The sequence below is a fragment of the Bufo gargarizans genome, chromosome 1 (assembly GCF_014858855.1).
Source record: "Bufo gargarizans isolate SCDJY-AF-19 chromosome 1, ASM1485885v1, whole genome shotgun sequence".
NCBI lineage: Eukaryota > Metazoa > Chordata > Amphibia > Anura > Bufonidae > Bufo > Bufo gargarizans.
This window is the reverse complement of record NC_058080.1, coordinates 623,691,445-623,835,623: the sequence shown is the minus strand read 5'-3', so window position 1 is coordinate 623,835,623 and position 144,179 is coordinate 623,691,445. Positions and strand designations below refer to the sequence as shown.

The 144,179-nt window shown below is 44.3% G+C and overlaps 1 protein-coding gene across 4 annotated transcripts; it reads right to left on the bottom strand.

Annotated features, from left to right (window-relative positions):
* Positions 1-25,892: 25,892 nt before the first annotated feature.
* PJA2 (praja ring finger ubiquitin ligase 2) lies at positions 25,893-103,653 on the bottom strand. 4 transcript variants are annotated; one of them, XM_044275949.1, is made up of 10 exons: positions 103,512-103,606; positions 72,652-72,750; positions 63,000-63,200; positions 56,312-57,344; positions 52,408-52,584; positions 39,785-39,970; positions 38,174-38,285; positions 35,534-35,648; positions 33,650-33,771; positions 25,893-26,553 (listed from the first exon to the last, which is right to left on the bottom strand). In XM_044275949.1, exons 3-10 carry the CDS (start codon positions 63,196-63,198, stop codon positions 26,428-26,430), a joined length of 2,070 nt encoding a protein of 689 aa, XP_044131884.1. In that variant the 5' UTR covers positions 63,199-63,200; positions 72,652-72,750; positions 103,512-103,606; the 3' UTR covers positions 25,893-26,427. The 4 variants fall into 4 exon arrangements, with proteins under 4 accessions (XP_044131884.1, XP_044131883.1, XP_044131886.1 ...); XM_044275948.1 differs by lacking the exon at positions 72,652-72,750 and having other exon boundaries at positions 103,512-103,653; XM_044275951.1 differs by lacking the exons at positions 72,652-72,750; positions 103,512-103,606 and adding an exon at positions 61,825-61,885 and having other exon boundaries at positions 63,000-63,132.
* Positions 103,654-144,179: the final 40,526 nt, after the last annotated feature.

The window sequence follows — 144,179 nt, the reverse complement described above, 5'->3', positions numbered from 1 at the left end:
GCCACTCGTCTCATCAGGGCTTTCCATAGGTCCCATCCTGAGAAGGTGGGCTCTGAGTGTCCGGAGTCCACTCGTAGAGGGAGGGGTACTGTCACCGCCAGCTCTCTGAGAAGGAATGGCAGACGTTCTTCTGTACCTCTTGCATGATGTTCTTTGTTTTGGTTTCACTTTGTCATCTCCTTTCCTTCTCACAGCTGTCACCTATTTACACTAATTGCCTCCCTTTATATTCCCTCCCATACTGCCTCACTTTGCGGTTTATACTACTTCCTGGATTGAAGTGATCACTGCTGGAGACTTCTGTTACTGCTTGTTCAGATAAGTCCTTTCATGTATTGTGTTTCCTTGCTGGCTTGATTCTAGGTGACCCTGACTCCCTCTGTATTAAGTGCAGGGAGCCAGTGGTCATGTCCCCTCACTATTATAGGGTTTTCAGGTGTCAGACAGTTAAGGTACGAGGGCATGCAATCGTCTACCTCTGAGACCCTTGTATGTGCTTAGCAGTCAGGGTGAGCTCTTAGGGCTTTACAGGGGTCACCTTTATGCTCCTTAGTTTGGGATCAAGCCAGTCGGATGTTTATCCATAACTTCCAGCTATCTGCAACATCATCCGTGACAGCAGTACAGAGTATTGTGTTTTTTGGTTGTAACTTCTTAACTTTTATATTACTGTGATTTTGTAAGAGGTTATTTCGGTTTGTAAAGGCAGCAATTTGTTTTAGTGTTTGTACATTAGAGACAGCATTTAGAGATGTTTTTGTTATATTGTTAGCCTGTAAATCACCCGCAGAGTGGAGGTTTGCTCTGGTTTCGGGTGTGGGACAAAGGGAATATAGAAACTGTTTTGTTTAATTTGGTTTTTCTATTGCTGGATTTTGTAGACACTATTTTGTCTTCCTTTGTGTGTCAAGCCATGTGGCTTTGTCTGCCATCTTTGATTTCCTTTGTGTGAAGACCATGTGGCTTTGGCAGACATCTTGGTTAGTTTAGTGCTGCAGGGTTATCTGAAAACCTGATGCATGCACAGGGTGCTGTAAGGGAATTGTCTGCTCACTGCAGGAGAACAGAAGTTGAACATTCTCATTGCTTAGTGCAGCCAGAGTCATTGAAACAACTGTTAGAGAGTAATGTGCCTGGAGTTAGAGGCAATGTATGGGCTGTAAGTATGGAGAAGTCTGAGAACTGTGGGTCACATAGTGGATCCGACTCAGGGATGGAGATGGACAATTTGTCCGACCCTTGAGTTGGAAGTGTTAACACAATGCCAGAAGATTTCTCAAATGAGTCTGTGGTAAGTGGACTCAATACAGATAGTAGTGTGGGATCTAGTCATGCTGGGATGGTTAATGTTGTGCAGCAAGTCAGATCACCATGTGCCCAGAGAAGGTATGGTGCAGGGAGACAAGCTATTAGTTGTTTTGCATGCAGCGAATTCGGGTACATTGCACGATATTGCGACGTTGCTAATGGCAACAGACACAGGTATATTAAGTACCCCAGAACCACACACTTTAGAAGCAAAGTGGTTTATTCAGCAAGGTGGGGTAATGGTCCCAGACATGGTTCTTCGCAAAGGCATAAAAGCCAGGGACAGTCAAGGTCATTGATCCATGAAACAGATTTTAAATCCCAATATGAACGGTTAAAATGTGAAAATGTGAGGCTCAGAGAGGAAAGAGATCGGTTCCTGGAACTCAGTAGAGTTTCTAATTTTGTGTGCCAGAGAAGGGTCAATTAAGGTCTTTGTAAAACATTTTACTCTTTGTATTTAAAGAAAATGGAGGAACTCAAAGACCTAATTTAAATTTACTTTTCCCTTCCCCTGGAAACCGGTTTTGGGACCTTGTAATGTTAAATCCTGCTTCTTTGGTAAAATTAATCTGAAGTTGGTTTGGGGCTGGGCAAATTAGCATTTCAATGACTGGGTGGGTAGAAATTCTCCTGACAGGTTTTACGGTTTTAGGTGAACCCTCCAAGACATTGATGTGTTAATTCAGTCCTATACAATTGTATGTGTTCCTAAGGTTTTTGTTTTTTTGTATTTGGTTTTAAGTTAACATTTACTTTTTACTGAATCTCAATGTACAAACCGGATTCCCAAAAAGTTGGGACACTATACAAATTGTGAATAAAAACTGAATGCAATGATGTGGAGGTGCCAACTTCTAATATTTTATTCAGAATAGAACATAAATCATGGAACAAAAGTTTAAACTGAGAAAATGTACCATTTTAAGGGAAAAATATGTTGAATCAGAATTTCATGGTGTCAACAAATCCCCAAAAAGTTGGGACAAGGCCATTTTCACCACTGTGTGGCATCTCCCCTTCTTTTTACAACACTCAACAGACGTCTGGGGACCAAGGAGACCAGTTTCTCAAGTTTAGAAATAGGAATGCTCTCCCATTCTTGTCTAATACAGGCCTCTAACTGTTCAATCGTCTTGGGCCTTCTTTGTTGCACCTTCCTCTTTATGATGCGCCAAATGTTCTCTATAGGTGAAAGATCTGGACTGCAGACTGGCCATTTCAGTACCCGGATCCTTCTCCTACGCAGCCATGATGTTGTGATTGATGCAGAATGTGGTCTGGCATTATCTTGTTGAAAAATGCAGGGTCTTCCCTGAAAGAGATGACATCTGGATGGGAGCATATGTTGTTCTAGAACCTGAATATATTTTCTGCATTGATGGTGCCTTTCCAGACATGCAAGCTGCCCATGCCACACGCACTCATGCAACCCCATACCATCAGAGATGCAGGCTTCTGAACTGAGCGTTGATAACAACTTGGGTTGTCATTGTCCTCTTTGGTCCGGATGACATGGCGTCCCAGATTTCCAAAAAGAACTTCGAATCGTGACTCGTCTGACCACAGAACAGTCTTATATTTTGCCACACTCCATTTTAAATGATCCCTGGCCAAGTGAAAACGCCTGAGCTTGTGGATCTTGCTTAAAAATGGCTTCTTCTTTGCACTGTAGAGTTCCAGCTGGCGACGGCGGATGGCATGGTGGATTGTGTTCACTGACAATGGTTTCTGGAAGTATTCCTGAGCCCAATCTGTGATTTCCTTTACAGTAGCATTCCTGTTTGTGGTGCAGTGTCGTTTAAGGGCCCAGAGATCACGGGCATCCAGTATGGTTTTACGGCCTTGACCCTTACGCACAGAGATTGTTCCAGATTCTCTGAATCTTCGGATGATGTTATGCACAGTTGATGATGATAGATGCAAAGTCTTTGCAATGTTTCGCTGGGTAACACCTTTCTGATATTGCTCCACTATCTTTCATCTCCAACATTGTAGGAATTGGTGCTCTTCTACCCATCTTGGCTTCTGAGAGACACTGTTACTCTGAGAAGCTCTTTTTATACCCAATCATGTTGCCAATTGAGCTAATTAGTGTTAATTGGTCTTCCAGCTCTTCGTTATGCTCAAATTTACTTTTTCCAGCCTCTTATTGCTACTTGTCCCAACTTTTTTGGGTTTTGTTGACACCGTGAAAATTTGAATCAACGTATTTTTCCTTTAAAATGATACATTTACTCGGATTAAACGTTTGATCTGTCGTCTACGTTCTATTACAAATAAAATATTGACATTTGCCATCTCCACATCATTGCATTCAGTTTTTATTCACAATTTGTTTAGTGTCCCAACTTTTTTGGAATCCGGTTTGTATATAGCAAGACTTCCTGTAACTAAAGTTTTCAACGTTGTTTTTTTCTCTCCTTTTTACTTTTACTAACCCATTTTAATTTTTTGTTTTTTGTTGTTGTAATCACATTTTTTTCAGTTTTTTCCTTTTTCAGATTTTGGCATCTTTTTCGGTTTTATTTTCAGTCAATTATGTCTATTTTTGTTTGGGTATTTCTTTGATTCATTTCTATTTCCTTTTTTCTGCAGTTCTGTATTCGATCTTAACATACTTTTTTTCTTTCTATTTCTATTTTCCAAGTGACAGTTCTCCACCCCAGGACTTTTCTCTCTTTAACAACCAGAGGTTAACCCCGTATTTCTTTTTACTTTATCAGCAGGAGATTGACTGGAGGAGCCACATAGAGCTGGGGAAAATCGGGTCTCATTTATTGGGTAGCCTTCGCCGGCCAAACACAGGCATAGCTCAGCTGTGTGTATAGCCCTTTAGGAGGCATACTGGGAATCCAGGAAAAGGAGCTCTGGCTTAAAGGCCCGTGGGAGTGGAAACAGCATTCAGAGTAGCAATAGTCCGCTCTCAGTGCATGAGATTTCTAGCTGTCCGACATAGGCTGTGTAAAAGACAGACGTACTGTAAGAAGGAGTTGGGCGGTACCCTTCGTGTACGGTCAAAAGCATATTCCTGGACGCAGGCAACACTGGTAAGGCTTGGTTAACCAACGATGGGTTGTGGCAGATCCATGTTTGGGGGAAAAAATAGTCCCCTCGTGGGGTCAGACGGCTGCTCAGTACATGAGATCTAGTTATGGGGTGAAGGCCACAAAGCCCCTTTAAATAACAGAGTAGGTGGTCCAAGGGAACTAATTGGAGTATCCCTCTGGAAGGTAGGTAGCCCAATGGTGGCTGCAAAAGTCAATCGTGGTAATTATGCAGGGCGTACAGAACCCTGAAGAACCGAGTGATGTACAGCTGGCCTGAGGGGTAAACTGAGGTTAGGGATTCGATGCAGGAAGCAGAGGCGGCTCTATCTGGGCTGACTTTGTTGAAACAGACTTGATCCACTAAACCTGGGCCTACTGAAACACAACCAGTTCCCGAGGTAAGTGAGTCCCCAACTGTCATTTCCACCTCCACTACTGACAGGGTCGCTTCTCTCTCTTTCTCTCTCATCCCTCCCTCATCTCTCTATCTAACCTTGAGACGATGCACCATGTTGAATCCAGCTTCTCTTCATCCTGGTTTTATAGACGATGAGAAGGGGGAAAGTGGTGCAGAAAACAACAATCTTCAAACTTTTTACTAACCATTCTAACCTCTCAACTGTCAATCAATTTTCTAACCTAGTAGGGAATTACGTTGAGAACCATCACGACTGCCTCTTTTTTGACGGTACATGGGTCAGATTTTTGCAAAGAAAGTAAAAATCACGACCGTTCCATGGCCTGAATGTTCCGCTGTAACCCTTTATTCCATCAGGGATGCTCCCAGGCAACCCCACGGGTTATCAACCGATGTCCGCCACAGGGTTCGGTAGTCTCTCCCAGACCCAGACTCAATAACCAGTGTTCCTTCTAGTCAACCAGGTGATTGGGTCGTGCTAAAGAAACATCTGAGGACAGGACTAGAGCTGAGATATCTTGGGCCATTCCAAGTGCTGATGATGACGCCAACCTCTCTGAAGTTCAAGGGATGAGAGAACTGGATCAACACCAGTCACTGCAAGAAGCTACTCAACTAAGTCAAAGAATGAAGAGTATCACTTTTATTTATTTGTTTAGTTTAATTTTTAGGGAGGGAAATGCATATCAAACTAGCCAGGGCCACAAGGAGACTTTTGTTGATAGCACATAACGATACATTCCTAGAGAGTAATATCAGCTATAGTTTAATAGTAGCTCTGGCTCCTGCTCCTCGCTTGTTAATCCTGTATGGGTGTCCGGGCAGCTAGGCGTCCCGTAGATGTGGTAAAGAGCATAAGTTTGTGGGATCCTTCAGTTGTGAGGAAGGTATAACGGTCAACCTTACTAATGAAACCCCAATCTCTTTGATAACACCCATAGACCAGATTATATCTGCTGGAAAGAAGGGTGTGACGTTCAGACTCACAGAGCGATCCCTCAGTCTATTCAGTTATTACTGGAGGCGCGTGACTGTCAGAAGTTCTTGTGTGGAGTTGAGGGGTCCGTACTATTTCCTATGCGGGTTAGCCGCTTAGAAGGTAATTCCCCCTAACGCCAGCGGTTCATGTGTCCTGTGAAGCTTGTCCCTGCATCTTACGTCGCAGCCGATTGGGAGAAACTGATGGTGTGGAAGGAGGTAAGAAAGGCAGGGAAAGCTGGAAAGGAGTTGTTTTCTGGCTGGACGGGATGGGGAGTTGGACTTATGAAGTGATTGAACAATTTCTCATCCATAGTGGGTCAGATGTTCAATGAAACCGTTGAGGCAGTGAGAGAGATCACCGAGAAACGACGACTGTAGAACGTCCAAAGGAGGGTTTATGTGAATTAGATGACGGTTATGCCTGGCTAACAGACACCATTGACAAGGGTCAGGCCTATACTGACAGGAGCAGAGCAGAGGCAGAGCTATGACTAGTGAGGGTTGGAATCCTTTTAAAAGAGGACCTTTCACTAGTTTAAAAACTAACTATATCTGTGGGCAGAGCGGCGCCCAGGGGTCCCCCTGCACTTACTAGTATGTCTGGGAGCCGCTCCGTTCGCCCGTTATTGGCTCCGGTGTCTGCAGCTCCCTCTGTTGTACTGGGCAGAGTTTTTGTATTAGGGTTGTCCCTTGCTGCAGCGCTGGCCAATCGTAGCGCACAGCTCATAGCCTGGTATAGTTAGTTTTTAGTTTTTAAACTAGTGAAAGGTCCTCTTTAAAGCTTTGGGAGGTCTTGGGGGTCACTAGTTTTCCATTGGATCCGGGCGAAAGGAAAAAAAATTTTTGTTTCCATTCCTTCTATATGCCGGAGTCAGATGTTCCTGAAGCCCGAACAGACAAGGCGCCCTTAAGACCAAACCATGGACCAGATGCAAAGGATTTCAAACCAGCCGGCGACCAGCGCGAAACGCCACCGCCTGAGTCACCTCCCGAAGAAAATAATCTCTGAGTCAAGATTTGTTTTTAAGCTACGTGTTAAGATTGACTTTCTGTTTTCCATCATCTGTTTTGTTTTATGGATTCAGGACTTTTCGTAGACAAGTGAAGACACCTGAGACGCCATACAAGTGAAATCACACCCACGTGGGACGCCGAAGAACCCGAACAGCCATCACAGAATACAGAGCGCAGTAAGGACGCTCCAGCAGCCGGGACACACGTACCTTACAAAGAAGGTAAACCACAGTCAGGGTGCAGCCCTTCTCACCGTGTGGGACACCACACCAGGTGCAGCACCCAACTAGTACATTACCCCCCTCTTTTTTCTTTTTCATTTTTTATTACTACCACTAACATTGTCTGACCAGCAATCCCTGACAGGCAAGCACTGCATATATATTTTGCCTTACCTAGATTTTATAGATGTTATATATAAACATTTTTTTACTGCGTCTCCACTTATCTACGAACTGTTCACAAGGGACATCTACCTACCAGAGTGCCAAGGAACTATTGAAGGTGGTAATTACAGCTATACGACCACCGCATTGCTCCATTTGCACTCCTACTCTTGCAATGTATATTTTTAATTATTATTACTCTTTTAATATTTCCTTTTTCATTATTTCCTATTTTTTCCTTTACATTTTTACGAAAGTGGTTATTATTACCAATCATTGCTGAATATTACCCTCTAAACCCAACCCTTTCCTATATTATCGATATAATCGATAAATGCATATTGTTAGCGACCAATCTGTCTACATTGCTCTTTAAGCATTACCACCAGGTGTAGAGTGCCAGTTTTCATTATACATCTCTAAGAAATAAAAGTGAACAGACTGGGCAGAAAGAAGGGAGTGCTTAGCAGAACTCAACATGAAAACACCTTTGTCTGACTCCGGTTGAGAGATTTACCTTTCCTTACACAAAGTCTGATGCAAGCGAATTTCTACTACAAATATTTCTATTACATTACGTGAGCTCCCTCTTATAGTGTGCAAGCACGAGCACCATTGATGGATTACAGGGTAGTTGTAACCAAGGAAACGAGCAGTGTATAATGTGATAGAAAAATGAACCAAGCCAGCAAAGGTAACAATATGGATAATCACAATACATTAATAAGTGCCTTGTATTACCTTTCTCTACATGATAAATGGATAGAGACAGCACACATATAACATTCGTGTGCTGTCCACATTTTTTTTGCGGCTCCATAGAAATGAATGGGTCTACATTTGATCCGTAAAAAATGCAGACCGACAATACGTTTGTGTGAATGAGGCCTAAAGTGTGTATACATATTTACATAGCTCAGTCACTGATAGTTGACTGGGGGGTGGTCTTAAAGGACTGTCTCACTTCAGCAAGTCTTTTTCGCTCGTTGCGGTTACCATCAAACTGACACTGTCATAGTATATCATGCCTAATGAAAATGTTACTTCTAGGGACTAGCTTATCCTGTCCCGTGATTATGATTGTACAGTTTTCTCTGGGAAATTAATTTTACAATATCGATAATTTTATTCTTATTTTAAGTGTCCATGTCATTTAGCATCCATTTTATTCAGTATCAAAATATAATTTTATTTCTTATCCAATGCCTATTTATTGTTATTTATTTTTTCACATGTGCTATGCTATGGGTGGCGCCTCACCCTGCTCTGTCAGCCTCCTCTTTCACCCCCTATCATCGTCTAGGGGCGCTTTTATTCTTCCCTTTTCCATTTTATGCTCTCCTCCCACTCCCCCTTTCACCCACGAGTGGGTTCGGTGCAGTTAACACCACTCGTCCCCTTCGATGCGCTCCTCCTCCCACCCAGCCATACATTCTAACTGGGCGGGAGGAGTAGCGCCTGGTTGCTGGGTGACGGAGTGGTCACATGACCGCACCCAGCAGAGCGATGTGTTCCGGCTTTATCTCTCAGCCGGACATCGCTCCAACGATCTAAATTTAAAATTAAATTTGTTTCTTTGGTTTCTTTGAATATATCATGCTGACCACCAATGTTTTACCCACCAGTGACCCTCATTTAAATATTATATCAATTTGCAAGCCACATCGCAGGCTCAGTACTGGACATGTGGAAGGGTCAGGACCTCCCCTTCCACTCCCCCTTCTATGCCATTTTGGCAGTTTTTTATGTATTTAAGTGTGTCTTGAAGTTGTGTTTATTGTAATGAGCAGTCTGTACCTGATGAAGGGGTGTTTTCTGCACCAAAACGCGTTGAACCAACTGCTAAGTCATTAAATCAAGTTTGTATCATCATGCGCCGTGGGAGTTTCTTCTTTCACTTCAGCAAGTGGCATTTTCCATATTACTTCCTTTGCTGGCTGGATTTATCTTTCTATCACATTATGCCAACTCTAATGGAATTTGCAACTTTGATTTTAAATCACCTGAGTATGTATGCCATGAAGAAGGATGTTTTGTTACATCTGAAACGCATAGCATTACGTTGTTTTTTTTTTGGGGTATTGTTTGATGGTTTTAAAATGCTATGAATAAAGACAAGAAGTTTTAAGACAAGTGCCAAAGGATTATTCTGGGAATCAATTTTTGCTGATGGAAAGGAGCTCAGACAGGAGTGTACGGTTTCCTTGTAAACACCATGTGAACAGAAGAGGTGCGGTATGGCTTGATGTGTGAGCAATACATCGTTTTATTTTTCTTTGGCATAGAGAAAGTTAAAACAAGCCACTTATTAATGTATTGCGATTCTCCATGTTGCTTCCTTTGCTGGCTGGATTCATTTTCCCATAACATTATTCGCTGCTCATTTCCATGGTTACCTTGCAATCCATCAGTGGTGGTCCTGCTTTCACACTACAGAAAAAAGCGTTGGCCTCTCTGGTGGCCAGGACCATGGGAGCGCACATAGGCTACTACTTTTTCGTATAGTGTACAAGCACGACCACCACTGATGAATTGCAGGGTGGTCATAACCATTGAAATAAGCAGTGTCTAATATGAAGTGAGACAACCCCTTTAACTGTTTGTTGCCCTAACATAGGGGCACATAGTGCACAAGGAAATAAGTACTTTAACAGTCAAAACTTAAAAAATAATAATACTTTTACTTTGCATTTATTTAAAATTCTTCTAGGGGGCTTTAACATGTGATCACCTGATCATTTCTCCCATAGACTGCAATGATTTTTCATGGGAGAATCTGTGAGTTCCTATCAAGTTCTTCCACAGATAGGGCTTGATAGGAACTTTGCTATGGAAAAGTATACGGGATACAGGTCTGAAAGGCTGGGGGCCTAGCCGCTCATAAGAAAGGGGGCCCCTGCTTCCTTGTTTCAATAGAGTGGCGGTCATGCATGCTCGCTGCTGCTCCATTCAGCTCTTATTGGTAACAGTCCCATAGGCATTTTTACCACAATAAAGGAAAAGCTTTGTGTACAATGGTGAAGTGGGACTGCATGTGAGGGGATGTGTTTTGGCTCTCCGTGCTGTGGTTGGGGGATTATAGACCTGATTTGATGGTGAATGTGGTGTTTCTAGTGGTTTAGTGTTTAATGTGTGTCACTGTATATGATTGCGGAAGCGGGAATTGTGATTAATAGTGTTGGGCGAATCAAAGTTAACGAAGCAGAATTCGATCAGAATTTTAGGAAAAATTTGATTCAGTGATAACGTCACTGCGCCGGCCAGAGGGAAGACATGGTGACATCACCACGTCAGCGTGCTCAAGATTTGACATGTTTTCTTCAATGAAGATGGCCATCAGCCTCTCTAAGATCGAATGGATAAGGTATATATATTTTTTAACCCCTGAAAGGCCTCAATGTGACTCTTCGATGCTGCAATCAGCATTGAATGTGGCATATGAGGGGTTCAATGACAGCGGCATTAAGCCCGCAACATACAATGGAATATGATTTATGACAAAGTACTTCTTAACGAATCCGCATTTTTAGTTGAAGTTTGGCGAAGCAGCCAAATCGAATTTTTTAAAACTTCCCTCATCACTAGTGATCATGATCATTTTACCTTTCACAGTAAATTACTGTTAGTGTTCATATTCTATCTGGGTTATAGATATATTTTATGATTAGTACAAACCGGATTCCCAAAAAGTTGGGACACTATACAAATTGTGAATAAAAACTGAATGCAATGATGTGGAGATGGCAAATGTCTATTTTATTTGTAATAGAACGTAGAAAACAGATCAAATGTTTAATCCGAGTAAATGTATCATTTTAAAGGAAAAATACGTTGATTCAAAATTTCACGGTGTCAACACGGGACAAGTAGCAATAAGAGGCTGGAAAAAGTAAATTTGAGCATAACGAAGAGCTGGAAGACCAATTAACACTAATTAGGTCAATTGGCAACATGATTGGGTATAAAAAGAGCTTCTCAGAGTGGCAGTGTCTCTCAGAAGCCAAGATGGGTAGAGGATCACCAATTCCCTCAATGTTGCGCAGAAAGATAGTGGAGCAATATCAGAAAGGTATTACCCAGCGAAAAATTGCAAAGACTTTGCATCTATCATCCTCATCAAAGAAGAAGCCATTTCTAAGCAAGATCCACAAGCTCAGGCGTTTTCACTGGGCCAGGGATCATTTAAAATGGAGTGCGGCAAAATGGAAGACTGTTCTGTGGTCAGACGAGTCACGATTCGAAGTTCTTTTTGGAAATCTGGGACGCCATGTCATCCGGACCAAAGAGGACACGGACAACCCAAGTTATCAACGCTCAGTTTAGAAGCCTGCATCTCTGATGGTATGGGGTTGCATGAGTGCGTGTGGCATGGGCAGCTTGCATGTCTGGAAAGGCACCATCAATGCAGAAAAATATATTCAGGTTCTAGAACATCATATGCTCCCATCCAGACGTCATCTCTTTCAGGGAAGACCCTGCATTTTTCAACAAGATAATGCCAGACCACATTCTGCATCAATCACAACATCATGGCTGCGTAGGAGAAGGATCCGGGTACTGAAATGGCCAGTCTGCAATCCAGATCTTTCATCTATACATTTGGCGCATCATAAAGAGGAAGGTGCAACAAAGAAGGCCCAAGACGATTGAACAGTCAGAGGCCTGTATTAGACAAGAATGGGAGAGCATTCCTATTTCTAAACTTGAGAAACTGGTCTCCTCGGTCCCCAGACGTCTGTTGAGTGTTGTAAGAAGAAGGGGAGATGCCACACAGTGGTGAAAATGGCCTTGTCCCAACTTTTTGGGGATTTGTTGACACCATGAAATTCTGATTCAACATATTTTTCCCTTAAAATGGTACATTTTCTCAGTTTAAACTTTTGTTCCGTGATTTATGTTCTATTCTGAATAAAATATCAGAAGTTGGCACCTCCACATCATTGCATTCAGTATTTATTCACGATTTGTATAGTGTCCCAACTTTTTTGGAATCTGGTTTGTATGATTTAGTTTCCCAATTTGTAACCATGTTGGCTCTCCTTTGATATTTTTTTTTTTCCCATGCTGGAATTTGTTATTTATTAAAAAAACGAAACAAAAAAAAAAAACACGTTAGAGTGAGTCTTCGGAATATGACATGAAAGAGCTTAAGGCTAGGGATGAGCGAACTCGAACTGTATAGTTCGGGTTCGTACCGAATTTTGGGGTGTCCGTGACACGGACCCGAACCCGGACATTTTCGTAAAAGTCCGGGTTCGGGTTCGGTGTTCGTCGCTTTCTTGGCGCTTTTGTGACGCTTTCTTGGCGCTTTTTGAAAGGCTGCAAAGCAGCCAATCAACAAGCGTCATACTACTTGCCCCAAGAGGCCATCACAGCCATGCCTACTATTGGCATGGCTGTGATTGGCCAGAGCACCATGTGACCCAGCCTCTATTTAAGCTGGAGTCACATAGCGCCGCCCGTCACTCTGCTCTGATTAGCGTAGGGAGAGGTTGCGGCTGCGACAGTAGGGCGAGATTAGGCAGATTAACTCCTCCAAAGGACTTGATTAACTGATCGATCTGCAGCTGTGGATCATTGAGCTGCTGATCCTCAATTGCTCACTGTTTTTAGGCTGCACAGACCGTTTGTCAGTCTCATTTTTCTGGGGTGATCGGTGGCCATTTTGTGTCTTGTGGTGCGCCAGCACAAGCTGCGACCAAGTGCATTTAACCCTCAATGGTGTGGTTGTTTTTTGGCTAAAGCCTACATCAGGGTGAAGCTGTCACACCAAGTGCATTTAACCAGCAATAGTCTGTTCATTTTTTGGCCATATACAAAATCAGGGGCAAGCTGCGCCTGTCACCAAGTGCATTTAACCCTCAATGGTGTGGTTGTTTTTTGGCTAAAGCCTACATCAGGGTGAAGCTGTGACACCAAGTGCATTTAACCAGCAATAGTCTGTTCATTTTTTGGCCATATACAAAATCAGGGGCAAGCTGCGCCTGTCACCAAGTGCATTTAACCCTCAATGGTGTGGTTGTTTTTTGGCTAAAGCCTACATCAGGGTGAAGCTGTCACACCAAGTGCATTTAACCAGCAATAGTCTGTTCATTTTTTGGCCATATACAAAATCAGGGGCAAGCTGCGCCTGTCACCAAGTGCATTTAACCCTCAATGGTGTGGTTGTTTTTTGGCTAAAGCCTACATCAGGGTGAAGCTGTCACACCAAGTGCATTTAACCAGCAATAGTCTGTTTATTTTTTGGCCATATCCCAGTCTAATTCTGTCACTAAATCCATACCGGTCACCCAGCGCCTAAATACTAGGCCTCAAATTTATATCCAGCTAAATCTGTCCCTAGTGCTGTAGCTGGGCGAGTTATTTAGTGTCCGTTCAAGCACATTTCTTGTTCTGGGTTGAAATACAATTCCCAATTTAGCAATTTCATAATTTAGTGGTTCCTGCTATATCAGAGCTATTTGAAATCTATCCCAAAAAGGGTATATAATATTGAAGGTGCACATTGGGTCATTCAGAATAACTTCACACACACCCGCTACTGTGTATTTCCAAGTCTAATTCTGTCACTAAACCCATACCTGTCACCCAGCGCCTAAATACTAGGCCTCAAATTTAAATCCCTCTAAATCTCTCGTTACCGCTGTACTGTTGTTGCTGGGCAAGATATTTAGTGTCCGTCAAAGCACATTTTTTGTTCTGGGTTGAAGTACAATTCCCAATTTAGCAATTTCATAATTTAGTGGTTCCTGCTATATCAGAGCTATTTGGAATCTATCCCTAAAAGGGTATATAATATTGAAGGTGCACATTGGGTCATTCAGAATAACTTCACACACACCCGCTACTGTGTATTTCCAAGTCTAATTCTGTCACTAAACCCATACCTGTCACCCAGCGCCTAAATACTAGGCCTCAAATTTAAATCCCTCTAAATCTCTCGTTACCGCTGTACTGTTGTTGCTGGGCAAGATATTTAGTGTCCGTCAAAGCACATTTTTTGTTCTGGGTTGAAGTACAATTCCCAATTTAGCAATTTCATAATTTAGTGGTTCCTGCTATATCAGAGCTATTTGGAATCTATCCCTAAAAGGGTATATAATATTGAAGGTGCACATTGGGTCATTCAGAATAACTTCACACACACCCGCTACTGTGTATTTCCAAGTCTAATTCTGTCACTAAACCCATACCTGTCACCCAGCGCCTAAATACTAGGCCTCAAATTTAAATCCCTCTAAATCTCTCGTTACCGCTGTACTGTTGTTGCTGGGCAAGATATTTAGTGTCCGTCAAAGCACATTTTTTGTTCTGGGTTGAAGTACAATTCCCAATTTAGCAATTTCATAATTTAGTGGTTCCTGCTATATCAGAGCTATTTGGAATCTATCCCTAAAAGGGTATATAATATTGAAGGTGCACATTGGGTCATTCAGAATAACTTCACACACACCCGCTACTGTGTATTTCCAAGTCTAATTCTGTCACTAAACCCATACCTGTCACCCAGCGCCTAAATACTAGGCCTCAAATTTAAATCCCTCTAAATCTCTCGTTACCGCTGTACTGTTGTTGCTGGGCAAGATATTTAGTGTCCGTCAAAGCACATTTTTTGTTCTGGGTTGAAGTACAATTCCCAATTTAGCAATTTCATAATTTAGTGGTTTCTGCTATATCAGAGCTATTTGAAATCTATCCCTAAAAGGGTATATAATATTGAAGGTGCACATTGGGTCATTCAGAATAACTTCACACACACGCTTCTGTGCATTTCCAAGTCTAATTCTGTCACTAAATCCATACCGGTGACCCAGCGCCTAAATACTAGGCCTCAAATTTAAATCCCTCTAAATCTCTCGTTACCCACCGCTGTACTGTTGTTGCTGGGCAAGATATTTAGTGTCCGTCAAAGCACATTTTTTGTTCTGGGTTGAAGTACAATTCCCAATTTAGCAATTTCATAATTTAGTGGTTTCTGCTATATCAGAGCTATTTGAAATCTATCCCTAAAAGGGTATATAATATTGAAGGTGCACATAGGGTCATTCAGAATAACTTCACACACACCCGCTACTGTGTATTTCCAAGTCTAATTCTGTCACTAAACCCATACCTGTCACCCAGCGCCTAAATACTAGGCCTCAAATTTAAATCCCTCTAAATCTCTCGTTACCGCTGTACTGTTGTTGCTGGGCAAGATATTTAGTGTCCGTCAAAGCACATTTTTTGTTCTGGGTTGAAGTACAATTCCCAATTTAGCAATTTCATAATTTAGTGGTTTCTGCTATATCAGAGCTATTTGAAATCTATCCCTAAAAGGGTATATAATATTGAAGGTGCACATTGGGTCATTCAGAATAACTTCACACACACGCTTCTGTGCATTTCCAAGTCTAATTCTGTCACTAAATCCATACCGGTGACCCAGCGCCTAAATACTAGGCCTCAAATTTATATCCCGCTAAATCTCTCGTTACCGCTGTACTGTTGTTGCTGGGCAAGATATTTAGTGTCCGTCAAAGCACATTTTTTGTTCTGGGTTGAAGTACAATTCCCAATTTAGCAATTTCATAATTTAGTGGTTCCTGCTATATCAGAGCTATTTGAAATCTATCCCAAAAAGGGTATATAATATTGAAGGTGCACATTGGGTCATTCAGAATAACTTCACACACACCCGCTACTGTGTATTTCCAAGTCTAATTCTGTCACTAAACCCATACCTGTCACCCAGCGCCTAAATACTAGGCCTCAAATTTAAATCCCTCTAAATCTCTCGTTACCGCTGTCCTGTTGTAGCTGGGAAAGTTATTTAGTGCCCGTCAAAGCACATTTTTTGTTCTGGGTTGAAGTACAATTCCCAATTTAGCAATTTCATAATTTAGTGGTTCCTGCTATATCAGAGCTATTTGAAATCTATCCCAAAAAGGGTATATAATATTCAAGGTGCACATTGGGTCATTCAGAATAACTTCACACACACGCTTCTGTGCATTTCCAAGTCTAATTCTGTCACTAAATCCATACCGGTCACCCAGCGCCTAAATACTAGGCCTCAAATTTATATCCCGCTGAATTTGAATACAATACATTGGGCCAAATAATATATTTGTTGTTGTGGTGAACCATAACAATGAGAAAAACATCTAGTAAGGGACGCGGACGTGGACATGGTCGTGGTGGTGTTAGTGGACCCTCTGGTGCTGGGAGAGGACGTGGCCGTTCTGCCACATCCACACGTCCTAGTGTACCAACTACCTCAGGTCCCAGTAGCCGCCAGAATTTACAGCGATATATGGTGGGGCCCAATGCCGTTCTAAGGATGGTAAGGCCTGAGCAGGTACAGGCATTAGTCAATTGGGTGGCCGACAGTGGATCCAGCACGTTCACATTATCTCCCACCCAGTCTTCTGCAGAAAGCGCACAGATGGCGCCTGAAAACCAACCCCATCAGTCTGTCACATCACCCCCATGCATACCAGGGAAACTGTCTCAGCCTCAAGTTATGCAGCAGTCTCTTATGCTGTTTGAAGACTCCGCTGGCAGGGTTTCCCAAGGGCATCCACCTAGCCCTTCCCCAGCGGTGAAAGACATAGAATGCACTGACGCACAACCACTTATGTTTCCTGATGATGAGGACATGGGAATACCACCTCAGCATGTCTCTGATGATGACGAAACACAGGTGCCAACTGCTGCGTCTTTCTGCAGTGTGCAGACTGAACAGGAGGTCAGGGATCAAGACTGGGTGGAAGACGATGCAGGGGACGATGAGGTCCTAGACCCCACATGGAATGAAGGTCGTGCCACTGACTTTCACAGTTCGGAGGAAGAGGCAGTGGTGAGACCGAGCCAACAGCGTAGCAAAAGAGGGAGCAGTGGGCAAAAGCAGAACACCCGCCGCCAAGAGACTCCGCCTGCTACTGACCGCCGCCATCTGGGACCGAGCACCCCAAAGGCAGCTTCAAGGAGTTCCCTGGCATGGCACTTCTTCAAACAATGTGCTGACGACAAGACCCGAGTGGTTTGCACGCTGTGCCATCAGAGCCTGAAGCGAGGCATTAACGTTCTGAACCTGAGCACAACCTGCATGACCAGGCACCTGCATGCAAAGCATGAACTGCAGTGGAGTAAACACCTTAAAACCAAGGAAGTCACTCAGGCTCCCCCTGCTACCTCTTCTGCTGCTGCCGCCTCGGCCTATTCTGCTGCTGCCGCCTCGGCCTCTTCCTCCGCCTCTGGAGGAACGTTGGCACCTGCCGCCCAGCAAACAGGGGATGTACCACCAACACCACCACCACCACCTCCGTCACCAAGCGTCTCAACCATGTCACACGCCAGCGTTCAGCTCTCCATCTCACAAACATTTGATAGAAAGCGTAAATTCCCACCTAGCCACCCTCGATCCCTGGCCCTGAATGCCAGCATTTCTAAACTACTGGCCTATGAAATGCTGTCATTTAGGCTGGTGGACACAGACAGCTTCAAACAGCTCATGTCGCTTGCTGTCCCACAGTATGTTGTTCCCAGCCGGCACTACTTCTCCAAGAGAGCCGTGCCTTCCCTGCACAACCAAGTATCCGATAAAATCAAGTGTGCACTGCGCAACGCCATCTGTAGCAAGGTCCACCTAACCACAGATACGTGGACCAGTAAGCACGGCCAGGGACGCTATATCTCCCTAACTGCACACTGGGTAAATGTAGTGGCAGCTGGGCCCCAGGCGGAGAGCTGTTTGGCGCACGTCCTGCCGCCGCCAAGGATCGCAGGGCAACATTCTTTGCCTCCTGTTGCCACCTCCTCCTTCTCGGCTTCCTCCTCCTCTTCTTCCACCTGCTCATCCAGTCAGCCACACACCTTCACCACCAACTTCAGCACAGCCCGGGGTAAACGTCAGCAGGCCATTCTGAAACTCATATGTTTGGGGGACAGGCCCCACACCGCACAGGAGTTGTGGCGGGGTATTGAACAACAGACCGACGAGTGGTTGCTGCCGGTGAGCCTCAAGCCCGGCCTGGTGGTGTGTGATAATGGGCGAAATCTCGTTGCAGCTCTGGGACTAGCCAATTTGACGCACATCCCTTGCTTGGCGCATGTGCTGAATTTGGTGGTGCAGAAGTTCATTCACAACTACCCCGACATGTCAGAGCTGCTGCATAAAGTGCGGGCCGTCTGTTCGCGCTTCCGGCGTTCACATCCTGCCGCTGCTCGCCTGTCTGCGCTACAGCGTAACTTCGGCCTTCCCGCTCACCGCCTCATATGCGACGTGCCCACCAGGTGGAACTCCACCTTGCACATGCTGGACAGACTGTGCGAGCAGCAGCAGGCCATAGTGGAGTTTCAGCTGCAGCACGCACGGGTCAGTCGCACTACAGAACAGCACCACTTCACCACCAATGACTGGGCCTCCATGCGAGACCTGTGTGCCCTGTTGCGCTGTTTCGAGTACTCCACCAACATGGCCAGTGGCGATGACACCGTTATCAGCGTTACAATACCACTTCTATGTCTCCTTGAGAAAACACTTAGGGCGATGATGGAACAGGAGGTGGCCCAGGAGGAGGAGGAGGAGGATGAGGAAGAGGGGTCATTTTTAGCACTTTCAGGCCAGTCTCTTCGAAGTGACTCAGAGGGAGGTTTTTTGCAACAGCAGAGGCCAGGTACAAATGTGGCCAGCCAGGGCCCACTACTGGAGGACGAGGAGGACGAGGATGAGGAGGAGGTGGAGGAGGATGAGGATGAAGCATGGTCACAGCGGGGTGGCACCCAACGCAGCTCGGGTCCATCACTGGTGCGTGGCTGGGGGGAAAGGCAGGACGATGACGATACGCCTCCCACAGAGGACAGCTTGTCCTTACCCCTGGGCAGCCTGGCACACATGAGCGACTACATGCTGCAGTGCCTGCGCAACGACAGCAGAGTTGCCCACATTTTAACCTGTGCGGACTACTGGGTTGCCACCCTGCTGGATCCACGCTACAAAGACAATGTGCCCACCTTACTTCCTGCACTGGAGCGTGATAGGAAGATGCGCGAGTACAAGCGCACGTTGGTAGACGCGCTACTGAGAGCATTCCCAAATGTCACAGGGGAACAAGTGGAAGCCCAAGGCCAAGGCAGAGGAGGAGCAAGAGGTCGCCAAGGCAGCTGTGTCACGGCCAGCTCCTCTGAGGGCAGGGTTAGCATGGCAGAGATGTGGAAAACTTTTGTCAACACGCCACAGCTAACTGCACCACCACCTGATACGCAACGTGTTAGCAGGAGGCAACATTTCACTAACATGGTGGAACAGTACGTGTGCACACCCCTCCACGTACTGACTGATGGTTCGGCCCCATTCAACTTCTGGGTCTCTAAATTGTCCACGTGGCCAGAGCTAGCCTTTTATGCCTTGGAGGTGCTGGCCTGCCCGGCAGCCAGCGTTTTGTCTGAACGTGTATTCAGCACGGCAGGGGGCGTCATTACAGACAAACGCAGCCGCCTGTCTACAGCCAATGTGGACAAGCTGACGTTCATAAAAATGAACCAGGCATGGATCCCACAGGACCTGTCCGTCCCTTGTCCAGATTAGACATTAACTACCTCCCCATAACCATATATTATTGGACTCCAGGGCACTTCCTCATTCAATCCTATTTTTATTTTCATTTTACCATTATATTGCGATGCTACCCAAAGTTGAATGAACCTCTCCTCTGCCTGTGTGCTAGGCCTAAATATATGCCAATGGACTGTTGCAGTGGTGGCTGACATGAAGCCTGATTCTCTGCTATGACATGCAGACTAATTCTCTGCTGACATGAAGCCAGATTGTCTGTTACGGGACCTCTCTCCTCTGCCTGGGTGCTGGGCCTAAATTTATGACAATGGACTGTTGCAGTGGTGGCTGACGTGAAGCCTGATTCTCTGCTATGACATGCAGACTGATTCTCTGCTGACATGAAGCCAGATCCTCTGTTACGGGACCTCTCTCCTCTGCCTGGGTGCTGGGCCTAAATTTATGACAATGGACTGTTGCAGTGGTGGCTGACGTGAAGCCTGATTCTCTGCTATGACATGCAGACTGATTCTCTGCTGACATGAAGCCAGATCCTCTGTTACGGGACCTCTCTCCTCTGCCTGGGTGCTGGGCCTGAATATATGCCAATGGACTGTTGCAGTGGTGGGTGACGTGAAGCCTCATTCTCTGCTATGACATGCAGACTAATTCTCTGCTGACATGAAGCCAGATTGTCTGTTACGGGACCTCTCTCCTCTGCCTGTGTGTGTGCTGGGCCTAAATATATGCCAATGGACTGTTGCAGTGGTGGCTGACGTGAAGCCTCATTCTCTGCTATGACATGCAGACTGATTCTCTGCTGACATGAAGCCAGATCCTCTGTTACGGGACCTCTCTCCTCTGCCTGGGTGCTGGGCCTAAATTTATGACAATGGACTGTTGCAGTGGTGGCTGACGTGAAGCCTGATTCTCTGCTATGACATGCAGACTGATTCTCTGCTGTCATGAAGCCAGATTGTCTGTTACGGGACCTTTCTCCTCTACCTGGGTTCTGGGCCTAAATTTATGAAAATTGACTCTTACAGTGGTGGGTGACGTGAAGCCTGATTCTCTGCTATGATATGAAGACTGATTCTCTGCTGACATGAAGCCAGATTGTCTGTTACGGGACCTTTCTCCTCTGCCTGGGTTCTGGGCCTAAATTTATGAAAATTGACTCTTACAGTGGTGGGTGACGTGAAGCCTGATTCTCTGCTATGATATGAAGACTGATTCTCTGCTGACATGAAGCCAGATTGTCTGTTACGGGACCTTTCTCCTCTGCCTGGGTTCTGGGCCTAAATTTATGAAAATTGACTCTTACAGTGGTGGGTGACGTGAAGCCTGATTCTCTGCTATGATATGAAGACTGATTCTCTGCTGACATGAAGCCAGATTGTCTGTTACGGGACCTTTCTCCTCTGCCTGGGTTCTGGGCCTAAATTTATGAAAATTGACTCTTACAGTGGTGGCTGACGTGAAGCCTGATTCTCTGCTATGACATGCAGACTGATTCTCTGCTGACATGAAGCCAGATTCTCTGTTACGGGACCTCTCTCCTCTGCCTGTGTGTGTGCTGGGCCTAAATATATGCCAATGGACTGTTGCAGTGGTGGCTGACGTGAAGCCTCATTCTCTGCTATGACATGCAGACTAATTCTCTGCTGACATGAAGACAGATTCTCTGTTACGGGACCTCTCTCCTCTGCCTGGGTGCCGGGGCCTAAATATCTGAGAATGGACTGTTCCAGTGGTGGGTGACGGGAAGCCAGATTCTCTGCTATGGAACCTCTCTCCAATTGATTTTGGTTAATTTTTATTTATTTAATTTTTATTTTAATTCATTTCCCTATCCACATTTGTTTGCAGGGGATTTACCTACATGTTGCTGCCTTTTGCAGCCCTCTAGCTCTTTCCTGGGCTGTTTTACAGCCTTTTTAGTGCCGAAAAGTTCGGGTCCCCATTGACTTCAATGGGGTTCGGGTTCGGGACGAAGTTCGGATCGGGTTCGGATCCCGAACCCGAACATTTCCGGGATGTTCGGCCGAACTTCTCGAACCCGAACATCCAGGTGTTCGCTCAACTCTACTTAAGGCCACTTTCACACAAGTGTAATATAGGGGCAAATTCCAGCCTGACAGTGGTGATCAACTATTTTTACTATGGGAGGTTTCAGCTGGTGTAATAACTGGATAGTAAAGAAACCATAGGTAGCATGCAGAACAGGATAAAACCATGGGTATTAATATGGAATGAGTCCCCCCCTTTGAAGCTAAAACTGCTCCCACTTTTCTTGGAAGGCTTCCTACAAGATTTTGTAGTGTGTAGGGCTCTGTGAAGACCAGTCAAGTTCTGCCACAAAAAATTCACCCATCTATGGATGTTGTATATCTGGACTTCTTCAAAGCATTTGACACTCTACCACATAAAAGGTTAGTATATAAAATGAGAATGCTCAGACTGGGAGAAAACGTCTGTATGTGGGTAAGCAACTGGCAGAGGGATAGAAAACAGAGGGTGGTTATTAGTGGTACACACTCAGATTGGGTCACTGTCACTAGTGGAGTACCTCAAGGGTCAGTATTGGGCCCTATACTCCAATATTTATTAATGATCTTGTAGAAGACTTGCATAGTAAAATATCAATTTTCACAGATGACACTAAACTGTGTAAAGTAATTAACACTGAAGAGGACAGTATACTACTACAGAGGGATTTAAAGTTATGCACATGGGAAGGAATAATGCAAGTCACCCGTACATACTAAATGGTAAAACACTCGGTAACACTGACATGGAAAAGGATCTAGGAATTTTAATAAAAAAGCAAACTAAACTGCAAAAACCAGTGTCAGGCAGCTGCTGCCAAGGCCAATAAGATAATGGGTTGCATCAAAAGGGGCATAGATGCCCGTGATGAGAACATAGTCCTACCACTTTACAAATCATTAGTCAGACCACACATGGAGTACTGTGCACAGTTCTGGGCGCCTGTGAAAAAGGAAGACATAGCAGAGCTGGAGAGGGTCCAAAGGAGGGCAACTAAAGTAATAACTGGAATGGGGCAACTACAGTACCCTGAAAGATTATCAAAATTAGGGTTATTCACATTAGAAAAAAGAAGACTGAGGGGAGATCTAATTACTACGAATAAATATATCAGGGGTCAGTACAGAGATCTATCCCATCATCTATTTATCCCCAGGACTGACTGACGAGGGGACATCCTCTGCGTCTGGAGGAAAGAAGGTTTGTACACAAACATAGAAGAGGATTCTTTACGGTAAGAGCAGTGAGACTATGGAACTCTCTGCCTGAGGAGGTGGTGATGGTGAGCACAATAAAGGAATTCAAGAGGGGCCTGGATGTATTTCTGGAGTGTAATATTACAGGCTATAGCTACTAGAGAGGGGTCGTTGATCCAGGGAGTTATTCTGATTGCCTGATTAGGGGAATAAAAAAAATCCTTCCTGACTCCAAAGTGAGGAAAATTGGCTTCTACCTCACAGGGTTTGTTTTTTTTTGCCTTCCTCTGGATCAACTTGCAGGATGACAGGTCGAACTGGATGGTCAAATGTATTTTCGGCCTTATGTACTATGTTACCTGGACACTGTCATGCTGGAACAGAAAAAGGTCCACAATAAATATATATATATATATATATATATATATATATATATATATATATATATATATATATCACGTTTTATAGAATTTCTTAATGAATCATGTTGCCTGTTCAATTAATATAACTTTAACAAGAAAGGTGCAGTTATATGGATAGGGATAAGTGACTACAAAGCTGCCATATTTTGCATGCAGTATCTCACAGAGAGCTGGACTGTAGTGCTGCCCAACTGTTCTGAAGTTCTTCTGTCTGAATACTTGAAAGCACCAGGTTGTTATTATAGTCAACGTGTTGCTTTAACAATGCTGTTTGTCAGAACGTATTCAAAGTAATTCACTGTGCAGCTAGGTTATACAAGAAGGAATAATTTACCTAAGCAGCATATTATTCCCGGTATCTTGTTACCAATGGTTTGCTTATTACCATGTTTTTAATGTGATACTTTGGACAATATCCCTTATATCCACAGATTCTATTGAACAGAATGATAATTATTACTGTAAGAAAGAACAGTCGATTAAAAAAAAGTTAGGTCTGATAAATGTACTTGCTCTGAATGAAAACCACCAGAAAGAGAATCGGTTGTGGATTTTTTTTTTCAAAAGAGAATTTCGTTTAATGAAGATTGCCATTATCTTACAGCAAAATGGCTCTACAAAAACAGGATTGCTTTTGTTCATATAAAAGCAAAGGCTACATCAGCAAAGAGAAAAAGGACAGTGTGAGGCCTATGAAAAATAAGAGCTCATGACCTAAGGACCCAACAGAGTGGGGTAACCTCCCTTTATGTGTCTGAACAGAGTTCTGTAAGGGTGACTAATGCTCTGATCAACCCAGCATGTCAAAGCATTACAAGGACTACCGGTCATTTAATCGTATGCGTACATGCGGTGATAACAGCTGTGATAGTTTCTATTTTTTTTTTGTCATTGAAGTTTGGATACAACTTAGTCAGAGAGGAAAGCAGTATAGCCAACTGGGGTTCAAGGGATTGGTGGTGGGTGGGGTAAAAGGATGCAATATAAGCCAATACAATATAACAATAAATAAAAAAACTTAAAGGCCATTATTGACACCATCAGAGGCATTTTTTAAATTCCATTTTACTCATTTTGGGTTAAAAGTCCTGAGATGCAAGAGAGTTAAAAAGAATCTGTCTGCAAGTTGTCACTTTGTGCAGTCTTTGAATCCTGTCAGCTCATGTGTAGTTCTTATTTCTGACCTAATGACCTCAAACACTTATTTTAGCCACATTCTTATCAGTTTGATGAGAATTCAGCTGTAATCAAAAATAAGAACTATACTTGAACGCCAGGTGATGGGATTCATTGAAAACACAAAGTGACAGCTTGCAAACAGGATTGCATCGGCAGCATATTAGGCAGTAGAGAATGATGTCAACATGTTAGAAGACCAATGTAAAACATGGGACTGACAAGCCCGTAGACAAGTAAACCATTTGAATTCATGCCAAAAGTACTTACAGATGTGAAAGAGTCCAAAGATCACATGAGATGGCGTTTTTGGACATTTTACTACTGATGAACTACCTTCTGGATAGGTCTTCAGTCTCTAATCGGTGGGGTCCAACACCCAGGACCCCTGCCAATCGGCTGTATACTGGCGCTCCTGTGAGTGCCGCAGCCTTCTCACCGTTTTCCCTATGCCTAGTGACAACACGTTCATCTGTTACATGGGCTAGGTGCAGCTCAGCCCCATTCAAGTGAATCGGGTTGAGCTGCAATACACAGGCGCTTTTCTATGCATGGCACTGTGCTTGGCAAGCAGGGAAAAGGCCGTGGCGCCGACAGGAGCGCCAGTGGGTTCTCAAACAACTGATTTGCAGGGGCTGCAGGTGTTAGACCCCCCACTAATCAGATACTGAGGGGATAGGTCATCAGTAGTAAAATGTCAGAAAACTTAAGTTAGTTGGAGAGTCCTAACAGTCACATACTCAGATCACAAGGACCATTGGGCCACAAATTAATCCATTGAATGTACAGGTTCATCTCAATAAATTAGAATATCATCTAAGAGTGAACTTATTTCAGTAATTCAATTCAAAAAGTGAAGCTCATGTTTCCTATAGATTTATTACATGGCTTACAGCTAATGAAAAACCAAAAGTCAGGATCTCAGAAAATTAGAATATTGTATAAGATCAATAAAAAAAAAAAAATTGAATACAGAAATGTTGGCCTACAGAAAAGTATGTACAGTATATGCACTCAATATTTGGTCTGAGCTCCTTTTGCACAAATTACTGCATCAATTTGAAGCCGCACTGCTGGGCAATCAAGCACAGCGAAAACATTGTTACAGCAGTAGGACCCCACCGATCTGATAGTTCCCCTATCCTATTTTTCTGGCAGCCCTACAGCGACTGAATGGAGCTGCAAGGCGCATACTTGACCAGCTGTTACATTCATTTTGGGGTATGGGGCTACCCCCAACAATCTAATTATCCCCTATCCATTTACCACATCTGAATGCATTTAGTTATTGAAATGTTGTTTGTAAATTCTGTTTAGAATACTCCTCCCCCTGCCAAAAAAGGTGACAATTCCAAAATGTTTCAATATGCCTTTAATTTCAGTGAAACCAATTGTTTAAACTATAGTTATTATGACAGAACATCTTCACATTTGATGCAAACATGAGAGATCAGTTACAAAAGTGGCACAGTTGCAACCTTTTCACTATTGGAGGGTCCAGTGGACAAAATGCTTTGCAAAGCGTCTGTGGTCCCTTGTGTAAAGGATGTAAACATAAAAGTTAAGATTTAGTAGCTTCATTCAGCTCAAACTGCACTGCAGTTGTGAAAACACAAAAATGTGTCGTGTCACAAAAACAAAAAACTAAACGCCCGAAACACAAACAGAAATAGCAATTAATATCTTTACTTGCAGTCTTCCCAATACAACTCAACAACCTTGCATAACTAAAGCTATATACATAAATGCTGCTTACAAAGTTTTCTAGTAGCTCTTAACTAATAAATATTAGGCTTTATTTTCCAACTTTCAGTGGGTCAGTGTGTGTCATGTTCTTACAATCTCATTTACAGGAAGGACCAACTAGAACATTTAGGTAGTATGACTTTTTATCGGGTTCCGGCTGCATTATGAATTGATGGGGGACTATCATGGTCCGATAGGAAGGAAGTGGTGGCAGCAGCTTCAGGAAGCAGAGATGCCAGGACATGGCGGCACACGGGGCACGTTCCAGACTGGAAAAAAAAAAAAGACATATGTAGTTAGTAAGTAATCTTTCTGGCCTTTAAGCATTTTAAATCACTGGTATTTAAAAGGGAATTTGTCAGCATGAACATGAAGTATAACCCGCCATCAGCATGCACAGATGTAGCCAGTGTTATGTTGACACCAGCTGTGCCAAGATGGTCACTTTAACGTCATTTGTTGTTGTACTATAATGTCTTTTTGATGCGTTACTGCTCTACTTGAAGCTTACATTGCTCTACCTGAAGCTTGCTGTACTAAGGGGCTGCTGAATAAGTGGAGTTAAAGAACCTGAGTTTAGGACAAGGAGCAAGATACTAAGTTTTGATAGATTTTCCTTGTGTGTTGTTGGCTTGATTCTAGCTAGTCCAACTACAGCAGACAGGGTCAAAATCTTAACTCATATTTACTGTTTTCCTTCTTTACTGTTCATCCCCATTTCAACATGTGCTCCATGGACAATGCTACTAAGTGTGTGTCCTGTGCAATGTATGTGTGCCCTGAAGAGCCTTTCGAGGTTGAATACATTTGCACGAGATGCAATCATGTTGCATATTTGGAAGCCCAGATCTTAGATTTAAATAAGCAACACTTGAAACACTTAGGGGCATTGCAAACCTGGAGAGAGACTTAGACTTAACTGTGCAGGCACTGGCTGGGGTCAGCGAAATGAAGGTGGGAGGAGAATGGCAAGATCAGGACCATCAGATCAGCAGTTTGGTTAATGTAGGAAGAAGGGGTAGAGGGAAAAGTGCCAGGGAGAAGTTTGGCTTATATTAGGGATGAAAGCCCAGGGCCAGCAACACTGCAGCAGGGCGTCTCTCATAGCAACCAGGAGGATGCCCCTTGCAGGAAGGATGGGAAAAGGAGTGCAGCAAAGGTCAGGCAGATGCTGGTGGTAGGGGACTCTATTATTAGGCGGACAGATAGGGTAATCTGTCGCCGAGACAGTGAATGCCTAACAGCGTGTTGTCTGCTGGGTGCTCAGGTTTGGCATATTGCGGATCAAATTGACAGATTGCTGGGTGAGGCTGGGAAAGACCCGGCGGTCATGATACACATTGGCACCAATTAGAAATTCAGGGGGAGATGGAAAGTCCTTAAAAATGATTTTGGGGAACTAGGAGAGAAGCTCAAGTCCAGGACCTCCAAGGTAGTGTTTTCAGAAATACTACCAGTGCCACGAGCGTCACTAGAAAGACAACGGGATCTTAGTAGTTAAATAAGTGGTTCAGAAGCTGATGCAGGAAGCAAGGGTTTGGGTTCATGGAGAACTGGGCCGACTTCTCGGTCGGTTACAGGCTCTACAGTAGGGACAGGCTGCATCTTAATGGGGAGGGTGCAACTGCCCTGGGGAAAAAAATGGTTAGACGGCTGGAGGAGCTTTTAAACTAGGATCTGGGGGGTGGGTCATACTAATAAGGGAGTAGATAGTGTAGATAGAGTGTGGGATATAGGAGGGGACTGTGGGGATTTAGTGGGGGCTGGGGTTAGTGAGGAAAGTAGGGAGAAGACTGGGCAGAACTATACACCGATGAAAAATTAGATCTGGTGGTAACTAGAACCTGTTACAAACATCAACCAAGGTACTGTAACCCAAAAATTCACTTCACAGGTAATAGTAATTTAAAATGTATTTTCAAAAATGCCAGAAGTCTAGCTAGCAAAATAGGGGAGCTGGAGGCTATGGTACTAGAATAACACAGATGTAGTTCGTGTGGCTGAGACATGGTTGGACACTTAGCATAACCGGGCAGTAAATATTAATGGTTTTACACTATTTAGGAAAGACAGGGTCAATAGAAAAGGAGGAGGTGTGCGCCTGTATGAGGAGTGATCTGAAGACAAGTGTAAAAGAGGCAATTGTGGGCCAGGATGGGGAGGATGTGGAAACGTTATGGGTGGAAGTTCAAAAGGGATAAAAACACTGAAAAAAATACTTGGTGTAATCTATAGACCCCCTAACATCACAGAAGAAATAGAAACGCAACTGCATAATAGAGTGGGCTGCACAGGCTGGTACAGTGGTCATAATGGGAAATTTTACTTTCCCAGACATTGACTGGGGTAATGATTCCTCCTCCACCACAAAGAGGAGAAAATTCCTCAACTTGCTGGGCCAGTTTGTATAAACTACCACTAGGGGCGATGCTCTGTTGGATCTGGTATTTTCTAATGATGCAGAGCTTGTTAGAAAGGTTCGAGAAACACTAGGTAATAGTGACCACAATATAATTATACTCCCCCCTAAACTATAAGAAGCAAACTGTCAGGCAGAGCAAAGACACTACATTTCAAAAAGGCTAAATTTCCCTGGGTTGAGGGCAGCATTTCAGGGCATATATTGTCACATAATAATACTTAGGATAAATGGGAGCGCTTTAAAGCCACATTGAGTAATTGCACTAAAAAATGTATTCCTTTAGGTAAAAAGTATAAACGGATAAAATTAAACCCCCCATGGCTTACAGCAATACTAGGCGGAGACTGGAGCTGTGTTCTTCTCCCTGGCTGTGAGCGCATCCAATAAGAGCGCAACGCTCATAGCCAGGGATTATGAGCTCCTCCCTGGCTATGAGCGTTGCGCTCTGATTGGATGCGCTCACAGCCAGGGAGAAGAGAACCACACCAGTCTCCTCCTAGTATAACCAAGTCGGCTAATTAGAATATAAGGCGCTGAAATCAACAGGGGACAACAGTGGTCTTTGAAAAACAAATTATAATAAATGTGCGATGACATCAGTGGGGGCCACCCTATAAGGTTAGACCCTTATTAACACTGAAGAGGACAGTATACTACTACAGAGGGATCTGGATAGATTAGAGGCTTGGGCAGATAAGGTTTAACACTGACAAATGGAAAGTTATGCACATGGGAAGAAATAATGCAAGTTCATTTATTTAAATTTCTGCTCATTCCGAGCTGTGACATCAAGGGGGTGGTCCTATCAGTGACTGGCAGCTATCTGTATACACTTTAGAGCAGGGAAGGCCGCCAGTCACTCAGAGGACACCCTCCTTTATTTCAAAAGCCAGAAAGAACAGACGTTTAAACGAATGAAATCACTTCCCTAAACTATACAGTGGATATAAAAAGTCTACACACCCCTGTTAAAATGTCAGATTTCTGTGATGTAAAAATTAATAATTTCAGAACTTTTTCCACCTTTAATGTGACCTATATACTGTACAACTCCATTGAAAAACAAACTGAAATATTTTAGGTAGAGGGAAGAAAAAAAACATAAAAATAAAATATGGCTGCATAAGTGTGCACACCCTTAAACTAACACTTTGTTGAAGCACCTTTTGATTTTACTACAGCACTCAGTCTTTTTGTGTATGAGTCTATCAGCATGGCACATTTTGACTTGGCAAGATTTGCCCACTCTTCTTTGTAAAAGAACTCAAAATCTGTCAGATTGCGAGGGCATCTCCTGTGCACAGCCCTCTTCAGATCACCCCACAGATTTGGCTCTGGCTGGGCCATTCTAAAACTTTAATCTTTATCTGGTGAAGCCATTCCTTTGTTGATTTGAATGTATGCTTGGGGTCGTTGTCATGCTGAAAGATGGAATAACTCTTCATGTTCAGCTTTCTAGCAGAAGCCTGAAGGTTTTGTGCCAATATTAACTGGTATTTGGAACTGTTCATAATTCCCTCTAGCTTAACTAAGGCCCCATTTCAAGCTGAAGAAAAACAGCCCCAAAGCATGATGCTGCCACCACCACCATGCTTCACTGTGGGTATGGTGTTCTTTTGGCGATGTGCAGTGTTGTTTTTGGGCCAAACATCAACCTTGGTTTCATCATACCATAACACCTTTTCCCACATGCTTTTGGGATACTTCAGGTGTGTTTTTCAAAATGTAGCCTGGCTTGGATGTTTTTCTTTGAAAGAAAAGGCTTTCATCTTGCCACTCTACCCCATAGCCGAAACAAATTAAGAATACGGCAGATTGTTGTCACATGTACCACACAGCGAGTACTTGCCAGATATTCCTGCAGCTCCTTTAATGTTGTTGTAGGCCTCTTGGTAGACTTCCAGAACATTTTCTTTTCGTCTTTTAATCAATTTTGGAGGGACGTCCAGTTCTTGGTAATGTCACTGTTGTGCCATATTTTCTCCACTTGATGATGACTGTCTTCACTGTGTTCCATGGTTATCTAATGCCATAGAAATTCTTTTGTACCCTTCTCCTGACCGATACCTTTTACCAATCAGATCCCTATGATGCTTTGGAAGCTCTCTGTGGACCATGGCTTTTGCTGTGGGATGCGACTAAGAAAATTTCAGGAAAGACCAACTAGAGCAGCTGAACTTTATTTGGGGTTAATCAGAGGCACTTTAAATGATGGCAGGTGTATGCTGACTCCTATTTAACATGATTTTGAATGTGATTGCTTAATTCTGAACACAGCTACATCCCCAGTTATAAGTGCACACTTATGCAACCACATTATTTTAGTTCTTTTTGTTGTCTTCCCTTCACCTAAAAGATTTCAGTTCCTTCTTCAATTGAGTTGTACAGTTTATAGGTCACATTAAAAGGTGGAAAAAGTTCTGAAATGATTAAGACTACTTTCACACTTGCATTCAGAGCGGATCCGCCACGACGGATCCGCTCATATAATGCAGTCGATGGGATCCGTTCAGAACGGATCCGTCTGCATTATATTGTAGAAAAAATTCTAAGTGTGAAAGTAGCTTCAGACGGATACGTCCAGAATTTACATTGAAAGTCAATGGGGGACGGATCAGTTTGAAAATTGAGCCATATAGTGTCAAATTCAAACGGATCCGTCCCCATTGACTTACATTGTAAGTCTGGACGGATCCGTTTGCCACCGCACGGCCAGGCGGACACCCGAACGCTGCAAGCAGTGTTCAGGTGTCTGCCTGCTGAGCGGAGCGGAGGCCAAACACTGCCAGACTGATGCATTCTGAGCGGATCCGCGTCCACTCAGAATGCATTAGGGCTGGACGGATGCGTTCGGGGCCGCTTGTGAGAGCCTTTAAACGGAACTCACAAGCGGAGCCCCGAACGCAAGTGTGAAAGTAGCCTTAGCTTTGTCTCATTTTTTTACATCACAGAAACCTGACATTTTAACAGGGGTGTGTAGACTTTTTATATCCACTGTATATCCGTCTGCTCTATCCCCTGCAGTTCTCCAACATGCTCCCTACATCTCAGATGCCATGTTCAATGTGACAGGTTCATTAAAGTTAGTTCGGTAGCAGTACAGATGATCTTCCACGGTTAACACAAATTAATTTACAAATGTTCAGGGAAATAGGAATGATTTTACTCACAACAGTTTAAAATGACATTTCTACAATGTAGAAATATACTGAAGCAGCGAGCAGAAAAAACAAACTTATAGAATGTGCACAGCACATGTAGAAAAACGTCTTTGTGAAGCTAAGACCTAGGAGTAATATTAGAATGAATCTCCAACTTTTAAATCTTGGTTTATGCATTGCCCTGATTTACAAAATTCCCACAGAAGCCCTTTTTCTAACAAGTTAAGAGAAGCTGGCAATGCACTGAGCAGATCATTAGGCTGGCTTTACTCTGAAAAAGCTGCTCAGCTAAACATGTGAAACTAGATAACAAATTATTAGTACATGGGATTAATTATTTGTTAAATCAAATCATTATCAATCCTACAGGAAATACCTAAAAGGGGCTGATCAAGATAAGTTCTAAAATAGCTTAAAATAATAATAATGAATAAATAAAATGCTACTTTCAGCCCTCTGTCCATTATTCTCTGCGGTGCTGGCTCGGTCCCTTGCCACAGTTTGTCCACAAACCAGTGATGTGCCAGGATGCTGCGCTAGACTAGTGCTGCAGAGAATTGCACTGGAGAAAGGTGCGAGTACGAAGTATTTTTATTTTAAGTCGTTTTAAGGCCGGTCTGAGATTTCTAATTATCTTAGACAACCCCTCACGTTATTCTCTTGCTTCTCAGAAAGGTACACAATGGAAATTGTAGTGAAGGTAATCTTTTAAGTTTTAACCAGTGCATTACTTACTTTGTTCTGGTCCTTAGCCGTGTCATGTGATCGACACTGACCCTCCAACTGACACAGCATCTTATGTGTGAACAGGAAGTCAGTTTCTCTATTCATTCCTATGAAACCGACATTCAGGCTCCCACAAGAATGAATAGAGAAGCTGGCTTCTTGACTGAATTCCTGACATTTGCCTCAGTCAGTCAGTTTCATAAACCACAGTAAGCAATGCAAACATCTTCAAACATCTGCACCAATTCACATTATAACAGTGTTCTTTTTTGAGATAACATTAAGCAGAAATATTCATTATTTAGGTCTCTCTGAACTTCTTGAGACACTGTGGCCCGCCCAGAAGCGGGCTGTCACAAGCAGGCTAGAGTGCCAAACTCACCCCATTGAGAAAGAGATGAGAAGAACTTTAGGACAAGTTTATACTATCTACAAGAACACTGGAGAAAATTCAGTGGCTACACAGGACTGCTCTTCATGGGAGCTGTCACCTGCTGCAGTCCCTGACTGTTGCTATGGATTATATTGAGCAGTTGCTGAATCATTCCTTTAGGCAACTAGAGTTGATCAGACACTGGTCCAAACAGCCGTTCCAGCATAAATATTTCCTTTTGCTAGAATTGAACAATTAATCAATAATTAAAGTAGTATTGCTCCATTCATGAGCAAGATGGGAATACTAGTAGTATGAGGCTGTCAAAGGTGGCGGGGCTACAGAAACAGCTGTACATGCTGTGATACGCTGTGCCCCGTAGCTCCTATGTCTATAGAAGTTACAGAAACAGCATTGTTCATCCCGCTCGGCCGTTTCCATAACCAGTCTGCCGCTTACAGTGGGTATTCAGATCTGAATTACAGATGGGAATACCCCTTCTTTCCAATATACTTATGTTATATCTCAATTTATATGAAGTATACCACCTTGGTGATTGGAATAAAATGAGTCACCAAAAGGTTAAAAATGCTAAAGTACATTATACAATAAGGATGAGGAAGTCACCCAAAATGTTAGTTATTTTTGACTTACTACTAGTTATTCATTTGTAGGATACTTACTTTTTGTAACCACAATGTCACACAAGGTTTATGGAAGAGGTGGTGACAAGGGAGCTCTGTTAATATTTCATCTTTGATATACTCGCTACAGCATATGGCACAGCACTGCTCTTGACCTACCACTGAAACAAAATAAAAAACTTAATGCATTTCATCCAAAATGGGGGCTGTTTTATGCCACATCTGGCTATGTTTACCAGCTCTCTATTTGCTTTCAACAAGATGAAAGATTTCTGGAGAAGGGTCATTGATCCAGGGAGTTATTGTTGTGGATTTTGATGCAGGTTTTCCCAGATATCAACCTTTGCATTACAAAAGGAGGAAATCCGCACTAAAAATCTGCAGAAACAATTGACATACTGCAGATTTCAAAATTTGCACAGCAGATCAATTTCTGTATGACGAACATACACAAAGTGTATACAAGTATTGTCAAATCTCATTCACTTTGCTGGCACTGTATTATGCCATTTTTGTGAAAGAAAATCTGCGCAGAAAAAATGCATGTAATCCGTAATGTGTGCAGGAATCCCAACACAGCTGGCACCCAATGTATGGAGATGGGCTCAGGTCCTGAGCTAGCAGCACACATACATGTACTTCATTGGTCATTGAGGGTTTTATGATGTATGCAGATTGGTAACTGCTCCATTCAATATAATTCTTCAGGCCTCTGTTTTCCTCACAAAAACTTGTTCATGCCAAATGCAGCACTAGACTTGCATTTTGATTTTGCAGTTTGCTCATCAGTGTTAATACCCAGATGTGTGCATAAGAATGTAAAGCACTGAACTCCTAAGCAGTAGGGCTCATGCACATGACAGTCGTCTCAGATCCCCATTTTTTGCGAGTCGGATGCAGACCCATTCACTTTAACAGGGGCGCAAAAGATGCGGACAGCACACCTTCTACTGTCTGCATCCATATGTCCGTTCCGCTCCACCTGAAAAAAAAATATAAATAAAATAGAACGTCCTATTCTTGTCTGCACTACGGATAAGGAAAGGACAGTTCTATTATGGGACGAATGTTACGTTCTGAAAAACAGAACGCACACCTCCTGTATCCGTGTTTTGCAGATCTGCAATTTGCAGCACGTAAAACAGGCTACAGTCGTGTGCATGAGCCCTTAAAAGGGATTGTCCCATTTCGCCAACTCCAAGTAGGCTGAGCTTACAGAAAAAGCAGAACGGGAACACGCTCTGCTGTTTACCAACTCAAAATTGCAGTTAATGGGAGCTAGGCAAACAGCATAGCAGAACAAGGTATGATGTTTCTGTAACTCCTGGAGTTATAGAAGCATTATAGCGTGTTCCGCTACGCCATCTGCGTAGCTCCCATTTACTGCAATTGGAGGTACAGAAATAGTGGAGTGTTTGAACGCTTAACCATTTCTGGGTCGGCAAGTAGCCACATCTCATCATGGAAACTGAGATGGGATAATAACGCCATTAAAAATGAGTTATGAAATTTTACCGATTTATTGCCCCCGACCATTTAGTAGATATCTGTTTACATTAGAAAAATCACGGTCACTCGAATATGGACGCCATATTAGGACAGAAAACAAGCATCTCACTCAACCCTATGCTGCATGCATTTGCAGAATACAGGCTGCAGTGAAGTATGCCACTGATCTTCTGACAGCATTAGAAGATTTAATCACCATCACAAATGACCATTTCCTGAATTGGGCAAAATTATGTAAGAAGCCATTCAGATTATGGCTATGTATTAGGTTGCTTATAATGAAAATCCCTGATATATTAAAGCGACTCCACAGATGTAGCTTCACTTTTTAGGTAATGCAATATGCAGCTCTCCTTTAACTGCAATTCAGTGTCCCCACCCAAAAACTCCTGAATTATTTGATTTCAATCTTACTGTTGTGGTCATCCGTGACAATGATCTGTGGGAGACATTCAATGCTTTCCTTAGTAGCTGGCGGATGGGCTTGTTCAACATCTACTGTTAGAGACTCCAAGTGTGCCAAAGCAGTCTATGGAAACGAAGACAGTCAAAATAAACATGAACAAATTCAAGACCAGGCAATTGCAATGTGCGTCACAGAAATGTCATGACCAGGCGTGATCAGAGGCACACCGTGTGGATTGTAATAAGATGATGGTTTACATCCAGTAGAAACATGATTAACAATTAAAATCTACAGGTTATTACTAGAATCTGAAAGAGATTTTGACGTTTTTTTTTTTACGGATGACCTATTCTCTGGATACCCGGAACCACCGCCTATCAGCTGTTTGAGAAGGCAGTGGCGCTCACCGTAGTGCCTTGGACTTCTCAGGTTTTTCCTAGGCACGTTCAGTCACATGGCCTAGGTGCAGGTCAGTCCAATTGAAGTGAATAGGGCTGAGCATTGATACCTAGCACAGCTGCTGTACCTGGTAAGCTGAGAGAAGGCCGCAGCGCTGCATTGTCAAACAGCTTATCAGCGGGGGTTTTGACCCGTACCGATCAGATAGGTCATTAGTTAAAAACTGATGGAAAACTCCTTTAGCGGCAATCGTCAGAATGTTCAGATTAAAGTAATAGAGGTATTTTACTATGGCTAGTGTGAATTTAAAGAGGACCTTTCACTACTCTACAAACGAAAAACTAACTATACCTGTGGGCAGAGCGGCGCCCAGGGGTCCCCCTGCACTTACTAGTAAGTCTGGGCGCCGCTCCGTTCTGCCGTGTAATTAGGGAGCTCCGGTGTCTGCGCTCCCTCTGACTGATTTCTTGTAGGAGGCGTGTCCCTTGCTGCACTGCTGGCCAATCGCAGCGCACAGCTCATAGCCAGGCTATGAGCTGTGCGCTGCGATTGGCCAGCAGTGCAGCAAGGGACACGCCTCCTACAAGAAAACAGTCAGAGGGAGCGCAGACACCGGAGCCTATACCGGGCGAACGGAGCGGCGCCCAAACTTACTAGTAAGTGCAGGGGGACCCCTGGGCGCCGCTCTGCCCACAGGTATAGTTAGTTTTTCGTTTGTAGAGTAGTGAAAGGTCCTCTTTAACACTCAGTTGCTCCCCCAATCCCATATATCAAATTGTATACATTTTATATATTTATTTACTTTATAGGATCATGTGGACAGCTGCTTATATACCAGCTGTTCACCTATTCCCATGCCTGAATGCCCACAGAAAAATCTAACATTTTGGAAGATCACATTTTATATTTTATACTTTGGCAAAATGCTTTGGTGCTTTATGTAGTGGAAAATGAGAAAACTGTGGAAAAATACTTTTTCCTTTTAAAATTTAACATAATTAGATTAACCAGATTTTATTTCCCTTATTTTTTATTTACGGTCACAATTTTTTGTAATTTTATTTCCCCCCCCCCCCTTTTTTATTGCCTGTAGGATGCACCTTAACATGATCCGTGTTACTCCAGATAATTGTGATCTAATGGTTATTGGCCATTAGATAACTATTAGTGTCTATAAGCCCGTGACTTCACTGAGCAGTCATGTGTTTCTGTGGTAACGGCCCGAATGCAGGAAGAAAGTTTCATTGCAAAACCCAACACTTGCTCTGTGCGTATTCTGTGAAGGGGAGGCTCATCATTTCAGCAACCTGTCACTTCAGGAGAATTAGCCCGAAATGGTGTCAGCACAGTCTTCTTAATGGCAGAGCGCTGCGCAGCACAATCTGCCATTAAACAGGATCACATATAGCACATTTACATTGCTGTCACACAAGGTCTATACAGTAGCAGTGTAAAATGCTAAAATGGCGAACATTAAAGGGTTAATATAAAGTCAATTACTGTATTTTTCGCTTTAGAAGAGGCACTTTCCCCCCAAAAGTGTGTGTGTGTGTGTGTGTGTCTTATAAAGCGGATACTAGTGAGCGCTTCCATTTTAGAAGCGCTCACTAGTATGCCTTAGGTGCCGGGAGTGGGGGGCGAACCGCCAAAAGCGCTTGTGGTACTCACCCTCCCCGGTCTTCCTTCCTGGGGCCAGCGCTTCACTGTCCTAACCGCATACAACGTCAGGAAGTAGTGTGCACACTATGACCTGACACTGCATGCAGTCAGGTGATAAAGCTGCACCGGCTGGGAAGACAGGGGAGTGCGACTTCTGCCGAAGGTGGAGAGGAGCTGCAGCGCAAGACAGGTAAGAGGAGGTTTTAATTTATTCTGATCTGAGGTCTGAAGGGGTCTAACATTGAGGTCTGATTGAATGTCTGACAATGTGAGCTGATCCTAGGTCTGATGGGGGGCTGACCGTGTGGGCTGATATGATGTCCTGATAAGGGGGTCAGAATGTGATGTCATAATATTTATGGGGGCCTGATCTAAAGATCTGATGAAAAAAAAAATGTTTTCCTCCTCTTAAACCTGGGGTGTGTCTTATAAAGCAAAAATACAGTAGTGCTAGAGGCATTTCATCTATTAGCAAATAGTTGTACCCACAATATACAATACCACATACAGGCGGATTGAAAAACTAATTTCTGTATTAATTTCATACAACATTCACAAGATAAAAATTACAGTAATACAATACAAAGTACCTCCATAGCCTGTGCAAGTCGTTCTTCAAGAGCCATATAAGTAAGAAATTGAGAATCCATGTAAGACATCGCTTGAGCTACACCAATACCATCTCCGAAGTCATCCAGCAACCTAAGGAGTAAAGTACCAAAAAGAGCCGTCAGTCATTCTTAAACCCTTTTTCTCATACTGCTCTGTACAGCTAGACATAAAGAAGTCTATGCAGTTATCCTATTCAATGCACCAACAGGGCAGTATAAAACTGGTGACAGCTACCCTTTGGTGGATAAAGGAACACCTATGTAAACTAAGATGACAAAACCTCTGTATTTGACTGAAGCCCTTAAAGGGGTTGTACAGCTTTTGGACATTTTTGCCCATCTCCGCAGCAATGTACCTGTTGAAAAGAAAATCATACTCAGTTGCTCCCACACTCCATTCTGGTTCCCCGGGCATGACTGACTTCAGAGGTGACATGTCCCAGCAGTCATGTGCCAACTGGGGACAAGCCACTACTCAGGCCAATCATTGGCTGCAATCGCTCACATAACGCAGCCCGTCCACAAGTTTACAGTCTGACACCAGAAGTTAACCTTAGCCCTACTCCATAAATAAGCCCTAGATACAGTAAGGTCCTCCAGCGCTAGATTATGTTGCATAACATTGGTGACATCACGAACAAGGAGAATAGGGTTACGGTACTGTACCTAGCCTTATATACGACGGTAGCAGGAACCATCTACTCACCCAATCACTACTATAGATGAGTTTACTGCCTCCTGAGATACCATAGCATAGAGAGGGCACAGTGCCACTGTCAGAGTGGCTCCAGAGTCACGCCTCCTCAGTGCAGAAAGGAGATAGGGCAGGGTTCCATTGCTATTATTATTGTAACCCGAAGGGTTAAACAGAACCATAGGGCAGGAACACAGCATTGGGGGGCAGGAGAGGATGTTTTTTTTTTTTTCCAACAGGTATTTCCAACAGGTAAAACAAGTTGTAGGGATTCAGCAAAAACATGAGCTGAGCAATACTTTAAGGCCTAGTTCACACGAACGTATGGCTTTTATAGTTTTTTGCGGTCCGTTTTTCATGGATCCGTTGTTCCATTTTTGAGTTTCGTTTTTCCGTATGCCATGTACAGTATACAGTAATTACATAGAAAAAATTGGGCTGGGCATAACACTTTCAATAGATGGTTCAGAAAAAACAATGGATACGGAAGACATACGGATGCATTTCCGTATGTGTTCTGTTTTTTTTGCGGACCCATTGACTTGAATGGAGCCACGGAACGTGATTTGCGGCCAAATATAGGACATGTTCTATCTTTCAACGGAACGGAAATGGAATGCATACGGAGTACATTCCGGTTTTTTTGTGGAACCATTGAAACGAATGGTTCCGTATATGGACCACAAAAAAACGGCCCATACACTCGCAAAAAAAAAGTTTGTGTGAACTAGGCCTAAGAGTATGGTGGGTTAGAATAAAAGAATTCAAACGTTCTGCAGTGAGAAACGTTCTGCAGTTCTGTAAGAAATATTTTATAACGATTTTCTATGGAGCTCCACATAACATACATGACACTTTTAACTTGCTATGGATACACGTATGCACATTTGGCCTACCTCCATTCAACGTCCAAGTCTTCACTCATACTTGAATCATCTTCTAAATTATTATTCCCATCCAAAATAAAAAATCCTGGAGGCAAATAATGGGTTCCAAGCTCATTTTCCTCATCTGTGCTGCTTTCAATGTCCTCATGATACTGTAACCAAGGGATTTCACCATCTTCCAAAGAATTTTGCTCCCTAACAGGAAATTTAGAATACAGATGTTACAGTGGCCGACACGGATAGTCTGTAGACAAAATAGATTCTCAGATGAAAGAGTAAATACCCCTTAACATATATGGCAGCAACTTTTCTCTTCAGTGCCAAAAATAATTTTCACAGATTACAAATCATCAGTGTATGAATACATTGTGGCAACCCAAAATCTGAATTGTGTGATCTGTATCAGCATAAACATAAATCATTTTATTGCATTCCCTGCTCCAGTGAATCCTTATTCTTAGTACGACTGTCCTCCAATATCGGAAGGTCCTTGAGAAGCTGAGGAATGAGCGATGGGTTGATCCTGGGGGAGATTTTGGATTTACTGGTTGAAACTAAAGCAAACTGCAGACAAAATGTTTAAGGATACACACTTGGCTTGATGGGAATAAATAATTGTACATTTTGTTCTTGGTTATTATCATGATGTCAGACCTTGAATAAGGGTACTCAACTTATCTGCAGCGGTATGAGGAAAAATAAAAGTAAATTGATGGATGTTATGATGGTGCCACCAGTAAGTGGAGTCCTGTGGACTACATTCCCCTTGCTTTCAATGGAATGTTTTATTTCCTGTGTGACAACATTCTGCTTGGACATCATTAATATGGTTAGGGCCTCCCTCATAACTCAAACGGTCGATTGTGCAATAAATAAATGAACCCCACTCCACCCCTCGTGAACATGGGTTTTACAGGATTTTAGATGATCAGAATTTGGGCTGAAAACACAACCCCCATCAATTTCATTGTGGACCCCAGTACTGGTATTGTATGCCCCCTCCACGTGCTAATGTGTCATGCCTCTGCAGACACCTATTGGGGTAATGAATGGCCTGTTAGTGGCCACAGAGGGACAACAGAAGTGGCAGGGGAACACGGTATGCAACAAAATATTGCAGTTTGTTATTCTTCCAGTTTGAACTCAAAATGGTATTTAATCCTGAAAACCCATCTAAATTACCATTTTTTAATGGCAAAAAGTACTAGTTTCTGGAGCAAGGCTAGTGTTATGAAGTGGGCCCGCTGCTGGTGACTGCTTTTTCACTAGTGAGAACAAAAACATCCACTGAACTGGCAAAATAGGAGACGCAAAAGACTGACTAATGGTTCTGCGGAATCACAAGACGCATCACGTTTCCTCTAAAAATGATGGGACAGACTCAGTGAATCCCCCGAAACAGCCATACAGACTACCATGTGATGAGAAGCATGTGATTAACACAACAGGAGAAAGACCATGCCACAGAATGGGAAAACTCGTCCTATTCATACTCACTCACTGATTAGTACAACGCTACAAAATACGTTGGCGTGACATCAGCAATGTGAATTTTTACTCTACAGTTATCATATAGGCATAAGTTCTCCAGCTCGGCCTCCAAAATCATCTCTCCAAGTTAAAATGAGACATTAGAGCTGGAAAAGAGCAGGAAGAGATTCACTTACGAGCGCATTGTCTGACAAAGAAAATTGTCAATTAGCTTTAAAATGTTCCAAGCTCTTTGCTGATTGCAGAGCAGAAGCGCATCAATCTCATCCAAGCACACGGGGGTCTTAAACCCGAAATAACACACCCTTTCTTCCCAGTGTTACTACAACTATCCATCTTCAATAGCGCCACAGAAAGAACAATGCAACAATCAGCACACTGATGTGAGGACTCCAGGCCATGCACCATTAGTTTTGGTCGCTATATGTGACAGTATAAGAGTCTTGCCAAATATAAACAGCCCCCTTCTTTCTATGAGGAAAATCAGGCGCTTTCACTATTTTATACATGGATAACTGATAACCCAGTCTTCTAGCAATCCAAAACTCACAGCGTCCATTACTATTAGAGGCTCACACTGGTTTTGCACAGAATGTTTGCTTTTTCGTGTCTTTTCCTCTATTCATATATTCTGCATTTAAAGAGGACCTTTCACCTGGAAAAACAATGTGAACTAAGTATGCTGACATGTAGAGGGGCGCCCGGGGATCTCACTGCACTTACTATTATCCCCGGGCGCTGCGCCGTTCTCCCGTTATAGGCTCCGGTATCTTCGCTCTGTAAGTTATAGTAGGCGGTGTCTGCCCTTGTCCTCTGGGCGTCTCCTTCTCCTAGGCTGCAGCGCTGGCCAATCGCAGCGCACAGCTCACAGCCTGGGAGAAAGAAAAATCCCAGGCTGTGAGCTCTGCGATTGGCCAGCGCTGCAGCCTAGGAGAAGGAGACGCCCACAGGACAAGGGCAGACACCGCCTACTATAACTTACAGAGCGAAGATACCGGAGGGCATAACGGGAGAATGGAGCGGCGCCCGGGGATAATAGTAAGTGCAGTGAGATCCCCGGGCGCCGCTCTACATGTCAGCATACTTAGTTCACATTGTGTTTCCAGGTGAAAGGTCCTCTTTAAAATACCTCTAGTTGCCCTTGGAAACAGACAGCAATTTACCTCATCAAAGATCAACTAATAACTTTGCTCCAACACCGATCTCATAATGCACTGCTCCATGCTAACATGAAATTCTTAAGAGTTTTCCGAGATTTGAATACTGATCACCTGGCCTCTGGATAGGTCATCAGTATCTGATCAGTGGGAATCCAACACCTGGGATCCCCGCTAATCAGCTGTTTGAGAAGGCACTGATGCTCATGTGAGTGCCATGGCCTTATTGCAGCTTACCAAGCACAGTGCCGTACATGGTATAGTGACTGTACTTGGTATCACAACTCAGCCCCATTCAGTTGATTAATGTGTCATCACTTGGCTCAATGAATTTGACACCTCTTCGCATAGGGGAAGCTGAGAGAAGGCGGCGGAATTACTGCGAGCGCCAATACCTTCTCAAAGAGCTGAGCAGAGGGGGTCCTGGGTGTTGGACCACTGCCGATCAGTTTCTTATGAGGCACAGCCTGACCACCCATATACCGCAGGCAGGCCTAGGGCCTTCAGTAGGCCCCCAAGCTGCAATGCGAAGACATCAGCACCCTGCAATCTTATTTTCTGGGTGCTGATGGGAGACAGAGGGAGCAACCCCCCTCAACACCGCTTAGATGCCGCAGATGCCATTTAACCCCTTAGATGCCACGGTAAATAGCATTATTCGATGCTTCTCCCGATCCAGGCTGTTTGAGCAGGAGCCCATCAATCATGTGAGAATCAATACCCATGAGGCGCTTAGACTAAGTCACCGTAAAAAGTAGGAGGCCTAACCCAAGACCGTTAATGACCCCTGTAAAAAGGCATATCGGAGGTCACTAATGGGTTAACTTAAGTGGTAAAACAATGTTCTCAATTTCTTCATGTATCCTAAAAGGTTTTTAATATATTACAGATGATATTGTCTGGTGGCCCCTCATACATGATGCTAAAATTTCTAGATCTGCCAACATACAGTACAGACCAAAAGTTTGGACACACCTTCCCATTTAAAGAGTTATCTTTATTTGCAGAAAAGTCGAACAGATGGACTCAGCATGCTATTCCATCCGGTTTGCGTTTAGTTGGACCATCATTTATTTTTCAACAGGACAATGACCCCCAAACACACCTCCAGGCTGTATAAGGGATATTTGACCATTAAGGAGAGTGATGGGGTGCTGTGCCAGATGACCTGGCCTCCACAGTCACCGGACCTGAACCCAATCGAGATGGTTTGGGGTGAGCTGGACCGCAGAGTGAAGGCAAAAGGGCCAACAAGTGCTAAGCATCTCTGGGAACTCCTTCAATACTGTTGGAAGACCATTTCAGGTGACTACCTCTTGAAGCTCATCAAGAGAATGCCAAGAGTGTGCAAAGCAGTAATCAAAGCAAAAGGTGGCTACTTTGAAGAACCTAGAATATGACATTTTCAGTTGTTTCACACTTTTTTGTTATGTATATAATTCCACATGTGTTAATTCATAGTTTTGATGCCTTCAGTGTGAATCTACAATTTTCATAGTCATGAAAATAAAGAAAACTCTTTCAATGAGATTTGTCCAAACTTTAGGTCTGTACTGTATATCTTTTTTTTTTTTTATAATTCAATTTTATTTATTGTGATACAAAAACTTAAATACATATTGCATAATTAACATTATAAAATCCATAAGTCCGCCAATTCTAATCTGTGAACGTGGTTAACAATAATTTCATACGGATATACATAATAGTGTCGACATTTGAACCTTCACATTCTACATCTATAGAATAAATGCTGAAAAGCCGGACAGATAGCGTTTTCCCCGTCCCGGACCCATATCCTAGGAGACAGAGGAACAACAATTTTAAGTTTACGCGTCAGATTTTTTTGGACCAGGCTCCAGTACCTCCTCACCATTGGGCAGTCCCAGAACAGATTTATATGATCTGCCCCGAAATCGCCGCAGCGGGGGCAGTCAGAGGAGGTCCGGAGTCCTCTTCTGTATAGCCATATAGGTGTCGCATAAATTTTGTGCAGAATATTAAATTGAACAACAATGTGATTAGAATTGTGTGAAACCAATTTTAAGCTTTCCCCTATATTCTCCCAGTTTGGGGGACCCTCCTCTGAAAGAAGAGAAGACCAGGCTCTCTGTCCTGGAGAAAGAACATCCCGAAAAAAAATATCCATTAAGTGTCTATAACAGTAAGATAGTTTAATTCTCGTGGCAGTTTTCTTACAAATTAAATCCTGTAAAAATAAAGGAGTGTCTATAATAAAAAGGTGACTGTTCAAAGTGCTAAAGAGTGCTGACCTCAATTGAAAATATGCGAACCAGGCCACCTCACCTAATTTTGCCCTTAGTTCCATAAGGGGCAGAATTTGTCCACCGCTGACTACTTGATGTAAGTACTGCACATTTTTAGTCCTCCAGTACTGACTGCAACTTAAATCGTTTAGATTAAGAAGTTTCGGATTGTGCCATAATGGGGTGCAGATAAGCGATGCCTTAACTGCGCACCAAGCCCTTATAACCGACCAGGTCTTTATAGCCATTCTGCAGAAAAGTGTGTACCCGCTCAGTATATTTAATAGGTAAATCGGATTCCAGTACAGTGAAGAAATCAGAAAAACCTGCCTCCTTCACCACTTTACTGCAGAAAGGACTATTTTCCCAGTCACTAAAAAGGCAGAGTTGGGAGGCAACAAAATAACCCCTAAAGTATGGGAGATTAAGACCTCCCCGCCTATAGGGCATGGAAAAATAAAGTGCCTTCAGTCTCACACGCTTCCTCCCCCATAGTAAGTCATTAAGCATCCGCTCTATCAATCTGAAATGCTTGTCTGTAATCCAAATAGGCGAGTTGCGCAGGACATAAAGAACCTGGGGCAGCACTACCATTTTTATTAATGAAATTCTATCCGCTCTTGCTTGCAGAATTTTCTGCCATATCTTAATTTTTGCTCTCAACTTCGTCAGCAAGGGGAACAGGTTAAGCTGTAGATATTCCTGAGGTTTAGCGGAAATTATTATCCCCAGGTACTTTATTGAATCAGAGATCGTTATCTGATTATTTAATTCGCCTCGCAGCTCGTCTATCGGGAGAAGTACGGTCTTCTCCCAATTGATCTCAAGTCCGGATATGTCGGAAAAGTGACCGACCAGATCCATTATGCGAGGGAGGGTGGTATTTGTTTGATGAATAAAAACCAGAATGTCATCTGCGTAGAGGGACACACGGTCATGCTTCCCCATTATGCCAAAACCGGCCACCTCCGGATCATGTCGTATCATGGCCGCTAAAGGTTCGATATAAATATTGAATAAAAGGGGAGAAAGGGGACAGCCTTGGCGGGTGCCTCTTCCCAGAATAAAGCTCTCTGTCACCAAATCATTGATCCTAATCCTGGCGACTGGGGAGTAGCGAAGGCTTTAGTAGCATCCAACGACAGGATGGAGCGGGCGCCGCGCCCCGGGGATTGAATATTCATAAATAGCCTATGCAAATTGTGATGGGTGCCCCTGTTTGGCATAAAGCCGTTTTGATCCGGATGAATAATCGTGGGGATAACCCGGGAGAGACTCCTAGCCAGGACTTTTGATAGTAACTTAGCGTCTGTATTTAATAGGGAGATTGGTCTATAGGAGCTCAATTCGGGCCTCCATCATAGAGTGTGGTAATCTCCCTCCCTGTGCTGCTTGGGAGAAAACCTCCAGCAGCTGGAGGAGGATCACCTCACTATGCTTGCGATAGACCTCATATGGAAGGCCGTCTGTTCCTGGCGATGAGTTCCCCGAGACGGACCCAAGGGCCTCTGCAACTCAGCAAGAGAGAGCTCCTCCTCCAGATATTCTTTTTGAGTTTCATTTAACGTAGAAAGTGGAATTTTCTCCAGGAACCGCATCACCAGTTCAGACGACAGTCCAGGGGAAGATCTAGATATCTGAGCAAAATATTGTAGAAAAATATTCCCAATTCCCTCTGCATCTGTTATGGTTACGCCCTCTACATTACGAATTGAGATGATAGATTGTTTTTTCTTATCTTGTTGCGAAATTATTCTAGCTAGAAGCTTGCCCGGACGTCCAGACTCGATGAAATAATTGAGCCCCTTGAAGAATACCCTATGATTTGCTTTCTCTGTTACATATTTCTCCAAGGAGCAACTAGCCTTCTGCATCTCTTGCCTATTGTGCTCAGTGGGATGGCTAGCGTATTGCTCAGCTGTGAATGCAGCGATCTTACCCAGTTCCTCCTCTTTCTTCCTAAATGTTCTCTTTACTGCGGCAATCTCACTTATAAAGACCCCCTCAAATATGCTTTCAAGGCATCCCATACTATGTTGATATTAGCAGAGGGAAGGTTAACCTCCCAAAAGGAGGATATCAGTAGTTTAATCGTCTGCAGATTGTCCAGAATAGTGAGCCAATATGGATTTAGCTTAAATCCTAGCCCCCTAGTATCCTTATTCTTCCCGCTGCGAACCTCAACCAGTAGGGGTGAATGGTCCGAAACTGTTCTTACTCCGTATCGCATCTTACAGATATTACTCAGATTGCTCTCATTAGTAAGTGCTAGATCAATCCTAGACATTGCTCTGCCCCCCCCTACTGACACAGGAGTATACTCTCTTTCCTCCACCAAGATGTTCCCATATATCCACCACTCCCACCTCAGAACAGAATTGAGGCAGCGGGGAGTTACAAGGATACCTCCCCTTTTCCACATCAAGTGAAAATCTGTCTTTATTAGGATCAATGACCGCATTAAAATCCCCTATCAGGATTAAGCGGCATTCTGGTCTCTTCAGAAAAGAGCATTAACTGAAGCAGTGGGTACATTGAAAATGGCGGAGGTATATAGAAAAAGGCTAGGATATAACTGTCACCATTAAGCTTGCCATGCAAGAAAATAAATCTGCCCTGAGCATCTATATAAGATTTTATAAGGGTGAAATCTATGGAGTTATGAATAAGAACCGAAATACCCCTGGAGGAGCCACTAAAGGTAGAATGATACGATTGGGACTGCCATCCTGTTGTCAGGCGGGACAAGGTTTCCCTAGTTAGGTGAGTTTCTACTATACAGATAATTGCTGGAAGATATCTTTTTAATGCGTCCATAATCGCTTGCCTTTTAACTCTTTCCCCAAGTCCTCTGACGTTCCAAGCTACAATTCTAGTGGACATCTCTCACAAAAAAAAAAAAAAAAAAAAAAAAAAAAAAAAAATTCCTGCAAGGTGGGTCCCCCCCCCCCCCCCCTCTTGATCCGCCCGAACTAGTCAGGCCGTTCTCCCCCTGCCTGGCCCCCCCTCCTATCCCTCCAATCATAGTGAAGCACAATTTCAGATGCCCATTTGATCCATCCAGTCTGATGCCTGTTGTGGTGACTCAAAAAAAAGGGAAGACCTGTTATGAATTACTCTTAATTTCGCTGGGTATTGTAAGGAGTATTTAATCTCCTTAGCCGCCAAGCGTTTCTTTATCTCTATAAAATTTCTTCTTCTTTCCTGAGTCTGCCGCGCAAAATCAGGAAAGAAGAGCAGTTTTGTACCCTGATATTCAATAGGTGTACATTCTCTTGCTCTCCTCAAGATACTATCTCTATCCGCGGACAGTAATAATTTAATTAAGACTGCACGCGGGGGTCTCCCTGGGATGGGTTTCCCTCCCGGAATTCGGTGGGCTCTTTCTATTTGAAACATAGAGGAAAAGTTATCGCTGCCAAAGCTGTTCATAAGCACATCTTTAAGTTGTTCCTCTAGATGACGGCCTTCAACTCCTTCTGGGAAACCGATTATACGAACGTTGTTGCGCCTTGATCTATTTTCTAAGTCCTCTATCTTGTTTTGAAGTGCTTGATTTTCTGAAGCAACAGTTTTCAGAGAGTCAACGGATTTTTCCATGCTATGGACTCGATCCCGAATCTTTACTAGATCTTCTCTTATTAATGAGATATCGCTCTGCACTGACCCCAATTGAGTGGACATTCCTTGCACTAAAGTGCCATTATTTTCCACAGCACTTAGGATTCTGTCCAAGACAGCTGGGTCATATTCGGTTCGCATTTGTACAGAGAGGCTTTCCTCGCCTACCTCCTGATCCGCATCCTCTAGACCATCCTGGGAGAGTTCATCGTTTTGGGAGGTTTTAGCGGATTTTTTTCGTCTTAGCAGGGAGTTTAGTTTTAGGAGGATTTTTATCATTTAGAAAGGGCGACTTCAAAAACTTGTCGATTTTGTTCTCTGGGGTCTTTGTCTGTACTGTATATCTAATGGTTTCAAGTAGGCCTGCACGATAAATCGCCAAAGCAATCGTATCGCGATAATCACCGATTGCGATATGGTGATTTTGCCGACCCAAAAATGCTGCGATTATTTTTTGCTTTATAAGACACACTTTTTTCCACTTTTGGGGGGAAAATGGCAGTGCGTCTCATAAAGCGATGGTTGACTTTTTACATGGCTGACACTGATGTATCGCCGACCGCAATGCTGCACAGCGTGGCCGGCGATACATCAGTTACAGTGCGGGGAGGGGGGAGGGGCTGGTGGCAGTCTTTTACTGCTGAAACAATCGCTCTCCTATTGATAAAAATCACCAGCCTCTGTACAGAGGCTGGTAATTTTATCAATAGGAGTTTCAATAGGAGTTTGTCAATAGGAGAGCGATTGTTTCAGCAGTAAAGAAAGATTTTGCATACAAATGACAGTTATGTGCGCGGTTTAGGACACACGAGGGGACATTAATAAAGTAATGCTGTGACACATACGGCCATGAGGGGGATAAGCATAATATGCTATATGTGCGTCACCCACGGGTCCCCCATAACAGTGCGTCACCCACGGGTCCCCCATAACAGTGCGTCACCCACGGGTCCCCCATAACAGTGCGTCACCCACGGGTCCCCCATAACAGTGCGTCACCCACGGGTCCCCCATAACAGTGCGTCACCCACGGGTCCCCCATAACAGTGCGTCACCCACGGGTCCCCCATAACAGTGCGTCACCCACAGGTCCCCCATAACAATGTCATACCCAGACCACCATTAGTTAAAAAAAAAAAGTTTTCTTATTTTCCTCCTCAAAAACCTAGGTACGTCTTATAATCAGATGCGTCTTAAAAGCAAAAAATACGGTAGCTGGGCGACGGGTCACGGCAGGGGCTCCTGTGGCGGCATCAGCGGTTCATACGGGAAAATCCAAGCAAATAGACCTCTAGCACAATTCCTTTAAATATCGCATCGCAAATAGTTATCGCAATTAGGAAAAAATTACCGGCAGCACCACCTTTGAAAAAACAAAAGCGGGTGCACAGTCCAAGTACGGTAACTGGAGCTTACCCACTTGTAGACAATAGAGAGAAAAATAAAAAATAAAATATATATATATATATATATATATATATATATATATATATATATATATATCTATCGGACAGCACTCCAAACGGTTTATTCAGTAAAACAGGTAGTGTTTATTCACCCATATGGTGGCAGCAAAAAAGCGACGTTTTGGCTCTACATGAGAAAGGCTCATGTAGAGCCGAAACGTCGCTTTTTTGCTGCCACCATATGGGTGAATAAACACTACCTGTTTTACTGAAGAAACCGTTTGGAGTGCTGTCCGATTTTTATATATATATATATATATATATATATATATATATATATATATATATATATATATATATATATATATTTATAATTTTTTTTGTAATTCTGGATCAGAATAAATCATGAAATATTAAAATAATTACATTTATTTAGTCTTGAGAAGAGATGTCTAAGGGGGACATGATTATTCTATAAAAATATATAAATGGGCCACAGAAAAAAAATACTGTGAAAAACTGTTCCATGTAAAATGCCCTCAATAGACAAGGGGCACTGCCTCCGATTGGAGAAGAAAAAGTTCAGTCACTGGAAGTGGCAAAGCTTCTTTACTGTAAGAACGGTGAAGCTGTGGAATAGACTCTCAGGATGTGGTCACAGCAGGAACAGTGGACAGTTTTAAAAAGGGTTTAGATGAATTCTTAAAAGTAAACAACATTGATGCTTATGAAAATGTGTAGAAATTGTAATTTCACAAGAACACTAATGGGAGATAGGAGATTCAAATAGGAGATTCTACTGGGGCCTCACCAGCCAGAATAGGGTGATGGACCTTGCCATTGGTTGTACCCAAGTTAAAATTAAAAATAACCACTGTTTCCTTCATTTCTCTCCTGTACCCAGTATGGCTTTAAAGGATAACTCATATTTTCACTCAAAATGTAATTTTCATATACGTTATTGCTGCTGTGGTGATAATCCATAATCGCTAATTATTGTGTTCACATACCACTTTTTTTTAATAAGATTCTGTCCATAGCAACCGCTCCTCACAAGACTTCTTTCTCACTATCTTCTCAAGATGGCCGCCGATGCCCTTAAAGGGATTCTGTCACCTCGTTTTACGTTATAGAGCCATGGACATGCACGGCTAGATCGCCACTAGCATGTCTGCAATATACCCGTCCTATAGGGCTGTGTCCTTTTATTTTCACATATCTTTTACATATCTCTAAAATCATTTGGTATATTGCGGACATGCTAGCGGTGATCTAGCCGTTCTATAACCTAAAACGAGGTGACAGAATCCCTTTAACCTGAGGCTAAGGCCTCCCTCCCTAACAACCCAGAATTAATTCGGCTCATCTCAGGAACACGCAGCCTCACCCCAACCAATCGGCTTTCTCCCGACTTAATTGCGCCCTCTTCCCACAGAGTAGTTAATCGCAAATATTCTAATCGCTAATTTTTATCGCAAATATCGGCACTATCTCAGTCCGACAGGAGCGAGCATGCAGCGTTTGGGCCTGCCCACTACTACGTCCTCAGTCTTCTGTATATAGAAGATAGAAGACGGAGGACACCTAGCAACGCTGTTTAAGCCGCATCACTGAAATGCCTGGTGGAGGAAAGAACATGCTGTAATTACTAGGTAATTCAATACCTATACAAAAGTATTAACTAGGGAACTAAGGTAAACTTAGACCATTCAAATTACTTTAAAAAAAATAATGACAGTTACCCTTTAAAATAAACACAACTGCTCATCCATTAACAAAGAGCAACCAGGGAGCACTACATTTCACATCTGAGGGATTAAATGGCCAGGTCTTGGGGGTCAATAAAAAGACAAATTAAGTGCAGAGTAGCGAGAAGATAGGACACTGCTCATTTTCTAGGGGTCTTCACACGCTGCTGATTTTATTGCAGAAATTTCCCTTACTGAAAATCACTTCCATTCATGTAAATGGGGCAGCAAACTCCTGATTATCTGCAAGCTCTATTAAGATAAACGAAACGGATGCCACAGCTGAAATGCGGACACAATGCAGGCACATGCCAAGGGTCAATGTTTTCTACTAAGAAAATAGGAATCAATATAAAAAAATAAAATAAAAAAAAAGTGCAGTCACTACCAAACAGAAGTCTCATTGGCAGGCGACGCTGACCCATCTCTGAATCGCACTGTAGCCGCTGCATGTGAGAGGTCTCTAACTCGTTTTCTGGAAGAATCTGTGAGAAACTATGCTTTCTTACTGATAAGGTAGTGCTAACATGAACAAAAGTCCATGTTTACTCTCCACCTTGTGTCATCTGAAGCCAAACAGGACTACATGGGATGATCACGTATCTTCCTTCCCGGACACTGTCAGCTCATTAAGTTGTGTATGGAACAATTATTTCACACCAGACAGATGGCCATATGATGGGCAGACAGCCTTATGGGCAGACCGTTTTTAATAAAATAAATAGCAAATGATTTAACTACTAATTTACTAATATACTATCATTTTGCATGAAGTCGAGCTGAATTTTTTCACAACTGAGGCACGTGTCTAACAAAGAAAAACATTTCACAATTAATCTAAAAATTACCACTACATTAATGCTTATGAATTCATCAAAGTGTCAGCTTTTAGCAAAGGCCAACATGAAATGATTAGCTTGTGATAAAACAAAGAACACTTACTCAACTTGGAAGCAAAACTCAGAGTTTTCATCTTCTATACTGCTGCTATTGCTCTGGACCTCGTGCTCTTCTTTTCCAGGCAAAGTCTCCCAGCTCTCATCACTAGAGGAATGGTCTTTATCACGAGAGAAATAGGAAGGTAAACACGTAGACCATTCCCCATCGCTGCAGTATGAGCTGAGAGAAAGAGTTTTACAAAATATTTTACATTTTACAAAATAATGCTTTAGCCAAATTCTTTCCACTAATCTGATAACTTTAAAGGGCTTCTGTCACCCCATTAAACTCATTTTTTGGGGGGTACTTATAATCCCTATACTGCGATATATCTATACATTATGTTATTAATCATTTTCGTTCAGTAGATAATGCAAAAAACGTACTTTTATAATACGCAAATTACCTGTCTACCAGCAAAAAACCGCCCCCTCCTCCTGTTCATTGACAGGGCCAGCAGCGAACGCCTCCTCCGGCTGGCTCTGTCTGCATTTCAAAAATCGCGTGCCTCTCTTGATTCGGCGCAGGCGCTCTGAGAGAAGGAGGCTCGCCTCCTCAGCACTCCCTCAGTGCGCCTGCGCCGATGACGTCACCGAAAGAGAAGACGTCATCGGCGAGTGCTGAGGAGACGAGCCTCCTTCTCTCAGAGACAATCAAGATAGGCGCGCGATTTTTGAAATGCAGACAGGGCCAGCTGAAGGAGGAGATCGCTGCTGGCCCTGTCAATCAACAGGAGGAGGGGCGTTTTTTTGCGGCAGCTACCAGCAAGTAGCCGCCCTACTTGCTGGTAGACAGGTAATTTGCATATTATAAAAGTATGTTTTTTGCATTAACTACTGAACGAAAATTATTAACATAATGTATAGATATATCGCAGAAAAAAAAGTTAGTGGGGTGAAAGAAGCCCTTTAATTTTAATATACTTTGCGGGAGGTCTGCAAATCAGTGATGCTTTTTAAAATATTTATACACACACACGTATTTCCCACTTCATAAGTGGGGGGAAATGGCAGTGTGAGTGTTATGAAGCGAATACTAGTGTGCATTTCCATTATGGAAAAGCTTACCAGTACACAGTAGGCGAATACAGCACTCCTTGGCTGGCTGTGCTCACTGCTCCCTAGGGTTCTCCTGCCGGCACTGCGCACTTTGTGACCTGACATCGCACAGCACAAGCGTGTACTATTACATCAAGTAACAACACAGCGCCAGCAGACCAGGGAGCAGTAAGTGCAGGAAGAGCATGCAGTATCTGCGAGAGGTGGCACCGTCTGGAGCAGGAGAGACAAGTTCAATTAATTCATGTCTGACCTGAGGTCCGATGAGCAATGGGGGGCCTGACCTGAGGTCCGATGAGCAATGGGGGGCCTGACCTGAGGTCCGATGAGCAATGGGGGGCCTGACCTGAGGTCCGATGAGCAATGGGGGGCCTGACCTGAGGTCCGATGAGCAATGGGGGGCCTGACCTGAGGTCCGATGAGCAATGGGGGGCCTGACCTGAGGTCCGATGAGCAATGGGGGGCCTGACCTGAGGTCCGATGAGCAATGGGGGGCCTGACCTGAGGTCCGATGAGCAATGGGGGGCCTGACCTGAGGTCCGATGAGCAATGGGGGGCCTGACCTGAGGTCCGATGAGCAATGGGGGGCCTGACCTGAGGTCCGATGAGCAATGGGGGGCCTGACCTGAGGTCCGATGAGCAATGGGGGGCCTGACCTGAGGTCCGATGAGCAATGGGGGGCCTGACCTGAGGTCCGATGAGCAATGGATGGCCTGACCTGAGGTCCGATGAGCAATGGGGGGCCTGACCTGAGGTCAGATAAGCAATGGGGGGCCTGATCTGAGGTCAGATAAGCAATGGGGGGCCTGATCTGAGGTCAGATAAGCAATGGGGGGCCTGATCTGAGGTCAGATAAGCAATCAGGTTCTCATTTGGAGGTCTGATCTGACGTCTGATGAGGAATGGAGATCTGTTGAAAAATATTTTTTCTGAATGTACTAATGTACTAATTCTGTTTCCGCATTTCTGTTGAAAGATAGAACATGTCCTACCATTGCCCGCAAATCACGTTCCGTGGCTCCATTCAAGTCAATGGGTCCGCAAAAAAACTGAACACATACAGAAATGCATCCGTATGTCTTCCTTATCCGTTCCGTTTTTGCGGAACCATCTATTGAAAATTTTATGCACAGCCCAATTTTTTTTAATGTAATTACTGTATATGCCATAAGGAAAAACAGAACGAAAAAAATGGAACAGAAACACAACGGAAGCAAAAAACGGAACGGATCCGTGAAAAATGGACCGCAAAATACTGAAAAAGCCATACGGTTGTGTGAAAGAGGCCTAATGGTGCAGGAAATTGCTATATGTATCACACTAGTGGCTCTTCAAAGACAAACAGATTAAAAAGGGGCTGACTATGACAGTAAGTGATGGAATATAGCTAGGATTAGTAAGTGTTTAGGTTGGGGGGGTTGAGGTAGGAATACCCAGGGAAAAGCTGATCCTTCTTGATTTAACCTGTTAATGACCGCAGTACACCTTTTTAAGGTGGTCACCAACTGGCCTTAGGCTATGCCGCAATTTTATGGCAGCCTAGTTCAGCATTTCACGCTGCAGGGCTCCTGCTCTAGCGGCCTGGATAGACAGAAGCACTGATCCAGGCCATTTAACCCCTTAGATACCACAGTCAATAGCCTTCTAAATGGTTTAGAAGGGAGGGCTCCCTCTCTCAGGCATTGGCATCACCGCAAATGTGATCTTGGGCGCCGGGTCAAAAGGTCTGCCTGCAGTGTTTGCCTTTCAGGTTGTGTCTCTCTGTTGCAGCCTGATAGTGACTGTCAGTATTGTATTGACAGCATAATACACTGGACTGCTTAAGCAGTACAGTGCAATATAGCAAGTAAAAAGCTATTCAATTAAGTCTCCAAATTAAAAAAATTGCCTTTTCAATAGCATAAATAAGGACCCCTTCACATATTTATTTGAAATCTCTACATCTGTAACAACCTGTACTACACAACTATCATGTAATGTATCCCGCAAAAAAACTAAAAAAAAAAAAAACTAGCCAGAAATGCTGTTTGACAATTCATCACCAAAGAAACAGAATTAAAAAGTGATCAGAAAAAGCGTTATATACCCCAAAATCATACCCATGAAAATTAAAAGTTATCCCGAAAAAACAAAGCCCTCACACAGTTCAAATAAAAGTACTCCAATAGATTCCAGGACTCTCAGGGTCATACAGCATTATACATTTGTGCGATCCTGTCAGAGTGGAAGTCTAAAAGGGACCTCACACTGTCACATATTCTCGCATTAAACTCACTTGTATGTCTGGCCTAAGTCGAAATGATGCAGCGAGTTTGTACTGTGAATGTTCCTGGACCTAACATGCTCATGTGACAATGGCCTTATAGAACAGAAAGTAGCCCTACTCTGTGACCAACTGAGCAAACAGATAACCACCAATCATTGAGAAAACGGCTCCAATGGCGAGTGAGCTCAGCACGAGCAGAGATCTATTAGAACATTTAATGAATCTATTCCTGTAAAACTATATCTACCCCCCTCCTCCTGCTCTGTAACACACTGCCTGCAGATTGCACTGCATTTTCATGGTGACAGGTTCTCTTTAAGCAGTTATCCTCTTTACTCTAGTAACACATTTTTTTGAAAATCTTTATCACATGTTCTACCTTTACTTTTTGATTTATTAGCAATGGAATACAATAACAGTGAAAGCCAATCCTGACCATTTACGGCAGCCCAGTCCTATTCAAGCCCAACATGGAACCTGCATGTTCATACGGGCACGGTAAAGCTTTAGTACCCGTTCTTGCAAACATACATTTCTATATCAGCTTTGTAGCACACGCTGTTTGCTTGGCATTAAAACATACCTGTCATCATCCTTTGGGCAATCAGAAAGCTTCATCCCATAGACTTCAAAGTCATCCCAGAATGTATCGTCCAGCACCAACTTCTCGTCTTGCGGCGTTATACAATCCTCATTACCACCTTTCTCCGGGGCACCTTCCAAGCTTGCGGTGTTAGATTCTTTAATGCCGACAGCCTTTCCATCCTTGCTGTTCTTTTCTACCTTAGCTTGTGTTTCGCGGATTCCCCTTCTAGAGCTTTTGGCCTCCTTTCTAGTTTCTTCTGACATCAACTGGTCTTTCTTTGAAGAACTTGCGGGAACCTGTTTTCTAATTTTAGGTCTAACAACGGGTTCATTTGTGAGGTCAGTTTTATTGCCGCCTGTATTCATTTCATTGCACTCAGACAAACTGCTCCTAATGGCCAGCTCAGGACCTTCTTGCTTTTGCTGCATATCGCACAGAATCGAGCCATTAACTCGGGTGGCTTCATCCTCTGACACAGAGCTTGCTGACAAGCTCCATGGGGTTGTGAACATGTCTATATTGGAGTTTTTGGCTAAGGAAGCAGATTTTCCCTGAGATAAACTGTCTTTTAGGCATTTAGGATTTCGGCCAGAAACGTCTGACACTACACTATAAGGGTCATTATGGAAACCTGGAAGCATGCAATTTACAGTTTTTCTGTGTTTTCCAGTGTCCTGATTTCCATCTTCATCATCATATAAGCCAGTACCATCCTCCCCTTCACTGCTGTCTGGCTCGAAAGAGTCAATATTCACAAATGAAATAGCATTTTGAGGGGAGTGCTGGTGATGATCCACTGAAGCATGCTTGATGAAGCTTCTTCGGCTTTCCACACAGTCAGTGGTATTACTTTGAGTCTGACATCTTGGTATATGCTTCGACACTGGAAAAGGGGAAATAGCATTTTGCTCAGCTTCAGTAAACACGGGCAAACTACCATTAGCATCCGATGTTCTACCATCTTCCTTCAAATCAGCGCTTAAAACACTACCAAGGCTGATAAGTGACGAGTCAAGGCTTTCCTTGGAAACTAAAACAAAAAAAAAAAAAAATGTAAAATTAGTCTAGGAATTTGCAGAAAGATGGCATAGGTTTGTACAGTCACTGTATGGTTGACTACATCACAATCATATAGAGCAGGGATCAGCAACTTCCGGCACTCCAGCTGTTCAGTAACTACAACTCCCAGAATCCTTTTTCTAACTTCTATGGGAGTTCTAAGAATAGGCAATAGTTTCACAGCAGCTGGAGTGCAGAACTTTGCTCCCTTCTTACACGAAGGGTCCATTCACACGTCCGTGGTGTATTCCGCATCCGCAATACACCCGCTCCCCCCCCCCCCCCCCCCCATAGAACTGCCTATTCTTGTCCGCAATTCCAGACAAGAATAGGACATGTTCTATTTTTTTGTGTGCTCCGGAAATGCGGAGAGCACATAGTGTGGCCCCATAGAGAATGAATAGGTCCACACCCTAAGGGGGAGCTTTATCAAGACTGGTGCTTTCAGCACCTGCCTTGACATCCCCCGCACTTCCGGAGGATGTGCCCAATTTATGACAAGGCATACACCTCATCATAAATTAGGCACATCCTCCAGGAGTCTGTACGCCTAACCAGAAATCTATAACAGCTCAGAGCTGCCATAGATTTCAGTCTTCATTTATGAAAACATGACCTGGCCCTGTCAAAGTGGAGAGGGCGAGGTAGTTGCAGAGAGAGCACTTCAGCTTTTGTGAAACTACAACTCAGCATGCACACTAGCTAATCTGTTCTTGCAACTGCCAAATAAGTGAAAGGAGGATTCTGGGAGTTGGAGTTTCAGAAAAGCCGGAGGTTGTTGATCCCTGCTCTAGGCATAACGCAACGCCCTCATTGCTTCTAGAGTTTAATTCTTATAGGAGCGCCGAAAATAGCCGAGCGCTGGCTGGAGGGGATGAGGCTCTCCAGCTGTTGCAAAACTACAACTCCCAGCATGCCCAGACTGCCTACGGCTAGCAGCCTACACCAGGGCATGGTGGGAGCTGTAGTTTTACAACAGCTGGAGAGCTGCAGGATGGCCATGCCTGATCTATATACTTCTTTCTTTACTACATGATCAGGCCACTCTTCCACTTCTCTTGTGGGGGGCTATATGTCAAGATGAAAAACGATTCTATACCCATAATATGAAAAATAGCAATACATGACACTGAACTGTCCATGTACTTATCCAACATCAGCCAGATTAATGCACAACACAATAACATGCAGGGCAGTAGGAGAGTAAACATTTTTCATTGTAAAAATGTAAAACTTAGTTTCCCATGAACAAATGTTTGTGTGGGAAGAAAGGGCAGAACTTGATTGACGTGGGTTTACTATAAACCAAGGACTCAAAAACTCATCTTCCCAGATTAGAGAAAATGTCACTTACGGTAAGTGATTGTCATAGATGCCTGTACAAGAGATTTTAGACTTTGAAAAAAAAAGTCTCATGCATATTAAAACATATAAGGAGAACTACAAAGAGCACAGCGATACTGCTGGTGAAACACACCTCTAATAATAAAGCTCCTTATTCACACACAATGGTAAGCAGCAAGTAGAGAACTTTATTATTAGTAAGGCTACTTTCACACTCGTGTTTTGGATTTCCATTTGTTAGATCCGTTCAGGGCTCTCACAAGTGGTCCAAAACCGATCAGTTTTGCCCTAAAGCATTCTGAATGGAAAAGGATCCGCTCAGAATGCATCAGTTCAATCATTCCACTTTGGAGGTGGACACCAAAACACTACTTGTCTGATGAAACTGAGCCAAACGGATCCGTCCTGGCACACAATGTAAGTCAATGCACAATAGAAAACAGATCCGTCCTCCATTGACTTTCAATGTTGTTCAAGACGGATCAGTCTTGGCCATGTTAAAGATAATACAAACGGATCCGTTCTGAATGGATGCAGACGGTTGTATTATCTGAACGGGTCCGTCCATGAGGGTGAAAGTAGCCTAAGGAGGCTGCAGCCAGCAAAGACTAGTCAGTTTGGGTGGGCTGCCGGATTAGAGACCAGTCTGAAACAATTGAGGAGGGGAAACACACTGGTGGTGGGGTACGCAGCCTCCTAAAAGAGGTGGACTGTGGACACTACTGGAAGTTGAGCTGGGTGCCTGGGTGGGTACTAAATAAAACAACCTCTTGTCCTTCAAAAAGAAAAAAAGAGCCACATACGGCTACATCGACAGAAAAAATAAAATAAAATAAAATAATGGCCAGAAAAAAAGCCTCCCAGTTTGTGTTTTTTTTATTTATAAAAAAAAAGTACTTCTACTCTGCCCAGAAAAAAATAAAATGTAGTGCAACCTCTGTAACATATTAGGCTCTATACACCACCACAATGCATTTGAAAGGAAACAAACAAGATGTGCTTTACCTGCAGACTGTCAGCTTTAATTTGAGGGTATTTACATCCAAATCAGGTGAACGGTGCAGGGATTACATCAGTTTGTATATGTACCTCCCGCTTGTTACGGGACCAAAAGTAATGGGACAATTGGCTTCTCAGCTGTCCCATGGCCAGGTGTGTGTTATTCCCTCATTATCCCAATTACAATGAGCAGATAAAAGGTCTAAAGGTCATTTCAAGTGTGCTATTTGCATTTGGAATCTGTTGCCATCAACTCTCAAGATGAGATCCAAAGAGCTGTCACCATCAGTGAAGCAAGCCATCATTAGGCTGAAGAAACACAACAAACCCATCAGAGAGATAGCAAAAACATTAAGCCTGGCCAAAACAACTGTTTGGAACATTCTTAAAAAGAAGGAATGCACCGGTGAGCTCAGCAACACCAAAAGAGCTGGAAGACCACGGAAAACAACTGTGGTGGATGACCGAAGAATTCTTTCCCTGGTGAAGAAAACACCCTTCACAACAGTTGGCCAGATCAAGAACACTCTCCAGGAGGTAGGTGTATGTGTGTCAACAATGAGGAGAAGACTTCACCAGAGAGAATACAGAGGGTTCACCACAAGATGTAAACCATTGGTGAAGCTCAAAAACAGGAAGGCCAGATTAGAGTTTGCCAAACGACATCTAAAAAAGCCTTCACAGTTCTGGAACAACATCCTATGGACAAATGAGACCAATATCAACTTGTACCAGAGTGATGGGAAGAGAAGAGTATGGAGAAGGAAAGGAACTGCTCATGATCCTAAGCATACCAGCTCATCAGTGAAGCATGGTGGTGGTAGTGTCATGGCACGGGCATGTATGGCTGCCAATGGAACTGGTTCTCTTGTATTTATTGATGATGTGACTGCTGACAAAAGAAGCAGGATGAATTCTGAAGTGTTTGGGGCAATATTATCTGTTCGTATTCAGCCAAATGCTTCAGAGCTCATTGGACGGCGCTTTACAGTGCAGATGTACAATGACCCAAAGCATACTGCAAAATCAAGCAAAGAGTTTTTTTTAAGGGAAAGAAGTGGAATGTTCTGCAATGGCCAAGTCAATCACCGGACCTGAATCTGATTGAGCATGCATTTCACTTGCTGAAGACAAAACTGAAGGGAAAATGCCCCAAGAACAAGCAGGAACTGAAGACAGTTGCAGGAGAGGCCTGGCAGAGCATCACCAGGGATGAAACCCAGCGTCTGCTGATGTCTATGCGTTCCAGACTTGAGGCTGTAATTGACTGCAAAGAATTTGCAACCAAGTATTAAAGAGTGAAAGTTTGATTTATGATTATGTCCCATTACTTTTGGTTCCTTAACAAGTGGAGGCACATATGCAAACTGTTGTAATTCCTGCACCGTTCACGTGATTTGGATGTAAATACCATCAAATTAAAGTTGACAGTCTGCAGGTAAAGCACATCTTGTTTGTTTCATTTCAAATCCATTGTGGTGGTGTACAGATCCAAAAATGTTAGAATTGTTTCCATGTCCCAATATTTATGGACCTGACACATCTCCATCTCCATCACACACACTAGTTTTGTGGGAAAAGATTCAGTACAACTTTGTTTCATTCATTTAAATTCCTGCTCATTCTGTAGGCGTCCTTGATCAGTGATGACAGCTATCTCTGTATACACAGTCATGGAGGGAAGGCTGTCATCACTTACAGGACGCCTCCTTGACATCAAAGCCCAGAATGAACATATAAATATGTATGAGCATATAAATTAGTAAAGTGAAAGTTATTATGACTCTTTTCCTACAAAACTATCTATTAATCCTCTCGGCTCCTCCTGCTCTATAACGTGCAGCCTGCAGCTCAAACACCATGTTTACCGCGACAGGTTCCCTTTAAGCAAAAGCACATTTTAAAGTGCTAGCTACATCCCCCTTTAAGTTTAGCTGATAATAAAAGCACAGCTCAACTTTTTTTTTTTTAGGAAAACTGAACAAGCCACAAAATGGATTGACAAAACTTATAAGCTTTCACTCTGCAGAGGACTAATATAAAATTAGGCTCAGAGCAGAGAGCAGGGAGTTGTGCGACTACCGAGGACTCTTATGTAAGCCACTTGCCTTTCATCAGGATGGAAGCATAAGTGTAATCTTCAATGTGTTCGCTTTCATCATAAACCAGCTGTGAAAATTTTAAAAAAACTAAACTCCAGTAATGAAAAGGTCTAATTAAAAAGTACATGTGCGGTCAAATCAATCTTTCTAATATTTCTAATGATAATAAAAACAGCAAAAAGAAAGGCTGAATTACACAGAGCAAATCACCAACAATACCGCTCCTTACAGATCCCTTACATTCATTTACTTATACTGATAGATAGTAGGGGGCTCTCCACTAGTCCACCTTCTATACACAAAGTCTGCACCAGAAGTAGAATTTGTTCTGGAGAACTCTGCCATGTGTGCAAATCCATTCATTTTAGCAGGTGCTGAGAAAATCGCTCTAACACAGGGATCAGCAACCTTCGGCACTCTAGCTGTTGTGAAACTAAACGTCCCAGCATGCTCCATTCATTTCTGCGAGTTCTGAGAAGAGCAGAGGAAGTATGAATGCTGGGAGATGTAGTTTCTTAACAGCTGGAGTCTGCCCTAACAGCCGATCCTAGTAGATAATAGCAGGAAAACCGTCAGCATGGAAAGCTGCTACACAAAGCACAGCATGGCAGGGACTAGAACGGTCCCATTCTTGGCATGCATGGGATTCCTAGAGACTGGATCACATCCAATGCTTGCTTTATGGCATAAAACCCCTCTTAAAAGGGATTGTCCCATTACAACTTATCCCCATCTACAAAATAGAGGATACATGTCTAATTGGTGGAGATCTAAGTGATGGGAAGCCCACCAATTCTGAGAATGGAGGCCTGTGTTCTCCTGCGTGAACTGAGCAGCAGACACACATGCGTTCCCACTGCTCCACTCTATGGGGCAGAGAACAAGCACTCAGCCAGCTCCGGCAGTCCCACATAGGTGAATGGAGTGGTAGAGCACATGCATGTCCACCACTCCATTCAATTGGGGGGACACAGTTCTACATTCTAAGGATTGGACCTCCCCTGTCTATCAGACGTGTACCCTCTATCCTGTGGAGAAGGGATATGTTGTAATTGGACAACCCCTTTAATGAAATGTCATAAAATAGCATAAAGTAATAAGTAATCAGAGTACTAAAATACTATTTTTTTCAGTCATTAGCTAGATCACAATACAGAACCAAAGAATAACATATCACACACTTAAATCATTCTCCATTTGCACACTGTCCAACTCCAGCCCTTCGCTTTCTATTCCTTGAGAAGCTGAGGTTCGATGTGGACTTTCCAGAGCTGGTCGAAAGCTGATATATGCATGTCTTCTCCCATATCTCCTCCCTGTGATTGTCTGGTAGCCACCTGATGGTTTAGGCCAGGTAGATTTACAGGATTCCTGACCCATTCCTGCAAAAAAGATCACCAAGTTATCAAGCAGATCTGTTTGTGAAGATAAAAAAATAAAATAAATGCAATAGCATTTTCCTTACAAACAAACAATTCTGTAGCCCCAAACACAGACGCAGATCATTATTGCTTCATTTTTCTTACTTCACTAGGTCAGAGAGGGAACATTTGCAGACATTGCACACCATTCACACGGTAAATCTGGCAGCTCTGACTACTCCAATGTACTTCAATGGGGCATATACTTTTCAGTAACTAGCAAACAAGTCAAGAATCCACTTTGCCAAAAGCAACTTTATTCTTTTACTGCAACTTAAAAAAAGACTTTCAGCATAAATACTAAACTAAACAAGCCAAGTAGTAAAAACCATATCCCTTCACTGGTAACTTAATATCCTTCCAGCCTCTCTACTCAGAGAAGATCCACTTATCCAGAAGGACAGAAAATACAAGAGATGAGCGACCTCCTCTCCTGGCAGGGCATCGCATTGCGCCCGCTACGATTTGTACAGCACAGCCGCAGTGGAAAGGGACAGGGGAGGGGAGTAAACGGGCGGGCAGAGGCGCACGGAGGGCGGAGTTATCAGCCGTTTAGGAGGTGCCTGCCTGGGCTCCGAGGATTGAGAGACCGCCCTGGGCACTTGAGAGGGCTCAGAAGATAATCTTATAAGTTCGTTTTCTGCAAATTGAAAAGTCCGTTTTCTACCACAAAGGTACCGTTTTTATGTTCTGGCTGGATCACATAACCCTATTTTAACGGTCTAACAGGCTAAAATGTGGTGACAGACTCCCTTTAATTTTACAAAGGAATTCTGAAATGAAAGGAGGAATCTGATTGGTTGCTATGTGCAACTTTAATAAATCTGTACCAATTAGTGTTTTATGATTGCATATTATCCCCATTAGTAAACACTGCCTGTCCCAAAAAAAAAAAAAAAGTCGCCACCTGGATTTAACTAAGCAAATAGTTATGAGCCTCCTATTGGATAATTACTGCATGGGCGATTATCTTTCAGCTGGCAATAAGTTATTTAACCCCAACTGGTGCAATAAGTTGCTTATCATTTCTTAAACAACTATGTCAAAAGACACATCTCGTGGTTGTGGAAAAGATGTTAGTCTGTTTGAGAAGGGTCAAATCATTGGCATGCATCAAGCAGAGAAAACATCTAAGGAGATTGCAGAAACTACTAAAATTGGGTTAAGAACTGTCCAACACATTATTAAAAACTGGAAGGATAGTGGGGATCCATCGTATTCGAGGAAGAAATGTGGTGGGAAAAAAATCCTGAATGATCCTGATAGGCGATCACGTTTGGTGTCATCAAATTGAAGAGAAACAACAGTAGAACTCAGGGCTATGTTTAATAGTGAAAGTAAGAGCATTTCCACATGCACAATGCAAAGGGAACTCAAGGGATTGGGAGTGAACAGCTGTGTAGCTGTAATAAAACCACTAATCAGTGAGGCAACCCAGAAAAGGGCTTCAATTTGCTAGGGAGCATAAAGATTGGACTCTGGAGCAATGGAATAAGGTCATATGGTCTGACGAGTCCAGATTTACCCTGTTCCAGAGTGATGGGCGCATCAGGGTAAGAAGAGAAGTAGGTGAAGTGATGCATCCATCATGCCTAGTGCCTACTGTACAAGCCTGTGGGGGCAGTGCTATGATCTGCAGTTGGTCATGTCTAGGTTCAGCAACAGTATGAGCTCCAAGAATGAGGTCCGCTGACTACCTGAACATACTGAATGACCAGGTTATTCATCAATGGATTTTTTCTTCCCTGATGGCACAGGCATATTCCAAGATGACAATGCCAGGATTACAGAAGCTTATCGAAACATTGCCACAGCGAATGCATGCCGTAATCAAAGCTAAAGGCGGCCCAACGAAATATTAAAGTGTGTGACACTTTTTTTGGACAGGCAGTGTATGCGTCCCATGATCAGCAATGCTGTCCAGTCCATCTTGTGCAATGTATGCAGTCCTACAACTGGGGGCATATTAATAAAATGTCTGCACATTTGGAAGCCAAGATCCTGGACCTAAATAAGCAACACTGACAATCAATTGATAACATGGAAGGGAGTTTGCTGTTCATTGAGCAGGCACTCACTGGGGCAGAGGTAGGGGAGGATGGCAGTATTGTAAGAAATATATATATTAAAAAAGGTATTTCGTTTGTGTGAATTAAATAAAAGGAGAATCAGACATGGCTACAGAATGAAATGCACCACACAGCTGCACTTAGGGTTGGGCGATATACCGGTATCACGATATACCGCGGTATTAAAAAAACGGCGATATGTCGATATCGCTGTTTCCAAAATACCGCTGTATTTTGTGACGTCAAAGCGGTCAGCGCACATTGTGCGCTGACCGCTTCTAAACGTGCGCCCGCCCGCCCCTGCACCTTGCATAGGGCTGCCGCAGTGCCGCTGAGTAACATTACTTCCTCTCGCTACTTCCTGGCCTGGCTCCTTCTTGCTCCGCCTCCCCAAGTCTCCACCCACCATCTGACATCACCCACCAGTGCCGGCTCTATTGTATATGTGGCGAATCGATCCCCTGTGTGAGTTCTGGTGTCTCTTTTCCTGCGGCTGCCTCACTAGTGTGCTCTGGTGACGAAATTATAAACTTACTACTTCCCGCAGCGGCCGCCCCGGCTCTCCTTCCTCCTCGCTCTCATATTCAAATCTCCGCCCACCGGCATCTGATGTCAGAATCAGAGCACACAAGTGAGGCAGCCGCGGGAAAGGTATATCGCAAAGTATACTGCATGTATGGTGGCCTGTGGCCACAAGACTTTATTATAACGTCTCCTTGTGGCTGCCCCCATACAGTGCAACGTCTCCTGGTGGCTGCCCCCATACAGTGCAACGTCTCCTGGTGGCTGCCCCCATACAGTGCAACGTCTCCTGGTGGCTGCCCCCATACAGTGCAACGTCTCCTGGTGGCTGCCCCCATACAGTGCAACGTCTCCTGGTGGCTGCCCCCATACAGTGCAACGTCTCCTGGTGGCTGCCCCCATACAGTGCAACGTCTCCTGGTGGCTGCCCCCATACAGTGCAACGTCTCCTGGTGGCTGCCCCCATACAGTGCAACGTCTCCTGGTGGCTCCCATACAGTGCAACGTACGTCGCCCCATACAGTGCAACGTCTCCTGGTGGCTGCCCCCATACAGTGCAACGTCTCCTGGTGGCTGCCCCCATACAGTGCAACGTCTCCTGGTGGCTGCCCCCATACAGTGCAACGTCTCCTGGTGGCTGCCCCCATACAGTGCAACGTCTCCTGGTGGCTGCCCCCATACAGTGCAACGTCTCCTGGTGGCTGCCCCCATACAGTGCAACGTCTCCTGGTGGCTGCCCCCATACAGTGCAACGTCTCCTGGTGGCTGCCCCCATACAGTGCAACGTCTCCTGGTGGCTGCCCCCATACAGTGCAACGTCTCCTGGTGGCTGCCCCCATACAGTGCAACGTCTCCTGGTGGCTGCCCCCATACAGTGCAACGTCTCCTGGTGGCTGCCCCCATACAGTGCAACGTCTCCTGGTGGCTGCCCCCATACAGTGCAACGTCTCCTGGTGGCTGCCCCCATACAGTGCAACGTCTCCTGGTGGCTGCCCCCATACAGTGCAACGTCTCCTTGTGGCTGCCCCCATACAGTGCAACGTCTCCTTGTGGCTGCCCCCATACAGTGCAACGTCTCCTTGTGGCTGCCCCCATACAGTGCAACGTTCACACTTGCGTTTGGTGCGGACCAGTCATGGATCTGCACAGACTGATCCGTTCAGATAATACAACTGTCTGCATCCATTCAGAACGGATTCGTTTGTATTATCTTTAACAGATTTCTTAAATGGGACTGGGGTGAAATGGAAGGAGGATTAGAATAGTTCATAAGGTTAAGACAAAAAAAAAAAAATTCATGAAAACTTCTAATTGCATGTAAACTAATGTCCAAAGGGTGACCAGCAAAACTGAGGAACTGGCTAATAATGTAAAATATGACAGTGGGAATTACAGACATGGCTGAGTGATAGCTTTGGCTGGGTGATTAAAGGTGTTATTAAACCCCTATAATGACCCCCCTCAAATGCCCGGGCATCTCATATAGGATTATACTTACCCCGCACCCTGGCTGCTCCCGATCCCTGCATGGTTTGGGGGGGGGGGGGGGGGGGGGGACAGCCAATAGTGGGCTGCGACGGGGACACGCCTCCCTAACATTGCAGGTGATGCTAGTGAGGCTTGTGCCTGTAGCATGCTGTTATTGGCTGCTCCCCCCCACCCCCACAAGCACCGGCCATGCAGGGATCAGGGTAAGTATAATTTATATGAGAATCCAGGCATTGGAAGGGGGGGGGATAACCCTTTTATCTTACAGGGGTACAATTTATTTAGAAAGAATCATAAAAAATAAAATGGAAATGATGGGGGTATGCCTTTATAGGAAGTCCTGTCTAAAAGTCCACACTGTATGTGTGAGGGTAATGACATGGAGGGAAAAAACAATTATAAAATACTGATAGGGCTTCTTATAAAGTCCACTGAGTATCTACTCCTAAAGGTAACTGATGGACAGCAAATTACAGTGAGGGCATTATTATGGGGGAGTACAACAAGACAAATGTAAATTAGGAAACTGAAACCTGTGAATCTTATAAAACGGAAACCGTTTGTTTTTACCAATAAATAAAGATTTACCAAAAGATAAAGAGAAAAGGTCTTCCCCAAGTAATGCAGGACCCAACTACAGTGAGAACCCTTTAAGAGTACTTTCACACTAGCGTTTTTCTTTTCCGGCGCTGAGTTCCGTCCTAGGGGCTTAAATCCGGAAAAGAACTGGTCAGTTTTATCCCCACGCATTCTGAATGGAGAGTAATCCGTTCAGGATGCATCAGGATGTCTTCAGTTCAGTCTTTTTGACTGATCAGGCTTTTCAGAAGCATGTTGTATTTTTACCTCCGGCCAAAAAACCTGAACACTTTGACTGAACGCCGGATCCAGTCTTTTTCCCATTGACTTGCATTAACGCCGGATCCGGCGTAGGGTTGGACGATATCAAAAATATTCCCACGATAACGATATTAAGAAATTTATCGCGATAACGATATATATCGCGATAAATGCCCATTTAGAAGAAAAAAACACGGCAGCCACAAGGAGGCGTTACACTGTATGGGGGCAGCCACAAGGAGGCGTTACACTGTATGGGGGCAGCCACAAGGAGGCGTTACACTGTATGGGGGCAGCCACAAGGAGGCGTTACACTGTATGGGGGCAGCCACAAGGAGGCGTTACACTGTATGGGGGCAGCCACAAGGAGGCGTTACACTGTATGGGGGCAGCCACAAGGAGGCGTTACACTGTATGGGGGCAGCCACAAGGAGGCGTTACACTGTATGGGGGCAGCCACAAGGAGGCGTTACACTGTATGGGGGCAGCCACAAGGAGGCGTTACACTGTATGGGGGCAGCCACAAGGAGGCGTTACACTGTATGGGGGCAGCCACAAGGAGGCGTTACACTGTATGGGGGCAGCCACAAGGAGGCGTTACACTGTATGGGGGCAGCCACAAGGAGGCGTTACACTGTATGGGGGCAGCCACAAGGAGGCGTTACACTGTATGGGGGCAGCCACAAGGAGGCGTTACACTGTATGGGGGCAGCCACAAAAAGGCGTTACACTGTATGGGGGCAGCCACAAGGAGGCGTTACACTGTATGGGAGCAGCCAGGCAGCCACAAGGAGACGTTAATTGTATTAATCATTGGTGGCAGTGGCCACAGGGTCCCCCTCCCCCTCCCATCATTGGTGGCAGTGGGGCCCCCCTCCCTCCCCAGTATTAATCATTGGAGGCCACAGGGTCATCCCCCCATTATTGGTGCCAGTGGGCCCCCCCCCTCCTCAGTATTAATCATTGGAGGCCACAGGGTCGTCCCCCATCATTGATGGCAGTGGGCAGTTCTGATCGGAGTCCCAGCAGTGTAATGCTGGGGCTCCGATCGGTTACCATGGCAGCCAGGAAGCTACTGAAGCCCTGGCTACCATGGTATGTTAGTGAGCAGCATTATACTCACGTGCGCCGTGGCCGCTGGGCGCTCCTTCTGTCTGTGCGGCGCATTGCTAATGCTTATACCATTAGCAATGCACCGCGCAGACCTATGAGAAGGAGCGTCCGGCGGCCACGGCGCACGTGAGTATAATGCTGCTCACTAACATACCATGGCAGCCAGGGCTTCAGTAGCTTCCTGGCTGCCATGGTAACCGATCGGAGCCCCAGCATTACACTGCTGGGACTCCGATCAGAACTGCCCACTGTCACCAATGCAGGGACTTAAGAACATTCCCGGCACCCGACCTCTGAGAGGACGCTGTGATCACCTGAGGGGTTAATTGCGCGGATCACAGCGTCCTCTCAGAGGTCGGGTGCCGGGAATGCGAGTCACAGAATTCCTTCCCTCCCTCACGCTGGCTGAATTGTAAATGTGCTGTACGGTTCATGCTGGGGCGGGCGGCTGAGGACGCAGATTTAGAAGCGGTCAGCGCACATGACCGCTTCTATGACGTCACGAAATACTGCGGTATTTAGGAAACTGCGATATCGCCATATCGCCATTTTTTTAATACCGCGGTATATCGTGATACCGGTATATCGCCCAACCCTAATCCGGCGCCGTATGTTCAGTCAAACCGGATCCCGCTTTTGCATGTTAAACCCGAAAAATGTGGGAAAAAAAAAAAAAAAGTTAAAGTCCATTTTTCGGATCCGTTTTTTCCAAAGCATTTTTTCATTGTGATCAAAATCCTGATCAGGATTCAAATGTAATCCGTTTTCACAAGTTTTTTTCCAGATCTGGCGGGCAGTTCCGGTGTCGGAATTGAACGCCGGATTTAAACAACGCTAGTGTGAAAGTAGCCTTAGGCTAATTTCTTTTTTTAAATCAGGTTATTTTTATTGAAAGATTCATTTTTTTTTTCCAACAACAGAAAAAAAAGACAGAACATTCCCCCCCCCCCCCACCCCCCCCTCCCCGGTCCCAGAAGTCCCCCAGCTCTTTGGAGAAATATCGACAGTCTCTCAGGTGAATAGTCCGATCCGGAAGAGCAGAAACAAAAATCAAGTTTGAATTATTACATTCAAATACATATTCTACAATGGTATGGCATATCCATCAAATCATACAATTGACTCTCATGACAGCATATTACAAAGATATCAAAAGAATAGATAGTGAATCACATGTATCAGAACGGCCTCCCATAAGGAGACTCCCCTTTGCCCAGAAACCCCAGCATGCTACTTGTTACCCCGAACTACGGTCTCCTATATTTCTGAAAAATAACGCTCAGAAGCCTGCGTGATATCGGGCGTTGTGATACAGAAATCCTACTCCAATGCAACCACACCCTCCAGCTCAATCCTCAATGTTATAGTACTGTTTCCACCTAACCCAAATCTTTTCAAACTTTTTAAGGTTATTCCTCTTTTGATATACAAAGCTCTCCATTTGCAGCACGGTATTAACCTTGTTAACGAGCTCTTGAACCTTAGGAGGGTCATGATCCACCCAATGATACGCGATCACCTTTCTTGCCTGATATAGTATACGAATAATCGCCAATTTATGTTCAGAAGATAATGAATAACTTTCAACACAGCCAAGTACACACACCCTGGCGTTAACCCCAATTTGAGTTACATACACTTTTTGTAGCCTTAGGCTAATTTCACACTCCCGTTTGGTGCCGATCCCTCATGGTTCTGCACAGACGGATACGTTCAGATAATATAACGGTCTGTATCCATTCAGAACGGATCAGTTTGGATTATATTTAACATAGCCAAGACGGATCCGTCTTGAACACCATTGAAAGTCAATGGAGGACGGATCCGTTTTCTATTGTGCCATATTGTGTGAGTGAAAACGGAACCGTCCTCCATTGACTTAGGCTACTTTCACACTGCCGTTTCTGAGTCCGCTTGTGAGATCCGTTACAGTTTAGCCCCCAATGCATTCTGAATGGATAAGGATCCGTTCAGAATGCATCAGTTTGCCTCCATTTAGCCTCCATTCCGCTCTGGAGGCGGACACCACTGTTTGCAGCGTTTTGATGTCCGCCTGACGATGCGAAGCCAAACGTATCTGTCCTGACTTACAATGTAAGTCAAGGGGGACGGATCTGTTTTCACCGACACAATATGGTGCAATTGAAAACGGATCCGCCTCCCATTGACTTTCAGCGCAAGTCAAAACAGATCAGTTTGCAATATTATGAACCAAAAAAAAAATATTTTTTTTTTGTTCATGGTAATGCAAACAGATCCGTTCTGAACGGATACAAGCGTTTGCATTATAGGTGCGGATCAGTCTGTGCAGATACCAGACGGATCCGCACCTAACGCAGGTGTAAATCTAGCCTTACATTGTGTGTCAGAACAGATCTGTTTGGCTCAGTTTCGTCAGACGGACACCAAAACCCTACAAAAGGCGTTTTGGTGTCCACCTCCAAAGCGAAATGGAGACAGAACGGAGGCAAACTGATGCATTCTGAGCGGATCCTTTTCCATTCAGAATGCTCTTAAAACTGATCCGTTTTGGACCGCTTGTGAGAGCCCTGAACAGATCTCAAACGGAAAGCCAAAACGTCAGGGTGAAAGTAGCCTTAGATTAAGGCCGAATGCACACGGCAGTTTTTTCACGGCCGTGAGCGGTCTGTGGAACCGCGGCCTGGATTCCTGCTGAGAGCAGGAGCGCATGGCGTCATTGGTTGCTATGACGCCGTGCGCTCCTGCTCTCAGCAGGAATCCAGGCCGCGGTTCCAAGGACCGCTCACGGCCGTGAAAAACGTCCGTATGCATTCGGCCTTAGAGGTTTTTTTCATCCTGGGCATATTAATGATGCATCCCCAGGATAGGTTATAAATATCAAATCCATAAGGCCCACAAAACCACTGAATTTCAGAAAGGCAAAATGTGATCAGTTTAGAGAAGCCCTTAACCTCACTATCTGGGACAATGTTGAACATGTTATTTCATCTGCTGGCAGCATGTTATAAGGGAGGATGAGCTGAGCAAACTGATATACAGGTGGTTTTATGGGAGAGGATTCAGTAAACTAATAAGTGATGAGGGGTTGTAGAGGGAGATGAGGAGAAAGAGAATTTATTCAAGTTGTTTTCAGTAGGTATTCACTTAGAAAAATGAAAGGTGAAGTAAAATCCAGAGTGTCAAAGTAAACTCTCCATTAAATGTCAATGTTGGACCCAAAGATAAGAAGTTTGGCGCCACCATAAAAATATTATCAAATAAATCAGATGTCATACACCTCTGTATTTTCAGGGATTTATGGAGTAATAGACTCATATCTGATATTTAAAGGATTTGTCTCACTTCAGGAAATAGCATTTATCATGTAGAGAAAGTTAATACAAGGCACTTATACTTACAATAGAAAATATAAGTGCCTCTGGTGGCCGAGACTGTGGGAGCACGCATGTACAGCAGATGCCGCCCTGTTCACCTCATATCTGCGATGGCTGTAATTCCTGGAAACCAGTAGCATACAAATCAATGGACTGTACAAATGCCATTTGCTGAAGTAAGTCAACCCCTTTAACCACTTCAACCCCCCTAGCTAAAACACCCTTAATGACCAGGGCACTTTTTACACTTCTGCACTACACTACTTTCACCGTTTATCGCTCGGTCATGCAACTTACCACCCAAATGAATTTTACCTCCTTTTCTTCTCACTAATAGAGCTTTCATTTGGTGGCATTTCATTGCTGCTGACATTTTTACTTTTTTTGTTATTAATCAAAATGTAACGATTTTTTTTGCCACAAAATGACATTTTTCACTTTGTTGTAAAATTTTGAACAAAAAAAAACAAAAAAAAAAAAAAAACGACATCCATAAATAAATTTTTCGCAAAAATTTATTGTTCTACATGTCTGATAAAAAAAAATAATAATGTTTGGGCAAAAAAAAAAAAATGGTTTGGGTAAAAGTTATAGCGTTTACAAACTATGGTACAAAAATGTGAATTTCCGCTTTTTGAAGCAGCTCTGCCTTTCTGAGCACCTGTCATATTTCCTGAGGTTCTACAATGCCCAGACAGTAGAAAACCCCCACAAATGACCCCATTTCGGAAAGTAGACACCCTAAAGTATTCACTGATGGGCATAGTGAGTTCATAGAACTTTATTTTTTGTCACAAGTTAGCGGAAAATGATGATTTTTTTTTTTTTTTTCTTACAAAGTCTCATATTCCACTAACTTGTGACAAAAAATAAAAACTTCCATGAACTCACTATGCCCATCACAAAATACCTTGGGGTGTCTTCTTTACAAAATGGGGTCACTTGTGGGGTAGTTATACTGCCCTGGCATTTTAGGGGCCCAGATGCGCGAGAAGTAGTTTGAAATCAAAATCTGTAAAAAATGGCCGGTGAAATCCTAAAGGTGCTCTTTGGAATGTGTGCCCTCTTGCCCACCTAGGCTGCAAAAAAGTGGCACACATCTGGTATCGCCGTACTCAGGAGAAGTTGGGGAATGTATTTTGGGGTGTCATTTTACATATACCCATGCTGGGTGAGAGAAATATCTTGGCAAAAGACAACTTTTCCCATTTTTTTTATACAAAGTTGGCATTTGACCAAGATATTTATCTCACCCAGCATGGGTATATGTAAAATGACACCCCAAAACACATTGCCCAACTTCTCCTGAGTACGGCGATACCAGATGCGTGACACTTTTTTGCAGCCTAGATGCGCAAAGCGGCCCAAATTCCTTTTAGGAGGGCATTTTTAGACATTTGGATCCCAGACTTCTTCTCACGCTTTCGGGCCCCTAAAATGCCAGGGCAGTATAAATACCCCACATGTGACCCCATTTTGGAAAGAAGACACCCCAAGGTATTCAATGAGGGGCATGGCGAGTTCATAGAAATTATTTTTTTTGGGGGCACAAGTTGGAAAGCGGAAATTGATTTTTTTTTTTGTATTTTCTCACAAAGTCTCCCTTTCCGCTAACTTGGGACAAAAATTTCAATCTTTCATGGACTCAATATGCCACTCACGGAATACCTTGGGGTGTCTTTCCAAAATGGGGTCACATGTGGGGTATTTATACTACCCTGGAATTTTAGGGGCCCTAAAGCGTGAGAAGAAGTCTGGAATATAAATGTCTAAAAAATGTTATGCATTTGGATTCCGTGAGGGGTATGGTGAGTTCATGTGAGATTTTATTTTTTGACACAAGTTAGTGGAATATGAGACTTTGTAAGAAAAATAAAATAAAAAATAAAATATCTATTTCCGCTAATTTGTGCCAAAAAAAATATGTCTAAATGGAGCCTTACAGGGGGTGATCAATGACAGGGGGGTGATCAGGGAGTGTATATGAGGTGATCACCCCCCTGTCATTGATCACCCCCCTGTAAGGCTCCATTCAGACGTCCGTATGTGTTTGGCGGATCCGATCCATGTATCCGTGGATCCGTAAAAATTATATGGACGTCTGAACGGCGCCTGACAGGGGGGTGATCAGGGAGTCTATATGGGGTGATCAGGGGTTAATAAGTGACGGGGGGGTGTAGTGTAGTGGTGTTTTGTGGTACTTTACACAGCTACCTGTGTCCTCTGGTGGTCGATCCAAACAAAAGGGACCACCAGAGGACCAGGTAGCAGGTATATTAGACGCTGTTATCAAAACAGCGTCTAATATACCTGTTAGGGGTTTAAAAAAATTAAAATAAAATCGCATCTCCAGCCTGCCAGCGAACGATCGCTGCTGGCAGGCTGGAGAGCCTGTCTCTTACCTTCCGTTCCTGTGAACGCGCGCGCCTGTGTGCGCGCGTTCACAGGAAGTCATGGCTCTCGCGAGATGACGCGTATATGCGTCACACTGCGCAGAGCTGCCGCCTCCGGACTGCAGATCTGCGTTAGGCGGTCCGGAGGCGGTTAAAGACTCCATAGGATGGGGGTTAAAGGGCTTCTGTCATCAGGAACATAGGTATTAAACTGGCTGACTTTACACACGTTAATGTCAGCTGAAGCTAACTAGCTGTATTTTATGCAAATGAGCCTCTAGGAGCAGAGGGTGTGGCCCCTACTCCTACAGACTCTGTTCTCCCTATTCTGGCTATGCCCTCATCCTGCTGATTGAGTATTTGCATCATTCTACCTGGCCCTGTCATTCAAAACAATGAGGGCGTGGCCAGAGGCAGGAGAAAAGAGCCTCTAGGAGTAGGGGCTCCAGTTTAATAACAATGTTCATGATGACAGAAGCACTTTAAGCCCTTCTACCCCAGGCCAGTTTTCACCTTCCTGCCCATTTTTTTTGCAAATCTGACATGTGTTAGTTTATGTGGTAATAACGTTGGAAAACATTATTTATCCAAGCCATTCAGAGATTGTTTTCACGTAACACATTGTACTTCATGACAGTCATAAATTTGAGTCAATATATTTAACCTTTATTTATGAAAAAATCCCATATTTTAGCAAAAATTTTAAAAATTTGAATTTCTCGGCTTTTAAAACAGAAAGTGATACCTCAAACTATATAACTTAACATTCTCCATACGTCTACTTTATGTTGGCATCATTTTGTACATGTCATTTTATTTTTTTAGGACGTTAAAGGGATTAGAATGTTAGAAGCAATTCTTAAAACCTTTAAGAAAATTGCCAAAACCAACTTTTAAAAAAGGACCAGTTCAAGTCTGAAGTCACTTTGTGGGGCTTACATAGTGGAACCCGCACCCCCAAAAAAGAAAATTACCCCATTGTAGAAACTACACCCCTCAAGTTACTCAAAACTGTTCTTACAAACTTTGTTAACCCTTTAGGTTTTCTACAAGAATTCAAGGAAAATGGAGATGACATTTTGGCAGATTTACCATTTTAATAAATTTTTTCTTTCACACATTGAGGGTTAACCGCCTTCAGGACCGCCTAACGCAGGACTGCATTCCGGAGGCGGTCAATTCATTCCTCCTTCACACTTCGACGCGTCATCTCGCGAGACGCGAGATTACGCGCATAGCCGGCCCGCGCATGCGCATTGCGGGCTGGCAAAAGTTAAAGGAGGAGTTCGTCCCCAGCCTGCCAGCCAATGATCATCTCTGGCAGGCTGGTGATTTTCAAAAAAAAATAAAAAATAATCGAATCACAAGCCAGTTAACACATTCTATTTATAAATATAATGTGTAAAATGGCTGCTGTGCTCCTCTGCGGGTCCTTTTCGTCGGTTGGTCCCAGCAGAGGAGCACAGATCACTGTAAGTACACAAGACACAACACATTTAGCACCACATCACCCCCCCCCCCCCAATCACCCCAATTAACCCCTTGATCACCCCTGTCAATCACTAGTGAAAGGGAAAAAAAGTGATCAGTGTAAACTGTCACTCTTTTTTTTTCACTAGTATTGACGGATAGGTTTTAGGTTAGTTTAGGCCCCTTTGTTAGGTAGTTACCGTCGGTTAGCGCCCAGCCCACCGCAGTCACTGATTCGCTGATTAGCGTATAGCTAATCAGCATTGGTACTTTTATAGTATCTGTAAGTGATCAGAACTGATCACAGTCAGATCTATAATAGTATTAGTGCCACCTTAGTTCGCCCTCCACCCAAAACGCAGTGTTTGCCCGATCAGGCCTGATCGGTCGCCCACACATACGTTCACCCACACCCACCCGCCGCAGTGACAAAAAAAATAAAAATATTATATATATAATTTTTATTTATTTTTTTATCACTGCACAATCACTTTACAAGCGCTACGGCAATAAAAAAATAAGTTTTGATATTTTTTATCAATCTCAGCGGCTTCCGGTACTTTGCTAGCCTCCCATTTATAAGACAGGCTTGCTTTTTTTCTTGGGTAGTCTCAGGGAATACCCCCTAAATTTATTTGACCAAATGGCAAGTAAGGGGTATTCTTCTGAAGAGGCCTACAGGCTTCTGACCCAGTCGGATGAGGAATGGGAACCCTCATCTGACGAATCCAGCGGGTCAGAATACGAACCTGTAGAAAGCAGTGGCAGTCTGACCCAAAGTTCGGACGAGAAGGTTCAGGTCCCTGATATCACCAGGCGTACCCGGCCCCGTGTTGCTAGACCACAGGTTGCGCAGGATCCGCTTCAAGGGCAGCAGAGTGGGGCTGGCGCTGTCAGATTACGTGGTGAGGCATACACCAGCAGCTCAGCCCATCCTGGACCTAGTACCAGCACTGCCGTAGAACAAGGTGAAGTGGCGAGACCCAGAAGGGCAGTTGAAGCTGGCACGGTGGCACGTGCATTAGTTCCCCCGTTGCAGCCACCGTACAGACAGGCCCGTAGAGCCCCTAGAGTCCCTGAGGTGCTGGCAAACCCCGATTGGCAGCCCCCAACTTCAGTCGCACCAGTAGTTCCCCCTTTCACCGCCCAGTCTGGAGTTCGGGTTGAGACGGCTCAGATCAGATCGGCACTGGGGTTTTTTGAGCTGTTCTTGACTGCGGAGCTCTTGGACTTAGTTGTGGCAGAAACAAATCGGTATGCCACTCAATTTATAGCTGCCAACCCGGTAAGCTTTTATGCCCAGTCTTCCCGGTGGAAACCCGTCCAAGTTTCCGAATTTAAAACTTTTCTGGGCCTTATCCTCAACATGATGGGCCTAACCAAAAAGCATGAATTGCGGTCATATTGGTCCACGAACCCAATTCATCACATGCCCATGTTCTCTGCTGCCATGTCGAGGACACGATTTGAGACCATCCTGCGTTTCCTGCACTTTAGTGACAACAGCACCTCTCGTCCCAGAGGCCACCCAGCTTTTGACCGGCTCCACAAAATTTGGCCCCTCATAGACCACCTTAACACCAGATTTGTATACCCCTGAGCAAAACATCTGCATAGACAAGTCCATTATACATTTTACCGGGCGCCTTGGCTTCAAACAATACATCCCAAGCAAGCGCGCCCGGTATGGGTTCAAATTGTATAAGCTCTGTGAAAGGGCCACAGACTATACCCAAAAATTTCGGGTCTATGAGGGTAAAGATCAGACCCTGGAGCCGGTCGGTTGCCCTGACTACCTGGGGAGCAGTGGAAAGACAGTCTGGGACTTATTTGGTAAGGGGTACCATCTTTATGTGGACAATTTCTACACAAGTGTGCCCCTCTTCAGGCATTTGTTCCTAGAACAGATTGTCTGCTGTGGCACCGCGCGACCTAGTCGCCGGTGCTTCCCCCAACGGCTCGTTACCACCCGTCTTGCAAGGGGGGAGAGGGCTGCCTTGTGTAATGAAGAACTGCTCACGGTGAAATGGAGAGACAAGCGTGACGTTTACATGCTCTCCTCCATTCACGCAGACACGACAATCCAAATTAAACGAGCAACCGGAGTCATTGAAAAGCTCCTCTTGGTCCACGACTATAATTTGCTAATGGGATGGGTGGACTTCAATGACCAGATGTTGGCTCCCTATTTACTTTCCCGCAGAACCAGATGCTGGTATAAGAAGGTGTCTGTATATTTAATTCAATTGGCACTGTATAATAGTTTTGTTCTCTACAGTAAGGCTGGGAGAACACGATCCTGCCTCAAATTTCAGGAAGAGATCATCGAGAACCTCCTGTATCCTGAGCCATCTACACGAGCGACATTTCCCCAATGTCGTTTCTGGTACCTCAAACCAACCGCCACCCCGAAAAAGATGTTGTGTCTGTAGCAGGAGTGGAATAAGGCGTGACACCAGCTATTTCTGTCCTGACTGCCCTGACCACCCTGCCCTATGCTTAGGGGAGTGTTTCCGGAAGTACCACACACAGGTACACTTAGCATAGGGATTGCATCTCACAGGACAGGCACACAGGGCTATTAGGCCCCTTTCACTCACAGCTGCTGCAAACCTCTCCTTTCACCTGGGACAAAGTGCATAATGTACTTCGCCACATCTCTGGGCGATTTGCACTTTGCACATTGTTCCATGGGGAAGGAGAGGTTTGTCCTATAAAAGGTAAAAAAAAAAAAAAAAATCACCGGTAAGCAAAAAATGTTCTGTTCAAATGTTATATAATGTAAATAGATTTATTGCGTTGCGGCCTGGTTTTTTCTTTTTTGTTTTGTATTTTTTACCTTCTAGGTGGACCAACCGATCGACCAGCTGCAGCACTGATGTGCATTCTGACAGAAGCATTGCACTGCTGTCAGATTACACAAAAGTCTGTGTATGCGGCGCTGCAAAACGAGATTTCTCCTCTGCAATAAAAAAGATATGTTTGCCAAGGCTTATTAGTTGAGGGGGTGGCGATGTTCATATGGCAAACACTTTGTATATATATAAAAAAAAAAAAAAAAAAAAAAAAAAGTGACCCCCCATGAGGGGTGAGAGAAATATCTCTCTAAAAGACAACTTTTCCTATTTTTTTTTATACAAAGTTGTCATTTGACAGAGATATTTATCTCACCCAGCATGTGCATGTGTAAAAAGACACCCCAAAACACATTGCCAAACTTCTCCTGAGTACGGCGATACTACATGTGTGACACTTTTTTGCAGCCTAGGTGGGCAAAGGGGCCCAAATTCTAAAGAGCACCTTTAGGATTTCACAGCACATTTTTTACACATTTGAATTTCAAACTACTTCTCACGCATTAGGGCCCCTACAATGCCAGAGCAGTATAACTACCCCACAAGTGACCCCATTTTGGAAAGAAGACACCCCAAGGTATTTCGTGATGGGCATAGTGAGTTCATGGAAGTTTTTATTTTTTGTCACAAGTTAGTGGAATATGAGACTTTGTAAGAAAAATAAAAAAATCATCATTTTTCGCTAACTTGTGACAAAAAATTAAAAGTTTTATGAACTCACTATGCCCATCAGCGAATACCTTAGGGTGTCTACTTTCCGAAATGGGGTCATTTGTGGGGGTTTTCTACTGTCTGGGCATTGTAGAACCTCAGGGAACATGACGGGTGCTTAGAAAGTAAGAGCTGCTTCAAAATGCGGAAATTCCCATTTTTGTACCATAGTTTGTAAACGCTATAACTTTTAGGCCTCATGCACACGACCGTTGTGTGCATCCGTGGCCGTTGTGCCGTTTTCCGTTTTTTTTCGCGGACCCATTGACTTTCAATGGGTCCGTGGAAAAATCGGAAAATGCACCGTTTTGCAGCCGAGGCCGTGATCCGTGTATCCTGTCCGTCAAAAAAATATGACCTGTCCTATTTTTTTGACGGACAACGGTTCACGGACCCATTCAAGTCAATGGGTCCGTGAAAGAACACGGATGCACACAAGATTGGCATCCGTGTCCGTGATCCGTGGCCGTAGGTTGCTTTCATACAGACGGATCCGAAGATCCGTCTGCATAAAAGCTTTTTCTGATCTAAGTTTTCACTTCGTGAAAACTCATTTCCGACAGTATATTCTAACACAGAAGCGTTCCCATGGTGATGGGGACGCTTCTAGTTAGAATACACTGCAAACTTTGTACAAGACTGCCCCATGCTGCCTGGCAGCACCCGATCTCTTACAGGGGGATATGATAGCACAATTAACCCCTTCAGGTGCGGCACCTAAAGGGGTTAATTGTACTATCATATTCCCCTGTAAGAGATCAGGGCTGCCAGGCAGCAGGGGGCAGACCCCCCCCCCCAAAATCTGTAGTGTGTGAACGAATCTTTAACCTGTTTAGGACATACGCCCTGATGTCCCGGTACTTAAGGACACAGGGCGTACCTGTAGGTCCTATGTATTTCCGATCACCGCCACATGGCAATCGGAACTGGGTGCCTGCTTAAATCATTGAGCAAGCACCCGGGGTCAATGCGCGGGGGGTGTCCCGTGTCAAGTCAGACCTGCGGTTTGCAGCAGTGCCATCGGGTCCCCGTGGGGCTGTAGGCAGCGTGATGCCTTCCTGTTACGAGCCTGTGAAATTCAGCCCCCTGGATCTAACAGGCCGGAAGCTGTATGAGTAATACACACTATATTATACAGAAGTATTGGAATGCATTGTAAACGGGATTGGTAAAAAAATTAAGAAATAAATAAATAAAAAAGACATATTAGGTATTGCCGCGTCCGTATTGACTGGCTCTATAAACATATCACAGGGCTCCAGACAAAAAAAAATATAAAGGAGAACCTGAAAAATTTAGTCGCCAAATGAAATTTTTAGTCGCCAAATTTAAAATATATATAATATAGCTGGGATGCTTAGGAGCATATAAGCCATCTAACGCCTCATGCACACGAACGTGTATATTCTTTCCATGTCCATTCCGTTTTTTTTTTTTTTGCGGGCCGTATACGGAAAGATTCAATTCAATGGGTCCACAAAATAAGCGGAAGTTACGCCGTGTGCATTCTGTTTCTGTATGTCCGTACTTCTGTTCCGCAAAAAAATAGAACATGTCCTATTATTGTCTGCATTACGGACAAGGATGGGACTGTTCTATTAGAGGCCAGCTGTTACGTTCCGCAAAATACAGAATGCACACGGACGTCATCCGTATTTTATGCAGAACCATTTTTTGCAGACCGCAAAATGCATACTGTTGTGTGCAAGAGGCCTAAGTCTGAGAGGACACAATAAGCCCTTTAAGCAGTGCATGTTGATTAGGTCAGCTGGCACATGACCAATGAGGCAGGTCTGTGAACAGTCCCGTACCATGAGCTTTTAATTTACTTTTTTACTAGGCCATCAGCACCTGCAATGACTGAAAATAATCTAACACAACAATCTAACTCCTGTTATAGGTGCCAGGAAAAAAAAAAAAAAAAAAAGGTGTCAAGGCTGTCAATCATTAGTGCATGGACAGCTTAAACCAGGAACACACTAGAAATCAGACAGCAACTGTACATACGTCATTTAGTGCTGATTTGGAAAAATATTAAAGGAGTTGACAAGGGAGGCAAAAAATGTTGTACAGTGCTCAGGGTGATTTAAAAAGAATCAATCCTCACCACCACTGATCCCCTGCCACTCCTATTCTAATGCTTAATGGGTCCCCACTGGTCTCTGCACACAGGAAATGTCAGCTCAGTCAATCACTGGCCGAGAAAAGTATAGCGCCATGGCTAGCGATTGGCTGAGCAGGCTTCTCCTGGCATTTCTCTGCTTGTGGAGACTGGACCATTAATTAGAGACCAGTGGAAACCCAGTTGGAACAGGAACATCAGGGATTGAGGGATGGTGAGTTTTGATTCTTTAATATAAAACCACTCCAAACACTTTACTAAAATGTTGCACTGCACTGGACAATCTCTTTAAACATGTTGTACTCAGTACTTAAAGGGACAGCAATAGATTAGATAAAAAAAAAAAAAAATTAACTCTCACTAGTTGAATCCCACATCACTCCTGCACTGATCCTTCCTTATTTTCTGGTGCTGTACATTCACATGATGCGAGTCTATGGTCACCTGCTGAACATGCTGGCATCACCAATGAGGCCAGTAATTGTCTGCAATGGTCACATGGACATATTCCATGTCATGACTTCAGGAAAGAGAAAACTGCTGGGGACAACAGCATCAGTGCTGAAGTGGCCGGGAATTAACTGGTGAGTGAGTTTATTTTTATATTTCCTGCACTTAATTTCTTTTGAATTAAAGTTCTTGAAAATCCCTTTAATTACTAATTAACCTGATTTAATTATGCAGTAATGATGGTCCTGAGTACTGATCATGTGCAATCAGCACTGCAGAAACTGGGGAACATGGACAAGAACATATGCAGAATACATACCCATGTTTCAGGCTCCTTGAAGTGTATGAGATTAGGGAAGCCATTAAACTATGCTCATTTTATTCACTACCTACATCCACCTCCTGCTCCCTTGGCTGTTCTCCTTTCTCATGCCAATGGTTTGTAAATGGAGGGATTCCCAACACTGGTTGTTCGATTTCTTGGCTTTGTCCTGCTTCCTCTCCATCATTCTGCGAGGTATCTTCCCCATTATATCTCCAGTAAGAGGTTATCCAGCTCCAGACACTATCACCACGTGACCTACGACTATAAGGTCTCTCAGCCCGAAAGCAACCATTGAACCTGTAGCCCCGTTCTTTGCCCTTAGAAAGATCCATTGATTCAGGGTGATTTACTTTGCTGGATGGGTGAGGGGAGCCCATCCAGGGGAGAATGTTTGGAGAAGCTCCATTAGGGATCTCAGAGGGAATGTTAGGAGTCTGCACTTTTCAGTGGAGATGCCTCTGGTTCTGTTTCTGAGGCAGAAGGGTCAATTGATTGGGATAATTTTGTCTGTTCTTGGGAGATCAGAAGGTGTGTCTGGAGGAAGGTCAGTATGGACTAGTCCCTAAAAAGGGGGGCCTTTGGGGATGGGGCTGGATTCAAAGGCACTTGAGGTGTTGGAAACCAAGGAACCAGGCAGTGAGGGGATAAGCGACAAAGTTTGAGACTTGTTAGTCACATCAGTTCATTGTGAGGGAAAACTGAAGTCCAAGGTCTGCTGGGAACTTGACGGTATTTGCGATGTAGGAGTGAGGGTGGGCGTGGCTTGGGTTCCCGCATCTTGTGCTTCCGCTTCCAGCAGTCTGCTTCTGAATTCACACGTCCTTTAGATCCCGGCCCGGAGTCCTGCTGAGCGCAGGAGCGCACGGCGTCATTGGTTGCTATGACGCCGTGCACTTCCTGCTGCCCGCAGTACAGTAATACACTGGACCCCAGTGTATTACTGTACTGCCTGCAGCAGGAAGCGCACTGCGTCATAGCAACCAATGACGCCGTGCGCTCCTGCGCTCAGCAGGACTCCGGGCCGGGATCTAAAGGACGTGTGAATTCAGAAGCAGACTGCTGGAAGCGGAAGCACAAGATGCGGGAACCCAAGCCACGCCCACCCTTTATGCCGAGTAGTGTGAGCGAGCGGATCTTCACCCAGCAGCCGGCTGCAGCGTGTCTGCTGGATGAAAGCCTTTTTTCTTAGAGGCAGAGCAGCGGAGGGTCTAGGCGCAAATGGCGACAAGACTACAAAGTCTTGTCGCCATTTTGCAATTCCAAGTCGCATCGGCGACCATTTTGGTCGCCATCTGGAGCCCTGTATCACCTGACCTAACCCCTCAGATGAACACCGTAAAAAAAAAAAAAAAAAAATAAGAACTATGCTAAATAAACAATTTTTTGTCACCTTACATCAAAAAAAGTACAACAGTAAGCGATCAAAAAGGCGTATACCCCAAAAAATTGTACCAATCTAACAGTCACTTCATCCCGCAAAAAATGAGCCCCTACCTAAGAATCACCCAAAAAATAAAAACTATTGCTCAGAATATGGAGACACTAAAACATGATTTTTTTTTTGTTTAAAAAATGATAGTGTAAAACTTACATAAATAAAATAAAAAAGTATACATATTAGGCATCGCCGCGTCCGTAAAAACCTGCTCTATAAAAATATCACATGATCTAACCCCTCAGGTGAATACCCAAAACAGTGCCAATCAAACGGTCATCTCATCCCGCAAAAATCATACCCTACCCAAAATAATCGCCCAAAAACTGAAAAAAAAAATATGGCTCTCAGAGTATGGAAACACTAAAACATGATTTTTCTGTTTAAAAAAGACCGGAATTAGACTTACCGGTAATTCTGTTTCCATGAGATCATCACGACGGCATACAAGGAGATTGACCCCTGACCTCTGTAGGGGCAGGAACAGAGAAAGGTTAAATACCCTCCTCCCACCACCAACACCAGTGTTTCCAAAATCACACAGAGCAACCCGGTGGTGGAGAACAGTAAAAACAAGAAAAAAGGTATTACTCCATACCTTCTAGAGACCTGGGTAGGTCAAATAATTTGAATCAAGGGAGGGAATAACGTGCCGTCGTGATGATCTCATGGAAACAGAATTACCGGTAAGTCTAATTCCGGTCTTTCCATAGCATCATCACGACGGCATACAAGGAGATATAAAAAATATATCAGTCAAGGGGGGGCTACAGCCTGGAGGACTTTCCGCCCAAAGGACAGATCAGATGATCTGGAAAGATCCAGGCGATAGTGCTTTATAAAGGTATGAATGCTGGACCAAGTGGCAGCACGACAGATTTCCTCCAGGGAAGCCCCAGCTCTCTCAGCCTGAGAGGAGGACATGGCCCGGGTGGAATGGGCCCTAATGTGGACTGGACATGTAAGATTTTGTAATTGATAACAAAAACTAATAGTTTCTTTGAGCCATCTGGCTATAGATGACCGGGAGGCTTTCTGGCCCTTAAGTCTTCCTCCGAAGAGAACTAGTAGGCTGTCCGACTTCCTAAACTTTTCCGTCACAGTGATATAGTTTAAGACTGCCCGTCTAACATCCAGAGAGTGAAATGTGGCTTCTTTGTCATTAGCAGGGTGTTGACAGAAGGAAGGTAGGGTAACTTCCTGGCTCCGATGAAAATTTGATACCACTTTGGGGAGAAAACCAGGATCCAGACGGAGAATTAATCTATCATCTAGAATACGGAGGTAGGGTTCCCTGATCGATAGGGCTTGCAATTCTCCTACTCTGCGGGCCGAAGTTATCGCAATCAAGAAGGCAGTTTTCAAGGACCATAATTTTATAGGACAGTCAGACATGGGTTCAAAGGGCGGTAAGGTAAGGCCTGTAAGAACGATGTTCAGATCCCAGGAAGGGACGCGAGCGGTGATCGTTGGGCGGAGCCTCGTCGCTGCCTTGATGAATCTTTTGATCCAACGATGACCGGCTATATCTTGGTCAAAAAAAACAAGCCAGGGCTGAGATCTGGACCTTCAAGGTAGAGGGCCTAAGTCCCAGATCTAGACCTCGCTGTAGGAAGTCCAGTATTCTTTGGATGTTAGGTTTATGTAAATGTGGCGATTCATCCCCACTCCAAGAACAAAAACGTCTCCAGATCTTAAGGTAGATTGCTGACGTTACCTTCTTCCTGGAAGCTTTCAGAGTAGCAATAACTTCGTTTGATAGTCCCTGAAGTTTCAGGGTTTGGGACTCAGGATCCAAGCTGCTAATTTCAGAAACTGCGGGTTTGGGTGCAGAACTGGGCCCTGCTGGAGTAGGTCCTCCCGTACCGGAAGGGGCCATGGATCCTGTAGAGAAAGTCTCTGGAGAGATGAGAACCAACTTCTCTTTGGCCACAGGGGAGCGATCACAATCACCGTGGCCTTGTCCTGGAGAACTTTCTGCACCACCTTCGGGATTAGAGGAAGTGGAGGGAAGGCATAGCATAGATTCCAATGCCAACGGATGGCGAAGGCGTCTAATGTATGAGGCCTGTCCCTGGGGTTTAGGGAACAGAATGTTTCCACTTTTGAGTTGGCCCTGGTGGCGAACAGATCTACGTCGGGCAACCCCCATTTCCTTACCACTAACCTGAAGACTTCTGGACTTAGAGACCACTCTGTGTGATCGATCCTGTGGCGGCTGAGAAAGCCGGAATTAGACTTACCGGTAATTCAATTTCCACGAGATCACCACGACGGCTACAAGGAGATTGACCCCTGACCTCTGTAGGGGCAGGAACAGAGAGAGGGTTTAAATCCCCCCCTCCCACCACCAGCACCAGTGTGTCCAAAATTACAGAGACAGAAAAAGTGGTGAGAACAAAACATAATAAACCAAGAGGGTATTCCTTCATAACCTCCCAGGTAACGCAAAAGAAGGGTAGGGAATATATGTGCCGTCGTGGTGATCTCATGGAAATTGAATTACCGGTAAGTCTAATTCCGGCTTTCCACTTCATCACCACGACGGCTACAAGGAGATATAAAAAATTATAGCTTAGGGGGGGGACGACCGCCTGAAGGACTTTCCGTCCAAAAGACAAGTCTGAGCTAGATAGGTCTAACCTATAGTGTTTTGTAAAGGTGTGGATGTTAGACCACGTAGCGGCTTTACAAATGTCTTCAAGGGAAGCTCCGGCCCGTTCTGCCTGGGAGGAGGACATGGCCCGGGTAGAGTGAGCTCTTAAATTTGAGGGGCAAGACAGGTCTTGGGACTCGTAAGAAATGGAAATGGAGTCTTTTATCCACCGTGCTAGAGAGGATCTGGAGGCTTTTAGACCCTTATTCTTCCCCGAGAAGAGGACAAACAGGTTATTTGATCTACGGAAACTATTTGACACTTCAAGATACCGTAAGACAGAGCGTCTTACGTCTAGAGAGTGGAAGTTAGATTCCCTATCGTTAGAGGGATTATTGCAAAAGGAGGGTAAGACTATCTCCTGGTTACGGTGGAAATCCGATACTACCTTAGGCAAGAAACCCGGATCCAATTTAAGAATAATCCTATCATCGGTGATACGGAGATAGGGTTCCTGTATCGATAATGCTTGGATCTCGCCTATCCTTCTTGCGGACGTGATGGCCACCAAGAAAGCAGTTTTAAACGACAGATGTTTGATGGAACAATCAAATAGGGGTTCAAATGGAGCGAGAGTTAAGCCAGTGAGTACCACGTTAAGGTCCCAGCTGGGGATCCTAGATTTTAGAGAGGGGCGTAGACGGGAGGCAGCTTTCATGAATCTCCTGATCCAGTGATGACTGGCTATATCTCGATCAAAGAAGCAGGCTAGTGCCGAGACCTGTACCTTTAGGGTAGAGGGTCTGAGACCTAGTTCAAGTCCCTGCTGGAGGAAGTCCAAGATTTTCAAGAAATTGGGCGGCTCTAAGTTTGGGGCCGGGTTCCCCATCCATGTACAGAATCTCTTCCAAATTTTTAGATAAATTGAGAAGGTAACTTTCTTCCTACTCGCTTTAAGGGTAGTTATCACTTGGTCCGAAAGCCCCTGTGACCTCAACTTCTGGACCTCAGGATCCAAGCTGACAACTTGAGGAAGCTTGGGTTTGGGTGTAGTATTGGGCCTTGGTGAAGCAGGTCCCTCCTGGCAGGAAGAGGCCATGGGTCCTCTACTGATAGATTCCTTAGAGCAGGGAACCAGCTCCTCTTCGGCCAATAGGGAGCTATCAGGATTAGTGTCGTATCTTCTAGGTAGAGTTTCTGGATTATCCTGGGAAGTAGAGGCAATGGTGGGAACGCATAACTGAGATCCCAGTCCCAACAAATTGTGAGCGCATCCAACGCCCAGGGATAGTCCCGTGGGTTTAACGAACAGAACGTCGGTACCTTTGCGTTTCTTTTGGATGCGAATAGATCCACCTGTGGAGTGCCCCATCTTTCTGCCAGTAGCTGGAACACTTCTGGATTCAAGGACCATTCTGTCTGGTCTATCGACTGGCGACTGAGATAGTCCGCTTCCACGTTCAGTATCCCTTTTAAGTGGATTGCGGAGATGGAATTCACGTGGGATTCTGCCCAGTTGAAAATCTTCTTTGTGATAGACATCAGTTTCTCCGATCTCGTGCCTCCCTGGTGAGATAGGTACGCCACCGTCGTCGTGTTGTCTGAAAGAATCTTTACGTGTTGACCCCTCAGAAGTATCTCTGCGGTTTTCAGGGCTTTCCAGACTGCTTCTAGTTCCCTGAAATTGGAGGACTGAGAGCGGATAGTTGGGGTCCAGGAACCTTGACACCAACGGTCTCCCACTTTCGCTCCCCATCCTTTCTCGCTTGCGTCTGTAAGCACCTGAATGTAGGGGATTTTCTCCCAAACGACCCCCAAGGACAGATTGCTTGTGTTTTTCCACCAATCTAGGGAGGTTTTTACTGCCAGAGGGATCAGGACCTTCTGATCCAAGGAGGCCTGCTGTCTGTTCCAAGCTCTGAGGATCCACGACTGGAGGGATCTGAAGTGGGACTGGCTCCATGGGACGGACGTGATGCAGGACGAGAGAAGACCTAGGAGGCTCATAGCTTCTCTTATAGGACAGGACCTCCTGTGCTGGAATCGTCGGACCTTTAATTGAAGGTTTCTGACCTTGTCTGGCGGAAGGAAGGTATGTTGTGTTCGGGAATCCAGGATAACACCCAGGAACTGGACAGTGCTGGAGGGCACCAGGTTTGATTTCTTCAAGTTCACCAACCAACCCAGATCCTGAACGAGAGACAGAAAGGTTTGTAGGTCTGTTCTGAGTTCTTTCTCTGAATTGCCAATTAGGAGGAAATCGTCCAGGTACGGTATGATCACCAGTCCTTTGTGTCTCAAGAAGGCCATCATCTCGACTACCAGCTTTGTAAACACTCTGGGTGCAGATGATATCCCAAAGGGAAGGGCCGTAAACTGGTAGTGACGGGTTACCCTCTTGTGGTCCTGGATGGCGAACCTCAAGAACCTTTGTGACTCTGGATGAATTGGGACGTGATAGTATGCGTCCTGAAGGTCTACTGAGCACATCAGGGCATTCCTCTTTATCAACGGAATCAGGGATTTCAGGGATTCCATCCTGAACTTTCGATAGATGACAAATTTGTTCAGGGCTTTCAGATTTATGATTGTACGGAAAGAGCCTTCTTTTTTCTCTACCAAAAACAGGTTTGAATAGAAACCTTGTTTTTGCTGTGTTGGCGGGACTTGTACTATTACGTCCGTTGCCAGAAGGCTTTGAATTCCTTCCAGAATCTTTCCGCGTACTTTGGGGGAATGTGGGTTGGTAACAATGAAGCGGTTTGGGGGAGATGAAGAGAGTTCGATCCGGTACCCGGATCTTATGATGTCCCGGACCCAAGGGTTCGGGGTAATGGACTCCCAAGGAGTCAGAAAATTCTTCAATCTCCCCCCCACTCTGACGTCATTGTTTATCCGAGGGTTTACTCTGGGAGGAGGAGGGGTTATTCCTACCCCTGCCCCCTTTGGGGTAACTCCAGCGTCCTGACTTCCCTTTACCCTTAAAGGGATTGTTCTGGCTAGTGGGGGCCCGAAAGGGATATTTCCTTTTGTAGGGTCTCTCTTCTGGGAATCCCTTTTTCTTGTCAGCCGCTTTCTCCAGGATACGGTCTAGGACAGGGCCAAAGACGTATTCCCCTGAGAACGGGATGGAGCAAAGCTTCATCTTTGATGTGTTGTCGCCCGACCAGCTTTTCATCCATAGGGCGCGACGGGCCGCATTGGAGAGTCCCGCGTCCTTTGCAGCGAATCTGACCGATTCCGCTGAGGCGTCAGCCATAAATGCTGTGGCGGATTTTAACAGGGGGAGGGATCTCAAGATCTCATCCCTAGGAGTATTATCTCTGATACGAGGTTCCAGTTCCTCTAGCCACAGTTTCATGGATCTTGCAACTGAGGTAGCTGCGATGTTTGTTTTTAAGATAAGCATCGCTGCTTCCCATGATTTTTTTAAGAGGCTATCTGCCTTCCTGTCCATGGGATCACGCAGTTGAGAGGTGTCTTCAAAGGGCAAGGCAGTCTTTTTATTGACCTTTGCGACCTGAATATCGATTTTCGGTGTTTCACTGAAGATTTTAACTTCGTCCGTGTCAAACAACAGCCGGTTTTTAAAGGACCTGGACACCCCCAACCTCTTTTCTGGGTTGGACCACTCGTCCAGCACCATATCCCGTATGTTCTCATTGATTGGGAACACCCGGGTTTTTTTAACCCTGAGTCTCCCAAACATCTCATCCTGGACTGAGTGTGCTTTAGGGGTTTCTTCGACCCCCATAGTGGCCCGGACTGCCCTTAGCAGGTCTGGCATCTCGTCCAAGGAGAAGCAGAATCTTTGATCTGATTCTGAAGTCTCCAGATCAGAGGAGACCGCCTCGTCCTCCCGTGTTCTGGAGGACGAGGCCTCCTCCTCTATAATCTCTGGATCAGATAGGGAAGGGGAAGGGCCCCTATGTCTTTTTGAAGGGGGTGCATCCCTAGATAGAGGCATCTGGGATAAGGAGGTTTTAACTTCCTCATGGATCATGGACCTTAGATCTTTAAGGAAAGAAGGCTGTTCCTCGGCGATCACATTAGATATGCAGTCCTTACAAAGCTTTTTACGGTAGTCGTCCGGTAGCCGTTTGAGGCAGGACACACATTTGGACTGTTTTTTGATCTTTTTCTGAGCCTCCTTAGTGACCTGGGGAGAACAACCCTTATTAGCTATGGTAAGTACACATGCTAACAGCAGGAGCCCCAAGCCAGAGATGTGGAGGAGGAGGAACAAGCAACCTGGTACAGTGTATAGACAAGTAACAGGGTAAAGGAAGAAGCGCTTCCCCACAGGGGACTTACTACAGGCGGCACAGAAGGGTCTCCAGGGGAGCGGGGTTCAGCCGACATGACTGCACGCTGGCTCCGATGTACGCCGGTACACTGAGACATTCGGCGCTGCTGCGCGCGAAAATTTGACTCGGAGACGCTTCTGAATGACGTCACTTCCCCCGGCACCCGGAAGTGACGACGGCCGTTATCCTGAAGCGCTTAGGCGCGCACCCGGCGATAGCCAAACAGGCCCGGCGGGAGATCGCGACCGGGAGCAGGCTCACATATAATAATGGAGCGAGGCCTCCCTCCTTCGCCCCTGCCCAGCGTTAGTACGAAGACCGCAGGAGGGCAGGGGGAACACCCGGTAGGTGTCAGGAAGTTCCGCTTTCATCTTCATCTCCCCGCAGGGAGACTCTCTCTGCCCCTGTCCTCTGTAGGGACAGGAAACACTGGTGCTGGTGGTGGGAGGGGGGGATTTAAACCCTCTCTCTGTTCCTGCCCCTACAGAGGTCAGGGGTCAATCTCCTTGTAGCCGTCGTGGTGATGAAGTGGAAAATCTGCTTCTTGATTTAGTATCCCCCTCAGGTGAACTGCCGATACAGAGGCCACCTTCTGTTCTGCCCAGGCAAAGATCTTTGTTGCCAGCGCCTGAAGGGTTACGGACCGGGTTCCCCCCTGATGGGAGAGGTAGGCAATGGCTGTAGTGTTGTCCGATAGCACCTTTATATGATGATGACACAACATCTCCTCTGCCGCCCTCAATGCTTCCCAGACTGCTCTCAGCTCCCTGAAATTCGATGATTGGGATCTGATCGAATCTGGCCAAGTGCCCTGAAATATACGGTCCCCGACCTTTGCGCCCCAGCCGGACAGACTTGCGTCTGTTATTACCTGCAACTGGGGAGTCTTCTGCCAGGGATTTCCCCGGGATAGGTTCTCGTGGTTTTTCCACCAATTTAGGGACTGCAGAATCCGAGATGGAGGATTTACTTGGCGATCTAGAGAGGATTGGCACCTGTTCCAGACACTCAGTATCCAGGACTGAAGGGGTCTGAAGTGTATTTGACACCAGGGGACTGCCGGAATACAAGATGTCAGCAGACCCAGCATGCTCATCGCCTCTCTGATAGAGCAAGATCTTCTCTTTTGAAAGGACCTGACCTTTTGTTGGAGAACTGATATTTTGTCCCGAGGTAGGAACACTGCTTGCTTTCGGGAGTCCAGGATCATACCTAAGAAACGAACTTCCCTTGAGGGGGTGAGGACGGACTTTTCCTCGTTTACGATCCACCCCAGGTCGTCTAGGATGGAGAGAAAGACCTTCAGATTTGAATTGGTTTGGTTGCGACTTTCGCTGACCAGAAGGAAATCGTCCAAATAGGGGATTATCATGAGTCCCTGTCTTCGGGCGAAGGCAACCATCTCTACCACCACTTTGGTAAATATTCTCGGGGCAGACGAAATCCCGAAGGGAAGGGCTCTGAACTGGTAGTGATGGACGTTTCCTGATATATCCTGGATTGCAAACCGGAGAAAACACTGGGAGCTGGCGTGAATGGGAATATGGTAATAAGCGTCTCAGCAGGTCTATAGTGCACATGAAGACGTCTTTGCTTAATAGAGGGATTGTAGATGTTAGGGTCTCCATCCTGAATTTCTGATAACGGATGAACTTGTTTAGAGGTTTCAGGTTTATGATCGTCCGAAAGGTACCTTCTTTTTTTCTGATTAAAAATAAAGTTGAATAAAACCCCTTGCCTCTTTCTAGAGGTGGGACCGGAGAGATTACATTCATCTGAAGAAGTTTCTGGACTCCTTGCCAAAGGTTCGTTTGGAACCGTGTCAGAGAAAATTTGTTTGGGGGTCTTGAAGACCACTCTATCTGATAGCCTGTACCGACTACCTTGGAAATCCAGGGGTTCTGGGAGATGGATTCCCATGATCCCAGGAATCTTGAGAGTCTTCCCCCCACTCCGGCGTCATTGCTTATCTGAAGGTTTCTGCTGGGAGAAGGACTGACCTCTTCCTCCTTTTGGGTAACTCCAACGCCCTGATTTCCCTTTTCCCCTGTAGCTCCTTTCTTGACCCGAGGGGGGGCGAAAAGGATACCGACGTTTGGAAGGGCGATCTTCCGGAAACCCCTTCTTCTTATCCGCGGCCTTCTCTAGGATCTTATCTAGCACCGGGCCAAACACGTATTCTCCGGAAAAGGGGATGGAGCAAAGCTTTAACTTAGATGTCTTATCCCCCGACCAACACTTCATCCAGAGGGCTCTCCTAGCTGCATTGGAGAGTGCTGCATCTCTGGCGGTCAATATTCCAATAGTCTGCTGACTATAATTCCTGTTTCTGGTCTTATATTAAAATATAACTTTTATTTTCCTTTTATTAAATACTATATTTAACATACAAAAAACAAAAAAACACACTCTTTTAAAATGTATATGGAGGGCTTGGACCTGTGGGCTCAGTATTCCTATTGTCCGATTAATCAGAGGGACATTCTCTCATAGATATCATGGACTTCTCTGTATTTAATTGTGTAATGACACTTCAGTGCCAGTAGGTGTCACCCCGACACCAGGCAAACGCCGTACTTGGTAATAGTGTTCGGTCCGCAACTATGTATCTATTGTGTCCCTCACTGCTGATTACACAGTTACTATATTCATTCCGTCTTTCTAATCTGGCCCTCACACAGGTTCAGCGTCTGCAGATCACCTCTCCCTAGTCCATCTTCAGCCCTGCCATCCTTATTAAAATCTTACAGACACCGCTCCCCCAACATGTTTCACCGCAAACACGGCGTCTTCAGGGGGATGGAGCTACTATCAACATCTCTGGCGGAGAACCGAACTGATTCGGCAGAGGCATCCGCCAGGAAAGCCGTGGCCGACTTTAAAAGGGGGAGAGACTCCAGAATCTGCTCCCTAGACGCTCTGTCTTTAATATGAGTTTCCAACTCTCCCAACCAAAGATACATGGACCGGGCGACTGAAGTCGCAATATTGGTTTTAACGTTAAACATGGCCACCTCCCAGGATTTCCTGAGGAGACTGTCCGCCTTACGATCCATTGAATCTTTGAGTTGGGAGGCATCCTCGAATGGAAGGGACGTCTTTTTGTTCACTTTGGCCACCTGTACATCAATCTTGGGAATTTCATTGAAAATTTTAGATTCCTCCGGATCAAATAGCAACCTATTTTTGAACGTTGCCGGGACTCCCAGTCGTTTTTCTGGGTCTGTCCACTCATCAAGGATCATATCCCTAATGCTTTCATTGATGGGAAACACACGGGTCTTCTTAACCCTCAGGCCCCCAAACATCTCCTCTTGTACCGAATGGGTACGTTGTACCTCCTCCACACCCATGGTCGACCTTACAGCCTTCAGAAGGTCGGACATTTCTTCCGTAGAAAAATAATATCTACAGTCCATCGTCTTCTGAGTCAGAGACTCTCTCCCCCTCCTCCCAAGACTTAACAGAGTGGGCACTTTCCTCCGCAACGACTTCTATATCAGAGGGGGATGGGGATCTAGCCCGCTTCTTCTTTGGTTGCGGCAAATCGGGGGGATTAGCGGACAGGTGGGCCAGGGATGAACGGATCTCCTCCTGAATCATAGTTTTTAACTCCTCTTTTAGGGAGGGTGCCTCATCCCGTACGATATTTGAGATACAAGGCTTGCACAGTTTTTTGGGGTAGCCGTCAGGGAGTCTACTAGAGCAGGAGACACATTTGAGTGACTTCCCCATCTTTTTCGGGGTTTCTTTTGCCTAAAAGAGATGAAACGGCAAGTATAAGGGATATGGCCCACCAAGAGGAGGGTGGGGGGAGGGGGGGGGCAGGGTGGATGTAGGAGCCTGCGCCCTGCCGTAGCTGCACTGAGCATGTAGCAAGAGCCCGCTCCTCCTCCCCCCCCCCTAATATCATCGTGGGAGAGGGGGATCAACAGACTCCCTGACCCATTCATAAATACCCCCGAAGGGGACTCACAGTTAGAAGTGCTGGCGGCGGCTCAGCTCTGGGGGACCGCTCCGGTACCGACATGGTCGCCTCTTCCGAAAGGTAAGGGTTCCGCACAGTGGGGGACCGATCCTGGGAGCGTTTGTCCGGAGCAGGCCTCGGTTTTTAAATTAAGCTCCACGCTGCCGCCACTGACGTCACTTCCGGGTCGCCGGCCGTGACGTCAAACATATGCGCCCAATGCGCCGGCGCGCACCCAGCTGCCGCGATGATGCCGGAAGGGAGACTGCGCCAGGGAACAGGCCCCGAAAATCGGGACGAGGTAGAGCCCCACACCCCTGCCCAGCGTTAGTACTGGACCGCGGGAGGGCAGGGGGACGCCATGCAGGATGCCGGCGATTTCTTAAGGTATCCACGCTGAATTCCAAGCTTCATCTCCCTGCATACAGGGAGACCTTTCTCTGCCCTGTCCTCTGTAGGGACAGGAAACACTGGTGTTGGTGGTGGGAGGAGGGTATTTAACCTTTCTCTGTTCCTGCCCCTACAGAGGTCAGGGGTCAATCTCCTTGTATGCCGTCGTGATGATGCTATGGAAAAAAGAAATCATGGTGTAAAACAAAATTAATAAAAATATAAAAAAGTATACATATATTAGGCATCGCCCGCATCCGTGACAAGCTGCTATATCAAAATACCACATGATCTAACCTGTCAGATGAATGTTGTAAATAAAAATAAGAAAAAAGTGCCAAAACAGCTATTTCTTGTTACCTTGCCTCACAAAGTGTAATATAGAGCAACCAGAAATCACATGTACCCTAAACTAGTACCAACAAAACTGCCACCCTATCCCGTAGTTTCTAAAATTGGGTCACTTTTTTGGAGTTTCTACTCTAGGGATGCATCAGGGGGGCTTCAAATGGGACATGGTGTAAAAAAAAAAAAAAAAAAACTGTCTAGCAAAATAGTGCCCTGCCGTGTTCCCGTACAGCAGTTTACGACCCCATATGGGGTGTTTCTGTAAACTACAGAATCAGGGCAATAAATATTGAGTTTTATTTGGCTGTTAACCCTTTGCTTTGTAACTGGAAAAAAAAAAATATGGAAATGGAGAAATCTGCCCAAAAAAGTTAAATTTTGAAATTGTATCTCTATTTTCCATTAATTCTTGTGGAATACCTAAAGGGTTAACAAAGTTTGTAAAATCAGTTTTGAATTCCTTGAGGGGGGTAGTTTCTAGAATGGGTCATTTTGGGTGGTTTCTATTATGTAAGCCTCGCAAAGTGACTTCAGACCTGAACTGGTCCCTAAAAAGTGGGTTTTTGAAAGTTTCAGATAAATTTCAAGAATTGCTTCTCAACTTCTGAGCCTTGTAACATCCCCAAAAAATAAAATATCATTCCCAAAATGATCTAAACATGAAGTAGACATAGGGGGAATGTAAAGTAATAACTATTTTTGTAAGCATTACTACGCATTATAGAAGTAGATAAATTGAAACTTAAAAATTTGCAAATGTTTCCACATTTATGGTAAATTTGATATTTTTTATAAATAAAAATGAATTTTCTTTTACTCTATTTTACCAGTGTCATGAAGTAAAATATTTGACGAAAAAAGAATCTGAGAATGGCCTGGATAAGTCAAAGTGTTTTAAAGTTATCACCACATGAAGCGACACTGGTCAGATTTGCAAAAAATGGCCTGGTCCTGAGGTGAAAATTAGCCAGGTCCCTAAGGGGTTAAAGGGCATCTGTCAGCAAATTTGTACCTATGAAACTGGCTGACCTGTTACATGTGCACTTGGCACAACCAATTAAACAAAAGACACACATATACAATTATAACAAAGATATTTTATTAAGTAATAAGTATTACAACAAACCATAGACAATGATAAAAAGATAAGTAGCAGCAGTGCAGGCCAGCGCTGCGATAAGCAGCTCGACCGCCAAACTCTGGGTATAATGGATCCGAAATAAGAGGGAAAGAAATAGGGAAATGACATATGCCGCAGAAAGCAGGCAATATAAACCCTACCCCCAATAAATGTACAAGTCTCCAACCCCCACAGCTGAACCTACAAAAACTGCACAATGAAAGCCAAGAGAAGGGCCAAATATAAGGCACCATAAACTAGCCCATAAGCAGTTAGGAGGAACAATAGTAGTAATAAACATCAAATCAAAAAACAATACTGAAACATATTACCTAAAGTTGAATGGAAGCCCCAATGGATCGAACCCAGGCCTGGCAGAGAGAGCGCACCCCGACACACGTTTCGCTCCTCCACTTTCTCAGGGGGCCCCCTGAGAAAGCGATATCCAGAGCAGGCGCAGTACAGAAGAGAACTGCTATTGCTCCGAGAGTGTCATTTGCATGTAGGGCTGCAGTAAACGAATATTTTTGTAATCGAGTATTCTATCGATTATATTTCTCGATTCATCGAGTAATCTAATAAGAAAAAGCTACTTAAAATAACGTACGTAATTAGGTATGTATAAAGTTATTGGTTTGAAGGGGTTAATAACTTTATACATGCCTAATGCCAAGGTGCTTCCATTAACCCCTCCAAACCAATAACTTTATACATGCCCATTGGGTTTGGAGGGGTTAATGGAAGCACCTTGGCATTAGGCATGTATAAAGTTATTGGTCTGAAGAGGTTAATGAAAACACCTTGGAGGTGCCTTCATTAACCCCTCTCTAAACCAATAACTTTATACATGCCAAGGTGGTGCTTGCAGCCTCCATTAACCACTCACTCTCCATCTGCCTCCCCCCAGCCTCTGATCTGCTTGCCCCCGCCTCTGATCTGGCCCCCCCCCCCAGCCTCTGATCTGGCCTCCCCCCCCCAGCCTCTGATCTGCCTCCCCCCCAGCCTCTGATCTGCCTCCCCCCTCCCCCCAGCCTCTGATCTCCCTCCCCCAGCCTCTGATCTCCCTCCCCCCCTCCCCCCAGCCTCTGATCTGCATCCCCCCCTCCCCCAGCCTCTGATCTGCCTCCCCTCCCTCCCCCCAGCCTCTGATCTGCCTCCCCTCCCTCCCCCAGCCTCTGATCTGCCTCCCCCAGCCTCTGATATGCCCCCTCTGGTAACGCAACCCCCCCCTCCCTCCCCAGTATTAATCATTGGTGGCAGTGGCCACAGGGTCCCCCTCCTCCCCCCCCCCATCATTGGTGGCAGTGTCAGTTCCGATCGGAGCCCCAGCAGTGTAATGCTGGGGCTCCGATCGGTTACCATGGGAGCCAGGACGCTGCTTAAGTCCTGGCTGCCATGGTATGTTAGTGAGCAGCGCATTATACTCACGTGCGCTGTGGCCGCCGGTCGCTCCTTCTCATAGGTCTGTGCGGCGCATTGCTAATGCTGTAAGCATTAGCAATCCGCCGCACAGACAGAAGAAGGAGCGACCGGCGGCCACAGCGCACGTGAGTATAATGCGCTGCTCTCTGCTCACTACTAACATACCATGGCAGCCAGGACTTAAGCAGCGTCCTGGCTCCCATGGTAACCGATCGGAACAGACACTGCCACCAATGATGGGGGGGAGGAGGGGGACCCTGTGGGATATGGCCGGCACATTCATTGGTGGTGCAGTGGCCACAGTCCCTCCCCTCCCCTCCTCTCTTCCCCTCCTCCTCCTACTTGGTCTTCAGCGGCAGCCGCGCACAGTGGGGAGGGAGAGACTCCCTCTCCCTCCTCCTCCCTCAGCTGTGCCGGCCGCTCAGTCCTGCCTCTCTGGCTCCGGAGGACACGGAAGCGGTGAGTAAGACGCTTAATTTCACTCCCGCTCCGTGATCACGTGATCTGAACGATTCCTCGATGCAGGGAAACTGCATCGATGAATTTTTTGACTCGATTTAATCGAGTTATTCGAATAATCGTTTCAGCCCTATTTGCATGTATTAAATCATTTTTTCTCAGCAATGTGGGCACATATGAATGTGCGACCAACACAGATGCCTTCAGCTGCTAAGTGAATAAGCAACAGGTCAGCCAGTGTCATGGGTACAAATCTGCTGACAGATACCCTTTAACCCTGGGTTCACACCTGAGCGTTCCTCAAACGCGCGTTTTACGCGCGTTTTTTGTAATAGTAAACGCGCGTTTGTGTCATTGACTGCAGTGTCCTATGGCCACAAACGCGCGTCAAAACGCCCCAAAGAAGCTCAAGTACTTGTTTGAGCGTCGGGCGTTTTACAGCGCGTTCGTACGCGCTGTAAAACGCCCAGGTGTGAACCCTTCCCATAGGGAAGCATTGGTTTTCATGTCTTAAGTGTTTTACAGCGCGTTTGAACGCGCTGTAAAACGCTCAGGTGTGAACCCAGGGTAAGGGGTCATCTATCTCTTCATCCCTAATATCAGAACAAGATGCAATTACTCCTATTGGCCTCTTTCACACGAGTGTATTTACCATCCGTATATGGTGCATATTTTGTGTACCGGAATTTGCTACTAATGTTAGCGAATAAGGCTATTCACAAGGGCGTATTATTTCCTAAGTTTTGCATTTGCTTTCAAATACGCCCATTATAATCTATGAGATTGCAGGAAGGAAGGAAGGAATGAATGGGTATATAAATCTGAACGAACTACTGAAGCAATACTGATGACAATCTATATTGTATACTATCCAGCTCCGGAATACAGACGGATTTCAATATGCTTGTGTGAAGAAAACCTCTCTCTGTATGTTGTACTATGTAGCAGCCATTCAGATGACGGCCCAGGTCTGCCAGAAAGCTAACGATCAGTGGCTCAATGCTCTGCCTTAAGCCTCATGCACACGTTTGTAAAACACGGACCGTGTGATACCGGCCTGGATTTCTTCTGAGTGCAGGAGCGCACAGAGTCATTGGTTGCTATGACGCCATGCGCGTTCTCCTGCCGCCGCAGCACAGTAATACACTGGTATGATCTATACCACTATCACTGTACTGCGGCGGCAGCAGGAAGCTCACGGCGTCATAGCAGCCAATGACGCCATGCGCTCCTGCACTCAGAAGAATTCCAGGCCGCTATCACACGGTCCGTGTTTCACAGACATGTGCATGAGGCTTTACAGAGGGTGGTCCAAAGGAGATCTCTAATAGGGCATATAGACAAGGATTTTTTTTTTCCCTAATGGGACAACCCCTTTAAGGCCTCTTTCACACTACGGTATGGCTACTTTAGTGTTTTGCGGTCCGTTTTTCCCTGATCCGTTGTTCCGTTTTTTGTTTCTGTTGTGATGCCGTTTCGGTTCCGTTTTTCCGTATGCCATGTACAGTATACAGTAATTGCATAGAACAAATTGGGCTGGGCATAACACTTTCAATAGATGGTTCCACAAAAAAACTGAACGGATACGGAAGACATACAGATGCATTTCCGTATGCATTCCGTCTTTTTTGCAGACCCACTGACTTTAATGGAGCCACGGAACATGATTTGCGGCCAAATATAGGACATGTTATATTTTTGCACGGAATGGAGATATGGAAACCGGTAAACGGAAAGCATACGGAGTACATTCCGTCTTTTTTGCGGACCCATTGAAATAAATGGTTCAGTTTATGGACCGTATACGGAACGCAAAACAGGCAAAAAAAAAAAAACTGTAGTGTGAAAGAGGCCTAATTCACTGGTATCATACAGAGATCAGATTGCTATAGTTGATAAAAGTGCTGTAACATATACCATCTGCAATGCCGTCAAAAGCAGTAGGCCGTGCATATTACTAATGCAAGAAGTGGTAACTCCATGCAGTTTGCAAAAAAGTGTGGTCATCAACAAACCTGCAAGTCCTGTTAGTGGGGCGGCTGGTACATGTGACATCACTATAATGGGCTGTATCAGTTAATAATGGGGCAGATTAACCACCTAACTGTTTTGTCCAAACTCAGCTCCGGCTGTGAGAAAAGTGCTTAAAGGGGTTGTCCGGGATTGGGGACATGACTCTACATGTACAATGGTCCCCTAAATATTACATTCATGCCTGTCCTTCCCTTACCAGACATTTCTGATGGCCCTTTTTCACTTCACAAATTTTCAGCCGGAAGTGCAGTTTCTATCACAGTCAGTGACGTACTGGGTCCCTTTCTGCATAGCAAAGCCTCTCCTTACGCTTCACAAGGAGCCCAGTGACGTCACCGTCAGCCTCTAATTATTCCAAGCGCATGGAGGGGCAGTAACTATGCGGCAACAGAAGCGCTAAGCCACGCCCCCTCACGCCCATCACAGTGCTAAGCCACGCCCCTCGCCGAGCAGGGCGCATTCTTAGTAAGGAAGGAGGCGTTTAGCTGCGCTGGGACCCAGAAAGCATTGAGGCAGGAAGTTACCGCACACAAACAGAAAGGTAAACAATCAGTGGGGGACTGTAGGAGCCCTGCTGAAGTGTAAAAATACCTAAAAACATCTGGGGGGACCTTCAAACCGTTATTAATAGTGATTTAACTGGTTTAAAAAAAAATCTTGATCCCGGACAACCCCTTTAACTGGTCAGTGGAGGGGAAGAGGGTAGCTTTAGCTGCTGATATCTCCCGATTGTTTGAAAGCTGGCACCCCAGGCTTTCATACAAGACCAAAATGAGTGCATTATCAGAAAATAAGCAGGAGATATCACTGTCAGAAATCGAATTGGGAATAAAGGCGGTAAACCGGCTTTTACTTTCATTTTCAGCTGCATTCATTGCATTCTCATTTCTAACAGTGATATCTTCTCCTGTAGTGAAAATAATGCTGTCATTCTGGTATTGTCTGAAAGCTTGGGATACCCATATCTCTAGCTGGTACAAAACTATAGAGATGAGCAGCTAAAACAGCCCCCCCCCCCCCTCCCCTCTCCTTCCCTTCCTTTCCTTTCCTTTCCTTTCGTTGTCAGTCTGGAGGAGGAGGGGGAGGAGTTGTAGAGCTGCAGGAGGAAGTGAAAAATACAAAAATAAAATTAAATAAAATAAATGTGTCCATCATCATTGTAGTGACCCACATAATAAAGTTGTTTTATTTATACCACACAATGAAAACCGTAAATAAATTCCACAAGATGTTAAAATTGCAGGGTTTTTTTTAGCTTTCCTTCTAAAAATAAAATAAAAAGTTAATGTATTTACTACACTAAATATACGCCTAAATGTTTCCTAACAAAAATAAACTAATTCCACAAACTAAATAAAAGAATGTAGAAGAAAATTGCAATTAGAATTTAGAAGAGTGCAAATATATCCAAGAGGCTCAGGCTGGATGACACACGTGGGGCAGGGATAGACACTTTGGTCTTACTGTATACCAGCTATTGGTTGGCCCAATTTGTGACAGAATTTGTCACCAAAACGGCATATCTTATGCTACGTCACCTCGCTGAACGAAGTGCACTGTTTTGTTTTTTTTCTAAGACCAGATGCACTTTACCACAAGGTCTGAGCCATGATCACCTTAATAAACGCAGACAGGGGTGTAGCTATAAGAGTGCAGAGATAGCAGTCGCTACCAGCCCAGGAGCCTAAGGGGGCCCAAAGTCCCTTGTGCCACATTTCAATTTTTTACCTCAGGCAGCAGGAAGGCAATGTGCTCCCCTGGCCACAAAGCACTGAGGGAAGGGGGGCCCAGGCTGACCTCTTGCACCAGGGCCTATGAGCCTTTAGCTTGGCCCCTGAACGCGGAGCGATGTATGTACCTATGAGGACCATACGCCACACAATCTGGCGGCTAACAGGATCACTTACACAAATTGCTTCTACGTGATTTTCATCTACCGATCGTCATCATCCCCGCCATATTGGTTACTAAAACCTGACAAATACTATGCCTCAACATGAGAATATTCTAATCCAGATTTATTTTTTGTAAAATTCTACAAATATATTTGAATGGAGGTAAATCTGCATTTATGGGCTGAGGACAGGCTGCTCTGGCAGAAATTCTCTGAAACAGGATTATCAATAGGTGTCAGTAGCTCCAGGACGTCCCTGACAGCGGCTGACACTCTACAGCCTGAAGGAGCAGCCATATCACTGCAACAACGTCGGTCCTGCTACATGTACATAGGGCAGCTCAGGGCCTACAGACGGAGCTCGGCCCATACACTTCCTATACAGTACGTCCCAGCAGTGCACAGGCCATGTAACGCGCGGCTTGTGTTTATACAGTGACGCTGCACCTGTGGCCCCGCCCCCTCAGTCTGCAGGCCTCAGCAGCGTCCTCCGCTCACTCTTCACCACACACATACATAGAGAACCCCACAACAGCTCCGAAACTGCTCGTCCTTCCGGCCCCCGCCGCCCACAGCTCGCCCGTACCTGCCGCTCGATATCCCGACACAGCCCGGAGCCTCCAACACCGCTGCCTACACGGCTCCGTCCCTCACACAGCGCGGCGTCACCGGACAGCCAGCGTCAAAATGGCAACCAATCGTCTTCCAAAGCCTTCCTACAGCTTGGCCAATCGGTAAGTGACGAGAGGCGGGGTCTAGCAGTGCCTCAGCCAATCAGAATTTCTCTGCTTACAGGTAAAGCTTGAACGGTAACCTGAGCGGCTGTCGGGATAACGCTGCAGCCAGGGACTGGTGTCCATGGCCGCTCCCAGGAGTACAGGGCCCTTGAGGGCCCCCACACAGCGTCTCAACTTTTTTTCTTAAAAAAAAACTGCAAGAGAGAAGAAGCCACTGCTTGTGTCACTGTCAGCAGTTTAACCCACTCCTGTCAGGAGTTTGAGTGAATTTTTTTATGCTTTCCCACATTCTTACTACTACATATTTCTTATTTTTACTATATCACAAAAGCCTAATGACAATTCAGTTAACCATTTATCTCCTTTCATGACCACATAAGTTTTGTGCATTTTTAGCACATGCATCTGAAAGCCGTGACTTTTTCATTCGGTTCCGTAAATCCTTTTTGCAATAATTTTTTATTTTTTGGGTGAAACGTGTGGCGGCTCAGTCCTATTCACTTCAATGGGCCTTAGCCACTTCATGTGACCACAGTGGGTGCCAGTGCTGCGAGGGAGATGAGTCCGATGAGGCTATCGTTCCTCGCCCCCCTGACAATGAGTGACAAGATCCTTTGCTATGCACAACAGGAAAAAAAACTGTCAAACTAAACATCATAGGCATCACCGCGTCCCAAAATGCCCGTACTATTAAAATCTAAAAATCTTTATATCATGGGGCCAATTTGAAGTTTTTTTTTTGCGCCTCACTTCCCCAAAAAATTTAATAAAAAGTTATCAAAAAGTCATACACACTCAAAAATGGTATCAATAAAAACTACAGATTGTTCTGCAAAAAATGTACTCCATAGACTAAGGCTACTTTCACACTAGCGGCAGGACGGATCCGACAGGCTGTTCGCCCTGTCGGATCCGTCCTGCCACTATTTTGCCGTGCCGCCGGACTGCCGATCCGTCCCCATTGACTATAATTTTCACGCAACGCACAAGTGATTCGTGAAAAACATGTACACAGACCCATTGAAATGAATGGGTCAGGATTCAGCGTGGGTGCAATATGTTCACGTCACGCATTGCACCCGCGCGGAAAACTCACTTGTGTGAAAGGGGCCGAATTGTGCTGATCCAGAGACTGAAGCTAATAGGCCAGATTTACCACACAGGGAATGCAGTGAAATTACTTTTTTTTACCCAATCCCATCCCATTTGAAAAAAAAAATCCTGCTTCCCACCACATCGTATGCAACATTAAATGGTGCCATTAGAAAGTAAAACTTGGCCTGCAAAAAAAATGTGAAGGAAAATATATTTATTTTTTATTTTATTTAATTATGGCTCCAGGAAGACTGGGAGTAAAAAAATGGAAATGCAAAAATGGAAAATTGGAAAATAGGAAAATATCTGGAAGGGGTTAAACAGCACTAAACAGAATAATATTTCCAACAAGTTCATATAGGTGTGACAGATGCCACTTTTGGCCATATAGTGTATGTAAACCAGGACCCTTAACCCCTTAAGGACACAGGGCGTACCGGTACGCCCTATTTCCCGAGTCCTTAAGGACCAAGGGCGTACCGGTACGTCCTGACTTAAAATCGGCATTCCGGCGCCGCGGGGGTTAATCGGAACGGGATTTCGGCTGAAATCATTCAGCCGGCATCCCGTAACAACGCAGGGGGGGGTCATTTGACCCCCCCGTATCGGCGATCGCAGAAAACCGCAGGTCAATTCAGACCTGCGGTTTTCTGCGTTTCCGGTCCATTCGGGTGTCCGGTGACCCGATGAACCGGAAAAAGACTGCGATCGGTGGCGTAATTATACACCACCAATCGCAGTCCGAGGATTTGAGGAGGCGGTGCTGGCCCTGGTGCTGAACACTGCTGTCCAGGGTGCTGATTGGTGCAGGGGAGAGAGGCGCGAGATTCAAACTTCCTGCGCTCCTCTCTCCCCTCCTCTTCCTGTTCTGCACGAGCACCCGGCAGCATCGTCCAGCACCAGCTCCTGTGTCCCCCTAATCGCCATCCATCACCCTCCTGCACCCATCGCCACCCAGGTAGGTTAGGGTCAGTGAGGGAGAGGCATCGTTAGGCAGGGAAAGAAGGGAAAAGTTAGTTAGGAAAAAAAAAAAAAAAAAAAAACTTTTAACTTTTACACAAAACTTTTTTTGATCCATCTATCAGACCCCAGACCCCCCCCTGCCACTTGCCCCCCCCTACCAGCCCCCCACCACCAGCCAGCCCCCCCACCCCGTCCACCCATCCCGCCACCACTCCCCCCAACCCCCCCCCCCCCCCACCACCACCACTAGCCCCCTCACCACCACTTTTTTTTCTGCGTTCGCTGACTGGTCGGCACTTTTTAGCGTCCGTCCACTGTTAGCGCATCGCCTGCCCCACCGCTGATCAGCGTTGTACCGCTAATCAGCAACTTTTTTTTTTTCCTAACACTTGCCCTTTTTTCCTTTTTTTAGTACGCGAACACCCGTTGCCCCCACACACACGCACATATAATAAAGTTTTACACACACGCACACCTACACGCACACACACCCATGGCCCGCCGGGTGTTCTCGGCCGAGGAGGCATATGCCCAGATTGCCTCCGACTCCGAGAGCCCCAGTGAGGATGAGGATGACCCCACATTCCTCTTATCATCAGCATCCTCCTCATCATCATCGGATGACGATGAGCCACCAAGGCGGCGGAGACGCCGCCAGGCGGAGCCAGGGGCCGCACATGCTAGGGATCCTGTGGCCCACCCTAGTACGAGCCGCCCTGGGGTTCGTACTGGTTTCCCGGCCCACCAAATAAGTTCACCGGAGACCCCTGCCGATGAACTTAGCTGGTGTCCCCCAGTGGACTTTGAGCCTGAGATTCCGGATTTCGCTGGCAATCCTGGAATCCAGATTCCCACAGTGGGGTTTACTGAAATTGACTATTTTAGTTTTTTTTTCAGTAACCCACTGGTGAATTTGATGGTGGAGCAGACGAATCTGTACGCCCAACAGTTCGTCGCTCAAAACCCAGGCTCAGTTTTGGCTAGACCCGGTGGCTGGACGCCGGTCAGTGCAGCCGAAATGAGGACATTTTGGGGCCTCGTGCTGCATATGGGTCTAGTCCAAAAACCCAGTGTCAGGCAATACTGGAGTGGGGACGTCCTGTACCAGACCCCACTGTACAGTATGGTCATGACACGCTCCCGGTTTGAGGCCATCCGGAAATGTCTGCATTATTCCGATAATGCAGCATGTCCACCCCGAGGTGATCCTGCCTATGACCGGCTGTATAAGATACGGCCTGTCATCGATCACTTTGGGGCCACATTTCAGCAGGCCTACGTACCTGGAAGGGAGGTCGCGGTTGATGAGTCGCTCATTGCAGTTCAAGGGGAGACTCAGTTTCCGCCAATATATTCCCACAAAGCGAGCGAGGTATGGCGTGAAGCTATACAAAATTTGTGAGAGTACCTCAGGGTACACTTACAAATTTCGTGTGTACGAGGGGCGAGATTCCCGTATTCAACCCCCAGAATGTCCCCCCACTCTGGGTGTTAGCGGGAAACTCGTGTGGGACCTTATGTACCCACTGCTGGATAATGGTTACCACTTGTACGTGGATAACTTTTATACCAGCATTCCCTTGTTCAGGTCCCTTGCCGCCAGATCTACGTTCGCTTGTGGGACCGTGCGGAAAAATCAGCGCGGCCTCCCTGCCTACCCCCTCCAGGTACCTATCCCCAGGGGTGAGACCCGTGCACTTACCAGTGGAAACCTGTTGCTGGTCAGGTATAAGGACAAGAGGGATGTCCTTATGCTGTCCACAATCCACGGTAACGGCACCACCCCAGTCCCTGTGCGAGGTACCGCGGCAACGGTCCTCAAGCCCGATTGTATCGTCGACTACAATCGGTATATGGGAGGAGTTGATCTCTCGGATCAAGTCCTCACGCCATATAACGCCATGCGCAAAACCCGGGCATGGTACAAAAAAGTTGCGGTCTACTTGGTGCAGGTTGCCATGTACAACTCTTTTGTACTATACCGAAGCGCTGGCAGCACAGGGACATTCCTCCAATTCTATGAGGCAGTCCTCAAGGACCTGATCTTTTCGGACCGGGAAAGAGCAGGCCGGAGTACCTCGGGAACTGGAGGCGCCCGGATCGTCCCTGGCCAACACTTTCCAGGTGTGGTCCCCCATACTGGAAAGAAGGGACGAACCCAAAAAAAGTGCAGAGTGTGTCGCAGGAGGGGGATACGGAAGGACACCACCACTCAGTGCGACACGTGCCCCGATCATCCGGGCCTCTGCGTTATCGATTGCTTCAGGGAGTATCACACTTCCATGGAGTACTAAATTTTTATAATCCCCAACAGTTCACTAGAGAACATAAAACACTATGGCTCTCAGACTTTGGAGACACGAAAACTATTTTTCTTTCCCCCAAAAATATTAGTTTTAGTGCAGGCATCCTCAAACTGCGGCCCTCCAGATGTTGTAAAACTATAACTCCCAGCATGCCCAGACAACCTACAGCCATCAGCAGGGCATGGTGGGAATTGTAGTTTTACAACATCTGGAGGGCCGCAGTTTTAGGATGCCTGCTTAGTGTCTCCAAAGTCTGAGAGCCATACATATTGGGCATCGTCGCGTGCGTAAAAGTCGTCGCTATAAAAATAACTTTTGACCAAACGCCTCGGATGAACGGTGTTAAAAATATAAAATAAAAACGGTGCCAAAACACCTATTTTTGGGCAAAATTTCAATTTAAATCCATTTTGCCGGTAATAAAGCAAGGGTTAACAGCCAAACAAAACTAAATATTTATTGCCCCGATTCTGTCGTTTGCAGAAACACCCCATATGTGGTCGTAAATGGCTATATAGCCGCACGGCAGGGCATAGAACGAAGGGAACGCCATACGGTTTCTGGAAGGCAGATTTTGATGGACAGTTTTTTTTTTGACACCATGTCCCATTAGAAGCCCCCCCTGATGTAGCCCAGACTAGAAACTCCAAAAAAGTGACCCCATCTAAGAAACTACACCCCTCAAGGTATTCAAAAGTTACTTTACAAACTATGTTAACCCTTTAGGTGTTCCACAAAACTAAATAGCGAATGTAGAAACAATTTTAGATTTTAATTTTTTTGTTACATTGCCTCAAAAAAGAGTAATATAGAGCAACCAAATATCAAATTTACCCCAAAAATAGTCCCAAAACAACAACCACCTTATCCCGTAGTTTCCTAGATGGGGTCACTTTTATGGAGTTTCTACTCTAGGGGTGCATCAGGGGGCTTGAAAGGGTACATGGTGTAAATAAACCAGTCCAGCAAAATCTGCCTTCCAAAAACCATATGGCGTTCCCCTTCTTCTATGTCCTGCCGTTTAGCCAAATAGTAGTTTACCACCACATATGGGGTGTTTCTGCAAACTACAGAATCAGGGCAACCCATTTTGAGTGTTGTTTGGCAGTTAACCCTTGTTTTACTCCTAGAAAAAATTGATTATATTGGAAAATTTTCCAAAAAATTGAAATTTCATAATTGTTTCTCCATCTGCCATTAACTCTTGTGGAACACCTAAAGGGTTAACAAAGTTTGTAAACCCAGTTTTGAATACCTTGAGGGGTGTACTTTCTTAGATGGAGTCACTTTTTTGAAATTTCTATTCTAGGGGTGCAACAGGGGGCTTCAAATGGGACATGGTATAAACAAAACCAGTCCTGCAAAATCTGCCTTCCAAAACCCATATGGTGTTCCCCTCCTTCTATGTGCTACCGTTCGGCCAAACAGTAGTTTACGACCACATATGGGGTGTTTTTGCAAACTACAGAATCAGGGCAACCCATTTTGAGTGTTGTTTGGCAGTTAACCCTTGTTTTACTCCTAGAAAAAATTGATTATATTGGAAAATTTTCCAAAAAATTGAAATTTCATAATTGTTTCTCCATCTGCCATTAACTCTTGTGGAACACCTAAAGGGTTAACAAAGTTTGTAAACCCAGTTTTGAATACCTTGAGGGGTGTACTTTCTTAGATGGAGTCACTTTTTTGAAATTTCTATTCTAGGGGTGCAACAGGGGGCTTCAAATGGGACATGGTATAAACAAAACCAGTCCTGCAAAATCTGCCTTCCAAAACCCATATGGTGTTCCCCTCCTTCTATGTGCTACCGTTCGGCCAAACAGTAGTTTACGACCACATATGGGGTGTTTTTGCAAACTACAGAATCAGGGCAACCCATTTTGAGTGTTGTTTGGCAGTTAACCCTTGTTTTACTCCTAGAAAAAATTGATTATATTGGAAAATTTTCCAAAAAATTGAAATTTCATAATTGTTTCTCCATCTGCCATTAACTCTTGTGGAACACCTAAAGGGTTAACAAAGTTTGTAAACCCAGTTTTGAATACCTTGAGGGGTGTACTTTCTTAGATGGAGTCACTTTTTTGAAATTTCTATTCTAGGGGTGCAACAGGGGGCTTCAAATGGGACATGGTATAAACAAAACCAGTCCTGCAAAATCTGCCTTCCAAAACCCATATGGTGTTCCCCTCCTTCTATGTGCTACCGTTCGGCCAAACAGTAGTTTACGACCACATATGGGGTGTTTTTGCAAACTACAGAATCAGGGCAACCCATTTTGAGTGTTGTTTGGCAGTTAACCCTTGTTTTACTCCTAGAAAAAATTGATTATATTGGAAAATTTTCCCAAAAATTGAAATTTCATAATTGTTTCTCCATCTGCCATTAACTCTTGTGGAACACCTAAAGGGTTAACAAAGTTTGTAAACCCAGTTTTGAATACCTTGAGGGGTGTACTTTCTTAGATGGAGTCACTTTTTTGAAATTTCTATTCTAGGGGTGCAACAGGGGGCTTCAAATGGGACATGGTATAAACAAAACCAGTCCTGCAAAATCTGCCTTCCAAAACCCATATGGTGTTCCCCTCCTTCTATGTGCTACCGTTCGGCCAAACAGTAGTTTACGACCACATATGGGGTGTTTTTGCAAACTACAGAATCAGGGCAACCCATTTTGAGTGTTGTTTGGCAGTTAACCCTTATTTTACTCCTGGAAAAAATTTATTATATTGGAAAATTTTCCAAAAAATAGAAATTTCAAAATTGTTTCTCCATCTGCCATTAACTCTTGTGGAACACCTAAAGGGTTAATAAAGTTTGAAAAAACAGTTTTGAATACCTTGAGGGGTTTAGTTTCTAGAATGGGGTCATTTTTGGGAGGTTTCTATTATCTAAGCCTCACAATATGACTTCAAACCTGAACTGGTCCATAAAAAGTGGGATTTTGAAGATTTCTCAAAAATTTCAAAATTTGCTTCTAAACTTCTAAGCCTTGTAACATCCCCAAAAAATAAAATATCATTCCCAAAATGCTACAAACATGAAGTAGACATATGGGGAATGTAAAGTCATCACAATTTTTGGGGGTATTACTATGTATTACAGAAGTAGAGAAACTGAAACTTTGAAATTTGCTAATTTTTCAAAATTTTTGGTAAAAAATGTATTTTTTTATGCAAAAAAAATAACTTTTTTGACCCAATTTTAGCAGTGTCATGAAGTACAATATGTGACGAAAAAACAATCTCAGAACGGCCTGGGTAAGTCAAAGCGTTTGAAAGTTATGAGCACTTAAAGTGACACTGGTCAGATTTGCAAAAAATGGCCCGGTCCTTAAGGTGAAAATGAGCCCGGTCCTTAAGGGGTTAAAGGGACCTGACATAATCTGCAGACAGCATGTTATAGAGTAGGAGAAGCTGAGCAGATTGATGTATTGATGTATGGGCTTTGAAGTCAATGAGGCGGTCCTATCGGTCATTGACAGCTATCTCTGTATACACATAGAGGGAAGGCTGTCATCACTGATAGGACGATTCCTGGACTTCAAAGCCCAGAATGAGCAGGAATATACAGTGAGGAACAGAAGTATTTGGACACCCTGCGATTTTGCAAGTTCTCCCACTTAAAAATCATGGAGGGGTCTGAAATTCACATTGTAGGTGCATTCCCACTCTGAGAGACAGAATAAAAAAATAAAAATCAGGAAATCACATTGTATGATTTTTAAAGAATTTGCCTTGCACTGCTGAACAGTATTTGAACACCTGAGAAACAGCAAGAATTCTGGCTCTCAAAGACCTGTTACTGTGCCTTTAAAAAGTCCACCTCTGCTCCACTCATTAATCTAACTTAGTAGCACCTGTCTGTGCTCTTTAAAGACACCTGTCCACCCCACAGTCAGTCAGGCGCCAACTACTACCATGGGCAAGACCAAAGAGCTGTCTAAAGACACCAGAGACAAAATTGTGGACCTCCACAAGGCTCCAGAGGGCTACGGGGCAATTGCCAAGAGCTTGGTGAAAATAGATCAACTGTTGGAGCAATTGTTAGAAAATGGAAGAGGCTAAAGACGAATGTCAGTCTCCCTCGGATTGGGGGCTCCATGCAAGATCTCACCTCGTGGGGTATCACTGATAATTAGAAAGGTAAGGAATCAACCCATAACTGCAAGGGAGGAGCTGGTCAATGACATGAAGAGAGCTGGGACCACCGTTTCAAAGGCCACTGTCGGTAGAACACTACGTCGTCATGGTTTCAAATCATGCATTGCACGGAAGGTTCCCCTGCTCAAGTCATCACATGTCCAGGCCTGCCTGAAGCTTGCCAATGACCATCTGGATGATCCAGAGGAGGCATGGGAGAAAGTCATGTTGTCAGATGAGACTAAAGAAGGATGAGTTGCATCTCAAGAACACCATCCCTACTGTGAAGCATGGGGGTGGTAACATCATGCTTTGGGGGTGCTTTTCTGTGAAGGTGGACAGGATGACTGTACTGTATTAAGGAGAGGATGAATGGGGCCATTTATTGTGATATTTTGAGCAACAACCTCCTTCCCTCAGTCAGAGCATTGAATATGGGTCGTGGCTGGGTCTTCCAACATGACAACGACCCGAAGCACACAGCCAGAATAAGGAGTGGCTCCGTAAGAAGCATATCAAGGTTCTGGAGTGGCCTAGCCAGTCTCCAGACCTAAATCCAATAGCATATCTTTGGATGGAGCTGAAACTCCATGTTGCTCAGTGACAGCCCCGAAACCTGACAGATCTAGAGGAGATCTGTGTGAAGGAGTGGGCCAAAATCCCTGTTACAGTATGTGCAAACCTGGTCAAGAACTACAGGAAACGTTTGACCTCTGTAATTACAAACAAAGGATTCTGGACCAAATACTTATGTTCAGCAGTGCAAGACAAATACATTCTTTAAAAACCATACAATGTGATTTCCTTATTTTTTTTATTCTGTCTCTTAGTGGGAATGCACCTACAATGTGAATTTCAGACCCCCGCCCCCCCATGATTTCTAAGTGGGAGAATTTGCAAAATCGCAGGGTGTTCAAATACTACTGTTCCTTACTGTAATGGCTCGTTCACACGACTGTATGGCTTTTTCATTGTTTTGTGAAATGTTTTTCCCGGATCCGTTTTTTTTTCAGTAGTTCCATTCCGTTTTTCCATATGGCATATACAGTATAAAGTAATTACATAAAAATTGGGCTGGGCATAGCATTTTTAATAGATGGTTCCGCAAAAACTGAAGTTCAATTTTTATTTGCGGACCCATTGACTTGAATGGAGCCACGGAACATAGAAACATAGAATGTGTCGGCAGATAAGAACAATTTGGCCCATCTAGTCTGCCCAATATAGTGAATATTATGAATAGCCCTTGGCCCTATCTTATATGAAGGATGGCCTTATGCCTATCCAATGCATGCTTAACCCCTTAAGGACACAGCCATATTTCACCTTAAGGACCAGGCCATTTTTTGCAAATCTGACCAGTGTCACTTTAAGTGCTGATAACTTTAGAACACTTTGACTTATCCAGGCCATTCTGAGATTGTTTTTTCATCACATATTGTATTGGGCGATTGCACGGTGTACTCTAAGCTCAGGGGGGACCCCATACCTGGCATATCCTCTAAACTGTTTGCCTTAATTAACCATTATATATTTAATGTTTTTTTGTCAAAAAACATGAAAGAGCGACTCATACCAGTTTTTCCCCAAATTCCCACATGGTACTTCGTACCCAAAGTCCACAAATCACTGACCCGACCCCCGGGTCGTCCCATCATCGCGGGGATCGGCTCAGTGACCGAGTCCCTGTCTGGCTATATTGACTGGCTCCTTAGGCCTTTGCTACGTAGCACTCCGACTTATCTTAAAGACACGGGTGACTTTCTTCGTGCGCTCAGTCACCTTGAGTGGCAGGAAGACTTTCACCTTGTCTCTTTAGACGTCGAGAGTCTATATACTCGTATCCCACATGACCTAGGACTCCAAGCAGTCAATACGGTATTGCGTAAAACTGACAAGAGTGTAACATTTATTGATTTTATCAATAAAGCATTGGACCTTGTCCTTGGTAATAATGTTTTTCAATTTGATGGTCTCTGGTACCGCCAGGTACTAGGTACCGCAATGGGCACTCCTGTTTCATGCACATTTGCCAACCTGTACCTGGCGGTATTTGAAGAGACCTACATCTTTTCGACGGATAACCCCTATCTGCGCCATAGTCATCTGTTTCTGAGGTATGTGGATGACATTTTTCTGGTCTGGCGGGGGAGTGAGGAGCTGTGCCACGCTTTCGTTGATCATTTAAATGTGCACAACCAGATGAACATGAGGTTCACCATCAAGTTTGGTGGTGAGTCTTTAGACTTCTTGGATGTGCACGTTACTGTAAAAGATGGTACATTACATACCGGTGGTCACCGTAAACCTACAGCGACCAACTTCCTCCTCCACCAGACCAGTTTTCATCCACCCTCAGTTAAACGTGCTGTCCCTTATGGACAGTTTGTCCGATTACGTAGGATTAATGATACTGATGAAGGCTTTTTCAGGCAAGCCAGAGAGCTTCGCAATAGACTCCTGGATAGGGGTTATCCGTCGAATTAAGTTTCAGCGGCTCTTCGTAAAGCCGCCAAATTGAATCGCACCTCCCTATTGAAGGAGAGAGGAATTAGTTCCACAAAATCTCGCTTCGCTTTTTCATTTCAATACAGTGCTGCCGCAGACACAGTTAAACGGGTGAAAAATCTGAACTGGGACCTCTTGAGAGGGGATTCTTCTCTCAGCAGTGTGACGGACGAAAAACCCTTGATCGCATTTAGGAGATGCCCAACACTTAAAAATAAACTCGTCAGGAGTGTCTTTTCTACACCCAAGAGCGAGATCTGGCTTGGTAAGCCAAAGGGCAACTTTAAATGCGGTCACTGTTCGTTTTGCACACTCAATGTATGCAGCAAACATTTACTCATAGGGAGGGTAACACACACAGTGCGGAAATTTATTAACTGCCGCACATCTTACGTGGTGTACGTAGTTTTTTGTCCCTGTGGACGTTTTTACATAGGTAAAACTATTCGCCCTCTCTTTGAGCGAGCATGTTGGCTCTATACGGTCGGGTAGAGGTAGTCCACGTCTTATTGACCACATCCGCACCGCCCATGATGCTCATCCACGTTGCCTCTCCTTTGCGGGGGTGGAGCATGTCCGTCCCATCCCTCGCGGGGGTGACCGGCACCGCCTACTCCTGCAGAGGGAGACAAGGTGGATAATGCAGACGGGCGCTATGGGCCCAGCGGGCATGAATGACAGGAACAATATGTCTGTCTTCCTATAATCTGTATGCGTTCAATATCTGTGGACACACGCCCATAGGTTTCAGTCTCTCCATACCCTGTTAGCCCCTGTCCATATGTTTCTGTTTTCTACTTGGTGTGTTTTGCTTCTGTCCCTTGCCCTCTGTCATACGTCCGTCTCTGATTGCGCTAACATAATGCGCTTCCCTCATCCACTGGATAATTATATGTACTGACCTCGTACTGTACTTACGCCATCTGTTTATGACCTTGCATTTATGTCCCACTCAGTGTGGGTATTAGCAAGTGAATTATATTTGTTTTTGTGCCTATTTGATTGTATCCGCATTTGTCACTGCTGCTTGCATGTTTTTAACATATGTCATTTATCCTAGGGCGCACAGCTGTGGCTGACGGCGTCGGCCGTCCCCTGTCCGCCTCTATAAAACGCGCATTTGCGTCATGACGTATTCAGCGGCCTGAGGAAGCGCGATCTCACGCGCGAAACGGCCGTCGCCGCTTGCAACATTGTGTCCGCCCCTGGATCCCTTTTGTATCGACTTCTAAGGAAGCCTGAATAAAGATACCTGCTTATATCCTGGTGAGTGCCGCAACTCTATTATCTCTCTCTCTTCACATCGTTCAAATACTACTGTTCCTTACTGTAATGGCTCGTTCACACGACTGTATGGCTTTTTCATTGTTTTGTGAGATGTTTTTCCCGGATCCATTTTTTTTTAAGTAGTTCCGTTCCGTTTTTCCGTATGGCATATACAGTATACAGTAATTACATAAAAATTGGGCTGGGCATAGCATTTTTAATAGATGGTTCCGCAAAAACGGAAGTTCAATTTTTATTTGCGGACCCATTGACTTGAATGGAGCCACGGAACATAGAAACATAGAATGTGTCGGCAGATAAGAACAATTTGGCCCATCTAGTCTGCCCAATATAGTGAATATTATGAATAGCCCTTGGCCCTATCTTATATGAAGGATGGCCTTATGCCTATCCAATGCATGCTTAACCCCTTAAGGACACAGCCATATTTCACCTTAAGGACCAGGCCATTTTTTGCAAATCTGACCAGTGTCACTTTAAGTGGTGATAACTTTAAAACACTTTGACTTATCCAGGCCATTCTGAGATTGTTTTTTCATCACATATTGTACTTCATGACACTGATAAAATGAAGTAAAAAATAATAATTTTAATTTATAAAAAAAATACCACATTTTTTTTTTTTTTTTTTAATTAGCAAATTTCCAAGTTTCAATTTCTTTACTTCTATAATACATAGTAATGCCTCCAAAAATAGTTATTACTTTACATTCCCCATATGTCTACTTCATGTTTGGATAATTTTGGAAATTACATTTTAGTTTTTGGGGACGTTACAAGGCTTAGAAGTTTAGAAGCAAATCTTGAAATTTTTCAGAAATTTTCAAAAACCCAATTTTTAGGGACCAGTTCAGGTCTGAAGTCACTTTGTGAGGCTTACATAATAGAAAACACCTCAAAATGACCCCAATCTAGAAACTACACCCCTCAAGGTATTCAAAACTGATTTTACAAACGTCATTAACCCTTTAGGTGTTCCACAAGAGTTAATGGCAAATGGAGATAAAATTTAAAAATGTCAATATTTTTTGGGGGTCAAATTCTCCATTTGAATCCATTTTTTCCAGTAACAAAGCAAGGGTTAACAGCCAAACAAAATGCTATATTTATTGCCCCGATTCTTTAGTTTGCAGAAACACGCCATATGTGGCCGTAAACTACTGTATGGGCAACACGGTAGGGCGTAGGGGGAAAGGTGCGCCGTGTGGTTTTTGGAAGGCAGATTTTGCTGGACTGGTTTATTTACACCATGTCCCATTTGAAGCCCCCCTGATACACTCCTAGTGTAGAAACTACATAAAAGTGACCCCATCTAAGAAACTACACCTCTCAAGGTATTCAAAACTAATTTTTACTAACTTTGATAACCCTTTAGGTGTTGCACAAGAGTTATTGGCAAATGGAGATGAAATTTTAGAATTTAAATTTTTGGGCCAATTTTCCATTTTAATCCATTTTTTCCAGTAACAAAGCAAGGTTTAACAGCCAAACAAATTCTATATTTATTGCCCCGATTCTGTAGTTTGCAGAAACACCCCATATGTGGCCGTAAAGTACTGTATGGGCACACGGTATGGCGTACAGGGAAAGGTGCGCTGTGTGGTTTTTAGAAGGAAGATTTTGCTGGACTGGTTTATTTACACCAGGCATGCTCAACCTGCGGCCCTCCAGCTGTTGCAAAACTACAACTCCCAGCATGCCTGGACAGCTTACAGCTATCAGCCTACAGCAGAGCATTGTGGGAGTTGTAGTTTTACAACAGCTGGAGGGCCGCAGGTTGAGCATGCCTGATTTACACCATGTCCCATTTGAAGCCCCCCTGATGCACCCCTAGAGTAGAAACTCCATAAAAGTGACCCTATTTTAGAACTACGGGATAATGTGGCAGTTTTGTTGGGACTATTTTTAGGGTACATATGATTTTTGGTTGCTCTATATTACATTTTTGTGATGCAAGGTTACCAAAAATAGAAATTCTGAAATTTCATCTCCATTTGCCATAAACTGTTGAGGAACACCTAAAGGGTTAATAAAGTTTGTAAAATCAGTTTTGAATACCTTGAGGGGTGTAGTTTCTTAGATGCGGTCGCTTTTATGGACTTTCTACTCTAGGGGTGCATCAGGGGGGCTTCAAATGGGACATGGTGCCAAAAAAAAAAAGGCCATCAAAATCTGCCTTCTAGAAACCATACAGCGTTCCTTTCCTTCTGCGCCCTGCCATTTGGTCATACAGCAGTTTACGACCACATATGGAGTGTTTCTGTAAACTGCAGAATCAGGGTAATAAATATTATGTTTTGTTTGGCTGTTAACCCTTGCTTTGTTACTGGAAAAAAAGGATAAAAATTGAAAATTTACCCCAAAATTGCTGTTTTGGCACCTTTTTTTTATTAATTTTTTTTACTGTGTTCATCTTACGGACGCGGCAATACCTTTTTTAAATGTATTTTTGTTTTATGTTTTACACTATATTATCTTTTTAAAAAAAAAATTGAAAAAATTTTTAGTATCTCCATAGTCATTTTTTTTTTGTTTTTAGCCTATTATCTTAGGGGCTCATTTTTTGCGGGATGAGAGGATGGTTTTATTGGCACTATTTTAGGGGGCATATGACTTTTTGATCGCTTGTTATTACAATTTTTGTGATGTAAGGTGACAAAAAAAATGCCTTTTTTTTTGCACCGTTTTTATTTTATTAATTTGACCGTGTTCATCGGAGGAGTTAAGTCATTAGGTATTTTTATAGAGCAGATTCCTACGGACGTGGAGATACCTAATATATCTACTTTTTATTTATTTATGTTTTACACTATATTATCTTTTTATAAACAGAAAAAAAAAACATTTTAGTATCTCCATAGTCTAAGAGTCATTTTATTTTATTTTTTAGCCGATTATCTTAGGTAAGGGCTAATTTTTTGCGAGATGAGCGGACAGTTTTATTGGCACTATTTTAGGGGGCATATGACTTTTTGATTGCTTGCTATTACAATTTTTGTGATGTAAGGTGACAAAAAATACCTTTTTTTGCACCGTTTTTATTTAATTTTTTTGACCGTGTACATCTGAGGGGTTAGGTCATGGGGTATTTTTATAGAGCAGATTCTTACGAACGCGACGATACCTAATATGTCTACTTTTTTTATTTATTTTAGTTTTACTAAATAATATTTTAGATTTTTTTGTTTTAGTGTCTCAAGTCTGAGAACCATAGTTTTTTATCCGATTGTCAGTGGCTAAATTGGGGAAGTGGAATAGAAATTTAGTACTCCATGGAAGTGTGGTACCTGAAGCAACCAATAATGCAGAGGCCTGGATAATCGGGGCACGTGTCACACTGAGTTGTGGTGTCCTTCCGTATCCCCCTCCTGTGACACACTCTGCACCTTTTTTGGGTCCGTCCCTTCTTTCCAGTATGGGGGACCACACCTGGAAAGTGTTGGCAAGGGACGATCCGGGCGCCTCCAGTTCCCAAGGTACTCCGGCTAGATCTTTTCCTGTCAGAAAAGATCAGGACCTTGAGGACTGCCTGATAGAACTGAAGGAATGTCCCTGTGTTGCCAGCGCTCCGGGACAGCACAAAAGAGTTGTACAAGGCAACCTGCACCAAGTAGACTGCAACTTTTTTGTACCATGCCCGGGTTTTGCGCATGGCATTGTATGGCTTGAGGACTTGATCAGAGAGATCAACTCCTCCCATATACCGATTGTAGTCGACGATACAATCGGGCTTGAGGAACGTTGCCTCGGTACCTCGCACAGAGACAGGGGTGATGCCGTTACCGTGAATTGTGGGCAGTACAAGGACATCCCTCTTGTCCTTATATCTGACCAGCAACAGGTTTCCACTGGCAAGGGCACGGGTCTCACCCCTGGGGATAGGTACCTGGAGGGGGTGGGTAGGGAGGCTGCATTGATTTTTCCGCACGGTTCCACAAGCGTACGTAGATCTGGTGGTGAGGGACTGGAACAAGGGGATACTAGTATAAAAGTTATCCACATACAGGTGGTAACCCTTATCTAGCAGTGGGTGCATAAGGTCCCACACAAGTTTCCCGCTAACACTCAGAGTGGGGGGACATTCTGGGGATTGAATACGGTACGGGAATCTCGCCTCTCGTACACACGAAACTTGTAAGTGTATCCTGAGGTACTCTCACAAAGTTTGTACAGTTTCACGCCATACCTTGCCCGCTTAGAGGGAACATACTGGAGGAAAAGGAGTCTCCACTTGAAAGCAATAAGAGACTCATCAACTGCGACCTCCCTTCCAGGTACATAGGCCTGCACAAATTTGGCCCCAAAGTGCTCGATGACCGGCCTGATTTTGTACAGGCGGTCATAGGCAGGATCACCTTGGGGGGGACATGCTGCATTATCTGCATAATGCAGGCATTTCCGGATAGCCTCAAACCTGGAACGTGTCATGACCATACAGTAGAGTGGCGTCTGGTAGAGGACGTCCCCACTCCAGTAATGCCTGACACTAGGTTTCTTGACTAGGCCCATGTGCAGCACGAGGCCCCAAAACGTCCTCATCTCGGCTGCACTGACCGAAGTCCAGCCACCGGGGATAGCCAAAAAGGAGCCCGGGTGTTGAGCAAAAAACTGTTGGGCGTACAGATTTGTTTGCTCCACCATTAGATTTACAAAGTGTTCACTGAAAAAAAGACTAAAGTAATCGTATTCAGTGAAGCCCACTGTGGAAATCTGTATTCTTGGTTGGCCTACAAAATCAGGAATCATGGGCTCAAAACTCTCTGGGGTATACCATGCAAGTTCACCCGCAGGGTGCTCCAGTGGAACTAACTGGTGGGCCGGAAAACTAGTATGAGCCCCAGAGCTGCTCGTACTAGTGTAGGCCACAGGGTCCCTAGCATGGCGGTCCCCTTGCTCCGCCTCCGACACCTTGGGAGCTAATCATCATCGCTAGATGATGAGGAGGACGTGGATGATAAAAGGAAAGTGGGGTCATCCTCCTCCTCACTGGGGCTCTCGGACTCGGAGGCAAGCTGGGCGTATGCCTACTCGGCCGAGAACATCCGGCGGGCCATAGGGGAGTGTGTGTGTGCATGATAAACTTTATTTGGTGTGCAAGTGTGGGGGGGGGGGGGGGGCATGGGTGTTCGCGAACTTACCCTAAACCTAACAGACAAAATATAAAAAATAAATTTTAATTCAAACTCGCTGATTAACTGTCCAAAGTTGATTAGCGGTGGGGTGTGCAATGCACTAACAGTGGCCGGACACTAAGAGTGCCGGCCACAGTCAGCGTACGCAGAAAAAAAAAAAAAACTGCTTGTGCCCCAAAATAAGTTGTGGCGGGGGGGGCAGGGGGGCAAGCTGCAGCACCCCTGGCTGGGTTTAGGGTCACACAGCTGTGCTTTGGACCCCAGACAACCAATTTTAGGGTGATGCAACAAAAACTGGCTTTTTTTTAATAACTTTCCCTGAATATCCCTGCCTAACTTAACCTTTCCCTAAATACCTTGGGGGTGCTAGGGCACAGATGGGGGTGCTGGCTGATGATCCCTGAACAGATAGGGGTGCTGGCTCTGGAGATTGATGTGCTGCTGTAATTTTAACTGCCCGCCCGCCCAGCCGACCAATGAGAGGCGATACTGAGAGGTGATGTCACCATCACTTCTCAGGATCGCAGGATGGTGATTGGTGGTGTGTTATCCCCAGAGACCCGAATAACCCGGAAACGCAGCAAGTCTGAATTGACCTGCGGTTTGCTGCGATCATCGACCAGGGGGAGGTCACAGGACACATACATCAAAAGATTCATTAGTCTTCCTTCCTAACTGAGGTCCTTTTCCTTCATTTTCTTTTGTAAAAACTGAATAGACGTATTCATTGAGGCAGTCAGCTAGTTCTTTATCTTCTTCCATATACCTTCCTTCTTTTGTTTTTAATTTGTTAATTCCTTGTATAGTTTGCTTTTGTTATTTATGTATCTGAATAATGTCTTATCGCCTTTTTTCACTGACTGAGCTAATTTCTCTTTCTGCCTGAGCTTTCGAAGCTCTTATAACTTGCTTGGCCTCTCTCTGCCTAATCTTATAAATTTGCCTGTCATCCTATTTTAATTTTTTTATAATTACTAAATGCTAGCTTTTTGTTTTTGATGATTTTAGTCTCTTCCTTTTTTTGCTTTTACTGACAAGCCTAATGCAATTATCTGTTGCCTTCAAAAGTGCCACTTTTAAGTAGTCCCATTTCTCCTGGACTCCATTGAAACTGTTCCAATCTGATAGGGACTCGTATATCTCTAATCTAATTTTAGAAAAGTCAGTTTTTCTAAAATCTAAAACTTTTGTTTTTGTGTGGTGTGACTCTGTACTTATAGTAAACCACACTGACTGGTGATCACTAAATCCCAAGCTTTCCCCTACAGTAATATCAGATACCAAATTCCCATTTGGGGAAATCTAAAATGGCCTCCATCCGGGTTGGGTCCTCCACTACTTGCTGTAGAGATAATCCCAGTAGGGGATTTAGAATATCTGTACTCCTGGCAGAACTAGCTATTTTGGTTTTCCAGTTTACATCAGGAAGATTTAAACTTCCCCTTTCAATGTCATTTTAGCTATTTCCTCAACTAGTAGATCATCTAATTCTTTGACTTGGCTAGGTGGTCTATATATCACACCTACACGAGTTACCTTATGATTATCAAGCTGGAAGGTAGCCCAAACTGACTCTAAATTGGTCTCGCTAACTTGTATTAAAATAGATTTTATGCTGTCTTTCACATACAGGGCCACCCCTCCCCCTTTCTTGCCTTCTCTGTCTTTCCTATATAGAGAGAACCCTGGTATTGTTACGGAGATGCAGGCAATAAATGTGATTTGCAAGCAATAATAGGACATGTTCTATCTTTGAACGGAACGGAAATACGGAAACGGAATGCATACGAAGTACATTTCTTTTTTTTTTTTGTGGAACCATTGAAATGAATGGTTCCATATACGGACTGTATATAGAACGCAAAAAACGTTCATGTGAACGAGCCCTAAATGTAAAAAAGAACAGGTTATATTGAATCTTTTCCAAAATAACTATATAGCTATCTGCTCAGCTCCTGCTCTATAACATGCCGCCTGCAGCTTGGACACCATGTTCAATGTGGCAGGTTCTCTTTAACCCGTAGAGGACCCGCACCGCACATGTACAGCGCAACCGGACGTGACTTAAAGACCAGCGACGTGACTTAAAGAGGTACGCCGGGCTCTGGGTGAAAATCGCGGGGGGTAGCGGAGCGCAATGGCTGCTCTTACCAACAGGCAGCCATGCCGGATAAGGGCAGCATCGGCTATTTCGGCCCCCCTGCAGCTCCGTGCACTGCGATTGGTCGATCAGTGAAGACTGGCACATAGCAGCACCGGAAGCACATGTAAGCTGCGGGGTGGAAGGGGGGGGGGTAAGGGGGAGGTGACCGGTGCTGAACAAGTTAGCACCAGTAGCTTCCGAGGTTAGGCAGGGGACACCAGTGTTTGACGTCCCCTGCCAGTGCTGCGATTGGCTGGAACAACGCTCCAGTCAATGGCAGCGCTATAGCTGCACAGGAAAGGGCAGAACCTCCCTGTATGCAGCCATTCTAGATGGTGACTGCATGCTGAGAGTTTCTGTGCTTCTCTGTGCTCAATCTGCTGGGATTCTTTACTGCTCCTGTATAGAAGAAGAAGAAGAACATCTGGAACATCTGCTGCAGTGATTTATATTTTTTTATCTGCAGCAGAAGTACCAGATCCCTAATCCACCCCCTTCCCAATCCCTAATCCCTTTCCCTATCCCGCCTCCCCCCCCTCCCCCCCGTCCGATTTTGGCTACGGCGAAGAAATGTTGACTTTTCTGTGTGCGAGCTGTGAACGACAAGTGCTGATCAGTCTGTACTTCACTGCTTAGCACCTGGTTTCTTTTTTTTGGCACAGATATATATTTTTGGTCGTGGAAAAGATATTAGTCTGTTTGAGAATGGTCAAATCATTGGCATGCATCAAGCAGAGAAAACGTCTAAGAAGATTGCAGAAACTACTAAAATTGGGTTAAGAACTGTCCAACACATTATTAAAAACTGGAAGGATAGTGGGGACACATCGTATTCGAGGAAGAAATGTGGCGGGGGAAAAAAAATCTGAGTGATCGGTGAACTCAAATCGGAGTAAAACAAAAGTAGAACTCAGGGCTATGTTTAATAGTGAAAGTAAGAGCATTTCTACATGCACAATGCAAAAGGGAACTCAAGGGTTTGGGACTGAACAGCTGTGTAGCCGTAAGAAAACCACTAATCAGTGAGGCAAACCAGAAAAAAAGGCTTCAATTTGCTAGGGAGCATAAAGATTGGACTCTGGACTAATGGAAGAAGGTCATGTGGTCTAATAAATCCAGATTTACCCTGTTCCAGAGTGATGGGCGCATCAGGGTAAGAAGAGAGGCAGATGAAGTGATGCACCCATCATGCCCAGTGCCTACAGTACAAGCCTGTGGGGGCAGTGCTATGATCTGGGGTTGCTGCAGTTGGTCAGATCTAGATTCAGCAACAGTATGTGCTCCAAGAATGAGGTCCGCTGACTACCTGAACATACTGAATGACCAGGTTATTCCATCAATGGATTTTGTCTTTCCTGATGGCACGGGCATATTCCAAGATGAGAATGCCAGGGTTCATCGGGCTCAAATTGTGAAAGAGTGGTTCAGGGAGCATGATACATCATTTTCACACATGGATTGGCCACCACAGAGTCCAGACCTTAACCCCATTGAGAATCTTTCTTTTTTTTTTGGGTGGCGACTTTTTTGGGGACAGGCAGTGTATTTGCACGCACATAATATCTGTGTGCGTGCATGCGTCCTGCTCCTGCTGAGCGCTGATCAGAAACATCCGGTCTGCTCAGTTTACTGTGCAAATTTTTTTTTTCTTCATGTAGTTAGTTTTATCTATATATACAGTGGATATAAAAAGTCTACACACCCCTGTTAAAATGTTGGGTTTCTGTGCTGTAAAAAGTTGAAACAAAGATAAATCATTTTTAAAACTTTTTCCACCTTTAATGTGAGCTATAAACTGTACCACTAAATTGAAAAACAAACTGAAATCTTTTAGGTGGAGGGAACAAAACAAAAAAAACTAAAATAATGTGGGTACATAGGTGTGCACACCCTCTTATAACTGGGGATGTAGCTGTGTCCAGAATTAAGCAATCACATTCAAAATCATGTTAAATAGGAGTCAGCATACACCTGCCATCATTTAAAGTGCCTCTGATTAAGGCCCCTTTCACACGAGCGAGTTTTCCGCGCGGGTGCAATGCGTGACGTGAACGCATTGCACCCACACTGAATCCGGACCCATTCATTTCTATGGGGCTGTGCATATGAGCGGTGATTTTCACGCATCACTTGTGCGTTTCGTGAAAATTGCAGCATGTTCTATACTCTGCGTTTTTCACACAACTCAGGCCCCATAGAATTGAATGGGGCTGCGTGAAAATCGCAAGCATTCGCAAGCAAGTGCGGATGAGGTGCGATTTTCATGCACGGTTGCTAGGAGACGATCAGGATGGGGACCCAATCATAACATGGTTATAAGGGAAAATAATAGCATTCTTAATATAGAATGCATAGTACAATAGGGCTGGAGGGATTAAAAAAAAATATATAACTCATCTTAATCCACTTGATCGCGCAGCCCGGCTTCTCTTCTGTCTTCTTCTTTGATGTGCACAGTAAAAGGACCTTTGAGGATGTCACTGCGCTCATCACATGGTCCGTCACATGATCCATCACCATAGTAAAAGATCATGTGATGAGCGCAGTGAAGACAGAAGAGAAATGCCGGCTGCGCAAACAAGTGGATTAAGATGAGTTAAAAAAAAATTTATTTTATTTTTAACCCCTCCAGCCCTATTGTACTATGCATTCTGTATTCAGAATGCTATTATTTTCCCTTATAACCATGTTATAAGGGAAAATAATACAATCTACACAACCTTGAACCCAAACCCGAACTTCTGTGAAGAAGTTCGGGTCTGGGTACCACATTCAGTTTTTTATCACGCGCGTGCAAAACACATTGCACCTGCGCGATAAAAACTGAACAACGAAACGGAAATCGCAGTCAAAACTGACTGCAATTGCGTACCTACTCGCACAGGTTTGCCGCAACGCGTCCGGACCTTATCCGGACACACTCATAGAAACACAGAAACATAGAATGTGTCTGCAGATAAGAACCATTTGGCCCATCTAGTCTGCCCAATATACTGAATTCTATGAATAGGCCTTGGCCTTATCTTATGTGAAGGATGGCCTTATGTCTATCCCATGCACAGTTAAACTCCTTCACTGTATTTGCAGCTGCCACTTCTGCAGGAAGGCTATTCCATGCATCCACTACTCTCTCAGTAAAGAAATACTTCCTGATATTACTTTTAAACCTTTGCCCCTCTAATTTAAAAGTATGTCCTTTTTTTAAATATTTTCTCCTCTTTTACCTTGTTGATTCCCTTTATGTATTTAAAAGTTTCTATCATATCCCCTCTGTCTCATCTTTCTTCCAAGCTATACATGTTAAGGTCCTTTAATCTTTCCTGGTAAGTTTTATCCTACAATCCATGTACTAGTTTAGTAGCTCTTCTCTGAACTCTCTCCAAAGTATCAATATCTATCTGGAGATCTGGTCTCCAGTACTGTGCACAATACTCCAAATGAGGTCTCACTAGTGCTCTGTAGAGCGGCATGAGCACCTCCCTCTTTCTACTGGTAATGCCTCTCCCTATACACCCAAGCATTCTGCTAGCATTTCCTGCTGCTCTATGACATTGTCTGCCTATCTTTAAGTCTTCTGAAATAATAACCCCTAAATCACTTGTCTGCAAGGGGCCTAACCCCAAATAAAGTTCAGCTGCTCTAGTTGGTCTTTCCTGAAATTTTCTTAGTCACATCCCACAGCAAAAGCCATGGTCCACAGAGAGCTTCCAAAGCATCAGAGGAATCTCATTGTTAAAAGGTATCAGTCAGGAGAAGGGTACAAAAGAATTTCCAAGGCATTATATATACCATGGAACACAGTGAAGACAGTCATTATCAAGTGGAGAAAATGTGGCACAACAGTGACATTACCAAGAACTTTATCAAAAGACGAGAAGAAAACTGGTCTGGGAGGCTACCAAGAGGCCTACAGCAACATTAAAGAAGCTGCGGGAATATCTTGCAAGTACTGGCTGTGTGGTACATGTGACAACAATCTCCCATGTTCTTCATATGTCTGGGCTATGGGGTAGATTAACAAGATGAAAGCCTTTTCTTACCAAGAAAAACATCCAAGCCAGGCTACATTTTGCAAAAACACATCTGAAGTCTCCCAAAAGCATGTGGGAAAAGGTGTTATAGTCTGATGAAACCAAGGTGGAACTTTTTGGCTATAAAGCCAAAAACAACACTTCACATCACCAAAAGAACACCATACCCACAGTGAAGCGTGGTGGTGGCAGCATCATGCTTTGGGGCTGTTTTTCTTCAGCTGATACTGGGGCCTTAGTTAAGCTAGAGGGAATTATGAACAGTTCCAAATGCCAGTCAATATTGGCACAAAACCTTCAGGCTTCTGCTAGAAAGCTGAACATAAAGAGGAACTTCATCTTTCAGCATGACAACGACCCAAAGCATACATCCAAATCAACAAAGGAATGGCTTCACCAGAAGAAGATTAAAGTTTTGGAATGGCCCAGCCAGAGCCCAGACCTGAAAATCTGTGGGGTGATCTGAAGAGGGCTGCGCACAGGAGATGCCCTCACAATCTGACAGATTTGGAGTGTTTTTGCAAAGAAGAGTGGGCAAATCTTGCCAAGTCAAAATGTGCCATGCTGATAGACTTATACCCAAAAAGACTGAGTGCTGTAATAAAATCAAAAGGTGCTTCAACAAAGTATTAGTTTAAGGGTGTGCACACTTATGCAACCATATTATTTTGTTTTTATATTTTTCTTCCCTCTACCTAAAATATTTCAGTTTGCTTTTCAATTGAGTTGTACAGTTTATAGGTCACATTAAAGGTGGAAAAAGTTCTGAAATGATTTATCTTTGTCTTTTTTTTACATAACAGAAACCTGACATTTTAACAGGGGTGTGTAGACTTTTTATATCCACTGTATAAATCTCCATATACATACTGTATATATAGAAATCAATTTTAGTTAGGTCGTGTTAATGTAGGTTTGTGCGTGCATCCAGCAAATTTAATTTTTTTTTTCTGCTCTTTTCTCTATATTTCACATTTATAACAAGCCCCTCTACTAAATAAAGTTTTACACAAAACACCCCAATAAAATTAAAAATGGCCCGTCCTTCCCAACGAGTTTACTCAGCTGAAGAGGCATACACGTATCTTGCCTCTGATATCGAGTCGCCAGTGAGGGAGAAGAGGATGCCACTTTCCTCTACCCCCTCATCATCATCATCATCTGCTGATGAGAGACCCTCTAGAAGGCGCCCCAGGGTAGCAGCGGAGGCAGTCCCCCAGAGTGACCCCATATGGACCCCACCCCATGACGATTATTAGCCCGAAATTCTGGATTTTGTAGGCAACTCCGGAATACAGCTAGGCAGTTCGTGCTTCATAGAACAAGATTTTCAAAAGCTTCTTCTTTATAGCTCAGAACTCTACCTCACCATATGCTAGACCCCTAGGTTGGACCCCAGTAAGTGCAGCAGAGATGATGACATTTTTAAGACTCGTGCTGCATATGGGCGTAGTAAAGAAGCCAAACGTCAGACAATATTGAAGTTCAGACATTTTCTACCAGACTCCAATTTACAGTAACACCATGTACCGGAAGCGATTTAGTCCACATAGCTTACATATCCACTTTTTATTAACCACTACATATTCATTTCTGTGAAACACCTGTTAGGTCAAAAGTGCTTTTTCCACCCCTTAAAATGTTCATACAGGGGTCCACTTTCCAAAATGGGGTCACTTCTTGAGGTTTTTAATTTCTGGGGACCTCAGCAATTTTTTAAATGCGACATGGCACCTAAAATCCATGTCTGTTTATTCAGGCTTGCAAAGAACAGTTTTTGCACTTTGCCTCTAGAGACCTGCTGTGTGCCAATACAGCAGACTACAAGCACATATGGGGGTGTTTGCAAAAAAGGGGAGAAAATGGGGTACACATTCTGGGGTGCTTTTTCTCCTTTAAAGGGACACTGACAGGGCCAATAAGCATATTGAGGTATATATATGGCACTACAGGTCTTATATTGGGTATTACAATCATATAAGTATCCCCCCCTGTCCACATTATACATACAGTAAACTTTAAGTTTTATAACCTGCTCCAACGGTCTTCAATCTGCCCAAGGGGCGGCGTTTCACCTCTCTTGCGCCCAGCCAGCCTCCCCCAACTGCCACTTTGAAGCGCTGCCCAGCTCATGAATATTCAGTTTGCTGGGCGGCTTCTGCGGTCCCCGCTCTGAAGCGCTGCGCTGAACAGTGCCCTGCGCATGCGCCGGATCTTGTGAAGTCGGGGACAGTAAGCGCCGCCCAGCGAAGTGAATATTGATGAGCTGGGCGGCGCTTACTGTACCGGACTTCACAAGATCCGGCGCATGCGCCGGGCACTGTTAAGCGAAGCGCTTCAGAGCGGGGACCGCAGAAGCCGCCCAGCAAACTGAATATTCATGAGCTGGGCGGCACTTCAAATCGGCAGTTGGGGAGGCTGGCTGGGCGCAAGAGAGGTGAAACACCGCCCCTTGGGCAGATTGAAAACCGTTGGAGCAGGTTATAAAACTTAAAGTTTACTGTATGTATAATGTGGACAGGGGGGATACTTATATGATTGTAATACCCATTATAAGACCTGTAGTGCCATATATATACCTCAATATGCTTATTGGCCCTGTCAGTGTCCCTTTAATCCCTTGTGAAAGTGAAAAATTGACGTCTGCTAGTAATTTTTCATTTTTACAAATGTGTGCTTTGAGATCCTTTTACAAGTGTTTCTGCCTTCTGTGAGACACTTGTTTGCTGATAAATACCCTTTCCACCACTTTAAAATGAAAATTTTAAATTGAATTCCCATTTTCATTTAATTTTCGTAGGGCACCTAAAGGGTTAACAAAGTTTGTAAAATCAGTTTTGAATAGCTTATGGGGTGTAGTTTATAAAATGGGGTGATTTATGGGTGGTTTCTAATATGTGATATATTGTATTGTATAGACGAGCACTCCTCATCCGATGATACGGGTGCAAATCCTCTCAGCCGTAGGCTCAAACGGCTATGGGTAAGTATAGTATCCAAAGGATGATGCAGCACTCCAATTAAAGTGAAGAAATTGTGGATCTTTTATTCCTCTCTGCAACGTTTCAACCGTCTCAATGCGGTCTTTCTCAAGCATGCTTGAGAAAGACCGCATTGAGACGGTTGAAACGTTGCAGAGGGGAATAAAAGATCCACCATTTCTTCACTTTAATTGGAGTACTGCCTCATCCTTTGGATAATATATATATATATATATATATATATATATATATATATAAAAAATATGATGTAAAATTGCGTATACAAATACTTAATTGAGTTCCCACGTAGACATAAAAATTTATATGAGCTTGATTATGCTGGCGCAATCCGTGCAAAAAAGTGCATGTGCTATAATTTAAATAGGAGAAAAGTATAAAAAATATTAAATATAATCAATATAATATATTAGAATAAAGTGTTCAATTCTGTTTGACAAATTGATCCTAGTTCAGGTGAGTTGATAAATATTGTTGTTCTTGATAGATGATCAGAGAAAATAGACAAAAAATATAAAAATATGGATGAGAAAAAAATAATAATAAAAAAGTTATAAGTGTAAAAAATATAAAAATGTAGTAGTGATGCAAATAGTTCAATGACTTCTCCTGTGGTGATACAAATAGTCCAATGACTTCTCCTATAGATTAGTGTTCTCCTGTATAGTAATTTCTATTTTTCTATGGTGATGAATACTCATAAATAGCTAGCTTTTATAGTGTCCCAATTGATGAGTGAACTTCAGCTGAATACTATCACTCTGTTTCAATATAATGGTGTTCAATGAGTAAGTGTAGTATTCACACTTCTTTCAATATTATTACAATATTTCCATTATAGTGATATTTGCATTTGTTGAAGCCTATTGTAGCTTTCAAACATATAGTTGCCTGATTCTGCTGATTTATAGTATTTCAATGCAGTGACACTCTTATAGGTAAAAATATCTTCTAGGCAGAGGGTTGTCAGCCCAGCCGTGGCGTCCCACGTGGCCGTCAATAACAATTCCAACTGCCTTTACCTGAGTGATGTATACAAGGTTTTCCTGCTTGTATTCACTCTTATGAAGTCTGTTTTTCCATTTCATCCACCATGACGGCCCACATTGAGATTGACCCTTGACCTCTGTAGGGGCAGGAACACATAGAGAGTTTAAGAACCCCCCCACCCCTCCACCTCCTCAGTGCTTTCCTGCCCCTACAGGGGCCAACACGTGGAGAGGATCCTCCTTAAGGAGGATAGCATCTTTATTTCTTTACAGGTTCTCCAGCTGGCATCCCGCGGCATGGGCTAAGGCTGGCCAGCTTGGAGCATCAAGGACCCTCGTCTTGGCCTATGCCGAGGCCTGCGGTCCTCCCCATACCTCTTGTACTTCCTTCCCTCCTTGGGGAAGCAGTTGGGGGTGCCGGCTTCACGGGCGTGTGCTGTGCTCGGCGTCCCTTCCTTCTGGAGGCGTGCCGAGCGCTTGTGACCGGCAGGGGGAGCAGGTGCGGCGCATGGAGCGCTTCAGGAGGCAGGCCGGGCGTCGCACGTATCCTCTAATAGGCGGGTGCGGCGCTGGCTCTTGCCGTCACCAGGGCGCAGCTAGATGACGTCAGACGCCGGGATCTTTGAAAAAGAAAAGACCGCGGTTCCCTCCGGCCCTTCGCCTGCTGCACCGCGATGTCTGAGACACCTGCTCCCCGCCAGGAAGGCCCTGATCCTACTGCTGCCAGCACCGTGAGTCCCCTTCTGGGGGGTGTATATTTCAGATTCTTGTCTTGAAATACTAATTGTGGCATATCTGGTTGCTTCCTCACTCCAGGGCAGCAAGGAGTCAAAGTCAAAATCTAAGCTCTTAAAATGCTGCGCTTGTTCCAAGCGTCTCCCTGAGAACTACAAAAAAAGGTTGTGCAAATCTTGCACAATGGAAATTTGGAAGGAAGAACAACCAGATATACTTTCTGAGATGAAGTCATTTATTGCGGACGAAATTAAGTCTTCTTTAGCCACCTTGTCTGCCCCCGCTAGTACCCCCAACCCCTCTAAGAAACGCAAATTGTCCACTATCTCCTCTTCTGATGGTGAAGATGTTGAAGTGGCCTCCGCCTCATCCAGACAATTTCCTAATGAGGAACCCTTGTCTGACGGGGAAATTCTGGATGAGGATAAAAAATATTTTTTCTCCGCTGACGAAATGGAGGAACTGCTGAGAGCAGTCAGATCCACAATGGGAATCGAGGATACCCCTAAACCCGTACGGTACAGGATGAAATGTTTGGGGGTCTTAGATCTAAATCTTCTATAGTTTTTCCCATCAATGAAAATATAAAAGAGATGATAATGGAAGAGTGGTCAGACCCGGAGAAAAGATTAGGCGTTCCCAAAGAGTTCAGAAACAGACTCTGCTTTGACCCGGCTGAAAGCAAACTTTACAATCAGACCCCTAAAGTGGATCTACAGGTGGCCAAGGTAGTAAAGAAGACCGCCCTACCCTTTGAAGACTCCTCACAGTTGGGCGATCCTATGGATAGAAAGGCAGATGGGCTCCTAAAAAAAATCCTGGGAGTCAGCTATGTTCGGGGTCAAAACTAATATTGCTGCTACCTCCGTTGCCAGAGCGATGTATATATGGCTAGGAGAGTTGGACGAACATCTAAAAAAATAAGACTCCAAGAGAGGAGATCAGGGATTCGCTCCCTCTTCTCCGCTCCGCCACAGCATTTCTGGCCGATGCTTCAGCAAAGTCGATCCGTTTCATAGCCAAGGATGCAGCTCTTTCTAATGCAGCCCGACGGGCGTTATGGATGAAGGCCTGGTCTGGGGACAAGGCTTCCAAGGCCAAGCTTTGTTCCATCCCCTTTTCGGGGGAATTTGTCTTCGGTCCCACTCTGGATAAGATCCTAGAAGGGGCAGCAGACAAGAAGAAGGGGTTCCCAGAGGACAAAGATTCAAAAAAGAAGCCCTTTCGTCAATTCCAGCCTCAGCAGAGATCCTACAGGGGGAAAGGGGAAACCGGCCGATGGAGCTATCCAAAAGGAGGGAGAGGAAGAGGCTTCATCCTCAATCCCCAGAATAGACAAAATAAACAGCAGTGACGCCAGAGTAGGGGGGCGACTGATGGGTTTTCTATCTTCCTGGAAACAGATAACCTCAAATCCCTGGGTTCTAAATGTAATCTCTCAGGGCTACAAGATAGAATTCACATCAGTCCCCCCAAGAAGATTCTGCATCTCACCCCAGCGCAGATCAGAACTTCCGAAAATTTGGCAGGGCGTCCAGGACCTCTTAGATCTAGGGGTGATTCAAAAGGTCCCTATCCCAGAGGAAAGGAGAGGGTTTTATTCCAGCCTCTTTTTAGTAAAAAGAAACCAGACCAATCCTTTCGCACTATAATAAACCTAAAACCCCTAAACAGGTCTATTCTATACAGGAGGTTCAGGATGGGGGCATTCATGTCGTCAATCGATCTAAAGGACGCTTACTACCATGTCCCTATTCATCATCTCTCCCAGAAGTATCTAAGATTCGCTCTAAAGGGTCCGGACGGATCGATCCATCATTTTCAATATGTGGCCCTTCCCTTCGGTATCTCCTCGGCTCCTAGGGTCTTCACAAAAGTCGTAGTAGAGATGGTGGCCTACCTTCATCAGGAAAGAGTTACAATCATCCCATATCTCGACGACTTCTTAATTCTGGGCAAGACAGAATCCGAAAACCTTCTGGCAACCCAAAGATTCTCAGAATTCTTAAAAAATCTCGGCTGGATCATAAATCTAAAAAAATCCACCCTAATCCCATCCAGGAGAATAAGGTTCCTGGGTGTGGAACTGGACTCATCCCTGTTGAAACAAGGGACAAGGCCACTACGCTGACAGAAAAGATCCGAGCGTTCCAGAGGACTCGCAGTTGCTCCATTCGAAAGGCCATGAGTCTCCTGGGAAGCCTAACCGCCTGCATTCCCTCGGTTGCATGGTGCCAAAGCCACACAAGGGTGATCCAGAGTTGGATCCTAGGTATTTGGGACGGGAAGCAAGTAAGTCTAGACAAGACTTTCCGGATTCCGCAGGCCGTAAAAACAGACCTAGATTGGTGGAAAGAAAGAAGAAGACTGCTCGGAGGCCTACAGTGGCAGAACCATCCGGCCGTTCAGGTAATCACGGACGCAAGCCTCGGAGGCTGGGGTGCAAAGATAGGAGATCATCTTCTGCAGGGCTCCTGGCCAGCCGAGATAAGAGTCAGATCCTCAAACTACAGAGAGCTGTACGCGGTCCTGGAGGCGTTATTAAGGGGAGAGAGTCTTTTAAAAGGGCGACACCTAAGAATAATGTCCGACAATACCACAACGGTGGCTTATCTGCGACACCAAGGAGGGACAAGGTCACGGCCTCTGGGTGCGATAGCAAGAAGAATCTTCTCCTGGGCAGAAGAGAACGTTTTATCTCTCTCCGCCATCCACCTAAAGGGCTGCGAGAACACGATAGCAGACTTCCTGAGCAGAGAGGCAATAGATCCAGAAGAATGGTCTCTGAACAGGGATATCTTCCAGAAGATCTCGGAAAGATGGGGCCGTCCAGAGGTAGACTTATTCGCCTCCAGAAAAAATGCGCAGGTGGAATGCTTCTGCTCCCTAAACCTAGAGGACAGACCCTGGGCAATCGATGCCCTGTCAATACACTGGAATTGGAAACTGGCCTACGCCTTCCCCCCAATACCTCTTCTACCCCGGGTCATCCAGAAGCTCCTAGGGGAACCAACTACTCTTATCCTAATAGCCCCTCTATGGCCAAAGAGGAGTTGGTTCTCCACTCTAAAACAGCTATCGCTGGAAGATCCGTGGGAGATCCCTTTCCAGAGGGACATTCTAGTCCAGGGCCCTCTACTTCATCCAGACCCCGGGATATTCAAGCTGTCAGCCTGGATCCTAAGAGTGAGACGTTGAGAAGCAGGGGTCTTTCGGAAAAGGTGATACTTACCCTAAGGGCTAGTAGGAAAAAGGTGACTTCCGCCATCTATCTAAAGATCTGGAAGAGATACTGTTCTTGGTTAGGAGTTGAGCGCCCAGACACCTCTCCTCCCATCAATAGGATCTTGGACTTTCTACAGTGCGGCTTGGAATTAGGCCTAAGACCTAGTACTCTGAAAGTCCAGGTTTCTGCTCTCAGCTCTTTCTACGACTGCAGCCTAGCTAATCACAGATGGATCAGGAGGTTCTTTAGAGCGGTTTCAAGATTGAGACCCTCTCTGAAATCCAGAGCTCCTACTTGGGACCTTAACATCGTCCTAGAGGGCCTAACAAAACCTCCCTTTGTACCATTATCAGAAATCTCTTTAAAACACCTTTCCCTGAAGACTGCCTTTCTGATTGCAATCACCTCAGCCAGACGTATTGGAGAGATCCAGGCCTTTCTTGTAGAGAACCCTACCTCCAGATCAGCAAAGATCACATCCAGTCTAACTCTCGATCCAGGTTTTCTCCCTAAAGTAGTCTCCTCTTTTCATCGAGAACAGGAGATCTTCCTACCCTCTATCCCTAAATCCGAATTTTCAGGGTCTAGCGTTAATTTACATCTCTTAGATGTCAGGGATACAGTTATCCATTACCTGGATTCTACCAAAGATTTTAGGATTGATAACAATCTCCTTATTCAGTTTTCAGGGAAAAATAAGGGAAAGAAACTAGCTAGGTCTTCCATAGCCAGATGGATCAAATCCACCATTGAATGGTGTTACAGGATTCAGAACAAACCCAGTCCTGATAATGTTAAGGCCCTCTCTACTAGGGCCACTGCCTCCTCTTGGGCTGAGAAAGGAGGAGTCTCGCTGGACCAGATCTGCAAAGCCGCAACCTGGTCAAGCGCTAATACCTTTGTAAAGCATTATCATCTTAATCTTCCGGATTCAAATGAAGCTCATTTTGGCCGGAGGGTTTTACAGGCGATATCCCCACCCTCTTAGTTATCTGATATATCTCAATGTGGGCCGTCATGGTGGATAAAATGGAAAAACCGCAATTAGACTTACCGGTAATTCCGTTTCCTTGAATCCACCATGACGGCCCATACTATTCCCCTTCCCAAAAAAATATAAAAAATGTTTTCCAAAAAAAATAAATATATATATATATATATATATATATATATAAAAATACTTACATATATATATTTTTATATATACATACTTTAGATAAATAGGAGTTTAAGGGTATGAATCAATATCCTTTTACTTTTGTTCCACCTTTCGGGTAATTGTAAAGCACTGAGGAGGTGGAGGGGTGGGGGGTTCTTAAACTCTCTATGTGGTCCTGCCCCTACAGAGGTCAAGGGTCAATCTCAATGTGGGCCGTCATGGTGGATTCAAGGAAACGGAATTACCGGTAAGTCTAATTGCGGTTTTTCTTCTTCAGACTCGCGGACGAGCAGTCACACAGGTAGGGCGCGTGGATGAGGCACCAGTCCCTCAGCGTACCACGTGTGCGATGGTGAACCTGAATCGGCCATCTGCGAGCAAGGTCTTACTATGGTGGTTGGAAGCGCTTCCAAAGAAACAGTGCAGTGTATATGGAAATGTTCATTTATGGAGTGCGGGCAGAAATCCTTCTTTACACCACACGCGTTTCGGAGACTCTGACTGACTCCTTCCTTAGTGGTTAACCCGCACTTTACCTATGGGGCGTCTATATATACCAACTCGGGGTATGCATAAAAGACGGAGTGGATTGGATCAAATATGTAAGCCCGCGAAAGTGACTTCATAACTGAACCAGTCCTGAAAAAATTTGGGTTTGAAAATGTTCTTAAAAACTTTAAGATTTGCTTCTAAACTTCTAAGCCTTCTAACGTCCCAAAAAAATTAAATGTAATTTTCAAAATGATTCAAACATGAAGTAGACATGTGGGGAATGTAAGGTAATAACTATTTTTGGAGGTATTACTATCTATTATAGAAGTAGAGAAATGGAAATTTGCTAATTTTTCCAAATGTTTGGTAAATTTGGTATATTTTTATACAAACCGGATTCCCAAAAAGTTGGGACACTATACAAATCGTGAATAAAAACTGAATGCAATGATGTGGAGGTGCCAACTTCTAATATTTTATTCAGAATAGAACATAAATCACGGAACAAAAGTTTAAACTGAGAAAATGTACCATTTTAAGGGAAAAATATGTTGAATCAGAATTTCATGGTGTCAACAAATCCCCAAAAAGTTGGGACAAGGCCATTTTCACCACTGTGTGGCATCTCCCCTTCTTCTTACAACACTCAACAGACGTCTGGGGACCGAAAAGACCAGTTTCTCAAGTTTAGAAATAGGAATGCTCTCACAGTCTAATACAGGCCTCTAACTGTTCAATCGTCTTGGGCCTTCTTTGTTGCACCTTCCTCTTTATGATGCGCCAAATGTTCTCTATAGGTGAAAGATTTGGACTGCAGACTGGCCATTTCAGTACCCGGATCCTTCTCCTACGCAGCCATGATGTTGTGATTGATGCAGAATGTGGTCTGGCATTATCTTGTTGAAAAATGCAGGGTCTTCCCTGAAAGAGATGACATCTGGATGGGAGCATATGTTGTTCTAGAACCTGAATATATTTTTCTGCATTGATGGTGCCTTTCCAGACATGCAAGCTGCCCATGCCACACGCACTCATGCAACCCCATACCATCAGAGATGCAGGCTTCTGAACTGAGCGTTGATAACAACTTGGGTTGTCCTTGTCCTCTTTGGTCCAAATGACATGGCGTCCCAGATTTCCAAAAAGAACTTCAAATCGTGACTCGTCTGACCACAGAACAGTCTTCCATTTTGCCACACTCCATTTTAAATGAGCCCTGGCCCAGTGAAAACGCCTGAGCTTGTGGATCTTGCTTAGAAATGGCTTCTTCTTTGCACTGGTAGAGTTTCAGCTGGCAACGGTGGATGGCACGGTGGATTGTGTTCACTGACAATGGTTTCTGGAAGTATTCCTGAGCCCATTCTGTGATTTCCTTTACAGTAGCATTCCTGTTTGTGGTGCAGTGTCGTTTAAGGGCCCGGAGATCACGGGCATCCAGTATGGTTTTACGGCCTTGACCCTTACGCACAGAGATTGTTCCAGATTCTCTGAATCTTCGGATGATGTTATGCACAGTTGATGATGATAGATGCAAAGTCTTTGCAATTTTTCGCTGGGTAACACCTTTCTGATATTGCTCCACTATCTTTCTGCTCAACATTGTGGGAATTGGTGATCCTCTACCCATCTTGGCTTCTGAGAGACACTGCCACTCTGAGAAGCTCTTTTTATACCCATTCATGTTGACAATTGACCTAATTAGTGTTAATTGGTCTTCCAGCTCTTCGTTATGCTCAAATTTACTTTTTCCAGTCTCTTATTGCTACTTGTCCCAACTTTTTGGGGATTTGTTGACACTGTGAAAATTTGAATCAACGTATTTTTCCTTTAAAATGATACATTTACTCAAATTAAACGTTTGATCTGTCATCTACGTTCTATTACAAATAAAATATTGACATTTGCCATCTCCATATCATTGCATTCAGTTTTTATTCACAATTTGTTTAGTGTCCCAACTTTTTTGGAATCCGGTTTGTAAATAAAAATACTAATTTTTGACTCCATTTTACCACTGTTATGAAGTACAATATGTGATGAGAAAACAATTTCAGAATGGCCTGGATAAGTAAAAGCGTTTTAAAGTTATTACCGCATAAAGTGACATATGTCAGATTTGCTAAAAATGGCCTTGTCATTAAGGTGAAAAATGGCAGGGTCCTGAAGGGGTTAATAAATGGGTGTAGGCTTCAAGTTTTAATAATATCTAAATAACATGATCAAAGGAATGTCTACAGAAAATTAAAAACATGAAGAATAAGGTCAGAATTGCTGCAAAAAAAAACAAACAAGCCCTTATACAGCTACAGCAACTGAAAAATAAAAAGTAATGGCCATCAGAATGCATTGAGGAAAACCGAGAACAATTTATTGTAAAACTTCACATTAACGTGGTTTTCCCACATAAATATTTAACATTTTTCAAACTAGCACCTGGATCTCAATACTATTTAATTGCATGTAATTAAAAGAAATAGTATAGACAAGTGATGGTGAACCTTTTAGGGACTGAGTGCCCAGACTGTAACCCAAAACCCACTTATTTATCGCAAAGTGCCAACACAGCAATTTACCCTGAATACTTCAGTCCAGTATAGTATACATTCGATGTACTTTATCATTTAGCTATATTAGCCGTTTACATTCAGTGCGCTGCCTGCGCTGTTTATAGTGAGCTCGGCGCTGATAAATGGTAGCAAAAGTCTAAGGCATATTGGTACACCAGAGACTTTTTCCAGGGTGTGGGTGCCCACATAAAGGCCTGTGAGTGGCACCGGTGCTATAGGTTTGCCACCACTGGTATAGACAATTGTTTATTTAATAAAATGTATCTGTATAGCTCCACCTGCTGTATGTTATTTTCCTTATTTCTCTGTCCACCTCACTGAGGTGGACACACATGCTCAGTTCCATCCTTCAACTTCCATCCGCCATATCTTCTGTTAGAAGCTGTGACAGTTAGAGGGAGACAGATGCATCAGAAAGGACATATCCCCTCAGAATGACTATACCCCCTAAGCTGTGATAGGGAGAGATCTGCAGCAGAAAGGACATGCCCCCGAGCTGTGATAAGGAGAAATCTACAGCAGAAAGGATATGCCCCCTGAGAAAGGACATACCTCCTGAGCTGCAAGCCTGAGGAAAATCTAGCAGAGCAATTGGAGCAATGAATGGGGAGATCTCTGATGTACTTTATGATGTCTGATTAAATTTTTTTTACATCAGTCATGGAATAACCCCTTTAACTGGGAAATGAACAGAAAGAACACTTACATGGGGCCTTGCTTTTTATTTTTTTAGCTCCAATTCCCAGGCTCCTCTTCTGTTCTCCAAAATGCTGCTGCTCATATGAGCAGTGCTGGCCAATCGGAGGCCAGGAGGACGTTTTGTAGACTACCAAATGCACATTATGCATCCGGTAGTCTGAGATGTGTGTCACATAGTTACCTAATTAATATAGTTGAAAAAAATGTGAATCCCAGAAGGAAGTGAAACTAAGATTTCTACACATTTTCATAAGCATTAATGTTGTTTACTTTTAAGAATTCATCTAAACCCTTTAAAACTGTCCACTGTTCCTGCTGTGACCACGTCCTGAGGAAGTCTATTCCACAGATTCACAGTTCTTACAGTAAAGAAGCTTTGACGCTTCTGGAGACCGAACTTTTTCTTCTCCAGTCAGAGGCAGTGCCCCCTTGTGTTTTGAGGGCATTTTACAAAAATTTTTCACCATATTTTTTGTATGGCCCATTTATATATTTGTATAGGTTAATCATGTCCCTCCTTAGACATCTCTTCTCAAGACCCTGTCCCGCGAGTCCATCTTTAATGGTAGAAGAGGAACAAAGGAATCAGTGAATCTGCAGCTGAAAAGAGGAATAAGTGTTCTGCCTGTTCCCCAGCTAATGTAAAGAAATTGTTTAACCAGGTAGTTGCTTTAAATTCCCAGAAGGGACTAAAATAAAAAGATCATGGGTGTTTCATACTGGTGAAATATATTCAGAATAGGTCATCAATCACTTGTTTAATTAGCAGAGTGCCATGGCCTCATTACAGCTTACCAAGCACAGCGCCGTCCATTGGATAGTGGCAGAGCTTGGTACTGCAGCCCAACCCATGAACATGATGTCAATGGAGTACTATGGTCTCTTCAAACAGCTGGTCAGCGGAGTGTCACAGATGGTGTAACAGAAAACAAGAAGTTACAAATAAGGATCCGACTGGCTTGATCTGAAACTAAGGAACAAAAGGGTGACCCCTATTTAAGCCCTTAAACTCTCTCTGTCTTCTCAGCCCATGCAAACATCCCTGTGATAGAAAATTGCATGCCCTCGTGCCTCGGCTGTATGACACCTGAACACCCTATAATAGTGAGGGGACACGACCACCGGCTCCCTACACTTAATACGGAGGGAGTCAGGGTCACCTATGATCAAGCAAACAGGAAAACACAAATAAATTAACAGACTTATCTGTAGAAGCATCACTTGTAGCATCCAGCATGTACACACTCCAGGAAATTGTATAAACTGCAAAGTGATGCAGTATGGGAGGGGATTTAAAGGGATGCAATCAGTGCAACTAGATGACAGCTGAGAGAGGGAAACAAGATGACAAAACGAAAGCAAAACAAAAGAACCTCAAGCAGGAGGTTCTGAAGAAAGCCTGTCAGAGCTTCTCAGATGTCTGGTGGTGACACGGAGGTGTCGAACCTCCGGCAATCAGATATTAATGACCTATCCTGAGGATAGGTCATTAAAGCAAACAGGCTGCACATCCCCTTTAAAAACTTGGACAAACACTTTTAATTAATTTTAACAAAAAAGCCTTGCCCCAACAATTTTTGGGTGTTAAAAATCATTTTATTTAATTATATATACTTTATTGTTGCAACAATTCATATTTAATACCACTGCAATCATATGAATCCATAGATTAGAGGTATTTATAATAAAAAGTTGTAATAAAATCTCAGTATGCATTAAAACAGTCTCATTTATCAGTCTAAGAAAAGGATTCTCTTCCACCTGAAGTAGATATCCAATAAATCAGATCTGACATAGCAGAACTCTGTACATCAGGCGAAACAGAGAAAAATTTATTATACTCACATAAAATGAAGATAAACCGAGCTGTTCATTAAAAACATCACAAACAGCACATGCCACCTTGCATTAGCTAGACCCAGGGTTTTGCCCTTTCATCATCTTCTGGGGCATGCAAATGTGTCGTGTACATGGTTTAAATAGCCGCTGATTTTATACATCCAACATATTCTATAATGTCATTCAAAAGATACAGACACGTACATACTGTGTGATTAATAGTCTTATGCTTATAGTCCCACAACATATATACATTGAAATGACAAAATAATGCAATCGCATATCATCCTCCATTCATATTTTGTCTAATAGGTGCTCTCGGCTATTTTGGGCGATACTACAGAAATTAATAGAGAGCAGCTGCGCATGCTCAGCTCATCATCCTTCACTTTGCCGGCTGCATTTACCAGATAGGTGCGGGTTCCAGCCATGGGATCCGCAGCTATCAGACAATGGGGGCATAAACCTAGCGATATGCGCCCATTGTCTAAGATCGGACAACCTCTCTAAACTCTCTTTTTAGAACCTACTCATATTCTTTAAGGCTCAATATAGGCTGTCTCTAAGTTACAATATCTTATTAGCATTATTGAATTTTGTCTTCTACCCTGCTTTTTTAGCTCCATATTGGCCTGTTATTTTGTTTTGTTTTTCTTGGCATCAGAATATTCTTACAAAAAATTCAGCATGGACCATGTGATGAGCGCAGTGACGTCACCAAAGGTCCCTTCTCCCAGGTCCTCAAAGAAGAAGAAAGAAGACAAGCCGGGTTGTGCGAACAAGTGGATGAGGTGAGTTTAATTTTAAATTTGAATTTTTATTATTTTACGGTGTTCACCTGATGGGGTAGATCATGTGATACTTTTATAGAGCCGGTCGTCACGGACGCGGCAATACCAAATATGTATTTTTTATTTTTACATTTTTAATGACTTAATAATTTTTTTTTTTACTTCTTAGGGTACTTTCACACTTGCGGCTGATGATTCCGGCAGGCAGTTCCGTCGCAATCCTGATGCAAATGGATGGCATTTGTCAGACGGATCCGGATGCAGATTCGTCTGACAAATGCATTGCAATACCGTATCCGTCTCTCTGGTGTCACCTAGAAAATCGGATCCAGTATTTATATTTTTTTGCACTTTTAAAGTACTGCACTCGCGCAAGAAAATCACGCATTTTCCCGCAACGCACCCACATCCTATCCGGCCCTCACACGTGACGCCCGCGTGAAAGAGGCCTTAAAGAGTATATATTTAGTCAGAATGCAAGATGTGAAAAATATTAGTTTTACAAAACATTAGCGTCTCTTGATTTTGAATGCAGAATTAATATTGGCGCATTAATTCAAAAAATGTATGTCCTAGAATTCTGAAAAATTGCAAAGTGGAGCCATGAAAGCAATTTACACCATCAGTTATAAAGAAAGATTAATGGGGTTGTGCACCCCTGCCGATCAGCTTTTTGAAGCAGTAGAGGTGCTCCTGCAAGTGCTGCTTTTGCTTTAAAATTACCTGCACGTCGTCTCGCATGTAGAGGTGGCACAGTGTGATCACAACTTCTCAACCCATTCTGGAACAAGCAGTTGTACTTACACTGTATGGTTGCTGCAGAGGAAATGGTACACAGGTAATTTTGAAGCGGAAGGAGCGCACGGACCACTTCAAACAGCTGATCGGTAGGGATGCCGAGAGTCAGATCCCCGCTGATCTGATAATGATGAGCTATCCTGAGGATAGGTCATCAGTATTTTAGCACTACACAACCTCTTTAACCAAGTTTATTCAGCCTTGAGAAGAAGAAGCTGAAAAAATAATAGGGGACATCTGGAAGGAGGTAAACATTTTTTCAAAGCCTTATAACTAAGTAATTTTAATTTTAGCTAATTCCGTTTTGGATGCCAATATTTTACTAGTTGTCTGATTATTTAAAAACTTTGAGGTATTTTAAATACAAATGTGAAATTACATCAGTGCCACCATCTGCACTGTGCTGCATTATCATCTGTTTTTGGATCATAAAATGTCTCGATAGATAATGTTTCAAAATCATCATATTAAATGCAAATTTTACAAGTCATTGCTTTTCTTTGCCCATATATTTAATGTCTGTCCTGGGGCAAACATGAACAGTTCAGTAATTGCCCTTTAGTAATAACTGTACTACGGGCTTTGAAATCATAAAAAAAAAAATATATTTCTATTGTCTA

Excerpts from the sequence above, each read along its gene's own strand:
- PJA2 (XM_044275948.1), bottom strand. The coding sequence starts at position 63,198 with ATGGGTCAGGAATCCTGTAAATCTACCTGGCCTAAACCATCAGGTGGC. Across the intron at positions 39,971-52,407 it reads GAGTTTTGCTTCCAAGTTGA|GGAGCAAAATTCTTTGGAAG; the intron begins GTAAGTGTTCTT and ends ATTTCCTGTTAG. Across the intron at positions 33,772-35,533 it reads TGTCACGGATGACCACAACA|TGGTAGGTCAAGAGCAGTGC; the intron begins GTAAGATTGAAA and ends ATTTTGTTTCAG.